The sequence below is a fragment of the Kogia breviceps genome, chromosome 18 (genome assembly GCF_026419965.1).
Source record: "Kogia breviceps isolate mKogBre1 chromosome 18, mKogBre1 haplotype 1, whole genome shotgun sequence".
Lineage (NCBI taxonomy): Eukaryota > Metazoa > Chordata > Mammalia > Artiodactyla > Physeteridae > Kogia > Kogia breviceps.
The window spans coordinates 44,174,923-44,279,069 of record NC_081327.1 but is presented as its reverse complement, the minus strand read 5'-3'; the positions used below and the strand labels follow the sequence as shown (position 1 = coordinate 44,279,069).

At 38.4% G+C, this 104,147-nt stretch overlaps 1 protein-coding gene and 1 non-coding gene across 4 annotated transcripts; both read right to left on the bottom strand.

Moving 5' to 3' along the window:
* Positions 1–1,848: 1,848 nt before the first annotated feature.
* Positions 1,849–81,010, bottom strand: AP1G1 (adaptor related protein complex 1 subunit gamma 1). Of its 3 annotated transcripts, XM_067020187.1 has the most exons (24): positions 80,613–80,691; positions 61,651–61,746; positions 52,532–52,735; positions 41,201–41,325; positions 35,255–35,396; positions 33,518–33,614; positions 32,268–32,344; positions 28,438–28,533; positions 27,895–27,975; positions 27,594–27,692; positions 24,063–24,118; positions 22,862–22,975; positions 20,136–20,276; positions 19,344–19,398; positions 14,260–14,382; positions 13,999–14,088; positions 13,257–13,384; positions 12,216–12,320; positions 11,375–11,516; positions 11,055–11,181; positions 7,239–7,346; positions 6,958–7,118; positions 4,017–4,115; positions 1,849–3,155 (listed from the first exon to the last, which is right to left on the bottom strand). In XM_067020187.1, exons 3-24 carry the CDS (start codon positions 52,730–52,732, stop codon positions 3,054–3,056), a joined length of 2,469 nt encoding a protein of 822 aa, XP_066876288.1. In that variant the 5' UTR covers positions 52,733–52,735; positions 61,651–61,746; positions 80,613–80,691; the 3' UTR covers positions 1,849–3,053. The 3 variants fall into 3 exon arrangements, with proteins under 3 accessions (XP_066876288.1, XP_058899912.1, XP_066876289.1); XM_059043929.2 differs by lacking the exon at positions 61,651–61,746 and having other exon boundaries at positions 80,613–81,010; XM_067020188.1 differs by lacking the exons at positions 61,651–61,746; positions 80,613–80,691 and adding an exon at positions 54,381–54,460.
* On the bottom strand, positions 22,505–22,590 carry LOC131745646 (small nucleolar RNA SNORD71). The gene has a single exon (XR_009332381.1). It is a non-coding gene; the product is annotated as a small nucleolar RNA SNORD71 (small nucleolar RNA).
* Positions 81,011–104,147: the final 23,137 nt, after the last annotated feature.

Genomic DNA, 104,147 nt, shown 5'->3' with positions numbered 1-104,147 from the left:
AACAAGGGGTACGAAGCACATCCTTAACCTAACAAGAGGGAAGAATCCCCTCCCAAATGTTACACTGAGGAATGTTTCTTTAAATTAGAGAGACCTTAAAATGAACAGATAATCACTATACAAAGCATGAAACATTCCAAGGCTGTCCAAATTACCCCGAGGTAACAGCACCGGAGCATAGTGGGAGAAGCTTCTCGGGTAGAGCACCCTTCCTACAGTTTTCTGAGATTACTTAGATGAATTCTCCTTTAGGATTACTGTGGGGGTGGGGAGGGAGTACAGAATAAAAACTACTCTGGAAGAGGGGAAAAAATGAGGTAAAAGTGCATGTGAAATTGTCCAAGTAAGTGTGTTTAGGCTCACTGCTTATCACCCTGGAGTTATGAAAACAGCCATGGAAATCACCCTTTCCTCACAATGGCTCTGAAGTTGTACATCTAAACAAATCTGCTCCCCCGTGAATGGTTATACTAGGGAAAAAATTACTGAAATGTGCAAGTATTCATAGAAATTAAGAGATTTCTCCTTTAGCAGCACGGCCAAATGAGAGGAGAACGAATTCTGATCCTAGAAACTAAGGCACGCTGAAGCTTTCAAAGATCCAATCGTTTGAAACAGTCTTCACAACCATCAGTATCCTAGGCAGTTAGTTACCTGGCCGCTAGTCCTTCAATACGATGCTCAGGTTCACTCTCTGGAATCATTTCATATTCTACACAGCACCCTTTATGTTAAGGCCATGATTTTTACTCTGTCTAGACAAAGCTATGGATGATTACATAACTCTACCTCAAAACTACATTCACCCAAGGAGACACTTTGCTCTGAGAGTAGACCCTTTCCAGCCCCATTAGCTAGCACTGTCTCATAGCCTGATCTTCAGCAGATTTCTGAGATTCAAATCAGTTCAACTAAAGAAACTTGAGCTGGTTAACTATAAACGTGAGAGAGAAAATAAAGCCTCAACCACAAGAGGAATGTTAGACAAATTCTATTCAAGAAATCCACCAATATTATGTTAATCCTATCACGTTTCACAGCATTAAGTATCCATCCAATGAAATCAGTCTGCAAAGAAACCTTTAAAGACTATTTTTCATCGCACAGGCAGAGCAGGGGTTTGAAACACACACTAGACCACTTACTTTACTGAAAACTACGCACAAGGTAATATCCTGTTCTTGACTCAGTCAACCATTTCCCCAGTAGAATAAGTTTTAGCAAATCTTGCTCTTAAATACTAAAATAAGACCAGAAAGTTCCCCCTTTGGAGCCTTTAGTTCAACTCCAGTTTGTCAAATGTTAGGAATAATCTAGCATCTGATACAGAGCTAGAATTGACAAGACACTGAAGATTTTAAGTAAAGGCTTGGTGAAATGGAGGGGGAAAAAATGGATATCTGTATCCAGTTTTAAGACCAAAGCCAAAGTGGTCCTTATACTGTACTCAATACAGTAATGATTGCAAATATTTTAAGAGCAAGGTGGGCCTGACTTTTCCTTTTCTTTAGTACATCAGACATGGCACCTGTGCACCTGAACGTACACAGTACATTCAACACGTGCCACAGGAGAGTCACCTTACCTCATGCCAGCAACTCAGTGTTAAGGTTTGATAACATGAGGGTCCTTTCTAAGAGCACTCGGCACTCTCACTAGTTTAAAAAGCTCCAGATCTCAAGTCTTTGATGCAGATACTCATAAGATTGGCCTCTCTTGAGAGACCAACTTCTCACACTCAGGAAAAGATATTCCTACCCTATGGTGTCCATAAGACTTCCTCTGACATAGGGGGCAAGGAAGCTACAAGGCTTCATTCCAACACCATAAAGTACGATATAGGAAAGATTTCTTTAACTGCGTGGTCTTTATTTCAGTGCCAGTGTTACAGATACAACACAAATGTTCCAGTTAGAAGAAGGAATTCAAACGGAATGCCAAGGTCCAAGCCAGGCTCAGGAAATAAAAAGGGAGATTTGGAGTAATGGAGAAGATGACTCCAATATGCTCTAGAGTGAATCAGATACTCACTCTTCCTATGGGCAAAGGTACTTTTGTTAAGGAGTCTGTACTTTAAAAGTGGCAAACTCCTCTTTCCACCCATTTACCATAGTTCAGGCAAGTTATGGGTTTAGGAGAAACTTTAAAATTTGTAGTGGGAATAGGGGCATTAATAACTATTAATATATCTTTTGTAAATCGTCCACTTTGCACTTTAAGGGGAATCAATTTTGAAAATCATGGACAGTACTCATGACTACAGCTAAAGAATGCAGAGAAAGGGGGGCTGGAAGAGCCTTTGAAGTTTCTATTACAAATAGAGCACCATATCCTTCATGCCAAATCTAAACAAAAGCTCTTTTTAACTGCATCTGTCCAGTGTTTACAAATAACCTTTCAAGGTCTGACCAGTTCTTGGTAACAAACATACATACATGTGTGTGTCTGTGTGTATACAGCAATGCACAGAAAAGGCTACCAGGAGCCTAATGCCTCTTTCAAACATTGGGGGAACCAGGAGAAAAAGGCAGGGCTCCCTCATGTCCACCGTTACATTTCCGTTCTCAATGCCAGATGTAAAAAGCGCCTGAAGATGGTAACCCAGCTAGTGAGGAGTAAATACCCCACCTCGCCCAGTCCACAGAGAAACACAGTAAAAAGAAGGGGCAACTCTTTGCTGCAGAGACAGAGTGAGTGTCTTCTTGCCATGAATTCCAGTCCTCTCCTCCAAGCCAGCTGCTTATTTCCTCAGGGGCTCAGGGAATGTTGATTCTGGCTGTAAATGTAGGAGGGGTGGAGAAGTGCAGAAAAAGGAGAGGAGGAGGAAGAGTGCAAAGTAGCCTCCAGAAGCAGCCAGCCTCAACAGTGGAGGAGAGGAGATTAGTCTTTAACAACGCTTCAAGGTCAGCAATAACTTTAGGAAAATCCTCCTCAACAGTTCTCTTCAGCTCCTCATGCCCATGGTACAGTTGGGGGGGACTTGCAGCGATCATAATCTCCTTCCCAGAGTTCCTTTGATTGAGTGGGATAAGAATGAGAATGGTGCTGGACCCTCATTGCCAGGACTGAGGGGGAAAGTTGTTCACCTCTGCTAGATCTTGCATTGCTGAGCCCTTGTGATTATATGTGAGCTTGATCCGCATTCGCAGCTGTTGCTGTGAGAAGAGAATAAAAAATTACACACTGAAATAAAATCCTTAGAATCTGTACAGTCTACAAATAGACTTTTAATCTTAGAAAACACATATTATTTTAAAGCAGAACTCTCTTAAAAATGAAACACAGGCAAAAAACAACAACAAAAACCACCTAGTACTCTAGCTATTAGCCAACATCATGCAGTCAAGTAGAGAAAATGCATCTCCAGAACTCACTGTTGGCTTCAATCCTAGAACCACATTAACAGGACAGAACCACTCAGGAGCATTTTCACAGTAACATTTGCTAAGTGCCTTTCTCAAAGATTCAACCCTTGTATCCAATTTTCTAGAAAAATGAGGTAAACGTACTCATCTTATGCTCTACATTCAGATATACTGGTTGCTTTGTCCCCCTCCCCATGCAAAAAACTAGACTTTTAAGCCTCTAAATAGAGAAATCTTTAAATGTGCATTTTAAGGATTTTTTTTTTGATGTGGACCATTTTAAAAGTCTTTATTGAATTTGTTATAATATTGCTTCTGTTTTACGTTTTGGTTTTTTGGCCACGAGGCATGTGGGATCTTAGCTCCCCGACCAGGAATCAAACCCACACCCTCTGCATTGGAAGGTGAAGTCTTAACCACTGGACCGTGGGGAAGTCCTCTAAGTGTGCATTTTAGTAAGATGCCACTAAACCATTTTGTATGTCTGGGCTTCACTTACTATCTACAAAAGAACAAGGAGGTTAGACCAGACATTTTTAAAGATTTCTTTTCTGCTGTGAGTCAGAAAAACCTTTGAGAAACAAAGCAAATTTTATTTCAGGGAACATGCTTACAGCCTGCTTAGATAATGTCTTCAAATGTGCTACTCACCTTCTGTGGGTTCAGAACTTTAATGACTTGTGTGATGGTCCCCGTATTAAATGCTGGGACGATGCTGCTGCTAGGAGACAGAAGCTGCAGCTGGAACGTCTGGGGGGAACAAAGGGCACTCTTCAGAAAAATACACTTAACACTGTGTCAGAGATGTCAACAAATACAGTCAGATATGCAGATGATGGTTCAATTACCAGATTTACCTACCACTAAATTCTATTTGTTTTTCAGATATCAGCAATTCACAGCATGTGGGCTATCATTTCATGGCATTTATCCAATGCCATTGTTTCTAGCAATGAGCTACTCCTTCCTTCCTGGTAGAAGGAACTTTAGCCTACCACTTTTCAAAAAGTAACCAATTCTTGTTCTGGCAACCTCATTTAATAATAACTGATCAACTATGTACGTAGAAAAACAAAACAAGGGCTTCCCTGGTGGCGCAGTGGTTGAGAGTCCGCCTGCCAATGCAGGGGACGCGGGTTCATGCCCCGGTCCGGGAGGATCCCACATGCCACGGAGTGGCTGGGCCCGTGAGCCATGGCCGCTGAGCCTGTGCGTCCGGAGCCTATGCTCCGCAACGGAAGAGGCCACAACAGTGAAAGGCCCGCGTACCGCAAACACAACAAAAAAACAACAGCAACAAAGAAAACGGGTGACTGTGGTTAAAAAAAACTAGAAAGAAATGAAAAGCTTTCTAGAAATAGTAAACCAGCACACTAGTCACCAACTACACGCCTTCAAACTTCTGTGTATTTGGACAGTTGGGATCAGAGACTTGAACCTTTGTTTTCTGAAGTCTACATAATCTGGAATGTGTCAAGGGTTTCTCCTACAGGACAGAGGTGAAGGAAAAGCTGAAAAAAGCCAGCTTGTTAATACGTATTTGGAAAACATCGGGATCTCTACATTGGGGACACAAAGCCCTAACAGAAAAATATTGTGCAGAACTAACCCATACAGCAAAAGACCTGGAAAAGCCAAACACCATAATTTATTGAGTGCTGGTGGATTTTGTTTGTTTGTTTACAGGGAAGAGAGATAAAAGTGCTATGAGCAAGATATGTAAGTCACAGTTAGCACAATGTAGTATGTATGTAGCTATTTTACAGACTAGGATTAAAAAAATTTTTCCTGAAAGTTTAGTCTCCTAAAATATTAGAGAGAGAGGAGAATGAGAGAGAGAAAGAGAAAGAAGAGAAGAGGGGGAGAGAGAAAGAAGGGGATAGAGCGAGAGAAAAGAGAGAAGGGCAAAGGGGAGAGAAAAAGAGGGAGGGAAGGAAGAAAGGAGGGAAGGAGGTTCGTGGGTCTAGGTCTTCTCTAAGGCCAAAAATTACAAGAGCAGAAATTTAATCTCAATGCACAGGTTTATTACTTTGGGACTTATTCATAAGTCTACTGTCAAGATAAATTATGTAAGCTAAAATATCATTCATTTATTTATATTTATTTCATTAAATGTTAGATGGCATCAATTGTAATTCACACCATTATTTTATATACCACTGAGAAAGAAAATAGGCTGCCAATGAAACTATGACAAGGGTATCAATTTTAAAATGTACCTCAATTTCAGAAATAACAAAAAGTAAAAATAGTATTAGTAGAATCTACGAAATACGTTTTGAAGTTCAAGATATGCATCATGATATGCAAATAGGCATTATATAGTTCAACACCAAGAAGAAGGCCATACTTTAAAGCAGAGACGGTATGTTGCTAGAACAGCAGCGTAAAATAATAAGTATAAAACTCTAAGTTGTAGCAGCTAACATTTACTGAACACCGAACATATGAAAAGTGCTTAAAACAGTACCTGGCACATAAAACTCATTTATTCCTCAAAGGAACCCTATGAAGTAGATATTATGATGACACACTCCCTTTACAAATGAAGAAAATGAGGCATAGAGATTAAGTAACCTGCTTAATGTCATACAACTAGTATTGAAACCACTAACTCTACTGCTTCTAAAACATCTACATTATTCTGACTCCTAAAAATCCAAGTAAAGAAGGTTGCAAAGTCAGCAGTAACCACAAGTAAAAGGTCTTCAATTTCCAAAACTGTGTTGTCTGAATGTCATACTTCACATGTCACTGAAAAGATCAGATTAGCCTAATCTATCCCAGGGGTTGGTAAAATATGGTCCATGGGCCAAGAATGAACTGACACCTCTTTCTGCAAGTGATTTATTGGAACAGAGCCACCACCTTTATATATCGCCCATGATAGTTTTGGCACTATGACAGCATATGGCCTAAAATACTTACTATCTCATCTTTTACAGAAAAATTTTGCCCACTCCTCATTCTACATTTTCCTTTTTCAAAACTTTCATTATTCAATGATGAACATGAACACTCCTTAAACTAAGATTTGGTATAAACAAAACTTCAATTTACAAAAACAAGCAGTCATTGCATCAATAGTAAACTAGATGTTAATGAAGGAGGAGTGTTTCTCTCACATGATCAAGAGGCAAAAACTTTTAATTCTGATCCAGTGACTAGAAGAGAATATCAAATACATGAAGTCTCTCATCTTGATTGAACTTTAATTCCACGTTACAACTTGTGTTTTTTTAGGTCTTTACCACTGTACTACTGAACCCCAACCTATCCTCAGTGGCCTGAGCATTAATGAATCACCTTGTAGAATTCTGCTCTGTCGCTATTAGGCTGCCCTTCCTTTATCCTACAATACTAACTGTAAAAATATTTTTGACTAAGCAGAAAGTATTCATTAAAAATGACATGCTTAGTTAAAAAAAAAAGACATACTTTAATGAACCATAATAGTTACATTACTGTTAGAGTTAAATCTGCAAATTTAGTTTAATGTCTGAACATTAAAATATATCCCTTACCAAATACATAAAAAATAATCAGCCAATTTTTAATTCAAGGAAAAAGGCCAAGAAGATAATTATAGTACCTTTGGTACTGCAGCCTGGAAAACAAAGTCCGTCATGTCCAGCTCTGTGCTGTTGGAGGCCTGTATCGTTATCACTGTGACACTGGGGTTGGTGTTTGACCGTTCAAAGGTGAATTCTATCTTCAAGCCGTTCTTACTGTATGCTGTGATGGAGGGGATGCCTGGGAAAGCACAGAGAGATCAGTCTAATTGTAGTCAGCCTAATGCTTGCAAAATTATTACTTCCTTTCTTCAACAACTACCTCTCATTGCTCTAATGATGATAACACCAGTGATCGTACCTGTAGCAATGTCATTGAAGAGAGGCTGTGATGAAAGCCCATCCAGCAAGAAGGGGGGCTGGGATATCTGTGGGACTGAGGCAGGGGCGGGAGCAGCAGCTGGAGCACCTAAATGAAACATCCCAAAGTTAGGTCAATCTTAGCCAGAATGACAAATCTCACCAAGAAAATATGGAAGAAAATTATCAGGATCTCAAATTAAGGGAAGGATGCCTTAAACAAGATGCAAAAATCATAAACCATAAAAATAACTAAAAATTCAAATACTTTAAAATGAATAACTTCTGTTCATTAAAAAATACCATAAAGAAATAGACCAGGGCTTCCCTGGTGGCGCAGTGGTTGAGAATCCGCCTGCCGATGCAGGGGTCACGGGTTCGTGCCCTGGTCCAGGAAGATCCCACATGCCGCGGAGCAACTAAGCCCGTGAGCCATGGCCGCTAGGCCTGTGCGTCCGGAGCCTGTGCTCCGCAACGGGAGAGGCCACAGCAGTGAGAGGCCCGCATACCACAAAAAAAAAAAAAAAAAAAAAAAAAAAAGAAATAGACCAAAGGCAGAAGAAAATGTATGCTACAAAATAACAAATGGATGAGTACCTAGAACTATAAATATCTTTTACAAATCAATAAGGAAAAAAGATAACCTAATTTAAAAGTGGTAAGAGAAATGAACAAGCATTTCACAAAAGAAGGAATGCTTTAATTCTTGCATATTTACACAGGGAGACATGTTACAAAAAGTGTGCACAGCAAGATAATTTCTAACAATGAAATTCTGGAAACAAAATGTCCATTATCAAAATAATGGGTAAGTAAATTGTGGTACACTGACAAAATAAAATACTATACATATACAGCAGTAAAAATGTGAATGCACTAGAAATGCACTTAACATGGATTATTCACAAATACAATGTTTAGCAAAAAAAGCAAGGTATAAAAGTACACATGCAGTTGGATACCAGTTCTAAAAAGGCAAAAAAGGGCAAAACAATACTACACACTGTATCATTCTAGAAATACACATGAATGGTAAACACCAAAGCTAACACTATTTTAGAATAGATAGTAGCTACCTCTGGGATCAAGAGGGAAGGAGATAAGGGGGCAGTACACAGGGAATGTCAACTCTCTTAGTAACATTTTATTTTACAAGCTAAGTAGATCAAGGCATTTATTAATTTTAACACACACACACACACACACACACACACACACACACACACACACACACACACACACCCTGGGAGAGTTGGTATGGAGTGGGGGAAAGAAATCATCAGATTATCATACTTATTTGATCCTGCCAAATAAGAACAAGTTAAGGAGGGCCAGGGATAGAACATGACCATGAACTGACAGAAACCAAGATTCTAAGAAGAGGCATAAGAAAATTCAGCAAAAGAAAGAGAATGCATTTTATGCTTAAATAGATTTCAAACTACTTATAAAATTAACTGAAATTGTACCATTTAAAAAATTCACAAAATGAAATAAGGCTGAATTAGCTTAAAAAAATAATACCCCAAAAAATCACATACTAAAAATTAGCAAGGAAGGTAGAAATACATATGGCTAAGCAAAGCACAAGGAGCTAAAACAAATAAACACCACAGGATGTGCAGTCAAGCAGATTACCAATGAACAACATAAACAAATATTCATATAGTTATCCTAGTTTTTATAAATCTAATCTAGTAATTTTCCCATAATTTCTACTTTCAAAACAATTTTAGAAACGTGTTCCCATGGAAAATCATAGGCTACCCAAGACACATAGGCAACATATGAGTCCCTAAGTCCCTCAAATTTTAGCTTTTTTTCTCCTGCAATGGTACAATAGGTAGTTTTGAGAAACAACAGAAACTCACTGCTCCAGTTCCTCTAAAAGCTCATACTAATTTTATTTCCTACTTTCTACTGATTTAAATTACTGTGCATTACGATATGACTGTAATGATGGCTTAAAGAATCTAGAACTCAAAATTTTTTTACCTAAAAATTAAAAAAATGGGAAAACGTGTTTAAACTCATTATGAATAAGGAAAGGAAAATCTAGACTTTTTAACATTTTATCATTTTACTTTTTCATTTAACACTAGAAAAACAAGAAAGTCAGAACAAAAACAAAACATTAAGTCCCCATGATAAATGAGTTAAAAGATACAAAAGGAATGTACGAAAAGGAAATTCATGTATAATGCACATATGGATAAATATAAAACATTCCCTTGATTGAAAAAATAAAAATTAACAAAATGATAGCATCAATCTTTCAACTGATAGGGCTTTTTAAAAAAGATTATAATATTTATGACTATACAGTGAAACTCATGGCCATATACATTGAGGAAACGATAAACAACATTTACCAAGTGCCTACTATGTGTCATGCATGTACCAAGTCACTATTCCTCACAATACCCTATGATGTTAAGTATTTATCCTTCTTACTTTAAACAGATTCAGACAGATTAAGCCTAACTTAACTTAGCCTAAGAATGTAAACCCAAAATAAATTTGGACAAATTTATGTAATAACGATATTTGTTGAGGCATCAGTTATGATAAGAAAAATCTGGAAACAAAATGCCCAATAGTAAGGAATTGAATAAATAATGGTTCAAATTTCTTAATGAAATATAAGACAACCATTTAAAATTATAATTGGCAAGATTATGTACTAACATGGAAATGCTATTATGTTAATAAATAAAGCATATCATCTATACACTACGGTTTGTTTGTTTGTTTTGGCCATGCTGCACAGCTTGCAGGATCCTAGTTCCCTGACCAGGGACTGAACCCAGGCCCTAAGCAGTGAAAGCGCATAGTCCTAACCACTGGACTGCCAGGGAATTCCCCGTACACTATGTTTTAAACATGGGATTGTTCTTGTTTTTCCATATATCTAGGATAGCTTTGGCATCTTAAGATTTGAAATTGACTATTTGTAAATGGCTCTAAGTACATGACAAGTAACATTTTTGAAATTTTGTTAAGACAAATATAAACCATAAGCTCTGGGAGGCTTCTATGTTAGGAAAAAAATCATTTAGCTTGTGATAGCCAGTCTAGATGAGCATTCAACATCTTTATCCTATGGCTGTTTTCTACGTAAGGTCATGTATGCTGTAACTCTCCACTGTACTTTTAAAGAAGTCACTTAAGATAGAAATTATACACTACAGTGATATTCTTGGACTCTTTTTTAAAAAAAATTATTTATTTAATTTATTTATTTTTGGTTGTGTTGGGTCTTCGTTGCTGCACATGGGCTTTCTCTAGTTGCGGTGAGTGGAGGCTACTCTTTGTTACAGTGCACAGGCTTCTCACTGCGGTGGCTTCTCTTGTTGTGGAGCATGGTCCCTAGGCATGCGGGCTTCAGTAGTTATAGCTCGCAGGCTCTAGAGCGCAGGCTCAGTAGTTGTGGCACACAGGCTTAGCTGCTCTGCAGCATGTGGGATCTTCTCGGATCTTAGAAACTAACCATGAGTAGAAAGAAACCTAGAAAAAGTAATGTATTTCTTGGGATGTATTTCTTTTCTAACCTGAGACAGTCCTTTCTATCTTAAAATGCTATGAGTAATTTATTCTCCAAAAAATTAAAAATTAGACTTTAAGGAATCCCTATTAATTATACCTAGAGTATTAATATCACAACATATCCCAGATGTTGTGAAGACTCTTGCTTTTCACTTAGCCTCTCCCATCTTCAACTGTTTCATGTGCTAGATAGAAAGGCTATGCTCAGTGTAGCTTTTCCCTAAGGCCCTTATCCCTAACCAAGCATGAAGTAACTCTAGTCTGGCCTCACCTGTAAGGTTGATGTCTCCCAGCAAATCAAGAAGTTCTCCACCAGCAGAAGCTGGTTTGCTTGTAGGTGCAGTTGGAATAACAGGTGTTATGTCATTTCCTCCCAATAAATCCAATAAATCATTGGCCTAAACAAGGAAATAAAATCTTATTCATTAGTCATTGCCTAATTTGTATCTGATACAAAGCCCTTTCATCACTTAAAAATAAGGAAGCGAACCATCAAATCAATCCAGGAACATTGAAGGGAATCAGCTAAGAGATAGGTTCTAAGGAAGTATAAGATCATGAGGATCCCCAGATAAGCAAGGGAAAAGCTACCTGGCTGGTGGGCTGTGGCCCAGAGGGTGGTGGCTTGGTCTCTAGAGGAGCTGGTTCTGTCTCTCCATTTGTCTGCACAATCTCAGTAGGGCCATTTGTGGTCACTTTTTCCATGACAGGCATTCTCTCAAGCAGGGCAGACCTGAAAGAATCTGAAGTGGTTAAATTCTAGGCAGTTAACTTAGCTTCCCTACCCAAAACAATCACTGTTAACTATATTGAAGCCAAACAGGTAGAGACATCTCCCCTCCCCACATCCCAACACAGACACTAAAACAGAAGCTGGATTACAAGAATACATGACCTAAATTCCTGGCTGGATTAAGGGCAGGCAAGAAACAATGAATGGACAAACCGTCCCTCTAAATCCTGAGAGACTGGGAATTCCCAGTGATAGAGAAATTGGAATGAAAGAAAGGCAAATAAGTAGGTATTAGCAGTTTCCAATCAAGAAGATACTGCATAACAGAAGAGGGTAAAAAGATACTGCATAACAGAAGACACTGCACACCAAAATGTTAATAGTAATGATATCTGAATGCGATTCTCTTGAGAAAAAAACAACTCCCACTTCTTCACCAAATAAAATGGAAAATGAAGCAAACTTTCTCTACCAAAAGAAAGGTGAGAAGGGGACTAAAGGAACATAGTTCACTTATTCCTTTAGAGGCTAGTCAGAATAGAAGATGAACAAAACACAAGGGGCCAAGCAGTTAGAACTTAACAGAGTTGTGAAGTCCGGCTAACAAAGCACGAGGGATGAATATCCTTTATGGGTTTATCATGACAATTTGTTTGAGATGCTAAGAGGCACATGCATCATTTACTTTCTTTTACTTACCTCATATGGTCATATTTCTTAAAAAGTGCATTATATTCTACTGCCCTCTGCTGGAGCTCCACATCAATGCTGCTTCCATAGATGGAAACCACTTTCTTAATTCGGCTTTGGGATAAAATGACAAACAAATTCAAACACCCAAAAGAAAGTTCATAAACAAGCAGAGAGAATAATGTTTGAAACAGAGGTTTCTGGTTAAAATTTTGAAATGCTCTTTTCTTAATGTACATAACTTTTCAAAAACAAAACACTTTTCCTTTATATATCTTGACATATAGCTCAAGACCATCATACTTATTACCATCATACTTATTCTAGTTGTAATGCTAGATTTTGTCTGTTAAATATCTCATACCCTAAAATTTGCTACACAAAAGTACCAATTATTAATTTGCTACAAAAGAATAAATGTATAATGTTCATTCTCTTCTTTAATAACTTTAAAATAAGCTTTTATCAACAAATGGGTCATGGCATCAGACTTCTTTCAACAAAAGGTCATTACCTGACACCAAATTCTTCTACTTCATAATTTAAATAGTAAAAAATACCATTCTTCACGAGGCTCAACATTAAAAATTAAAGCAGAAGGTCTAAGAGAACTAAGTTTAAATATGCTTGGCTGGGAGACTGATCCAAGAATTGACTCTTAGTCAAAATAGTTAAAAAAAAAAAAAAAAAGCAAAATTTTAAAGAGTTAAACACCAAAACCTTCACAATTTTCTTCCTATTCAGACATCTCAAAATATTATAATAAACCAGAACCCTTATATGGGAAAATAACCTCACTACTTTAAAAGAGAAAACAGGCATCAGAAACCTGATTTTAAAAACACTACTTTTTACCTCCAAAATAAGCAATGGTGGGATAGGGGGATGACAGGGAGCAAAGTATAGATAAAATAAGGATTAACCATGAAATGACTGTTATTGAGGAATAAAGGTATATGCAATTGATTTTACTATTCTACTTTTGCTTTTGCTTGAAGTTTTAAAAAATTATAAAACAACATGTTCACCCTACTTTCTCTACATACTCACTTTACAGTACAGGTGAATCGAGTAGAAAGCTTCATAATGGCAGTGAGGGCATAACCTCGTGTCACAGAGGTGGACATATTAGAGATTAGGACACTTTCTAAAATATCCAACACTTCATCCTCTGTTACCTGTGCAGAAAAAAAAAAAGACAATGTAAGATGAATTTTAACTGTAAATATCTACATCTGATATTAAGTCACAGGATGCCACCAGAAAGACAATCCTGCCATCATTACCAAAGCTTCTAACACAATCTGTGCTTTGCAAGGGTAACTGTACAACCTAACCCACCAACCAGAAGCATGTAGGAGGGAGGTAAAAAGGATGGAAAATACCCACTGGGGGCTGAGAGGCATTTTATGACTTTCAGAGGCAGAAAGAGAGGAAGAAAGGAAACAGATACATAGAGTTAAAGTGTTATTGCCACAACTTCTCTGAAATCCAGTCCTTTAATGAGCAAATGGAAACATGGATACAATCTCATTTCTTCTTATCAGCCAGAGAGTAAGAGAAACAATGTAAGTCAGTCTGATAGGATGGGGAGTAGGTCCTAAAGGCAGTTTTAATATCTCACAATGGCCCAGTAAGTTCCAACTCAAAAATCAGCAGGTTTTCCAATGTAATTCTGGAATTGCTTCTTTAAAAGGTTTTCAAGGAATCAATCTCAACTCATTAAACACTACTCTCTTAAAACCAAAAACATTGTTTTTCCCCCTCCTTAACCAAGAGTGACAAAAAGTACCTGAATAGGCTCTTCCTCTTCACATTGGCCAGACACAAGAAGATCTCCATATTCACCTATACACCAGGCAGCTACTTGCACCAAAGGTTGCTGTCAAAAGAAAGTCACCGTTTGTCAAAGATTTCAGTCCTTTAAAGGATTAATACAATTCACAGGTCATCTAACCATAAAGGTCAAAACTGAGGCACCTCTAGAGTGACAGTAGTAAGAGCATATCAGGAAAATAAAGGGCCATTTCCCCCCAAAAGTGAAAGTACTTACCTGAGAATAATCACCAAGAATTGCTTTGTACAAGCGCTGGACAGTATAGGCATGCATCTCCACGCTATTGGTTATTAACTGGATCAAGTTGGGAACCGCATCATCACGAACATAGCTTCCTGCCTAAAAGGAAATGCGGACAGTTACCCCTAGAAACACACAGTAATAATAAGAAGTGTTAGCTAGTACTGTTGCTGTTCAAAGGAGACTACTACAAAACACCCTCAAAGATAAAGTTGTTTCCAATTCTCATGTTCATAAGCAGTTCAAACTTTAAAGTCTTTTTTTTTTTTTACTGGAGTAGAGTTGATTTACAATGTTGTGTTACTTTCAGGTGTATGGCAAAGTGAATCAGTTATACATACACATATATCCACTCTTTTTTTATATTCTTTTCCCATACAGGCCATTTCAGAGTACTGAGTACAGTTCCCTATGCTCTACAGTAGGTTCTTATTAGTTACCTATTTTATACATAGTAGTGTGTATGTATCAATCCCAATCTCCCAATTTATCCCTCCCTCCTTAAAGTCTTATTTAAATGAATATTCTAAAGTTTTAAGATTTTATAAAAAATAAAAACTTCTCTTCGTCCAAAGTAAAAAAAAAAAAAAAAAAAGGTTTAAAATTTAAGAAAGGCCTTCTCTACTCAAAACAGGTAAGGTCTATGATTACAAAAATTTAAGAAATACATTCACTGGGAACTTAATTACAACAACCTCTCCCTTCCCACAACTCCCCAACACAGGTGTTAAAATCACATGAGCTAGCTATAGTAGTCACGCTACTCTGGGGGACGGAGAAAGGAGTGTACGTGAACAGTTCAAAAAGGCTTGTTAAATAAGATGAGACTGAAATAAATAGTAACTTTTAAAAAACCTGAGTTTAGGGGACTTCTTTGGTGGTCCAGTGATAAAGAATCCGCCTTCCAACACAGGGGACGTGGGTTCGATCCCTGGTCGGGGAACTAAGATCTCACATGCTGCAGGGCTTAGAACTAAGCCCATGTGCCTCCAACAAGACAGCCCACATGCTGCAAACTACAGAGCCCACACACTCTGGAGCCTGTGTGCCACAACTAGAGATAGAAAACCCGCATACCACAACTAGAGAGAAGGCCGTGCACCACAATGAAGAGCCCACACGTCGCAACGGAAGATCCCGAGTGCCACAAGGAAGATCCTGTGTGCCGCAACTAAGACTCGACGCAGCCAAATAAATAAATAAATAAGCAAACAAACAAACAAATAAAAAACCTGAGTTTATTCACACTCCTTTAAAAACTAGAGTTTAGGGCTTCCCTGGTGGCGCAGTGGTTGAGAGTCCACCTGCCGATGCAGGGGATACGGGTTCGTGCCCCGGTCCGGGAAGATCCCACATGCCGCGGAGCGGCTGGGCCCGTGAGCCATGGCCACTCAGCCTGCGCGTCCAGACCCTGTGCTCCGCAACGGGAGAGGCCACAACAGTGAGAGGCCCGCGTATCGCAAAAAAAACAACAAAAAACCCAACAATAAAAACTAGAGTTTATAAATATTACAGAACCAATAAGTAGTCCCAGTAATAGGAAATATTTTGTATTTAATTATCCACACTTAAAAAAAAAAAAAAAAAAAGAAAACCTTGATCTCTTTATTGTCCTCTTGACTAGTGGAATCTTGAGATTTACAACCACAAAAACAAAATACAGCTATTTAACCTACGAGGAAACTAAATTTTGGCCTTATCAGAGCATGATGATAACCAGGCTGCACAGGACATACAAATAGTGGAACCTGTGCCTAACATCAGCCCACCTTGGTCAATCTCCCATTACTGGACAGAAGAGTTGATCTGATTTACAAGACTGAGACCAGGCCTACCCATGTGTACTTTAGAGAGGAAAAAGACAAAGAAAAAATCCCAGGTGGCTGGGATACCCACTCCTGTTAAGAAACACAAAGACAGAGGGAGAAGTTGGGGAAATGGTCAAAAAGGAAAGGTGAGAAGCTAAAAAGCAGGTAATTAGTGCTGTGACTTAGATATTTACATTCTTCCCTAATAGGAAAAAGCAGAGTGTTTTGTTTTATTATTTTTTTATTTTTTAATTAAATTTATTTATTTATTTGTTATTTTTGGCCGCATTGGGTCTTCGTTGCTGCGCGCCGGCTTTCTCCAGTTGCAGTGAGTGGAGGCTACTCTTCATTATGGTGCGCGGGCTTCTCATTGTGGTGGCTTCTCTTGTTGCAGAGCACGGGCCCTAGGTGCGCGGACTTCAGTAGTTGTGGCTCGCGGGCTCTAGAGCGCAGGCTTAGTAGTTGTGGCGCACGGGCTTAGTTGCTCCATGGCATGTGGGATCTTCCTGGACCAGGGCTTGAACCCGTATCCCCCTGAATTGGCAGGCAGATTCTTAACCACTGCGCCACGAGGGAAGCACAAGCTGAGTGTTTTAAATAAGAGAAAGCATCAACATGATCTAAATGACACTTATAGACCACACCATTCAACAACTGCAGAATACACATTCTTCTCAAGCTCACACAGAACATTCATCAAGACAGATCACATTCGGAGCCATTAAAAATAAATTTAAAAGAACAGAGGGACTTCCCTGGTGGTCCAGTGGTAAAGAATCCGCCTTCCAACGCAGGGGACACGGGTTCAATCCCTAGTCGGGGAACTAAGATCCCACATGCTGCGTGGCAACTAAACCCACGTACCACACTACTGAGCCCGCACACCCCAACTAGAGAGCCTGAGTGCCACAAACTACAGAGCCCACACGCTCTGGAGCCCACGCGCCACAACTAGAGAGAGAAAAACCCAAACGTCACAACTAGAGAAAAGTCTCTGTGCCACAACTAGAGAGAAGCCCATGCTCTGCAACAAAGAGCCCCTGCGCCACAACAAAAAGATCCCGCGTGCCACAATGAAGACCCAACGCAGCCAAAGATAAAAATAAATAAATAAAATAAATATTTTAAAATAAATAAATAAAATAAAAGAATAGAAATCATGCAAAATTAAGCTAGAAATAAGTAATATAAAGATGGCTGAAAAGTCCTCAAATATTCGGAAATTAAATAACACACAGATCAAAGAAAACATCAGGAATAGAAAACTACAGACCAATATCTCTCATGAACACAGATGCAAATATCCTTAAAAAAATTAGAAAATCAAATACAACAATAATGCATTAAAAAAACTATATGTCACAACCATGTAGGATTTATTCCTGATATGGAAGGCTGATTCAAAATTGATCAAAATTCAATTAATGTAAGCCAACTATACTTCAATTAAATAATTTTTTAAAAAAATCAATTAACTTTAACCTAGCACATCAATAGGCTGAAGAAGAAAAATCATATGATCATAAAAAAGGAGAACATAAATTGATTGGAAAACCGAAAAGTTGGAGCAATTTTTTTAAGAAGGTTTCGATTTTGATAAACATTTTTCTTCAGGAGCTCTAATTTTCCCCTTCTTTTGAGCCTTATAAAAACCATCGTATCTTTTGTTAGAATATATTTCCCATTAAGTATACTGACTTTTAAACTTTTACAAAATTAATTCATTGTACGTAAACTATGTAATTGAAATTTTAAAAATTTCAATGGTATCATTCTCTCCTACAGATGTTTCATAATTTACTTAACCCATACCCATTTGGAGACTCCTAGTTGTTTCCAGCTTTCCCCTATTATAAATAAGATTAGGATGAACACTTCTGTATATACATTTTTGTACAGTGACCTTTTATTTTTCCAAGATAAAGTCCTAAAAACAGAATTAATAAAGTACTGCCTGTTCTCTATTTTCTAACTAGCACTAGGATTTAGATTAAAGAGTATGACAAGTGAAAAATGACACCTCACTTTTATTTACTATCTCTTTAAGAGTAAGGGTAGGGCTTCCCTGGTGGCGCAGTGGTTGAGAATCCGCCTGCCGATGCAGGGGACACGGGTTCGTGCCCCGGTCCGGGAAGATCCCACATGCCGCGGAACGGCTGGGCCCGTTAGCCATGGCCACTGAGCCTGTGCGTCCGGAGCCTGTGCGTCCGGAGCCTGTGCTCCGCAACAGGAGAGGCCACAACAGTGAGAGGCCAGCGTACCACCAAAAAAAAAAAAAAAAAAAGAGTAAGGGTATTTTTCAATGTTAACTAGCCATTTCTTCTTTTGTCAAATGTCTGTTCAAATGTCAGTTTTTCCATTAGTGTTTTACTTTTTCCTATTAATTGTAAAGTATTTATAGATTAAAAATATTAACACACTGTCATATGTTACAATTTTCCCCTAATTGTCATCTGCCTTTTAACTTTGTAGATTATTTTTTCCTTCTGCTATACAAGTTTTAAATTTTAATGTGGTCAACTTTGTCAATGTTTTTTACTTCTGGTGACATAATTAGACATAGATAGTTATGCCACTACATTTTCATTTTTACTCTTAAATCTCTAATCCCTGTCTATTAATTGAATGATCAACTGAGAAGCTCCAAAATTCTGGAAGACTACCAAAGAAAGGATATTCTATAAAACCATAATTTAAAATCCAGAATTTAGCCATTCAAAACTTTCCAATGATTTCCTATCATATTCAAAATAAAATCCTACCTCCTGTGAGGCCTTACAGAATCTAGCCCCTGCATCAATCTTACCATTCTCTGCCTCTCTCACTCTACTGGCTTCACTGGCCTTCTTGATGCTCTCCAGACAGGTCAAGCCTGTTTGCTACCCTAGGGCTTTGCAACACTTACTGTTCCCTCTGATTTGTACACTCTTCACCCAAATCTTTGCACAGCTCCTCATTTAACCAAGTTCTCTACTCAAATGTTACCTCCTCTGAGTGACCTGCCCTAATCTACCTAAGACACCTGGCCCACTGCCCCATATCCCATCCTCCTCTGCCATCAATATAGTCCTATATGCTACTTTAGTATTTTTCATAGCATTTTCCCCTGCCTGTCAAGAGTGTTACATATTTCCCCATGAATTTCCTATCTCCCCCACTAGAACAAAAGCTTCATGAGAACAAGGGCTTTGTCTGACTCATTAATCAACACATCCAGCCCTTAGTATATGTTGACTTAAGAACACTACTTACCGTTGTCAGAACGCGCATAATTGTGTCTATATGCCACCGTTTGGAAGGTGCATACCTGAGAAAATAATGGCACTAGGTGAAAACACTGGAACCTATAAACTAAGCTCTACTCAGTGACTTTCAAAAATCCTGTCCTACAGCATTTTTTAGGTTCACAGGTTAAGTGATTATATCTGGACCCATTTCACCTTCAAAACTAGCAGCAATTCCCATTTCAAAGGGTGATGAAATGGTACGTAGTCAAATTCAGATGTTCCACGTAATATGCAATAGGAGTTGCTGAGCTGAGAACTGGGGACTCTGTCTCCAGTTTTTCAGAAAATAAATCATAAAGTCAGGACAGGAGAGGATAGAGAAGAAAGAAGAAAAGGGACTCTTCCGAGACCCAGGCACACCAGGACTAGAAACTTGCTCCCTTAAATTCACAGTGAAAAGAGGAGAAACAACCATACTACCAAAATCTTGAGGTACTTCTTCCTAAAAGTTTTACACAGAACCACCATCCAGATGCTGTAACTTTTCTATTCTCTTCATCAAAAGGACATCATAGATGAGAGGTTAAAGAACAGATAAAAGAGGAGATTTTATAAAAGTGGGATTATTTTGGTCTTAGCATAATGCTTAACATTAGATACTGGCTAGAATGGCCTTCTCAAACTTAATTTCTAATAGGAAGCCTGAACTAAATGTTACATGTTTAAACATGTTCACAACATTTCCCCCATGTTTTAAAGATGCTTTCCAAAAAGTTCCAAGCATTTTTTACCAATGAATATAAAAATTATATCTTACTTTTCTGCAGCAAGGAAGATTCCAGATGCACAGTCTGCTTTAAATTCTGGCTCACATGAATCCAGAAAATAAAGCAATTCCTTCATCATGCCTCGAATATTATTCCCATTTACCAGGGCAAAACTCAATTCCATCGCACGCCTTGCAGGGGGGAGGGAAAAAAAGTTATGATATTTACAGTGGGAATGAAACAAAGAACCAGGTATGTTGTCTTTGAACACCAAGCACTAGTGGATGTACTGATGTCTTTGCATGATCTTATGATCCCAATCTTTGCACATGAGATAACAAAAGTTATCAAATTTATTCTGAACGTTCATCAACACTTTTCTTCAAAAATCCCCAAGAGATATACTACTAAAGACAAAAATGCAGTTTGAGTTCAGCAATCTATTCTATGAAGCTGAAATTTAGAATACTTAGAAGGCTCAAAAAGAGAGGCAAGGGCTTCCCTGGTGGCGCAGTGGTTGAGAGTCCGCCTGCCAACGCAGGGGACACGGGTTTGTGCACCGGTCTGGGAAGATCCCACATGCTACGGAGCGGCTAGGCCCGTGAGCCATGGCTGCTGAGCCTGCGCGTCCGGAGCCTGTGCTCCGCAAAGGGAGAGGCCACAACAGTGAGAGGACCGCGAACCGCAAAAAAAAAGAGAGGCAACAAAATTATTACCCAATGATAATACCTCTGCATTATTCATTAAAAACATGATATATAGTCACCATACTCTCCTTTTATTACATCCACTTTAGTCCAAAGATGATGTAACATAGTTTACATCAAAAGGTACACAGAAGAGTAGAATAAAAACAAACCTTGAGGGCTAAGTGAAATAAGTTAGAGAAAGACAAATATTGTACGGTATCACTCATATGTAGAAGCTAAAAAAAGCTGAATGCACAGAAACAGAGACTAGAATGGTGGTTACCAGGGTCTGAGGGGTGGGAAAAATGGGGAGATGTTGGTCAAAGAGCACAAACTTCCACCTATAAGATGAATAAGTTCTGGAGATTTAATGTATAGCAATGATGGCTATTGTTAATAACAATGTATTATATACTTGAAAGTTGCTAAGAGACTAGATCTTAAATATTCTCACCATGAAAAAGAAATGGTAAGTATGTGATAGGATGCAGGTGTTAACTAATGCTACGGTGATAATCATTTTGCAATAGATAAGTGTGACAAGTCAATGTGATGGACATCTTTAACTTACACAATTATATCTCAATAAAGCTGGGAAAAAAACTGAAAAAGAGAATAAGAGCCATGAAAAGGAAAAAAAGGGTATGTGCTATGAGAGCAAATAGGAGTTTCTAAAACCGCCTATCAAATTTGGCAATGAAGGCAAATATGGACATGTTTTACATATAAAAGTTATAAGGTTACTACAGGCATCTTTTCACATTTGGTCAATAATGTCAAACATGGCATATAATTAACTTTCAAAAATATCAATTTAATCATACTTTCATCTTAGTTAATCTACGAGCAACAAAAATTCAATCCTTACAGAAATGCAATAATAACTAATTCTTACACAGTGCTTAAGTACTTCACATATGTTAATCCAGTTAATCCTGCATATAACCTTCTGAAGTGGGTGCTCTTATATCCACATTTTGCACATGCGACAACTGAAGCACAGGAAGGCTAAGTAACTAGGCAAAGTTTATTAAGGGCAGAGGTAGGATTTGAAATGAGGCTTTCTGGCTCCAGAGTCTAAGCTCCTACTGTTATATAACCTGTCAAAGAGACCCAGGTTCTACTTTTGAAATGCAAAGCTCAGTCATGAGCTATAGAGAAACAACACAATAGAAGTCAGAAAGTCTGATTTCTATTCCCACGTCGGCCATGTCCAAGGGGTAAGGTTTGGAGTAAGTCATTTGATTCCTTTGGTACTGTATTTTAACCTGTTAATTGGGGATAGAAGTAATTGCCTAGTCTCTCTTACTGGCTTGCTCTGAGAACCAACTGAGAGGGTGCTTATAAATCCTTTGCAAAGCACTATGTAAATGTTGTTATTACTGGCTCTAGGTCTTATCTTTAGTTTGCCCAAGCACTTAGCACCTGTTCTTTGCAAATAAAAGGAACACAATTATCAATGAATGTTTGTCAGGTGAATAGTTTCAGAGATCATTTCAAATCTAATTTTTTCTGGTTTGAACAGTAAACCAAAAGTTCACTGAGGCCAACTATAACTAGGTTTTACAAACAACTACAGTTATTCTAAGAAGAGAACCAGTAGAATTACTACATCAAGGAAAAAATATACATGCCTTTTCAAAGTCCTATGTGCTGCCTAAAAGTCATTCCTAGATGCACTGTTCTAAGAAACACGGCCACCTCTAGTATCTTGAAGTACTGTGAGAAAACGTGTGCTGTCAGCAATTTGAGTTTCAGCATTGTGATAAAACACTCAGCCGATGGATCACTCCGTATTTTCATCCTCCAACACACAGAACACAGTACCTCTGTTGAGTAAACATATGCCCAGCTTATCTGTACCTGTTTTACTCATCAAAGAACCAAGGACAACTTCAGTGTGCACTTCAGTATTCCGTACTGGCCTCTTTCATTAATCTAAACTTCTCCTTGCCAATCCTTTCGAAAAAAGGATTTACTCTGTGAAAATAATGACTAAATACATAAATGTCAACATTCTCCCTCTCAAAACTATTACAAAGTTATCAGGTGATGGGTGGGGAGCAGAATTTTCAACAATCTGTTACCGTTTTATTGAGACATCCAAATCTTTTAGACAGTCCACAATGGTGCTTCTGTGCCTCTGTACTGCATTATGATCTGTCTGCACAGTCTTCAACAAAGATGTTAAAGCTACATATCTGGGTGACATAAAGTTGCAGAAGAACAGAATTAAAATGTAAAATTCAGGATAGTTCTCTGCTTACCGACAAAGAAGATGTCCAATGACTAAGGGAAAGCATACATTGTTAAATATTTAAAAGGCAAGACAGATTAGTGAGTAAAATGGAAACACAGTAAAGCCATAAAAAACACTATAATCTAAAGCTCAGATTTAGATTTGTATTCATAGTCTTGGATTTAGATTTGTATTCATGGTCAATTCCATTTAAACTTCTAAAAGTGACTGACTTGATTCTTCCAAACTCTTTGAAATAGTACAACAAAATAAGTATATAGTATGCCTTTTCAGACTCTCTGAGCCCCAAAACACAAGAGGAAATTATTTCAATTTTACCATTTATATTTCCTCTGCTTTTGTTTGATACCAGTACCAAAACTGCCCCTGCAAAAATGAGTTTATGATCCAAGTATTTAAAAATTCTTCTGGAAGGAGAAGATAATTCAGGGTACCATAATGATTATTTCCACATATTTTTCAATCGTAACATGACAAGAAAGAATAGAAGATAATACTGATAAATTCAGCTACTTTAAAAAAGTAGCTGGAGTTCACAAACATGTTCCAGGTTTGCAACTGAAATGTTATATTTTTCTTCTTAATTTAGAGCAGGGGTCAGCAAACTACAGCCTATCTGCAAAAACCCAGCCCTCTGCTGTCTGGTTTGGTAAATCAATTTTTACTGCAATACAGCCATGCTCATCATTTACACAGTCTATGGCTGCTTTCACACCAAGAGGCAGAGGTGAGTAGTTGCCAAATAGACCCTAAGGCCCATGGAGTCTAAAATACTGACCATCTATCTGGTCCCTTACAGAAAAAGTTTGCTGACTCCTAATGCTAAAGTATAAACAGGACTAAAAATTAACTCATGAGGCAAATACTCAAATTCTTATCAAAACAATGTTAAGACCAGACTAAAAATAAAAATCCTGAGTTGAAGTTCTAGATATGTCACTCAATACATGTGTGATCTTGAGCAAAGTCACTCTTGAATACACTGAGTTTATAATAGCCAGATACAAGACATTTTTCAGTTGACTTACCTAATATTCTTGTCGTTGTTCAGTAAGAAACGACCCAGGATATTTATGGCTAGGACCTATAGAGAAACAGCATAGCTTAAAAATTTAGGAAAATCAAATATCTATATTGTTTAAGGGTTACTTTCTGGCCTCTAATAGATGCAAACTATTTAAAGGTGGTAGTTTAGTTAGTACTTCTATAGATAGCTAGCCAAAAAAAAAAAAAAAAAAAAAGAATCTGAAGGCAAACTCCTAAAACCATATTTTACTTCTGCTGAAAGATTGTTTTAAAATTTTTGTATCGTTAGCAGAAAAATAATATTGTTACAGCCTCACTGGAGGGAAATCTGGCAGTAACTATAAATATTTAAAATGAGGAATTCCCTGGTGGTCCAGTGATTAGGACTCTGTGCTACCACCGCAGGGGGCATGGGTTTGATCTCCAGTTGGGGAACTAAGATCCCGCATGCCACATGGTGCGGCCAAATAAATAAATAAATAAATGCTACAAAATGAAAGTATATCCTCTGCTTCAACCATTTCACTTCTAGGAATTTAGCTGACAAATGTACTTGTACATATGCACAAAAATCTACTGCAACACTATCCATAATCACAAATGATAGGAGAGTCCATTAATAGCAAATATGCTACATGTATTATGGCACCTCCATACAACGGAATAGTATGTGACCATTAAAAAGAATAAATCCTGACACATGCTGCGAAATGGATGTACCTTGAAGACATTATACTAAGTGAAATAAGCCAGACACAAACACCCCATATTATATGATTCCATTTATGTGAAATGTCCTGAACAGGCAAATCCATAGACAGAAGGTAGAATGGTGGTTGCCAGGGGTTGGGGGCAGGGGATAAGGGAGAGTTATTGTTTAATAGGTTCATAGATTCAGTTTCGGAAGACCAAATAGTTCTGAAGAAAAATGGTTGTGTAGGTTGCAAAACAATGTGAATGTGCTTAATGCCACTGAACTACAGAGTTAGAAATGGTTAAAATGATAAATTTTATGTTATGAATATTCTACCACAACCTTTTTAAAAATGAGAATGGTCTCTATACATGAATATAAACTAGCTCCAACATGTTTTCACCTAATATGAAATGTGTAAGGTACAGAACAACCTAGATGACAAAAAGAACTATACACAAATACTGCAGTGTAGTTAGTAAATTTGTTTCTTACAAAGCTATGGGTTAGCAATTATTATACTAATAAATGGTTGAAAGAATGAATAAATTTTTGAGGGAGAGTTTTTCCTTACAGAAGAATTCCAATTATCTAATGAGGAAAAACTGATGGAAGTAGAAAGGTATCATTAGAACACCACCCTAATAACTGTTGCAGACAAGATCCTCTGATGGGTACTAAAATGGTGGGTAAAAGTCTGAGGAGAACAGAATATCTGCATAGTGTCAAAGTGTTTCCTCCAAAATATTATAATTACAAAGGGGAAAAAAAACAATTATACAGTGGAGAGACACAGCAGACACCACCTTAACCAAAATATCAAGGTTAACATCACCAGTAATGAGACAAACAGATAGCATGTACCTCCTGATATGAAGCTGAGAAGGGCACACCACTTCTGTGGTAGTCTTGCCAAAAAAGCATAACCTCGAACTAATTATAAGAATATATCGGGGTGGGGGGACCTCCCTGGTGGCAGAGTGGTTAGGAATCCGCCTGCCAATACAGGGGACATGTGTTCGAGCCTTGGTCCACAAAGATCCCACATGCCGCGGAGCAACTAAGCCCGTTTGCCACAACTACTGAGCCTGCGCTCTAGAGCCTGCAAGCCACAACTACTGAGCCCGTGTGCCACAACTACTGAAGCCCCATGCCTAGAGCCCGTGCTCCAAAAAAGAGAAGCCACTGCACACTGCAACAAAGAGTAGCCCCTGCTCACCGCAACTAGAGAAAGCCCGCATGCAACAACAAAGACCCAAAGCAGCCAAAAAATAAATTTAGGAAAAATTTTTTTAAAAAAAGAATATATCAGGAACTTCCCTAGTGGTGCAGTGGTTAGGACTCCGCGCTCCCAGTGCAGGGGGCCTGGGTTCAATCCCTGATCAGAGAACTAGATCCCACACGCATGCCACAACTAAGAGTTCTCATGCCACAACTAAGGAGCCCACATGCCACAACTAAGGCCTGGCACAACCAAATAAAGAAAGAAATATTTTTTTTTTAAAAAAAGAATATATCAGACAGAGCCAAATTGAGGGACATTCTACAAAGTAACTGATCAGTACTCTTCAAAAGTGTCAAAGTCACAAAAAATGAAGGAAAGACAAAGGAAATGTCACAGATTGGAGACTAAGGAGACATGACAATAAATGCAATGTGGGATCAAGGATTAGTCATCAGTAGAAAAACTGGTGAAATCTGAATAAAATCTGTAATATGGTTAATGGTACTGAACCTATATTAACTTCTTAGTTTTGATAATTATACTACAGTTATACAAGATGCTAATATTAGGGGAAGCTGAGCAAACGGTAATATTGGAACTCTGAATTATTTTTGCAACTTCTGTGTATGTCTAAAATTATTTTAAATAAAAAGTTTTTAAAAGTGGGGAAGATAAGAAATACACATGTACAGACACATTTAAATATGGATAAAATATCTCCCAAAAAAAGTACATTAGAAAATGGTGAGAGTAGCACTGACACATTTACACTACCAAATGTAAAACAGATAGCTAGTGGGAAGCAGCTGCATCAGCTTGGTGCTTTGTGACCACCCAGAGGGGTGGGGTAGGGAGGGTGGGAGGGAGACGCAAGACAGAGGGCATATATGTATACATCTAGCTGATTCACATTGTTAAACAGCAGAAACTAACACCATATTGTAAAGCAATTATACTCCAACAAAGATGTTAAAAAAAAAAAGAAAATGGTAACCATATTTCCCACTAGAAAAATTGAGAGTCTACACATAAAAGCTACAGACAGACATCTTCCTCCCTGCATACCTTTTGTACTATTTGAATTCTTTTACTTTGTGTTTATTTCTCAAATAAAAATAAATATTTAGAGAAATGAATTAACTGAAATATGATGTCTTATTTGAAGTGATTGAGCCCAACTCAAATCATGGCTCTAAAAAAAGCTCATTCAGAAATGCTTCCTTGGGACTTCCCTGGCGGTCCAGTGGTTAAGACTCCCCGCTTCCAATGCAGGGGACATGGGTTCGATCCCTGGTCGGGGAACTAAGATCCCATATGCCGCATGGTGTGGTCAAAAATGAAAAAAAAAAAAAAAAAAAAAAGAAAGAAAGAAATAAATTTTTCCTTCACTTAACATTATCTATGTATCTAACCATACCTAAGCTCTTCCAATTTCTATTATAATCAATATTAAGCCTTCAGTGGAGAAAATGATACTTCAGATACCAAAAAAAAGCACTATACATTCTGCATCATTCTTTACTAAAGTTAATTTCCAAATGGAATTCATTTCCAAAATGCAAGTCAATTATTTTAAATAAAATGTTTAGAGAAGAAAAGATTAAAAAGACTTACTCGCAGTCCACTCTCTGACTTAATATCCATGATAGTCAAAACCGTTTCATAAAGAATAGCATTTCCTACATTTTTACTAGTCTCTGTATTAGTGGCAACCTGAAAAGACACAGAGGGAGTTACAAAAGTGACAAAACAATGTTTTCAAAAAATATCCAGAGGTAACAGGAGACATTTTGTGACTGATTACAGCCACCAATGAGAAAACACAAATAAAAATTGCTCCATATAATCACAATCATTCTACTCCCTGCTTTACTAAAATGAGTGTTTACTTAAATGCAAGTTTTGGTCTACTCACCTGTGCTAATATATCATTCATAGCTTCACTTGAGTCATCATCATTTCGTCCTAAAATTCTTAATAACCGCAAAATTCGTACCTAATGTGCAAAATATGACAAATGTCAACAAATTCCACCTGGTACAAAGGAACTTCGCTTGATATGAAATTCAAATAACTTAAATGAAGTCGTAGATCCCAATAGAAATGGTAAAATTCAAACAGAAGAAATTTAAACACTATCTTTAGAGAAGTTATACATGGTTCTATGTCTTAATGAAGTTATTAGACAACCCACACTTTGACACTTCACAACCAAAGGATACCACCACCTGCAGAGCTGTATTATATTGGTAAATCAAGTTTCCATGTAGTATATGATTTGACTATTACAACTATAATTTTATCCTATTAACCTCATACAGAATTGTGTCACTATTCATTTGTTAATGTAATTAGTTTAACCAATTAACTACCAAATCTCTACCCAACACAAACATTAGAGGAAGGAAAAATCTATTCCAAAATATATCATTTATCCAAAACTTTCTTTCAACCTCACCTGCAAAAAGGGGTCACTGATCCCAGAAACATCATGTTCTGGTGAATATCCGGACATGATGAGGTTCTTTAGAATACGAACTAACTGGGGCACAAGCTGCGGGGAAGAGAGATACATCAAAAAACAGTGAACATCAAAGAATTTCTCATGAATAGGAAGGTAATTTGACTTAGAAAAAGGATGCAAGGGTCTGAGTCCAAGCAAATTCTACTGATACAATATACTAGTATACTGTTGATGTTTGATAAATATAACTTAGGAGTATTTTGACCAAGAACTCAAGAAGGAATATCTGAATTAAAAACAAACCAGATATTTTTACTCCAGAGTTATACATGCAAAGGTACTATAAATAACAGTAGGTTGGAAAGCCTCTGAGAACCAAGTAAAACAGGTACCTATGGGGCATATTGCATTTCTGCTTCTATAGGACTTGACACACCTAGGTTGCACAAATATATTCAGTTTTTAATACATTCAACACGTGGATATAAAATGTTATCACACCCAAAATACTGGTGATTTTATTAAAATTATAGTCTTAAAACAAACTATCTCAAATAGAGAAAAAAATTCTCTCCTCTTAATATTTGGCTAGTTATATCCCTTTCTAACAAACAACAGGGAATACAAAAGCCTCCAACATTGACTAAGTGGAAAAGACACATGAAAAATTGTATCCTTCACTTTAGGAAGACAGCAAGGCCATGAACGATGTCCTTTTCCTATTCTTAACTCATACGACACAAATTTAGGTAAAATTTAATTTCAGCACCTAATTATACATTTGTTGCCTGTCTTATCTCACTAATGAAACTATACATTCCTTATGGTCAGAATGCCCTTCTTCTTTTTACTCTGTCCATTAGACTGACTCACAGAACATAATAGAGGCAATTTTACTGCCAAGCTGAACTTAAAAATGCTTTAAATATTATCATTCCTTTCAAACTCTGTTGATCAATCATTTAAGGTTAAAACCCTATTCCAAAATGTTTGCCACAATAAGAACATTTCCAGTCTCTAACTACAAACTCAATTTAGCTATATAAACAACTCTAATCACCTAACATTAAGAAGTGTCCAAAGCAAAATGAATCACTTCTCTTTGGGAGGCAGTCAAAAGAGCCCCAACTTTGCTGCAACTCAATTATTTTTTTCTCATCGTATTTGGATTCCTCCCTACTCTCCAATTCTAAAAGGGGATCAAGACTGAAACAAAAGCCAAGCTCTGCCCAATGTACACACTCAAAACATTTACAACACTAAGTCTACTGCTAAATACAAGACAACATAATCTGTGGGAATTTAAATAAGTTTGGCCCTAACACTTCAATTAAGCACTTCATAAGTCACCTAAACAAAAATCTAATTTGGACAACTCCAAGATTAATTAAATTAAAATCTAAGCTATAATGACCTGTAAATTCTAAACAGAATCCTCATTAAATCTGTCAACTGTGGACAGATTCATATCAGAGGTCAGAATAATATAACTTTATAAACTGCTTTAAAATGTAATAAAACCAGGATCATCTAGTTACCAAGCTCTGCACAAAAAGTGCTCGCCTTGCATACTTCCCAATGGTCTCCTTTTTTGTACTACCCATATCCTCAATTACTTTTTTTTTTTTTTTTTTTTTTTTTGTGGTACGCGGGCCTCTCACTGTTGTGGCCTCTCCCATTGTGGAGCACAGGCTCCGGACGCGCAGGCTCAGTGTCCATGGCTCACGGGCCCAGCCGCTCCGCGGCATGTGGGATCTCCCCGGACTGGGGCACGAACCCGTGTCCCCTGCATCGGCAGGCGGACTCTCAACCACTGCGCCACCAGGGAAGTCCCCAGAAACCAGATTTTAAAAAGTAATTGAGGGGCTTCCCTGGTGGTCCAGTGGTAAGGAATCTGCCTTCTAATGCAGGGGACACAGGTTCGATTCCTGGTCGGGGAACTAAGATCCTTCATGCCACAGGGCAACTAAGCCTGCGCCACAACTACTGAGCTCACGTGCCTCAATGAGAGAGCCCTCATGCCACAAACTACAGAGCCCATGCAGCCTGGAGCCTGCGTGCCACAAGCAGAGAGAGAAAACCCCGCACACCACAACTAGAGAGAAGCCCATGCACCGCAACGAAGAGACAGTGCACCGCAAAGAAAGATCCCGCATGCCGCAACTAAGACCTGACGCAGCCAAAATAATTAATTAATTAATTAATTTTTAAAAAACCTGGTTTCTGTCTCAGAGAAGTCCTTTTTCCTTCAGCTACTAAACTCACACCACATAAGAGCACCCCGGGACAAAAAGCACAAATGTCTAAGTGTTCAGCATACAAATTCCTGGAACCCAGCTTTACTTTTCAGACAAAAATGCAAGTTACTAAAACTGATGACAAGACAAACAAAATAAAATGACAAAGGGAAAGGCTGCAGCCATGAAAATCAGTTGATGCCCACCCACTCAATCTCAAAAAACTTTTAATATTCCAAAACTTCAAGGCAAGATTGAGGGCAAGTAAGGGGGAAATTAAAGCTCTAAGTCTGAACTGAAAGTTCAGAAGTACGTACGGAGCTTTTTAAAGTATGAGGTTACCCACACGGCTCTAAAATATCTGCTTCAAGAAGCAGTGTTTGGCGTCAAGGATCCAAACTGATCTGGAACTGCCAGCACCAATGGGAAACTGCTCAAAGTTTCTCAAGTGAAGACAAAGGAAAGGCAGAGAAGGAGGCTTACAAATCAGGAAAGGCTGCAACTGAAATCCAAGGCTGACTTTGGAGTCAGGAGTTTAAGTTACAAGACAAAACCTGGACTGGGAAGTTAGCCAAAAATACTACGACAAATAACATAGTATTAAGCACAGCTTCAGCATCAGTATATTTTTAAAAGCCACATTTGTGGATGGATACACAAAAGCCACTAAGGACCTAATGCCAGCATGCACCATCTAAAAGAGGGTTAATTCTTACCTTTTCATTCTAACATACAGCAGGATTCCAAACAGACAACAGGAACAAAACATACAAAGCAAGCATTAGGGACAGATACAGGCAGGCCTCATACTATTTTATAATAATTTAATCAATACATGAACATCTAAGGGGGCAAAAAAGCCCCCCAAAAAAGAGCTGCTATTAGAGCTTCATTAGATCTAAAGTTCAAAGAGTAAGCCCAATTTATGGAGTGATCAGCACCCTATAAAAGGAACTGAATGCATGTAATTACCCAAAGAACAGTCTTTCTCTGAGTCCTCCTGACTAGTGCCTTCTAAACGTAAGTGGAGAAAAAAATTTCCACTTCAGAATGCTCTAAGAAAGGGAGGGAGGGACTTAAGAAAGCTAGAGACTTCCATCACTGGAGTCACCACAGCGTAAAAATAGTGGGGGACACTATGTTAGATAAAAGTAATGTCAAATTTCAGTTTGCAGTTTTCACCTTAAAAAAAAAAATTACTTGCCTTAAACTACACACACACACACACACACACACACACACACACACACACACACACACACACACATATCTCCTGTGTGTAATGTGACCTCAGGTTACATTTCCTAACTTCAATGTGAAAACAGCAGATAAAAGCACATGAGAGACTGGTGTGTCTGCCAACAATGAGAGAAGACGTCTATCATGAAAGGGAAAACACTGCACTATTGCCAGTTCTTATATGCCTAAGTCTGGCTTCCAGCCCTACCACACAGCAGGGCTGTTTAAGTCCTTTATTCAGCTCCACAGCTTTCTTTCAAAAGAAAATTCATAGGTGAGAAAATCATGTACTTTTCAGGAAAACCATTTTCAATCAAGAAAGGCTTAGATATACCAAACGGCACCTACCTTTCTGAAATGTGCAAGCATGTCTGGGCTTCGCTCACACATTTCTGTGAGGAGGACTACAGAAGTGTGAAGGACACCTGAAAGAAAAGAACCAATGAAAACTAAAAATGAGGCTCTATTATTCAACTTCATAGTACAGGGCTTTGAGTTCTGAAGGTCAATTCCAAAAGGAGAGCTGCTATTTTTGTTTTTTAATCTCTCAAAGAATCTAAGCATTGAGGTGAATACAAAGAAGGTATTAATAGATACCTGCTGATTTAATACTGGTGATGTCAATCAAAACAGAATATTCTAAAGTTATATGACCAAAATAATTGCTAAAAAATGAGAACCAATACACATGTCTCTACATTTGAGAATAGCCATAAAGACATGCTCCTAGTCAATATAAACTGGACATCACCTGCTCCAGACTTAATAAGCTCTTACCTGAGTTTTGATATTTCAAGAAGAAAAATCTTACAAAGATTTTAAATTTCCAGATAAAATATATGAAAAACCCAAGGTAGTTGTGAATGAAAAAGTAAATTTGCTTGGTCAAGAGTGAGTGAAAAGAATCACACACCATACTTTTCACTAAATAATAAATAAGTACCCTAAACATTCATTTGTTCAACAAGTATATTTTGAGTCTTCTAGGCACAGGACTGCATTAATCAAATTAAATACACGTTACCATTTTTTCTCTTAGCATTTAGGACACAAGAATTTTCTTCACTCAGAACTTGTTTCACTGACTTCAAAATAAGAATAAAATGCTCGGTAAAGAACTGCCACATTTCATTTAATTTCTCTCAAGCTTTATAAAAATATATCTGGGTACCCATTACAAATTCCTGTTACAAGTAACCTAAAAGTAGTTTCACAAATCTTACACTACTACGGCAAAGCAATAAAGAAATAACTTTTTCTTCTATTATAAAATAGCCAGGAATTCAAAGCGTTTTACACATGAAAATCAAGGCTAGGATCATTTGTAATTACACTATTACTTAATATAGTATTTTTAATATAGTAAAAGAGGCCCAGAAATGAAAAACAAGCTTACTATAAAGGAATCAATCTCTAATTACAAAAACTAGGATATGGGAGTAGAAGAGAGATTCAACCCATTAGCCCTTCCTGGAAAAGTGTCCAAGCACAGTAGAAAGGTGAGTCCACTGCATGAGAGAGAAGGCCAACACTGCCTGAAGCCTGTTCTCTTCCCCCTTCTCCCTCAGTACTTCAAGAGTGCATCTAAATCATATTACCATGGTTCTTTTCATTCAATAAATTTTTTGTTGCTGGTAAGAACATCTCCATAAGTTCAGGAACCTTCCTGATGACATGAACAGCACAAAGTGCTGCCTATAAAAAACATAAAAAGGACAAAAGAAGATTTATTTTAATTAAGTCAGGACAACCAATCTTATAAACAACAAAACCTTATCAACTAGTTCACCTACATGAAAAAAGAAAGGAGTTAGGTATCAGATTTATTATTTATTATTATCAGACTTACTAGTTATTAACTGGTTAGGGCTTTCCAACTTATACTTAATGCATTAACGAGAACTTCTAACTCACCTGTCTCTTTGGTCATATATTACCAAATAAGTGGACAAAAGCTTTCTCGACTAGACGATGGTTAACACAAACTTATCAAACATGCTAAACATAATTTATGTGGAGTTTTGCAAAGTAAAAAATAAAGACTTGCATCTGTGATAATCATTCTTCTGAGTAAAAAGACCAAAAGGTTTTATAAAAACATTATGCAATTGAAAGATATATATACTGCAGATGCTTTAAATCTGCTGCTGCTTTTAATAATACCTATACTTTCCCCAATTCGCTCTCTACTGAAATCAGAAAATCATTTGAAAGTTACTTAGGATCTTAGTTAAACACCTCTCAGTTAGCTAGTCTCTACTGAAGAAACTTGTTCACAGGAAAGAAAGACATTCAAAGACTGATTTTGGTTAAACACCCCCACCCTAGGCAAAAGGAACCATAACTACTATTTGTTGGAATTGAATAACATAAAAGTTCAGATACATTAACAAGAAAAGATTTCAGCTAATTCTTCCCATGCTACAGTTGGGGGAAACAATTTTTTTCCCTAATCTGTAGGAACTATTTTATTTAATAATTATTAATCTTTATTAATATTTAATTAATCTTTCTGAACAAAAGCAGCCCACACACTTTTTAAGAGAAAAGACTGGCTTTGGTCTATAGCCATCATTAACAGTGCATGATCCTGGAAAACAGCTTGGCCCTTTCAACAGCTTTGTCTCACACCATTAATATAGAGGCACAATAAACGCCAACCAGATGATATTATGTGACTCACTTCTAAAGTCCTAAATTTTACCCTCTGTTTATGAAGGTTTTAGGAGTCAAGCACAATAAAATAACAACAAAATGTTTATATCAACAAATAAAAGCAAATAAGTGAATAAGATCACTGTCTTCCATTACTATTCCATTTAGATATATCAATTTTAGGAAGTATGTTCTAAATCATTCCCTAATAATTATCTAGGTCCCAATGGAACTGCATTTCCAAGATTCAAAGGCCCTAATACAAAGACATGGGCACAAAAATAAATTTGTAAAGATCTGTTCATTATCACTTTGTTTAATACTGTTTAGAATCAGGTAATTTAGGAAGTAATTAGGTATGCCATCTAGGGTCCAATAACATTTGCTTGTTTATAAATCATTTCCTTGAAAAAATGACAAATTAAGAAAATTAAAGTGTTCACAATCACTTATTAATTGGAGAGTTAAATAGCAATTAAAAAATCACCTCCGAAATTAGTATAAAAAAAGATTTTGATTTATAAACAACTGATTCATATATAATCATTTAAAATACATTTACTGCACAGGGAAAGATAAGTCATATTATCATCTGAGCTTTCAAAAATGAATAATCTGCCTTCTCATCTCCATAATACTCCCTAAACCAAACGCAGACATTCGGTTTCATGGAAAGTTACCTTTTTTCTTAAGTAAGAGTTGGAGGTTTTCAGGAGTTTCTCTACCTCTCCTGCAAGATCTCTGCACATCTCTGAGGAGCCCATGCAGCCGAGGGTACAAAGTGCTAGCCCCTGTACATACTGCGTGCTATGATTAAGATCACTGCAAAAGAAAGAAGGTGGCAGAAATGAACATGCCCTGCCTGATGCTCCCCATGAAGAAGCTTCACAATCTAACGAGGTAGCTCTGAACGATTCATGATTTCTCTAATATGTAAAATATTTATTAGGATTATTTTTGCAAAAAGTGTTTATTCTAACTTTATTACAAATTACAACACAGCAAACTGACAGTCTGTTCTACATACTTGCAACCCAATGTTTCCAAATACCAAAGCAACATAAACTGGACAACATGCTATCTGTTGGATGTTAAAAGACAACTCTCTTTAGGAAACTCAGCAAACCACTGAAAGTAAAAACTAGCAATGACAGAATATGAAGCACAACTGTATATATAAAAGATTTTAATATGCTCTATTACTAACTACAAAAAAAGTAATACAGTAACCAAAACCTTAAAAAAAAATCAGAAAACAATCTCTACTGCTAGAGCATTTAAGATGACTTAAACATCACAACAGAAACACTCTATACTATATACTCTATACTTAAACACTCTATACTCTAAATACTATACCATAAGGTCTTTGATCTTATGATATACTATTAACCTTGATGTTACATTAATTTTTACACTTTTATTTGTTCAAAAGAAGAAAAAGATAGCTAATTCATCATAAACTAACCTAGATGTTTACAGTGAGGCTCAGTATCTAGTGATACAGATACAAAAAATTCTATTTCTAACAGGCATTGATTACTGTACAAAATTATTTCTAAACCAGCCTGAAGTATACTTTCAGAAAAGCTGAAATATTAAAAGCTTGAACCAGTAAACTCATTTATATATTATAACCAACTCTTACCATTCAGAAGCTGAATTATTATGTTGAGTTATGCTACTTCCACCAGCTTTAAGAGCATTTTAAAATCGTTTAGCTCAGTGGTTCTCAAACTGTGATTAAAGAATCTCTGGAAGTCCCCAAAACTGTTTCAGGGGGTCCATGAAATACAAACTATTTCCACAATACTAACTCATTATTTGTCAGCTTTATTGACACCCGCACTGATAGTGCAAAGGCAATGGTGGGAAAAACTATGGCACGTTAGCACAAATCAGGGCAGAGGCACCAAACTATAACAGTAGTCACTGCATACACTGCCACACACTTAGAGTGAAAGAAGGGAGGGAGGGAGGGAGTTTCACTTAATACTGCCCATGACAAAGCAGTAAAAATGATTAGTTTTATTATACATTGACTTTTTTTTTTTTTTTTTTTTTTTTTAGCCACGCTGCACAGCTTGCAGGATCTCAGCTCCCTGATCAGGGACTGAACCCGGGCCACTGCAGTGAAAGCCCAGAATCCTAACTACTAGGCCACCAGGGAACTCCCATAGACCTTGACTCTTGAGTGCACATTTTTTAACATTCTGCGTGACAAAATGGAAAGTATGCATAAAGTACTTCTGATGCATACTGGAGTAAAGTGGCAATCTCAGAGAAAAGCACTTGTGTATTTGTTTCATTGGCAAGCTAAACTACAAACCAGCTACTTTTAAAATGAACATCATTCTTATTTGAAAAATAACTGACAACTATAATTATTAAGATGTGATTATTTGCCAAACATTTTCTGGAAGAAGAGCCAAGTAAGCTTATCACTTCAAGAGCAATAAGTGACAATATTTGTTGCCAATGATAAAATCTAAGCTTTGAAGTGAAAATTAGAATTTTGGAATATTTGTATTGCCACCATGAACCTGACAGTCTATCAATACTTTAAAACTCAGTGAACCAATTTTCTCCAATTGCCTTAAGCATGATGTTTAAAAAGCATGCAAGGGCTTCCCTGGTGGTGCAGTGGTTGAGAGTCCGCCTGCTGATGCAGGGGACATGGGTTCGTGCCCTGGTCCGGGAAGATCCCACATGCCGCGGAGCAACTAAGCCCGTGAGCCATGGCCGCTAGGCCTGCGCGTCCGGAGCCTGTGCTCTGCAACGGGAGAGGCCCGCATACCGCAAAAAAAAAAAAAAAAAAAAAAGCATGCAAGAGTAAAAGATTCATTCAAAGTGTAAGACAGACCAATAGGTTTTAATACAACGAAGAACCAAACTTCACTGATATGGTTTCAGACTCCACATTGTAATTAACCCTAAAGAAACTACCACTTGTGGAGTTTTGATATACTATCATAGAACATTATCCATAGTTATCTGAAAGGTTATTAAAGTCCTCTTTCTTTTTAAAACTACATTATCTGTGAAAGGCTAGATCTTCATATACTTAATCAAAACATAACGTAAGAAACTGAATGCAGAAGCAAATATGAGCATCTAGCTTCTAGTTTTCATTAGGTTAGATATTAAAGAGATTTACAAAATTGTAAAATAATGCCATTCTTCTCACTGAAATTGTTCTTGTTCTGGAAAATAATTTTTCATAAAAAAATTTATTTCTGTTAACATTGTAATGGGTTCATTATTGGTCATTTTATTTTTTTTATTTATTTATTTTGGTAATTTTAAATGAACTAAATGGTTTTAGGCTTCCCTGAAGAACAAAGAAAGGAAAGGAAACAGAAGGTAAAGTGTCAATCAGTCAGGTTTGCTACTGTCTACCAATTTGAATATTTAAGATAAAAATTACTGATAAAATAAAGTTTAACTTAACTATGGCTTTAACATTTAGTGTCATAGTTCCCAAGAGTATTTAGTTGACTCTTCAATCATTTTTCAATGATTAAGAATATTTGCATAATGCAAGCTCTTAAAGTATTATATTTAATTTTTAAAGATTTAATTCCAAGATCATTAATGTCAGAGTTTTTCTAGGCCAATGAATAATGAGGTAAACATTCATAATTAAACAGAAAAACTGTTGGTATGTATGATACCCCAAAATCAAAATGCAAAAAACCCTCACAAATAAAAAAGCCCATTCATTAACAGATTAAAAAAACACACAGGGGACTTTCCTGTGGTCCAGTGATAAAGAATCCGCCTTCCAATGCAGGGGACGCGGGTTCAATCCCTGGTTGGGGGACTAAGATCCCACATGCCGCAGGGCAACTAAGCCCATGCACCACAACTACTGAGCTCGTGTGCCTCAATGAGAGAGCCCACGTGCCACAAACTACACAGCCCAGGCACCCTGGAGCCCATGCGCCACAACTAGAGAGAGAAAGAGAGAGAAAACCCATAGGCCACAACTAGAGAAGACCACACGCCACAACAAAGATCCCACACCACAATGAAAGATCCCACATGCCTCAACAAAGACCCCACATGCGAAGACCCCACGTGCTGCAACTGAGACCCAACGCAGCCAAAAATAAAGAAAATAAATTTTTAAAAAAACCCTGAATTATCCAAAGTCCTTTAACTGAGCTTAAACTGAAGTGACAGATCAATTCCCAACTATTATTAGCTCTCTCCTAAATTCACTTGGGGCTTAGCTGGGTCTCATGAAAATTAAACACAAAGATTCCTTCTTTGCCTGTATGCCTATTCTTCAATTTTTATCAAGCTACAAACCTATACTTGAGTTTGGTATTAAGTCTCTAATATGAACTTGCTGCTAGGCAGAACTGCCAAATTATCAGCATATGATTGAAAGCTTGAATAATAAGGGCACAGAGCATGCAAGAACAAAAATTAAAGAAACTTTCAGAGGCCTGTCCAGAATAAATGTGTGAAGTCACATTAAACATCTAAAATGTAACCTCCATGACACCAAGGATTTCTGTCCATTTTTTTCATTCTCCATCCCCAAAGCTCATAACACCTCCTGGCATACAACAGGTATACAATAAATATTTGTTGAATAAATGAATCAACTTAGTATTTTCATTATTAATATTTATTTCAAGACCAAAAAAAACAAGATTCTCCCAAATTAAGTCACAGAGTCAATGTATTTACATGACACACTCTATATTTACAAGCAATCATAATTATCATTTTGAAATTTTTTATTATCCATTGAGAAATTTTAAATTATAATTTTTACCACAGCAAAATATATGAGTTCAGTGTCTTCAAATTCATCACCTATATCCCCGATTCTACTTTCTGTCAAATACACAAATACTATAAATGAAAAAGAAATCTAAAAAAGGAGATTAAACCAATAGACAAACCAAAACCAAATCAAAACAAACCAAAAAGTACCTTTAATCAATATGGCTATCAGAACTTCCATAACTTTCTTTTTTTTCTCTTAAATTTATTTATTCAATTTATTTATTTTTGGCTGCGTTGGGTCTTTTTTTGCTGCACGTGGGCTTTTTCTCTAGTTGCGGTGAGCAGGGCCTACTCTTCGTTATGGTGTGTGGGCTTCTCATTGCGGTGGCTTCTTTAGTTGCAGACCACGGGCTCTAGCCACGAGGGCTTCAGTAGCTGTGGTTTGCGTGCTCTAGAGCGCAAGCTTAGTAGTTGTGGTGCACGGGCTTAGTTGCTCCGCAGCATGTGGGATCTTCCTGGACCAGGGCTCGAACCCATGTCCCATGCACTGGCAGGTGGACTCTTAACCACTGCGCCACCAGGGAAACCCTGACACTTCCATTACTTTCTAACAGAAATTTATTATAAGAGAGATACTGAGGGGGCTTCCCTGGTGGCACAGTCATTGGGAATCCACCTGCCAGTGCAGGGGACATGGGTTTGAGCCCTGGTCAGGGAAGATCCCACATGCCGCAGAGCAACTAAGCCCATGCGCCATAACTACTGAGACTGCACTCTAGAGCCCTCAAGCCACAACTACTGAGCCCGCATGCCTAGAGTCTGTGCTCCACAACAAGAGAAGCCACCACAATGAGAAGCCCGCGCACTGCAACAAAGAGTAGCCCCCACTCGCTGCAACTAGAGAAAGCCCACGCGCAGCAACGAAGACCCAACACAGCCAAAAATAAATCAATTCTTTTAAAAAAAAGAGAGAGATACTGAGAACTGTTAATTCCCTACTCCTGGTTCCTCTAATTTCTCCAGAATGGCAAGCATTAACTTTGTAAGTTAAACACATAACTGGACTAGTAAATCAGTAAAGGACCCATTAGAGAAAAAAGGACTTATACACAAAAATTCACAGGGCTAAATATAATTCCCAGCAACTGAAATCTGGGATTAGACTGCTGACAAGCAAGACCTCTCTTTTTACCTTTAAATGGTATTTATTAAGAATATACACTGGTAATTATTTAATAAACACAATGTTTCATTATTCATGGTATTCAAAAAAATATATAAGAAAGCTCAGATTTACCAATGCTCTTTCTATTCTATGAAAGTCCAAATGCTTATTCATGGCTAAATAGTTGCTATGACTCAAGATGGACAGCAATACCTTCATTTAGTTAAATTATCCCCTACAGAAGTTTGTTTTAATTTATGTATTTATTTTTATTTTTGGCTGTGTCGGGTCTTCGTTTCTGTGCGAGGGCTTTCTCTAGTTGTGGCAAGCGGGGGCCACTCTTCATCGCAGTGCGCAGGCCTCTCACTATCGCAGCCTCTCTTGTTGCGGAGCTCAGGCTCCAGACGCACAGGCTCAGTAGTTGTGGCTCACGGGCCTAGTTGCTCTGCAGCGTGTGGGATCCTCCCAGACCAGGGCTCAAACCCGTGTCCCCTGCATTACCAGGCAGACTCTCAACCACTGAGCCACCAGGGAAGCCTCCTACAGAGGATTTAATCCTTTGCTTAGCCTCTTTACATATAAGCTATAGAACCAAAAGCAGCTCAAATACATTCTAGACAGTAAATATAAAATCAGTAAATAGAAGCTTTTGATGTCTTATTATAAAAAAGACCTAAAAGTACAAAGTAGTTTTTGGAAGAAAGAAATTAAGACTTACTTCTTGATACAGTTGGTCATGAGAAGATGGACATCTTGTCTTTCATCTAACAGCAGCATTGCCCCTAGATAGCCAATGCGTTTGTCTGTGAATTTCTGAGAGGCAATAAGCTTGAGGCATTCCAACTACAAATAAAAAATAAATAAATAAATAATTTTTTAAAAGAAAGAAAGAAAAAAGGAAAAGAAAAAAATTAAGAAATTGCTACCATAATCAGGAAAGCAATGTTTTTAACCCAGAGTCAATGGTTAACTAAAGTACATAGGTATAACCTGTATCATCAAAACACCTAAATAAAAGGCAAAGGTTTAAGATCGTTCAATATCTTGATAATAATAATCAAGTTCTGGAATAGATCATCTTGTCAAGGTCCTATGGTATTTGCCATCCAAATAATCTGTGAAGTTTACCTTAGATCTACATATTCATACAAACTACTAAAGTGTTGTCATAAAGTTTTAATAAACCTAATTCTTAATTCCCAGGTTATATTAAGTGAGCACCAAGCTCATGTGTGTATTTAATATCTGGTTCCTATTTTGAATATCAAAAACTCAGTAACTGGAAACATACCAAAGTGCCAAACAGTGTCCTAAACACCAGGAATGTACAACTGAAGAAGAGATAGACAATAACTAACTTTAACATAATGTGGAAAGTGCTACATTTAGGGCTCGAACCAAGTACTATGGAGAGGTGAGGTTTTAGGAATCAAATACAGAAGTAAACAAATACACACAAGCCAGAGGAAAACCCAGTAATGGAATTAACCTAAAATGTTTTATATGATTTCTTCTTTACATAATTCTTCTTTACACAATCCTCAGAGCTTAAGAATCCGTGTAGTTATTTACAATAGCCAACGCATGGAAACAAGCCAAGTGCCCATCAACAGATGATTGGTTTAAGATGTGGTGTGTGTGTATGTGTATAAAAATATATATGTGTATATATATATATATATATATATAATGGAATATTAGTCATAAAAAAGAATGAAATAGTACCATTTGCAGCAACATGGATGGACCTAGAGATTATCATATTAAGTGAAGTAAGTTAGAGAAAGACGAACTTTATATGATATCACTTATATATGGAATCTAAAAAATAATACAAATGAATCTATTTACAAAACAGAAACAGACTCCGGAAATAGAAAACTTATGGTTACCAAAGGGGAAAGAGAGAGGGAGAGGGATAAACTGGAGTAATTAACAGATACAAACTACTATACATAAAATAGATAAAGAACAAGGATTTACTGTATAGCACAGGAAACTATATTCAGTATCTTGTAATAACTTATAATGGAAAATAATCTGAAAAAAAAAATATAAAACTCAATCACTTTGCTATACACCTGAAACAGACAATATTGTAAATCAACAATACTTCAATTTAAAAGTCCTTGTATTTAAACAGTTTGTCTCTCTAATTAGCCTTTCTTTTTTTAAGATTTTATTTTTTTTTTTAATTTTTTTAACATCTTTATTGGAGTACTTAGCCTTTCTTGAACATCACAGTCGCTCTGATATACTTTATCATTCCATCTTGGATAACAAGGAAGAGGCCAAACATTCCCTCTCGGGCAGTGGTTTACAAAGGATATACACAAGTTAGACTCTTCAAGAGGGGTTTTTCAAACTATGCTCCCATTTAGAATCACTGCATTCCAAGGAAAGGGGCTCAGATGCAGACTGGTGTAGACAGGAATGTAAGATCACATGAGACTACTTCCCATATGAATCTGCCTGTAAGTATGAAAGTCAAACTGAGAAACGTAAAAGAGTTTACAAATAAACCTGTTTCGAGCTATTTAAAAACTGCTCTCTCAATGTACCTACAATAAAAACACCTAAAGGTTGTGGGATGACTACACCATCATGAGCAAGTCAAAGAAGCCTCAAAGGGAGAATAATGAGGATCCCAAGGAAAACTGAAATGCCTCTGAGATCAACAAAGATTATCTAACAACCCTTCCCTTCTGTCTCCACATTCAATTTAAATTTCAAACACAACTTCTGAAATAGAAGATGTTTACAGTCATTCTTACAATGTCAGCAGAAAAATTACTGCTGAGGTGAATGTGAAAATAACAAGTTTAAATATTAGAAAAATCTTTCTCTTTTTCAAACTGAAGGTTTTTAAATCTTCCCATTTAATCATTCTATAAATAAATATTTTAGCAGTAAAAGAAAATGTTCTAAGAATCAGGTATCACTGAAATGTTTATCATCCTTACTGAATCATGCTTCAGGCAAACAGTAAGCATTACACAAACTATCCAAATTTTTTTTCTTAAGGTGAACTAATGAGAAGGACACTCAGGCATTAATATTACTTCATATTTTTAAAGGCCAAGTTTTAAGATAGTCACACCAAAAGTCATTGATGACTGGTGAGTACAATTTGTTGCTTTTTGTGACAGCTGTTAAAACTTACCTAATAACTAAATAGCGAAAAGAAAAACTAAAATTAAAGGGACAAATACTAAATTAATTCTTTTTTAATATTTCCTGTTGGTACAGTGATTTTGCTCTAAGAATGAGCTGCTGTTTTTTTTTGAAGGTGACAAATTTGAGGGGAAAATACAAGATTATATACTGGAAATGGCCTCTGAAATACATACTCCAGTGAAGGATTAACTCTGACCACACTTCACACTTACAGTGGCCAGCAAATAAGAGCTCAGACTGTACCACGTGTCATCATTAAAAGTGTTATCAAGGTTTTCAAATGTTGAAAAAGAAAATGATTGGAGGGGAATACAATGGGATGTGGGTAAATGTGAGGAGAGGGCATCCACTTTTGAGCAGCAATCACTAAAACCACAACTCAACACTTACATGAGTTATAGAACAGAAAAAAAATAGTTAACTAATTAAATGTATCCACCCCTTAGGCAACAACCTCAACTTCCATCTGGTACTACTGCTCCTCACTTAAAGCTACTTGAAACTGCCACCGGAAACACTGCTAACCCACAAATCTGGCTTTAAATCCACCATAAACAGTCCACCACCAAGGTAACAGAAAACTTTTGCTTTTACCCCAAACTCTGTGAGCAAAAGTCAAAAGACAAATGACAAACTTGGAAAAAATATTTGCAACTCATTTCACAGACACGAAATCCTATACAACAGGATTCTACAAACTTATTTTTAAAAAGACCAACAACGAATATAAAAAGTCAAAGAATCTGAACAGACGGTTCAAACTAAGAAATAATTCAAACATACAAAATGAAGTTCAATCTCCTCATAAAACAAATGCAAACCCATCTAGGAAAATTTACTAAAAAATCATTGACCTGTACACCTGAAAAGGGTGTGTTATATGATATGCAAAATATGATTCAATTATGTTATTAAAAAAGAAAAAGAAATGCAAATCAAAACCATATTGAGATACTACTTTTTAATCTATTATATTAGCAAAGCTAAAAAACTGTCACAACAGTGCAAGGACATTAGTAATGGCAGTATAAACTGGCAAAGGATGTAGTAAGAAAGATTTGGTCTATCTAAATTACAAACACACATACCCTTTGACTCAACAAATCCACTTTTAGGAACTTACAATGCATTTATATTCACACATGAGCAAAATAATGGATATTATTCCATTGTAGTGTTACTTTAAACAGTAAGATTGGAAATAAATGTCCATTAATAAGACATCAGTTAAATAAATTGATTCACACATATAACAGAATACTATGCTGTATTTACTACCATGAGCTGTCAATAAAGTGGGAAAAAAATAAGTACAAGGAAGCTCTTTATATAGTGGTACGGGTTAATCTTCAAGACAGATTAATAAGTGGACAGTGCATACAGTATATTACAATATATTTTTGGAAGAGGCAAAAATATATATGTCCATTGCCTGGAGATGTATAAAATGCTTCTGGAAGTATAGTCAAGAAATGAATACCACAAGTTGCCTATAAGGAGGGAAACTAAGTGATTGGAAGAGGGTAGAAAGCAGAGTTTTCATCGTATATCCTTTTGTATCCTTTAAATTTTGCATCGATGAACTGTCATTATTTATTTCAAAGATAAATAATATTGGGCTGGGAGAGAAAAAACTGCAGGATAAAGAGAACTTACATCTAACTTGTAGTTAGAAAAGTTAATACAATAATATTATAATTAAAAAGGAAAAAAACAACTGAAATCATTTGTTCCCCCTCCAAAGTTAAACAACATATATTTCAAAAAATAGCAAAAAAGCATTTGTGCTTTGGAATCATTTCATGAAAAAGCCTTTGAAAAATTTAAGAAAATCATATGAAAATATAACTCAGTAAATGGAAACAATCAACCTTTTAAAGATAACTTAAATTCATAATAAGCAATTACTGTGCTATTCTATCACACCTGTGATGCCGTAGGAACGTGTAAAGAAGTATGCTCCCTTCTTATCTCTATTCCCCACAAGGGCTGTGCTCTTTTCTGCTGACAGTTATTTTGTATTCTTCACCTACTATCAATTTCTTCCTTAACAATGCTCCTAATATACTGATGCTTGCTTATCCACAGCAACCTTCTCCCTCTCCCCCCACGTACATCCCGAAGTGTTGACTGTGATAACTCTTTGCTACTCACTGATTTTTTAATATTTATTTTCCAAGTGTTTTGAGACACTGTGGTTTTCCTTTAATTTAGAAAGCTCCTGCTGTGTCCAGACCAATGTGCTAGTCATTCTCACTGATACACAGTTAGAAGGACACATAAAAGAAAACCTGCATTTGAATATTTATCATAAAATATGATAGATATATACCGTGACAGTCATGCACAAACTACTGTGAAAACAAAGTAGGAAAGCCACCCAATTCAGGTTAGAAACTAAGAAAACATCTGAGAAAGGTTTCTCTTTACATAACACTCAGTGGAACAGAAAGAAACCAGTTAGGAGCTTTGCCTCTCTTATCCTGGTTCTAGCTAAGAGACCTAAGTGAATTATTTCAACAATCTGGGCCTAGTTTCCTTATCACTAAGGTAACTGAGCCACATCATGGAAGACAGCGCCCTAACAGTTGTCCTACACTCCATGTCTTCCAAGGCAAATAGTCCCTAATTCTCTCCAGCTGATCCTTGAATTTTTCTCAGAATATTTTCTCAGCAGAAGCATTCTAGAGAGCCATGAGCAACAAGCCTTAAGGGACTGAAGTTACCAGCCTCCTTTAGAACAAACACAGTGCCTTAAAAATCAGTAATCAAAATCACCTGGGAGGGTTCTAAGATTTTTATATATATATACAGGTCACCTCCAGGATATTCTGATGGAGTAGATTTGAGAGAAAGCCTAACAACTTAATTTTTACATACTTTTCCTAGATGACTCAATGCTCCAATTGTCCTTGCATTTCAAAGCAATTTTTAAAAGGAGAACTTTACCAAGTTTTTGGCCTTGTTACATCTTTCTGAAGCAAGTACAAATATTGTCTTTTATCAGCATTTAATCTGGTTGCCCTTTAGAAAAAGCTGCACTCGTTTTGTTAGCTTTTAGAACAATTTCCCAAAAGGTCAAATGCACATATACATTTGCTTTTAATTTAACACTGAGCTTTATGATGTGAACAATCATCTTGATGAAAAGATGCAATTAAAATATTGTAAACATTAACGGATCTGCAACTGATTGGTTAGGTCTTAGTTACTTGTATTTCATTTTAATACTCAGAAATAACTTTCTAGTTTATACACACACACACACACACACACACACACACACACTTACTTTTGAAGAAAAGATTATAACTGCTTTATCACTATGTAGCTTGGCAACATAAAATCTATATGGACCAGAGCCTGTTTTTGCATTCTTCTGGCATTAACATTCCCATTGTATCTCATTTTTTTTTTCTCTTGAGAAAATTTATTATGAAATATTTTACTCAAAAACTTGACCCACCAACGAGCTTTATCAAATCTTAACATTTTACCCTATTTATTTTAATAAATTTAATATTACAAATTCAACTGAATCCCTCTGGATATTCTGCCTCAATCTGTTCCCTCTCTCTATCCCAGGCGTAACCAAAACTCAAAACTGCTGTTGATCATTGTCATGTCATATGTCCTTAGCTAGACATGTAGACAATTGTTTTCGAATGTTTTAAACTTTACACAAAGTATCATATTGTATTCCTGCTCTTTTCACTCAACATCTTTTGAGCATTACTCATATCCAGACAAGAAGCTCCAATTCAGTCATATTCATTGCTATAGAGTATCTCATGTATGAATATACTACAACTTACCTATTCTTTTTTTAATATAAGTTTATTTATTCTATTTATTTAATTTTTGGCTGTGTTGGGTCTTCGTTGCTGCACACAGGCTTTCTCTAGTTGTGGCGAGCAGGGGCTACTCTTCGTTGCAGTGCACATACTTCTCACTGCCGTGGCTTCTCTTGTTGCGGAGCACAGACTCTAGGCACGTGGGCTTCAGTAGTTGTGCCTCACGGGCTCTAGAGCGCAGGCTCAGTAGTTATGGCACACAGGCTTAGCTGCTCCGTGGCATGTGGTATCTTCCCGGAGCAGGGCTCAAACCCATGTCCCCTGCATTGGCAGGCAGATTCTTAACCACTGTGCCACGAGGGAAGCCCAACTTACCTATTCTTTTTGTGGAGATACAGATTGTCCCCTATGCTTTCCTAACAGAAACGAAACTACAATGAACACTTATAAAACGTCTCTTTTTAAACAGACAAGGAGGCTTGATCAGATTCAGGTTTATCAGTTTTTCTTTTGTTTTGATTTAGCAAATATAATTCACAGGTGGTGGTATGAACTTTCATCAGGAGGCATATAATTATTTCTGGTGGTTGTCTCTCCTGTGACATTAGTAGCACCGATGATCATCAGGGGTTGCAAAATGGTAATATCCTAATTCTTCCATTCCTTCTTCATTAGCTGGATTATTCCCCTAAGGAGCAATTTCTCTATATATACCATTGGATCACCAATAGTTCCTTCAGAAGGAACTTAGCAATAATTCCTTTACAAGGAACTACTGGTAAGGAAAGGCAGGATAAATGTTTGTTTCTTTCCTTTTATTTATCAGTTTTCAAAATAATGAGTCAGTTCCCTAGTATCCTCCAAAGATGACCAATGAAGTTTTCAAAACACTTTTTAATTATTATGAACTCATTGATATAAACTTACTTGGTATGTTTCAACTACAATTATTACTTTTATTAAAAGCTCAAACTTTCTCATTTTGAGGCATGACAGCCTCCTCTTGTGGCTACCATATCCTTTAAAAATGACCTCTGTAGTTTTTCTTGATTTCTGGTACAGTACAACAGTCCAAGTTTATTTTGTACATTTCCTGCCCCGGATTTGGGATCAGCCATCTTTCTAATGGGCCTGACCCTTTTAGAATAAAAGGGTATTTGGAGACCACAATCTGAGCGTAAGTGTGCTCAAGGCAAGGATGCCTACTATCACCTCTTCTTTTCAATACTGTTCTACATGTACAGTATAGTAAGGAAATAAAATGTTTAAGGATGGAAAAGGAAGGGAACTGCCATCATTTGCAGACAGTATTGTTGACCATATGGAAACAACAAGAGTCCACAGGGACTCTTAGAACTAAGTAATGTTGTTAGGCAGATAAATAGACAAAAATCAATTATATTTCTATATACCTACAACATAATTATTAAAAAATTTAAAGAATGCTATTTACAACAGGAACAAGAGCTCCAAGGAACCTAGCAACAAGTTTCACCAAAGATGTGTAAGACCTTATGGAGAATACTGTAAAACTTTAGAGAACCTAAGGAAGTGAAATGCTATACTATACTATATTGATGGAGAGGAAAGACTATTGCAGACAGGTAATTGGGTACAGCAGGCCAGGATGGAACTGCGGAGAAACAGAACGCATGCCCAGCCTGGAGAAGGTCCCCAGCCTACTACTACCATGTGAAAATGTGGATCCAGTGTTGCCAAATCCTCTGACTTTCTCAGAGAAACTAGAAATCCAGATTTCCATGAGAAGTTCTTTGATTTTTACACGTAGGCAGCAAACTCAAAACAATTTTAAGTACTGTGCAGGACAAACAAAATACATCTGTGAAGAATTTGGGTCCTGAGCCACCATTTTCTACTCCTGTAATCTACCCACTTCTTCAGATATTCAGCTTTATTTCTGGGTTGTGTTTAAGCCAGACACGTGAAAGGTTACACACCCTACAGGAAATCTATCATTGCTTTTGTTGTAAAAATGCTGAGGATATTGTCTCTTACATTACTAGAAGAGCCCTAAATAAAAGACCCACAAAAGAACATCCCTTTCAGAATTCAGTGCTTTTCCTAAATTTTCTTTGCTGTCCCTTAGGAAATGGTAAAATTGGTAATGTCTGACAGTTTTTTAAGAACAAAACATAAATGTTTAACATTTATTAATTTAATTAACCTTTAGAATAACCCTATAAAGTAGTATTACGAATATCCCCATTTTACATATGAGGAAACAGGAAAGGTTAATAAGGTTCTTGCTCAAAACCAGACAGCAAAGTAACAAAGCCAATTCACATTGAGGCAGTCTGGTTCCCGCAGCTGTGCTCTTAAATTCTAGTAATAACAACCACATAACTGAATCTTTTTTTTCTTGCCTGAGCTGCCTCCCCAACAGCAACTACACAGGCCTTGTGTTCTGAATTCTTCCTTCTCCTAACTCTTACCTTCTACTACTCTTTTTCCCTTTTAAATAGATGCTGGTAACATATGCCATCTCAAATCCTTTTTACTGCAAGGCAGGGCTAAAATAATTAATTAACTTAATGCAAAAAGCTATTTATAGATTTAAACTAAACACAAAGAATGAATAGGTTTTAGAGTTATACAAGTTTGAGTCACTTAAGTCACTTAAACTCTAAATTTCAGTTTCCTCATCTGTACTATGAGGATACTACCTACCTCATGGGTTTTACTGTAAAATTTAAATAAGACTTTTAAAATATGGTTACTAGAAATTTTTAAATTATACATCTGGCTCATTTATTTAATTTCTGTTGTACAGTATCATGTTAGATACTGCAGTAAAAAAGAAAAAGAAACAGGTGAAATTAGCTTTAATAATATATTTTATTCAGCCCAATATATCTAAAATATCATTTCAAAATATAATCAGCATATAAATTATTAGTTAGCTATTTTACATCTTTCTTTTGTACTAAGGCTTCTAAACACAGTATGTATTTTACACTTACAGCACATCTTAATTTGTACACTACATATCCATCAGAAATATGTGAACTGTATTTAGATTTCATAAAACTTACAAATGATAAAGTAGATTCACATACCCAAGTTTTAAAACATATTTAAAAGTCTTCCAATAACTGAATCAAGTACCCACCCAAAATTTATTTTCCTTTAATATTCACCTCAGTTGAACTAGCCACATTTCCAAAGACCAGTGGCTACACAGCTAGTGGCTATCATAATGAACAGTGCACATCTAACAAATAAAATGCAATTAAAGGCTGACTGTTTTTACACATAATTAAATGAAAATGACACTGTGATTCATACATGCAGGAGAGAGAATCTCGATAGGAACCTTTTTATGGGTACATTATAAAGGCAATTCCAATGGGTAGGGTACCAAATCACTGATATGGATAGGGCCGTGACTTATTCAAACAGAGGGAATGTTTGAATTCCCTTATTCCCTTATTCAAACAGAATGAGGGCCTTAAAATTATGATTCCTATTCCCACTCAGAAAAATCTTTATTTTTTTGTATCAAAATTTTAGTACTTTGAGTATGAACACTCTCCACCTAAGACTTAAATGTTTTATCTAATTAAGTTCCAAAACACCAAGACAGACCTGAAAAGCAGTTTTATTTAAACATGTTATAAAAATAAATCTTAGAGATATATATAGAGAAAACTCCTTTACAAAATGAAATATCACCAAAGTATATCCTATGATTTTAAATTCAAGCATTTGTCTTTAAAGTACACCCTTTGGAGTATATAAATCTACTGTTTCCATGATGTTAACAGTAGTACTCTCTGAGTGGAAGGATTAGGAGTCTTCCCTTCACTTGACTAACTTAATGAGTCTACTTAAAATCAACCAAAAAGAATATATGAACATCTATTTGCTTTATACTAATTACGTCACATACTACATGGATAACCACACCTAGATCCACTTCTGATATAGTAAAAGCATACGACGTTTATTTATAGAAGACAGCTGTTGTTTTTGACTGCCTAGTATCTGGTCCTTTCCTCTGATATTAACACCTCAATTTTCCTTTGGGGAATTAATGCTCTCCCACTCTCAAACATGTATTTCTAGAGAGGCTGATCTCATTTCCTGCCCCAAAATGAGCATAAAAGAAACCCAAGTCAGCCTGGTAAGATTCAATCCCATTACTTTTTTGTTTTAACCTAAGGGTGAGGGAATCTCCTTCCACTGAAGTTAATGAGCTGAACAGAAGATAAACTGATGACCATCTTTCCTGATAAATATATCAAAACATTAACAATATTATCTTTGAATAATGCAAATATGGGTAGTATTTTTTTCTACTTGTACTTAAAACTGCACATTGTTTCTTTTAATTTTGCAGTCTTTTCCATAAAAAACTACTTAGCATGTAATTAAATTCTTAAGTGAAATAAAATTTAATAGCATTCTTAAGAATTAAAAAACAACCCACTATACCCTTCTCTGTGACTCAATCTCCCTTACCACATACAAACGTGGGAAGAAGAAAGCACTTATCACCAAGAATATCATGCCAGGACTGGCTGTATGTGTTTTTATGTGGGAGCAAATCAAGAGGGAGACCTGCACAGTGGTATAGCTATCAAGGAATGATGTAATTAGGACAAAATCCTTAAATGCTATTACATGGAAACCACCTAATTTCTTTTACTTAAAAACATCTGTCAGGAGTGCTCCTCATAATATCACTGCACTGAGGAAATAACTGAGAAAACATTTAGCAAACTTTTCTTAAATGTATACTCATTATAGTCCACGCCCTCTGACAGAACAATCACAACCTACTGGTTAATCCCAGTCAATCTTTAAACTCACTGCCACCATCAAAACATACCCTAATCCACATAATGAGAGATTTCCAAAGGAAAGGAATTGATGGCAATATCATGCCTTCCCAGATCTGCAGCTCTCTCTCTCAATTCTACCCTCAGTCCACAATAATCAGACTACAAGGACATCAAAAATAGCTTGTCCTCCCCAACAGGAAAGACTGACAATCCCTGACCTATTGACATTAAAATAAGAGTACCCTTGCTAGATGTGGTCTCAGCCCAGCCTACCTGTCCAAAGTGAGCAGGGTAGCCCAGCATGTGCATATATAGTAATTTTGCCACATTCCGACACCGGTATGTATTGTCTTCTTCTCTAAAAGATGACCGAATTGCAGCACATTCTTTCTGGATCATTTCTCGTTCTTCGGCTTGGGTTCGAGCTGTCCGGATGGTCCGGATCAGCTCCCGCAATCTGATGGGGGCTGGCATCCTCTGGATATGGGAAGACATTAAATAAAGACGTTCACATTTTTTACTACCAAAACCATTCACACAACTTCCCACACATATTTCTGATTTTTAAGAATTTAAGACTTGCTGAGTCCAGTAATACAAAGTTCCAGCAAAGCTATTACATACAAACCCCTCAATTCATTAAACCTCTGGAAAGAACACAAATAAAAATGTTAAGTATTAACTAAAGCAAAATAAGACATAAAATACACCAATGATGTAAAGCCTATCACTAATATCAAAATATCTTAGGAACTAACTCAACCCAAATCTTTAGGCAATCCTTAAATTAAGGAAAGGCCTATGCCTAACCTTTAAGAAGACAGATATTTTCTGCCCAACTGTTGTTAAACTCAACAAAGCTCAACAAAGTATCAGATAAATACTGAATATGATCATAATCAAAGCTCAATTCAACAAAATGAAAGATTAGGAGAAAAGACCAAATATCAGATTTAAAAACACCTTTTCAAGAAGCATAATCATCTCAGTATCCTAGGTACTCTTTGAAAATGTGATGAGGAAAAAAATAATAAACTGAACTCAGCATACAAAACTGTCAACTGAAGAAAACGCACAACCTAAGAGCTGAGAACTATGTTTTATTCAGGGCATTACTGATGCCCAGGATACAGCATCTCAGATAGCTCTTCCAAAGCAGTAAGGCAGGAGCCAGGATATATAGGAGGTTTTGCTGTGGAAAAAAAACATGTAGCTGAACATCAAAAGATGACTGCTAATCACAAAAATAGATGTCTCAAGGTAATGATTTTAGTGCTTTTCTACATATGGGAAGATGCAAGAGTCTGGGCTGACTGAAATCATTCCTTTGATATGCATCTTAACTACTAGGGCCCATATCCTGTTTTTCTCCATCCAGAATTCCCCTCAAGGTGCACCACGGGGGACAGCTGCAGTGGCTTATGGCTTCACAGCTACAACATCCTTTGCTTACTGAAATGGCAGGTGACAATTTTTTGTCCAGAAGACTACTGGTGTCATATTCTCATGAATATTTTTAAAAGTAAAAATAATAATAATAACAGAGGACCTATAATAGACAAAACAATTACAAAAAAAAAAAACCCACAGGTGGAGAATTTGCACTACCTAATTTCAAGAAATACTACAAAACTACAGTAATCTGAACACTGTGGAACTTAATTTAAGGACAGGCAGAGAATAATGGAGCAAAACGGAAAGTTTAGGAATAGACCTACACAAATATGTTCAACTGATTTTCAACAAAGGGGCCAAGGTTATTCAATAGGAGGAAGGATAGTCTTTCAACAAATGGTGCTGGCACAACTGGATATCTACAGGAGAAGAAAAAAATTAACCCTGGACCCTAACCTTACACAATATACAAAAATTAATTCAAAATGGGACACAGAAGGAAATCTTTGGAAATGTGAGTTAAGCAATCATTTCATACACAAGCAAAAAATACAAAAGAAAAAATTAATAAATCAGATTTTATAAAAATTTTAAACTTTTACCCTTCAAAAGATGTCATTATAAAAATAAGGCAAGCCACAGAAAGAGAAATAATACAATTCCTATCCTACAAAGGACTTGTATTTAGAATATATAGTTCTACAACTCAAAAGTAAAACAATCTTACTTAAAAATGGGGAAAAAGAGCTGGGAGTCTGCGTGGCAGAACCCAGGGCATGCAGATCCAAAAGGACCAGGTTCAGGTTCTTCTCCACAACCATGGTGGCTTCCGTGACGTCTGGGTTTTACCCCACTCATCTTTGGAACAGCTTCTGCACATCCTGGAAGAGGGCACAGCCTCTGAGCTGGTTTGGCATCTTCAACAGATGCTCAGTGCCCTTGTGCTTCTCCTCTGCCAACTCGAGGAAGAAGTGGCCAGGCCCTCCAAAGCCACATCATCACAGCTGAAACAGACGCCCAGGGAGAGGTCACAGAATTTTCCCCCGAGAAAGGTGCCCTCCCTGCACCAGGAAGAGTATAACGTTCTTATCACCAGAGATTGGGAGATGTGCAAATGGACCTGTACAAAAAAACCTACTGGGGCTTCCCTGGTGGCGCAGTGGTTGAGACTCTGCCTGCTGATGCAGGGGACACCGGTTCACGCCCCGGTCCGGGAGGATCCCACATGCCGCGGAGCAACTGGGCCCGTGAGCCACAATTACTGAGCCTGCGCATCCGGAGCCTGTGCTCCGCAAAAAGAGAGGCCGGCGACAGTGAGAGGCCCGCGCACCGCGATGAAGAGTGGCCCCCGCTCGCCTCAACTAGAGAAAGCCCTCGCACAGAAACGAAGACCCAACACAGCCAAAATAAATTAATTAATTAATAAACTCCTAAAAAAAAATGGGGAAAAGATTTGAATAGACACTTCTCAAAAGAAGGTATATGAATGGCTGTAAGCACATGAAAAGATGCTAACGTCATCAGTCAGCAGGGAAATGCAAATTAAAACTATAAAGAGATATCACTCCACACCATTAGAAAGGCTAAAATTGTAGGCAAAAATATAGAACAAATGAACTTTCACAGACTGCTCATGGGAATGTAAAATGGATCAAATACTTTGGAAAACAGTTTGGCAACTTCATATAAAGTTAAATATACACTTGGCATATGATTCAGCAAATCCACTCCGTATTTATCCAAGAGAAATGAAAATATATATTCTCACCAAGACATGTACACAAATGTTCAAAGAAGCTTCATTTACAATTGCCAAAAGCTGGAAACAACCCAAATGTCCATAAACAGATGAATCATAATCAGTATACCCCTATAAAAGAATACTTCTCAGAATAAAACAGAACCAATACACAACATACAAGAGTCTCAAAAACATTCTGCTGAGCAAAAGAAACAAGAACAAGAGAGTGCATATTGTATGATTTCACTTATATGAAACTCTAAGAAAGACAAGTCTCATCTACAGTGATGGCAAATAGATCAATGATTACCTGAGAGGATAAAGATAGGGACTGGACTGGGATGCAAGGAAACCTTCTGGGGTGATAGAAATGGATATCTGCACTTCTTGAAATTCACCAAACTGTATACTTAAAACAGTTGCATTTTATTTTATACATATTATACCTCAAAGTTAAGAAAAATGATAGAATTAGATAACCATTACAATCGCCTTCAGTACATATTAGCTGTGGAATCCTAAACCAATGATTTTCAATGTTGTTCTAATCTAATATACCAGGAGGATGTCCCACTCCAATCAGTTCACTATGGTATCAATCCTTAAGGTAGGGACAGTACATTAGGAATTTAGAAAAGTTCCCTAGGTATTGATATGCTCTGGTATATTGGCCCTCTTAAGATTATGTGTCCTAAACTATGCAAAACTACCTGTAAAAGGCTGTTTTGTTACTTTTTTTTAAATATAAATTTATTTTATTTATTTTTGGCTGTGTTGGGTCTTTGTTGCTGTGTGCGGGCTTTCTCTAGTTGGGGTGAGCAGAGGCCACTCTTCGTTGCGGTGTGCGGGCTTCTCATTGCGGTGGCTTTTCTTGTTGCAGAGCATGGGCTCTAGACACGTGGCCTACAGTAGTTGTGGCTCGCACACTCTGGAGTGCAGAGCTCAGTAGTTGTGGCACACGGGCTTAGTTGCTCCGTGGTATGTGGGATCTTCCCGGACCAGGGCTCGAACCCGTGTCCCTTACACTGGCAGGCAGATTCTTAACCACTGCACCACCAGGGAAGCCTCTGTTTTGTTACTTTTTAACAGAATTATTCAAGGGTCTAACGTTTGTAGTTTACAAAGCACTTTTACATTTATTATCTTCATCATCTCATTTGTCCCTTTTTGTCCCAGAAAATCATTATCCCCACTTTGCCTTTGAGGAAACTTGGTCTTAGAGCAACTATTCAACTTGCTTAAGGTCACAAAGGCAGTAGCTGACAGAGCTAGCACCTGAACCTGGTATTAAAACTCCAAGAGTTCTTCCCAATACTTCAAAAATAAACATTATATTGGACTTCCCCAGTAGTCCAGTGGTTAAGACTCCACACTTCCAATGCAGGGGGATATAAGATCCCACGTACCGTGCGGTGCAGCCAAAAAAAAATTTTTTTTAAATAAATAAACATTATATATACATGAAATTACATGACTGCTAAGATTTGTTTTAAAATACTCCCAGGGGAGGAACTTCCCTGGTGGTCCAGTGGTTAAGAATCCGCCTTCCAATGCAGGGGACATGCATTCAATCCTGGTCGGGGAACTAAGTCCGTGTGCCACAACTAGAGAGAAGCCCGCACGCAAAGAAAGATCCCGCATGCCGCGATGAAGATCCCGAGTGCCGCAACTAAGACTCAATGCAGCAATAAATAAATAAATAAATATTTTTTAAAAAAACAGAAATACTCCCGGGGGAAAAAAGATTGAGGAAGGAAAATAGGAGAGAAAAATATGCAACAAAATGGGCAAAATATTGATCACTGATGAAGGTATATGATAAATACATGATGGTACATTATATTATTCTCTATTTTCATGTGTATTAGAAGTTGTTCATAACCAAAAGCTTTTTAAAAGTCAAAAAGCCTCGACAAACAAGGCATTTCAATCCTTAAAATTTTCCATAAATAATAAAAAATATTAATAGAGATCTAAATAAAGAATTACTTTTCACAATAACCATAAATACCACGGACTTCAGGATAAAACAAAATTTAAGGGTAAGCAAAACCAACATACTCTATATTCTTTCAACATAGTGAAATATAAGTAAGAAAAGCATAAAGCTACTACAGCTCTCAGAGATCAAGAACTAAATATAAAATCCGTTTTTGACTGTCTAAAGCCCAGTCACTGTACTTTCTTTCCTTTTTTTTTTTTTGTTTTTTTATCTTTTGGCCATTCTGTGCAGATGTGGGAGTTTATTCCCTGACCAGGGATCGAACCCATGCCCCCTGCACTGGAAGCACGTAGTTTTAACCACTGGACTGACAGGGAAGTCCCTGTACTTTCAAAGAGAATATTATGTATTATCAACTCTAACTTGGTGTGTGGGGAACAAGAGAAATCTAAAAATCAATCAAGATCAATGGTAATACTCTGCTAAGAAATACTCTAGGAAGACCTCAATGATTCTACAGAACAAACAAAGACTATCAGAAAAAGCCTAAATCTAGTCCCAAAATGTGTAGTCCAATGGGAAAAAAATCACAAAAGTTTAAGCCAGCTCAGAGAAAAACAAGTTACCTGGAGCAATTTCTCAGCTATCAGCCTCAGAATCACAGAAATATAGTTTATTCCACTAGCTTTTTTTTTTTTTTTTTTTTTGGCCGCACCATGCGGCATGTGGTATCTTAGTTCCCCGGCCAGGGATCAAACCTGCGGGCCTTGCACTGGAAGCACAGAACCTTAATCACTGGACCACCAGGGAAGTCTCAAAGCCACTACCTTTTTATGGAAGAAACTGAGTATGCAGGATGTTAACTACCTCGTACAAGGTCAAAGAATTAGTTGCTAGCCCGACTCATGTCTCATGATCCCCCCATTCAGCACTCTTCCTCTAATAACCAGGCTGCCTCTAGTTTACAGAAAAGCAGTAATTTTTTTTTCCCTTGGACTATGACAACTTACTACTACTTGACTTCTTTATATATCACAGGAAAATATTCTAATAGGTGTCAACTTAAAAAATGCACAGAGAAAAAAAAAAAAAATGCACAGAGGGCTTCCTTGGTGGTGCAGTGGTTGAGAGTCCATCTGCCGATGCAGGGGACGCAGGTTCGTGCCCCGGTCCGGGAGGATCCCACGTGCCGCGGAGCGGCTGAGCCCATGAGCCATGGCCGCTGAGCCTGCGTGTCCGCAGCCTGTGCTCCGCAACGGGAGAGGTCACAACAGTGAGAGGCCCGTGTACCGAAAAAAATGCACATAGAAGTTGAGAATTATGTTTTATTCGGGGCATTACTGGAGACTATAGCCAGGGACAGAGCCTCTCAGACAGCTCTGAGGGACTGCTCCAAAGAGGTAATGGAGAAGCCAGGACACATATGAGTTTTTGTGGGAAACAAAACAAAAAGAAACATGTAGTCAAACATCAAAAGATGTTAATCACAAAAGACACACATCTTAAGTTAATGATTTTAGTGCTTTTCTATGTATGGGAAAATGCAAGAGTCTAGGTTTACTGAAATCATTCCTTTGATATGCATCTTAACTACTGAGGGCCGGTATCCTGCTTTTCTCCATCCTGAATTCCCTTCTGGGTGCACCAGTGGGGGGCTGCAGGGGCAGCAGTGGCTGATGGCTTGATGGTAGGCAACACTCTTTGTTTACTGAAATGGCAGGCAACATTTTTTTTTTTTGTCCACATAGGCATGAATGAAAAACAGAAGTTTATTTACATAGTACAGAATTTAGTATATTTCAGAATATATTCTAAGATCAAAACTAAACAAAAAGTTCTGGTTCCAGTGAAGACGGGTATAAACAACACTCCATGGAGACTCCTGCCTCTCTCTCCTCTGAATGCAACTAAAATCCTCGACAAAATGCATGCCACAGCTACCTGAGGACTCTGAAAAATAAATGACAGCAAGCAGACTGGAGAAAGAGAGCAGAATTCGAAGTTCCCTCAAACTGGCAAGAAGCTATCATTTTCCTCCAGTATTGCCCAGCCTGTACCCAAGGGCAGCCCAAAACCCAGAAGTGCTCACTGGGTACAGAGAAGGAACTCTAAGAAAAACTCTTTCTGGTCCAAGGAGAAGGGAAAGAAAGATAAAGGACAATGGAGGAAAAGGCTCAATTTTGTTTAGTTTTGTCCTTCGCTCCACCCGTGCCCCTAGGCAATACTGCAACGGTGCTGGCTGTGGCAGAAAAGCAATGGCAGTAACAGCCAGGCAGGCACCTAGAAACGCGGAAAGGGAGACTCTTCTCTTCTGACCAGAGGATCTGTGATCCTAAGAGCATAGCGTAAATCACTCCCTATCCTCCCAATGCTCGATAAAGGGTGAATTCGCCAAGAAAATACAACAATCCTAATTGCAAACGTATTCGACAGTAGTGCTAAAACATATATGAGGCAAAAATTGACGGACATGAAAGGAAAAATAAACCACCACTCAATTACAGTTAGAGACTTCAACATGTATCAGCAAAGGTGCAAAAGACGTGAACGCCATTGTCAACTAACTGGATCTAACAAATATCTATAGAACACCCCAACCAACAACAGAATATACATTCTTCTCAATTACAGAACATTCACCAAGACAGACCATGTTTTGGGCCATTAAAAAATAAAAATGTCCAGCGGTTAAGAGTCGGTGCTTTCACTGCCGTGGCCGGGGTTCAATCCCTAGTTGTGGAACTGAGATTCTGCAAGCCATGCAGCCAAAAAAAAAAAAAGTTAATAAATTTAAACGAATGGAAATTATACAAAATATGGTCTCTGACCATAAGGGAATTAAACTAGAAATCAGTAAAAGAAAGCTAACTGTGAAACTCTCTGTGTACTTGGAAATTAAACAATACATTCCGAAATAATCCATGGGTAAAAGAGGAAATATCAAGGGAAATTCGTAAATACAGTGAACAAAAACATAAACACACATCAAAATCTGAGTTATACACTAAAGCAGTGCTTAGTGGGAAACATACGGCATTAAATGCTTGTATAAGAACAGAAGAAACATGTCAATAATCTGACAATCTAAGGTTCTACTTTAAGAAACTAGAGGGAATTCCCTGGCAGTCCAGTGGTTAGGACTCCAAGCTTTCACTGCTGAGGGTACGGGTTCAATCCGGGTCATTCGTGGTCAACCCTGGTTGGGGAACTAAGATACTGTGAGCTGTGTGGCGCAGCAAAAAAAAAAAAAAAAAAAAAAAAAAAAAAAAAAAAAAACTAGAAAAATAGCAAAATAAACCCAAAAGAACTAGAAAAACAACAATAATTTTTTTAAAAAACACAAATCAATTAAATTAAAAACAAAAAATATATCAAGTCAATGAAACCAAAACCTGGTTCTTTGAAAAGACCAATAAAATTGATGAACCTCTGGCCAGACGATATAAGAGAAACAATACAAATTACCAGTTATTAGGAATGAAAGAGGGGATAGCACCACAAACATTAAAAGGATAATTAGGGGGGGCTTCCCTGGTGGCGCAGTGGTTGAGAATCCGCCTGCCGATGCAGGAGATACGGGTTCGTGCCCTGGTCCGGGAAGATCCCACATGCCGTGGAGCAACTAAGCCCGTGAGCCATGGCCGCTAGGCCTGCGCGTCCGGAGCCTTTGCTCCAAAACGGGAAAGGCCACAACAGTGAGAAGCCCGCATACCGCAAAAAAAAAAAAAAAAAAAAAAAAGGATAATTAGGTAATAGTATGAACAACTCAATGCACATCACACCTGGACATCCATATGCCAAAAAAAAAATGAACCTTGACCTAAATTTCACACCTATTAACTCAAAATGGATCATAGATCTAAATGTAAAACATAGAACTATAAAACTTTTCGAAGAAAATATAGGCGAAAACCTTCATGACCTGGGGTTAGGCAGAATTCTTAGACATTATACCAAAGGCACAACCCATAAAAGAAAAAAATGATAAAACTGTACTTTTTTTTCATAAAAAGTACAAACTTTTGTGCTATGAGAAACACTACTAAGAAAATGAAAAGACAAGTTACAGAGACTGGGATATTTGCAAATCACATATCAACAAAGGGCATGTATGTATTCAGAACATATAAAGAACTCTTAAAAACACAACAGTTAAAACAAACCAAACCAATTTTTTAAAACAGGCAAAAGATTAAAATGGATACTTTACCAAAAAGGTATAAGGATAATAAATAAGCATATTTAAAAGATGCTCAACTACATTAGGCATTAGAGAAATACAAATTAAAACCACAGTAAGATACTTCTACACACCTATTAGAATGGCTAAAACACCAAGTGCTGGGGAGGATGCAGAGCAAATGGAACTCTCATACACCGCTGGGGGGGATGCAAAATGGTACTGCGAATCTGGAAAACAGTTTGACAGTTTCTTATGAACTTAAAACATACGCTTACCATATGACCCAGCAATCCCACAACTTGGAATTTATCATAGAAAAATGAAAACTTTTGTTCACACAAAAACATATACATGAATGTTTATAGCAGCTCTGTTCATAACTGTCAAAAACTGGAAATAAAAGGCAGTAAATCCATAAAAATGGAACACTATGTAGCAATTTAAAAGGGAACAAACGATTGCTACATGGCATTACACAGCTCTAAGGTATTATGCCTAATGAAAGAAAACTGTCTTAGAAAAGGTTACATATTGAATGATTCCATTTCTATGGAATTCTCAAGAAGACAAAACTATAATGATGGAGAACAGATCAATGGTTGCCAGAGGTTAAGGTTGGGGAGACTAAAAAGGGACAGCCTGTGGAAGTTTTTCTGAGATGACAGAACTGTATGCTAATTCTGGTGGTTATTACATAAATCTATACATGTGTTGAAGTTCACAGGACTGTACACTCCAAAAAAGGTCGATTTTGCTATATGTTAACTTAAAAATTAGAGTTTTTAAAAAGTAAACAAAAAAGCCTTCAATTAAACAATTTAGACCTAGTTGACCAGGTACAGTAATATACACTTGGGATATTAAGTAGGCTAGTGAGAAAGTTACTCATTGTTCCAACCTGCTTTAAGACACATTTAACCACTAGTAAAACAAAACTGTTCAGCTTATAAAAGATAATAGCAAACCCTTACTTAAGGGATGGCTGAAGGCAGGTCTCACCTGAAAGATGAAGTCATGTTCTTTGCCAGTAAAGTAGGGATGGGTGACAGGGAACTAAAAGGGGCTCTACTGAGCTAACCCCCATGAAGGTGTCAAGCTGTCTAGAAAGGAGTTCCTGAGTGGCATGTTGAAACGTAGTGCTTTCCAAACACAGCCAGGTCAGAAAAGATGCCTGTTAGGCTATATCCCTTTTGGACTTCTAAACAGGTGAACTGAGACTAAAAGAGAGGATAATGCTTTAATTACGTGGAGAGGGACAATGACAAATCTTGGAGAACTTGTATTTCTCTTTATTTCTACCTTAGGGCTTCCCCGTTGGCGCAGTAGTTAAGAATCCGCCTGCCAATTCAGAGTACACGGGGTTCGAGCCCTGGTTCGGGAAGATCCCACACGCTGCGGAGCAACTAAGCCCGTACGCCACAACTACTGAGCCTGTGCTCTAGAGCTCGCGAGCCACAACTACTGAGCCCACATGCCACAACTACTGAAGCCTGCACGCCTAGAGCCCATGCTCCACAACAAGAGAAGCCATCATAATGAGAAGCCCGCACACCACAACTAAGAGGAGCTCCCACTCCCCGCAACTAGAGAAAGCCCGCGTGCAGCAACAAAGACACAACAGAGCCAAAAATAAATAAACAAAATTATATTTCTACCTTAGATATGTAAGGAAATCTATTCTAAGATTCCAGCCATTTCAAATCCTGCAAAAGAGAAAATCAAAAAGCTTGCGTCTGGGCTTCCCTGGTGGCACAGTGGTTGAGAGTCTGCTTGCCAATGCAGGGAACACAGGTTCGAGCCCTGGTCTGGGAAGATCCCAAATGCCGCGGAGCAACTAGGCCCGTGAGCCACAACTACCAAGCCTACGCGTCTGGAGCTTGTGCTCCACAAAAGAGGCCGTGACAGTGAGAGGTCCGCGCACCGCGATGAAGAGTGGTCCCCTCCCGCCGCAACTAGAGAAAGCCCACGGACAGAAACGAAGATCCAACATAGCCAAAATTAAATAAATAAAAAAATAAAATTAAAAAAAAAAAAAAAAAGCTTGCGTCTATGTTTTGGCCAAAGCACTGAAAGGAGGGAGGCACACCACAGGAACTACACATTGGAAGTAGTAGCAACTGAAGTCAAAGAATTACAAATGGAAGGAAAAATCACTGGGCTACAGAATTGGGCCTAGTAAGCTAGCCTCTCCTCTGGCCTCCCCAAGTCTTCTTCATTAATAAACCTTAGAGATTATAGTTTTACATTCTGAATGAAGATTTTGAATGACAAAGTTCTTAAATCTTTCAAATACATACTCTTAACATGTTAAATATCTCTCACAGTTTCTACAAAGAACATATTTAAAAGAAATGTTAGCACCAAAACAATAAAAGAAAGATCCTAATAATCAACCACCATTGTTGGCCAAGCTACCTAGGGCAAAGCCGCCTGACTTCTCCAAGCCTCTGTTCCATCAACTAAAAAATAAGGGTATCGAATCAGCTTTAAAAATCTGTGAGGGGGCTTCCCTGACGGCGCAGTGGTTGAGAGTCCGCCCGCCGATGCAGGGGACACGGGTTTGTGCCCCAGTCCGGGAGGATCCCACATGCCGCAGAGCGGCTGGGCCCATGGGACATGACCACTGAGCCTGCGCATCCGGAGCCTGTGCTCCGCAACGGTATAGGCCACAACAGTGAGAGGCCCACGTACTGCAAAAATAATAATAATAATATAAATAAATAAATAAATAAAAATCTGTGAGGGACGACTTCCCTGGTGGCGCAGTGGTTAAGAATCTGCCTGCCGACGCAGGGGACATGGGTCAGAGCCCTGGTCCGGGAAGATCCCACATGCTGCAGAGCAACTAAGCCCGTGTGCCACAACTACTGAGCCTGTGCTCTGGAGCCCAGAAGCCACAGCTATTGAGCCCACATGCTGCAACTACTGAAGCTGCCTAGAGCCCGTGCTCCGCAACAAGAGAAGCCACCACAATGAGAAGCCCGCACACCGCAAAGAACAGTAGCCTCATTCGTCACAACTAGAGAAAGCATGCATGCAGCAATGAAGACCCAATGCAGCCAAAAATAAATTTTTTTAAAAAAGAGCTGTTGGAGAAAATTCACAACTCTTTCAAAAAAAAAAAATCTATGAGAACAAATATTTGATGATCACATTACATATCATCCTATTCCAGTCTGTCAATTTTTAAAGTATCATTATTTATAAATCAAAGGTACTTCCTTCATTTGACTGCTTGTACAGTCAAAGCATCTGTACAAGCATCTCTGTAGAAGAAAAAAATAAACTAAACCAAACTTCAATAAGGAGCAAAATATCATATACTATACTTAACTGAAATACAGCCATTAAGTTTGAGAATCTTTAATTCAGCAAGCAGCAGGATCAAGGTCTTTAATCAGAAAATGAAAATTTTTAAAAAAAGTTTAACAGTTCAGGGCCCATTAGACTACAGTTATAAAACAGAGAATATAACATCATAAATGACATCAATATTAGCATCATTTAAATCCATTTCAAAATGGAAAGGGAGAATGTAAAAACTTTGGAATCAGAAGTTAGCTTCATGCACCTCTTCTTTTTCCTCCTTGTTCAATCCAATGAGTCACACTACCCCAGAGATGACCTAAGTAACACGTAAGGGAAACACGTTATACCAGTAAGTGCCAATCACTCATTCAACAAATATTTGCTGAGCATTTTCTATGCCAGGCATTGCAATAGGTGCTGGGGACTGGCAAGGACACAGTCTCTGTCCTTAAGATCTCAGTCTACTGAGGAAAACAGATTTTTAAATTCCAGCCATACAATAAAAAGAAAAATTGCTAATCAATGACAGAACAGAAAATTGTATTTATGATAAGCCAAATTTTGTCATGGCCAAACTAACTCAACATAATTAGAAATTTTTTCTTTTGTGAAATTTAGTGATTTCTGGATCAGCCGAACAAATCCAAAATCGCATACAGAAAGATATTTGTAGCACAGTACCAGTACACAATTACTCATCCAAAACCTTTACAGGAGAACTGAGAATTTCCTTAATTTTAGAAAGGTAATACAGTACCTACACTGTATGTCATAATTTGCCCACTATGTCTGGAGCAGCAGTTCCATTATCAAACAATATTTCTGCAGTAACACGTAAGAATATTCACACCAAATGAGAGAAATAAATATTACAAACAGCCTCATATCTGGTCAGATCAGACTTTATTACCAAAAGAGTTATGAAGAACATCTGGTTTTCAGTATTTTGGGAATTTCAGAACTGATAAGAGATCGTGCACCCTTATCCTTATCCAATGACCCTATCATTGTTTAAAATGATGACCCTGGAGTAAAATTACCTGGGTTTGATTCCCAGCTCCACCACTTATTAGCTGTGTGTCCTTGTGTAAGTGGCTTAACCTCTCAGAGTTGTGTCCTCATCTGCAAAATGGGGTGGTGGGGTGATGTGAAGTACCTACCTCAATAGATTGTTACAAGAATTAAATTAGAATACATGTAAAATTCTTAGCAAAGTGCCTGGCACCCAGTAATCACTAAACAAATGTTGGCTATATGAACAAATTATTCTTGCACAAAATAATTTTGAGCAAAAACAAGTTGAAGAAAGATACACAGTAACAATACTTATAAAGGTTTAAAACACATGAAAGCACCTATTCTTTAGAGATACTACAAAAATGCAGTAAGAGTATATGTATAACTGAATCACCTTGCTGTATACCTGAAACACTGTAAATCAACTATACTTCAATTTTTAAAATGCAGTAAGAGAACAAGAAAGAACATGAATGTAAAAGATAACGGTCAAATCCAACACACTGGCACATCTGGGAGGGAGGGGAATATGATTGGGGCAGTGACACACAGGAAACTTCAGCTATACTAGTGATGTTTTATTTCTTAGACTAGGTAGTAGGTAAGTGAAGGTTTATGATTATTTTCCATATGTTTTATATCTGAAACAATTGTAAAAATTAGATTCAAATACATCTAATCTATCTAATGAATGTTGTAGACTATGTAACATACTTTTATTACGATGTTGAGGATTTCCTTATTTTTTGAAAGTTTTTACTTGCTTTTCAAAATACTCAAAAACCACGAGATTCCTTAAAATACAACAGCTTAAACACCTATCATAAAAAACAATAAACTCTATGCTTTTTAAAAAAATTTGGTAAGAATATAATGTATAATGACTCAGCTATATGGAACATAGCTGAGAATCCAAAACACATTTTCATAATCTCATGCAGCCAATAGAGAGCATCACATCAACACACAGCTACACAGAATATCTACTTCACTCTATTTGCAGGTTCTTATTCAGCCTTTTCCAGAATAGAACAAATTAGAAAACTAGAGAAACTGAAGAGGGTGGGGGCCAGGAGAAAGAAGCTGTTTTGGGAAAGGACACTGATGGTAGTTTAAGTGTCACCTAACAGCAAGGGAAAAAACAAAAACGGTAGCAAAACAAACAAATAAAACTTACATATAACAGAAAAAAGCATTCAAAAGCACAGTAGCAAGACTAATAAATTCTAGAGATCTGCTATAACAACACTGTGCCTATACAATATTATATTGTGCAACTGAAAATTTGTCAAGAGGATAGCTCTTATTGTATTCTTATCACAATTAAAAAAATAAAGTTTGTGCCCTTACTTGATTGACTTCTATACTATTAAAAAAAGTTAAATTACTCAAAAAGGAAAAGATCAAATCACTGGTAAATCTCTGCCTTTGACTTCCACAATAATTACCTTAATTTACAGCTTTTTAAAAAATATCCACAATTAAAGCATTTATCTCACACACACACAGCATAGTAGTCTGATGATACTTAAGTGTGCTTGCAAAAAGTCTTCAAGTCTCCCTACAGTCCTAAGGGCATTAACAAATTACAAACAGTACCATAATCCATTTTTATAAGACCCTGGTTCATCAAGGAATGGTTCAAAAAGATCAACATTTAACATTTAAAGCAGAAGGTAGAAAAAACTGAATATAAAACTATATCCTAACTCATCAAATTATACATTAAATATGTGCAATTTTGTCTATTACACCTCAATAAAGCTGTTTAAAAAATAAAGGTAACAATTGCATGAAAATAGAGTATCAATTGAATTCTAAAAATTATATAGTTCAGATACTGTCTGCTCTTAATTAATTTAACTACCTGACGCATCAAAGGCTGAGAAAGATATATTTAAGTCTATTACCATGGCTGTGTGTCTGTCAACTTCTCCTTTTACATCTAACCACCTACATTTAGTATTTCAATGGTTTCAGCCAATGATTAAATGTCTATATATTTTATATGTACATGCTTGTACACTTTTTCAAAATAAAATGTCCCTCTTTGTCATCTTTTATAAAACTAATAATAAAAAGTAAAACACTAGGACAAGGATAGAAAGGAAACACAGAAAAATTAAAAGTCTGACTTGTTAAGGTGCAAGGACTGTGGTTGAATATATTCTATTTAATTAATGGTTATTTGATAAATAATGATGAAAAATACAGAGAAAACAGGAAGTGTGAAATTCATTTTGGAAAAATTTCTATCCAAAATGGTTAAACAAAATTAGGTTTTGAAGCTTAAACTAAATTAGATTACTTTACATACCCAAAGTAATCAAAATTATAAATGCTTCATACAGGACAGAAAAATTTTAAGCAGTAGAAGAGACCAGAAAAAAAAAATGACTGCATATATTCCAATTCTCTTTAATTTTATCCCACAAATGGAGAAAATGGTTATTTTCCAAAATCTCCGCAAATCCCTTTGTGGGATAAAGATTTTCCTCATACATCAATACAACCTCCAAGCCATAACCTCCTCTTTTTTTCCTTTGAAATACCTATTTTTCCCATTTATTCATCCTTGTATTCCTCTTGCCTAAAAGAGTAGGAACTCACTAAATACTGTATTTATTGAATTCTAAAGGCTAGAAGTCTTATCTAAAGAAAATATACTTGTCCTTTCCAAAGCATACAAAATAAAGTGCACTGGCTGCTAACAGCTATGGGAAAGGACGCAACCCAGTCCTCTATTCTACACTGCTCAGTTAACTTTCTTCCTACTTCTGACCTCACTCCCCGGCTGTGAGCCCTGAGCTGACAGCCAACAGTCAAAAACATATAACCAGGACTTCCCTGGTAGCACAGTGGTTAAGAATCCGCCTGCCAATGCAGGGGACATGGGTTCAAGCCCTGGTCCGGGAAGATCTCACATGCAGCAGAGCAACTAGCCCATGTGCCACAACTACTGAGCCTGCGCCTAGAGCTCCTGAGCCACAACTACTGAGCCCGCATACCACAACTACTCAAGCCTGGGCCCCTAGAGCCTGTCTTCCACAATAAGAGAGCCCCGGCAATGAGAACCCCACACACTGCAATGAAGAGTAGCCCCTACTCACCACAACTAGAGAAAGCCTGCGGGCAGCAACTAAGACCCAATGCAGCCATAAAAAAATAAGTGTACTTGTTTATTTATTTATTTAATTTATTTATTTTTAAAAAAACACATATAATCAAGAGGCTGGGGCTCCTACTTGCTATTTGGTCCTTCTTCCTCTAAACTTAAAGCTTAGATTTGAGCTCTAAATCTAAAAAGAAATCCTAAATTAAAAGCAATTTTCAATATTAAAATTATTTATTCTATCCACTCACTATACTTGAAGTCTTTCTTGCTAAACAATAAGAAATTAGATCTCAGTTAACTTTACCACTCATTACTGTGCAACAACCCAGTCACAGATTTGTCAGTATGGCTGAAAATACTCAAGGGACCTAAGTTAACACTGGGCAAAACCCTCCAAAAGAAGTTACTGTGCTTTCTCTCTCATACTCTCCATATGGCCTATAATTTCAAATTTTGCTCCCCAAAGAACCTCTATTTCAGATTTTTATCTTGTATGTATATTTGAATTGTTTTAGTGCATTTAAAACATGCAAAATACTATGACCAAAATAGTAAGAATGCTTAATAGTAAGAAACTTAAACCAAATTGATCAACAGTATTATGCTTCAATCAGACTTTTACTTTCCAATACATCTTATAGACACCACCTGTCATTAATATGACTTAGCTGAGTTTTCTCACTGTGTTTTTATGGTTTTCTTTCTTTGGGGGAAAGTGGGCGGGGAGGGGGAGGCAGTGCACATCTATTTCTCCTTTATGAAGAATGTGTTCATAGAAGGGAAAAGGAGAGACCAGTGTTAGTACATCATTGTTTGAATAAAAGAGATTAAATCTGGGGATAAGTATTTTGGTCTCTGGAGAGGCAAACACCACTGTGGGACAGGGATAGTTCTTTCATCAAGTTTCACAGTGGCCTAGAATGATGAAACCCTCAAGACCAGCCAACTTTATATGCTCTGGTTTCAGGCTCACAATGCAGCTTTCTGATTATTAATCACCTTCTTAAGTACCTTGCCTCCCAAACACCTCCATACAAGGAACAGAATGCCCTGGAAAGCAGACACAGGTAATTCAGTAGAAAAGCATAACCCCTTATGAATTACAACACTGTTATTTTAACTTACACATCAGTGAGTTCGATCAAGATGAGTCATTCCTAGGTGAAATACTGAAATGGAATTTCTGGATCTTCAAGGCTAAGCCTGTGAAACGAGTGACCACATTAAGATACCACCACACCCTGTCTAGGCAGCCAGCTGGCATCCCTCTGAGAGATCTTAAGCTCAATTCTCCCTAAAATGCTACAGTGTTACAGGAATCTTCTTTTATGCTTAATTATCCATAACCAAAACTGAGATTTTAAAAATGGATGTATGTAAATGCAAATGTCTATTGAATGATTCAATCACACTAATTCATATGAAAAGCAATAAAGGCCGCATAGGGCTTCCCTGGTGGCGCAGTGGTTAAGAATCCACCTGCCAACGCAGGAAACACAGGTTCGAACCCTGGTCTGGGAAGATCCCACATGCCGTGGATCAACTAAGCCCATGTGCCACGACTACTGAGCCTGAGCTGTAGAACCCGTGAGCCACAACTCCTGAAGCCCGTGCGCCTAGAGCCCATGGTCTGCAACAAGAAGCCACCGCAATGAGAAGCCCGGGCACTACAAAGAGTAGCCCCCACTCACCGCAACTAGAGGAAAGCCCACGTGCAGCAACAAAGACCCAATGCAGCCAAAAATAAATAAATAAATAAATAAATAAATAAATTCATTTTTTAAAAAGGCCCAATAAACAATGATAGATGAACATGATCAACATCAAATTTCACACAAATAAAATAAAAAGCAATTTTTCACTCTCCTAATCCTGGTTTTAGCAAAGATATCCTAGAGTCCTCAATTATCAAAAACTATCACAAAATACTCCAAATAAAATCTTAATTTTCTTAAAGATACGCTCCAAAGGATAAGATAAATTTTAAAGGAAATATCTGTGCCTAGTGTGAATATAGATGCATTTTTAACTTCTGTATATTTTGCTATTTTTCATATAATGAACATGCATAATTCGAGAATTCTTTCTTTGAAGATTCAAACAAATTAACAAAAACTACAAGAATGGATAAATAAAGCAAAACTGCAAACTTTCAAAATAATAAGATGGTATTCACCCTAAAAGGACAGAGTCACAGTTATCTATGGGCATTTTTCTACAGGGTGACATTAGAAAGTTATGAGAAAATGATTTAATACTAAGATAAGAAAATTTCCCTAGCATATTCTTCATGAATCCAAGTTCTGTTAATTTGGGACAGCAAGAAGGGGGTGGGGATGAGGGGCTCTGGTCTATAAGAAATGAAGGATTCATTTTTAACCTATATTTGACATTAGTTAGAAATAGAGGAGGGAAAAGTCCCACTGACAACAGTGCTGAAAACTATAAAATATCTAGGAATAAATTTAGCAAGAAAGGTACATGAACTAGATGAAGACAGGTATTAAATCTATGAAACCTTTACTGAAGAACCTAAAACTAAAAACAGACCTCAATGAATGGAAACATCATAATAAGGAAAAGTTATCCTCATTAAAAAATGTCAGTCCTCCCAAAATTAATATATGAATACAGTGCAATTCCAAACACTGGGCTTGGGCTTCCCTGGTGGCGTAGTGGTTAGGAATCTATCTGCCAATGCAGAGGACGCGGGTTCCAGCCCTGGTCCGGAAAGATCCCACATGCTGGGGAGCAATTAAGCCCGTCTGCCACAACTACTGGGCCTGTGCTCTAAAGCCTGCATGCCACAACTACTGAGCCCACGTGCCACAACTACTGAAGCCCACGCACCTAAAGCCCATGCCTCTCAACAAGAGAAGCCGAGAAGCCCACACACTGCAGAGTAGCCCCCACTCGCTGCAACTAAAGAAAGCCGGCGCACAGCAATGCAGACCTAACACAGCCAAAAATAAAATAAATTTTTAAAAATTAATTAAAAATAAGAAAACACTGGGCTTTTCTGAGGTTTTCTGAACTCAACAGAATTATTTTCAACCCATACAGATATAAGAATAAATGTTTAAGAACAGTCAAGAAAATGGAAAAGTACAGTGACTGGAGCTATTCTTTTTGTTTGTTTGTTTTTTGCGGTACGCGGGCCTCTCACTGTTGTGGCTTCTCCCGTTGCGGGGCACAGGCTCCGGACACGGAGGCTCAGCAGCCACGGCTCACGGGCCCAGCCGCTCCGCGGTATGTGGGATCTTCCCAGACCGGGGCACGAACCTGTATCCCCTGCATCGGCAGGCGGACTCTCAACCACTGTGCCACCAGGGAAGCCCAGGAGCTATTCTTAACAGAGTGCAAGTTTCTATAAAGTTATGATATTCAAAACAGTAAAATAATGGTACAGGAAGAGTAAAACAGAACATCCAGAAATAGAGCAAACATATATGGGAACTTAACCTAAGATAAGGTGGCATTTAATTCATTGAGAAAAGGATGGTTTAGCCTAGACACAGTTGGCTCTTTATATAAAGGAAAACCATAAGACCCCTTCACACTATATAAAAATTAACTCCAGATTAATAAACGCATGTGTTATACAACAAATTAATGTACCATAACATGTTCCTACAAGATAAGGAGAAAAACAACTTGAAAGAAAAATGAACCAAAGACATAGACAATTCTCAGTAAAAGAAATCCAAAAGGCCAAAAATCATATCAAAAGAGGCTAGCTCCAGCAATAGTCAAGGAAATTAAAATTAAGACGAAACTGAGAAACCATTTACCAACTAGCAGAGCAGCAAAAATTAAATTAAGTAATTATGTCTAATTATGTGATGTTATGGAGAACCCACTGCTAGTGGAGATGGAAATTATGACAACCTATTTAGAGAGTAATCTGGCAATAATAACATTAAAAATATAATTCCTTTAACTCAGAAATCCCACCTTGGAGATTCTAGCCTGTAGAAATAATAGCATCAGCAAATAAGGCGACATGTACAAGGATGTTTACTGTAGCGCTGTTTGTAGTGGCAAAATCTAGAAACAGCCCAAATGTCCACAAGAAAATAACTGAATAAATTATGTAGAGTACATCCATACTATGAGACATAATAGGGATATTTAAAAGAACAAGACAGAATTATATTTACTGACTATGATGTGTTAAGAAAACCTTGTTAGAGTAACATAAAAAGTATGATCACGGGCTTCCCTGGTGGCGCAGTGGTTGAGAATCCGCCTGCCGATGCAGGAGACACGGGTTCGTGCCCTGGTCCGGGAAGATCCCACATGCCGCGGAGCAACTAAGCCCGTGAGCCATGGCCGCTAGGCCTGCGCGTCCGGAGCCTGTGCTCCGCAACGGGAGAGGCCACAACAGTGAGAGGCCGGCATACCGCAAAAAAAAAAAAAAAAGAAAAGTATGATCAAAAAAAAAAAAAAGGTATGCTCTACCTTTTGTAAAAACAAAGAATCCCTATATATGCACATTTATGTTGTATATATAGAACTTGACACAGCATGGAGAGAAATGTTGAAGTATACCCATAACCTGGTAAAATGGCTGGAGAGTAATAACAAAGGGATTAGGGAAACAAACAGCTTTTTTAGAAGTATGTCTTTAGATTTTTTTCATTTATTACAATGGACCTCTATGATGTTGTAAATTAAATAGATTAAAGACTTTAAAAAAATCCTCAGCACTATTAAATAGATTATTCAAACACAAGGGGAGAGGGACTTCCCTGGTGGCACAGTGGTTAAGACTCCTTGCTCCCAATGCAGGGAGCCTGGGTTCAAGCCCTGATCAGGAAACTAGATCCCACGTGCATGCCGCAACTAAGAGTTCACATGCCACAACTAAGGAGCCCACATGCCACAACTAAGACCCAGTGCAACCGAATAAATATTTTTTAAAAATTCACTTTGTCATACACCAGAAACTAACACAACACTGTAAAGCAATTACACTCCAATAAAGATGTTAAAAAACAAAATAAAACACAAAGGGAGAGTCAGTAACAAATCACTGAACTATCAACATTTCCATTTTGGGGGAAAAGACTGAAGTTCTCAACTTACTATTAGTTTCTTCAGCATAATGAATTACATAATAGGTATTCAAAAGAAAGAAAAAAGATGGCAGGAAGAGTACATTTCTTTGCTGTCACTTGAAGCTTTTACATAAGAGTCTGAGCAAATTGCAAAGAGAAAAGGATAATATCAATTTTAGAATTAAACATCTAAATAATATTTTCAAAGACACGGCGATAAGGTTTTGTATATGTTCTAAACCTGAAAATAAACTTCACTGACGTCAACTCTATCGGTCACAAGTAAATGACCTGTAGAAAACTTCCATAGCTCACTCAGGACCCTGACTGCTTTTGGCTTGACCAATTACCATATATCTGAGGACCTTAACATGTTTCCATATTATTTTCATTCACATCATCTATTCTGCAGAGTAGCTACTAAGTGCCAGGCACCGTGCTATGTACTAGGGATGCCATCAATTAGATAGTTCTTGTCCTCTGAAGCTCAGGAAAAGTAAACAATTCAACAAATACTAAAAAAAAAAAAAAAAAAAAAAGTACTATACTCCTTTGCCTGGTGTAGAGAGGAAGGAAGAATAGGTTCACCAGATGGAAGGGAGAAAGAAAAGCATTCCAGGTATAAGCAGAACAGGTACAATGAATGAAAGAACATGGAGTATTCAAGGAACAGCAAAAAGTTCAGTGTGTGTAAATAGAATAATACAACCAAGTGCTAGTAAAGTCAAATTCTAAGCAACTTCCTCATTCTACTTTCTTAAATAATCAACACCATCTATTAAGCTTTCATCATGTAACGTTTCTAAAGAAAATACAGAGGTCATGTCTTCACTGACAGAGAGAAATACACATTTAAAAAAATCAAATATATTTACTGAGTACTATCAGAAAAAGAGGCTCAGGAACTTCCCTGGTGGTCCAGTGGCTGGGACTCCATGCTCCCAATGCAAGGGGCCAGGATTCGACCCCCGGTCAGGGAGATGGATCCCACGTGCTGCAATAGAGAGCCTCATGCCGCAACTAAGACCCGACACAGCCAAATAAATAAATAAGTAAATATTTTTGAAAAAGAAAAAGAGACTCTTTTTTGTTTGGTTGACTTTTTTAAATTTTGGGCCACAGAGAGCGGCATGCAGGATCTTAGTTCCCTGACCAGGGATCGAACCCAAGCCCCCTGCAATGGAAGCACACAGTCTTAATCACTGGACCACCAGGGAAAGCCCAAGACTGCTTCTTCTTACGACAGTTTTCCTTCAGTAATCATACCCAAAAAACCCTAATATCTACAAAGATTCAATTAACTCTACACAGTGTACCTATTTTTTCAGTTAGTTTCCCCATTCATTTCAAACCAGTATTTTCACCATATTTTAAAAGTACCATGTTATGAAAAATTTCAAAAAGTGGAAAGGGAATCTTTCATGCAGACTTTGAAAAGGAATTTTAAAAATTAACTTCCCTTCCTTTTCTTCAGCTTGAAACTGAACAATTTCCCAACAGTGAGGTTTAGTAAATAGCTACTAAACTGAGCTGCAAAAACACTGATGGAACTTCTTTTGAGTTGTTCAACTGTGTGATCATTTACAAAAGTTACATCTTATAATCAAGCAGTGTACATCATCTATATACACTGACAGTCTTAATTTTAACCCAAAGGCTTATAAGGAGGGGAGTGCAAATATTTTACAGTTCCAAAGATCTAAGTTCATGTCTTTCTCATATTTGCTCTTCCCTAGAATCCATAACATTAACCTCAAAGCCAGATAAGCTGCAAAGCCTAGGATGCTCAGCCCAACACGATCAGCTACAACATGCAAACTGGAGTGAGCAAAGCAACTGCATATTAGGTTACACTGTGACTGCTGCACTGTAACAACAGAGAAAGGAGGGTAAAAACTACTTGCCTTTAAGATGTCTTTAATTATTAATAAAGTACAAAGGTCACATATGTTTTCTCCATCTTTAAAAAAAGAAAAAACAATTTTTTTTCCTTCTAAGACTGTTTTTCACTGGTAATATTTATAACTCATTAATTTTCTCTCTCCAATGGTCTGAGTAGGGCAAAACAAGCGTCCCCCCCACCCCGCCAAAAAAGGTAAAATTTCCAAGTACCTAGTGAAAAAAGCATTTCTTGTTTTAATCATATTATCCTAACCCTTGCCCTTTTTTGTACAAAAGTGTCAGTTAATACTGACTCAACAAGTTTGGCAAGTGTAGGTTTTTTTTTTCTTCCACTTTTGGACTCTTCAAACTTTGACAAGAGATTGTTCCAGTAAGCAGAACTCATGGCAAATTAAGCATTTTACATTACTCCTTCAGTGAAGAAAAACCTTACATGTACTTTGAAGGTAGAAATGACGCCTTTACTGATACAAAATTTTCTATACAAAAAGCAAATGGAGGGCATCCCTGGTGGCGCAGTGGTTAAGGATGGGCCTGCCAATGTAGGGAACACGGGTTTGAGCCCTGGTCCGGGAAGATCCCACATGCCACGGAGCAACTAAGCCTGTGCGCCACAACTACTAAGCCTGCACTCTAGAGCCCGCGAGCCACAACTACTGAGCCCACGTGCCACGACTACTGAAGCCCACGCACCTAGAGCCCATGCTCCACAACAAGAGAAGCCACCGCAATGAAAAGCACACGCACTGCAACAAAGAGTAGCCCCCACTCGATGCAACTAAAGAAAGCCCACATGCAGCAATGAAAACCTAATGCAGCCAAAAATAAATTAATTTTTTAAAAAAGCAGGGCTTCCCTGGTGGCGCAGTGGTTGAGAGTCCGCCTGCCAATGCAGGGGACACGGGCTCGTGCCCCGGTCTGGGAAGATCCCACATGCCGCGGAGCGGCTGGGCCCATGAGCCATGGCCGCTGAGCATGCGCATCCGGAGCCTGTGCTCTGCAACGGGAGAAGCCACAACAGTGACAGGCCCGCATACCACAAAAAAAAAAAGCAAATGGAAAAATCCTAATACTTTTTAACAAAGATGATTTTCAAAACCTATAAGCCAAGAAACATAAGAACTTAGATAAATCTATATGTTCCCTTAATTTGAAAACTGCTTGCTACTTTAATACCATCCTGCATGAAAAAAAACTGAATATAAGTAACAAAGGGATGAAAGAACGCCAAAATCAACTGAGAACGATTCATAAAGGAAGACTGAATGACAAGCACCTAAAACAGATAAACAAGTTGCTGCAGTTTGAAGAAAGGTAATAGTTTTGGATTTTCTGAAGCTAAATCTAAATAAGAGTTTTAAAGTTCTGATATCAAATCCTGCTGTATCCACAAAATTTTTAAATCCTCAGCAAATGCAAATAAGGGGATTAAGCATTTTGAAAATCTGTTTTGGTATGTATTTTCCCAATTCAATTTTTTTAATTAAAAAATAATCTTTTGAAAAATACTCATTCAACTTTTGCAATTTGCATAGAGTTGTTACAAATCACATAAAAACTTGAGTTTTTGTTTTTGTACATGACTGATTTCAAGACTACTTTAAAAACGATGAGATGAAATATCACCAAGGCATTGCTGACAATTTTTGTACTTTATACTTTCACTCTAAAATTCATCGTCAAGTCTAGAACTGCTGTCAGTGAAACAGATCAAAGAACAAGCAACTGCTCCAAAAGAAAATAAACTGAGGTTTCCTAAACAATGTTTATTTCAAGTATAATCCCAACAACCCCTTAGACAAAGTAGACATTCAAGTATGTGCTGATCAATCAAAGGTGCACTAAAATAGGGGCTTCCTTAATGGCGCAGTGGTTAAGAATCCGCCGGCCAATGAGGGTACACGGGTTCGAGCCCTGGCCTGGGAAGATCCCATATGCCGCAGAGCAACTAAGCCTGCACTAAGCAGCTAAGCACCTAAGCCTGCACTCAAGAGCCCGCGGGCCACAATTCCTGAAGCCCAGGCGCCTGAAGCCCATGCTCTGCAACAAGAGAAGCCACCACAATGAGAAGCCACCACAATGAGAAGCCCGCGCACCGCAACGAAGAGTAGCCCCTGCTCACCACAACTAGCGAAAGCCCGCACACAGCAACAAGAACCCAAAGCAGCCAAGAATAAATAAATAATAATAATTTTTTTAATGTGCACTAAAATAAACACTTTACTTATGATTTGCAAGGCAAAGGATGCTTTCTCCAATTGAATGCAAACTACCTAAGAATGAATGACATTTAAATACCAGTACATAATACCAGGAAATGAACTGAGTAAATAACACCTATCTGACAGCTCTTCCAATACCTTGTTTTAAAAGTGTATCTCATTCACCCTCCAATGCAAGGGACTTGAGTTTGATCTCTGGTCAGGGAACTAGATCCTGCATGCTGCAACTAAGGAGTACACATGCTGCAACTAAGACCTGGTGCAACAAGGATAAATTAAATAAATAAAAATTTTTAAATAAATGTTTTTTTTAAAAAAGTGTATCTCAGAGACTTCCCTGGTGGCACAGTGGTTAAGAATCCGCCTGCCAACGCAGGGGACACAGTTCGAGCCCTGGTCTGGGAAAACCCCACATGCCGTGGAGCAACTAAGCCCATGTGTCACAACTACTGAGCCTGCCCTCTAGAGCCCACGAGCCACAACTACTGGGCCCGTGTGCACAACTACTGAAGCCCACACACCTAGAGCCACCCCAATGAGAAGCCCGCACACCACAACCAAGAGTAGCCCCTGCTCACTGCAACTAGAGAAAGCCCGTGCACAGCAACGAAGACTCAATGCAGCCAAAGATAAATAAATAAATGTATTTATTTATTTTAAAAATAAATAAAATAAAAAATATATATAAAAGTGTATCTCAGAAATGGACCATTTCAGTAACAACTACAAGGGGATACTCAGTAAATGAGTGAGGATTCCATATATGCTCTGTTTGACAGTTCTTTAAACCAAAAGAGAAAACTCCATAGCTTCAGAGTAAATACACAAATAGTAAATATATTTTTGAAAAGTCTCCTTAAAACAAATAACAAGAACACTATGTACAATGAAAACATTCACTCTTCTACTAAGACATCATAGGACTAGTACAGGAATTTATCTACCTGATAAGAACAACGCACTTATACATGGATTAGAAGTATTAAAAGATTTGATCCAGTTCAAGTTATAAATTTAAGTTTCAGCAGTCACTAGGCTACAATCTCAAATAAGTTATTTCTCTTTTGCAGATGTTAAAACGCAGGCTGAGGTGAAATAGAGGACTCAATCACACCTAACTTGAAATGTAAGAAATAATCAGTGAATTGCCGTGAAATGCTTTTTATTCAAGCATGCTATACTGCAAAACATACGTTCAGAGTAGAATAAAAGTGGTGAAATTATGGGTACCTGGCGAGTCTATATTTTTAAAACAAAAGTTAAGGGGTATACAGTCTGCAAGCACTATGGAGAACAGTAAAAGTGAATATTTAAAATCCAACTATCCCCGGAAAAATCCGATACTCGAAGTCAATCCAAGTATCATTTTAGAGTTAGTCAACGAAGAACACTACTGTACAAACCACTTGAAAGTTAAAATCACTAAGAAATTTTCATTCACTCCTCTCTTCTGTTAACTAATCCCTACAGTAGCCAAAAAAGTTACTTTCCTTTCTACCAATGTCAGATTAAGATTCTTTTTCAAAAAAAAAAAAAAATTCTGTTTCACAGGCAGATTTCCATGGGCAGGGATATACATCAAGAAAAATACTAAGTGTCAAAAAGTACCCAAAAGCTAAGTGTTCAGCATAGGAAGGGAATCCACAAATGAGAAAACATTTGACAGCCTCTCCCTACCACCTTCCCCCCAAAAGCCCTTTAATGAGCTTTATAAACATTTATTGTTGAAGTACACTCTGAGCGAGCGGTTCGACGAATCTCCTACACCTACCAAGGAAACACAAACCAACGTCCCAACTCTGTCAAGCGGTCAAGAAGATCGGGAGAATTATTAGTTATCGACGCCTGCAGGATCAGGAGTTTGAGAGAAGAGTAAGCAGTGTATTCGCAAGTGAGTTTAAGAAAATAGAGGAGGAAAAAAAAAACCCCAAAAGTTGGGAAAGAAGTTGGTCGGAAGGCTAGAGAGAAGCGAGGTCAATGTCCAGTTTGAAGAGAACGGCAATGCAGGTGCAGACGACGTTTAACTAAGCATTTGGAAGTGCTGAAGAGAGTTCCACGAAAGACCTGACCCAGGTACAAGATACAAGAACGCTGATACGTGGCATAGAGAAGACATGCGGGGGTGAGACCCGCCCCGCAAACCCCAGGCTCTCTGAATAAGCCCCCCAAAGAGGAGCGCAGTCTGAGAAAATCAATGGGTCCAAGGAGGCCCGCATCGGCCGGGCAACGCCACAGCAAGGAACGCAGCCGCGCGCGGACCCTCCCGGTCCGACGCCTGGGGGTCGGCGCTCAAGAAGTCGTAACAACCCCTGAGCTCCGGGCCCCCCGTCCCAGCTTCTGTCCTCTCTTCACCCCCCACGGTCTGGGACCGGACACCTGGGATTGACAGGAAGCTTCTGGCCGAGCGCTCCCGGCAGGCGCGGGGTAAAAAAAGGCAATATGTTCTTAGCGCCGCGAGTGACACTCACCGGCCCGAAACCTCGAACGAAACCTACAGCTCCGGGGGCGGCGGCAGCAGTGGCAGCAGGGGCAGCAGGAACCGAACATCCAAAATGGCGGCTCCCTCGGCCTCACCACCGCGACTGCAGGCGGAGGGATCCTTAGGTCGGAAGGAGTTTTTAACTAACTTTGCACACTATCACAGAAACTTCGGTCCCTATCCCCCTCTGCTTGTCGATCCTGCGTCCCCTGATCGCAACTTCTGAAGACTCCCCTCTCCTATTATCCAAGAACTCGGACCCCGCCGAGGACTATTTGCCAAGGAGGATGTGACTGCTCCTGGCAGAGCGACGCAAAGCGTAGCAAAGATCGGGGCTGTCACTGATGACGCGAGACGCTGCTGCCGAGTCACCGCTGCGAAGAGTCTGAGCGAGAAAGATCCGGTCGACCCCAGAGCCCACGGACATTGGTTCCGCTTTGGGGGGGCTACCAGGAAGTGGCGGGGCCACCTGAAGAGGGTGGGGTAGCAAGGTAGCGAAGGAATTGAGGAGGCGAGGCAGGTGGGGGCGGAGAACAATGAACCAGGCTGTGCCGGTCCTAATCCACCAGAACCCCAAATTCTCACCTATCACGTTTGAGACCTTAGCTTTCTCTTTAGGTTAACTTCAGGAACATGCTCCAAGTGGTCTTGGATTCTGAGGTTTTTATGGCATCTTTGCAATGTATTTTATAAAAGTGAAAAGAGAGGATGACACAGAAGAATAGATTCCAAGCCCAGTATCACCTTTCAACCTGTGCATTGAAAAAGATAATTAAACTCTCTGGGCTTCAATTTCCTCAAATGTAAAAAGAGAGGATTGTGACTAGTGATAGCTAAAACGACTCCAGAATGGGCTTTCTGACTGTGATTCCATGCACTAATGACCTGAGCCCAAAACAGTCCAACCATACAGGTCCTGGCTTGATAAATAATCACTAACACCTGACACGAATATTTTCCATGTTTATGTAAAGAGAGCCAAGATATCTTGGCCCGTTTAAAGGAAAGGTGACCTAACATTCCTTCAGATGAAATGGCAATAAAGTATCCCTGAAAGTGAATAAAGCAGAGCACCTAGTAGATGACAAAGAGAACTGAACTAACCACAAATCTTGAGTTTAGGACCTGTCATCGGCAGGAGGTTGTACTTTTTTACATTGCCGGTTTCATGCAGAGGATTTCAAAACAGTTTACAAAAATTGAATTGAGTAGGCCCGCCTGTACAATTTCGATCTTGAACTACTGGGGCATGCCAAGTGGCCGTAAAGAAAGGAAGCCAAGGGCGTAATAATAGTAATTATCATTTTTCATTATTAAATATTGATATCACATTGTTTATAAAAGCATCTTCGTATATGTAATCTAATTTGACCCTCGCGACAACCTCCTGAGTCAGACTAGACAAGCATAAGTAACTTAGTTTTACAAATAAGGAGACTGAGGCTCAGAGAAGCTGTAACTTGCTAAATGACCCTCCCTCTCCCCTCCCCCACTGGGGTTCGTCTATGTGGTACCACCTTAGGAGTTAGAAAATTGTAGGTACCCATTCACCCTCCCCCACCCTCAGAGTGGTATCAACTGAGAGCAAATGATTTGGGGAGCAGAATGCTTATGGAATTCAGTCACCTCATATCCCCTCCATGCGCTACTGTATAGTGCAGCTCTTGATCACAGGGTAAGTAAAGTGTAAAACCAGAACACCATAATAATGCCATAATGCAGATTTCACTGAGGTATAGCTATACATGCTGAAGTACAGTATGGGGCTGCCGTAAAAGTAAGGAGTTTGCAGGTTCCAAAGCAGTTACCTACAGCATTCTGTTTGTAAATCACAAAATTTGCCTAGAAGTCGAATTTAAGTGTTTACCATTGCAAACCACAAAAGAAAAGTTAAACTATCTTCTTAAGAAACAGGAAGGAGCTTGGATTCTACCATGCCAAGTGGCAGAACATTAAAGAGAAAATGACAGACATTATAAAATGTAAACCCTCTTTATGTATTTTTTTACTTATATTTATCTTTATAATTACCAAGCTCCTCTTGTAATGCAACTGAAAATTAAAAGCAATTGACCCAATATATAGCATAATCATCATTATCCTGGGATCTTTGGTTTCTGTGGCTGGTTATTAAAGTTTGGGAAAACTTGCTGCCCATCTACTCAAACATAACCTCAAATTTCAGATAAATAAATTACAGCACATCAATAAAGTAGAATACTATGCTGCCAATAAAAATGAAGCTATACCTCTATCTTTATCAGCAGGGTATGGCAGGTTTTTTAAAACATGTTACAAAATAGTATCATAGGGCTTCCCTGGTGGCACAGTGGTTAAGAATTCGCTGGCCAATGCAGCGGACACGGGTTCAAGCCCTGGTCCAGGAAGATCCCACGTGCTGCTGAGCAACTAAGCCCATGCGCCACAACTACTGAGCCTGCGTTCTAGAGCCTGGAAGCCACAACTACTGAAGCCCATATGCCTAAAGCTCATGCTCCACAACAAGAGAAGCCACCGCAATGAGAAGGCTGCGCACCACAATGAGGAGTCGCTCCCGCTCGCCACAACTAGAGAAAGCACATGCGCAACAACAAAGACCCAATGCAGCAATAAGTAAATAAAATAATTTTTTAAAAAAATAGTATTATAAAATGAGCCTGTAAAAAGTGTATATATATATACACAGAAAAAAATGTTGAAGGATAAAACTAAAATGTAAAAATGATTATCTTTGGATTGTGGGATTATAGAGGACTTTTATTTTCTTTATTACGTTTTGTTTTTTGCAATAAGTATACTGTATTTTTATTTGGAAAAAAAGACTTTCACATTTTGGGGGGGGGGAAGGTCCTTATAAGATAATGTAGCTTTATGGATCCAAGGAGATTTTTGTTTTTATTTCTTTTAATTTATTTTACTTTATTTATTTTTGGCTGTGTTGCGTCTTGTTGCTGCATGTGGGCTTTCCCTAGTTGCAGCGAGTGGGGGCCACTCCTTGTTGCGATTCACGGGCCTCTCATTGTGGTGGCTTCTCCTGTTGTGGAGCACGGGCTCCAGGCGCACGGGCCCAGTAGTTGTGGCACACAGGCTCAGTAGTTGTGGCTCGTGGGCTCTAGAGCACAGGCTCAGTAGTTGTGGTGTATGGGCTTAGTTGCTCCGCAGCATGTGGGATCTTCCCAGACCAGGGCTTGAACCCGCGTCCCCTGCATTGGCAGGCGATTCTTAACCACTGCATCACCAGGGAAGTCCCAGATTTTTGTTTTGAAAACAGCAACAGCCAGAAAGGATTCGACAAACTTCTAGCAATAGATAGTGGCTGGGGAAAAAAGATCATTGTTTTTATGGTTTTGTTTATTATTGATAACTAGTATGCTTCAATTTAACAAATAATAACAACAAAAACCAAAAACAAAACTGAAGAGGCATCTCTAGGAGTCAGACCACTCAGATGTCAGTCCTGGTTGGGTTTAACTGACTTTGTGCCCTGAGCAAAGTGTTTAATATCTCTAAACCTGTTTCCTCAGCTGTCCAATATTTATTTATGACTTGCTTTATTCCAAAATGGATTCTAAGTGGCTTATTATCCAGAGGGATCAAATGTGTGAAAGCACTTTGAAAAGTATCAGGCATCATGAGAATATAAATATAAACACTTTTTGTGCCACCTCACAGTTCAACCAAAGCATTTACTGATTGCCTACTACTGGTGCAGTAGTGTGTTCTGTCTTACAATTTACAAAAATATTTTCATATATATTGATTCATTTGCTCCTCACCCACCAGGAGCTTGTAAACCATGCAGGCACTATAGCATAGTAGTTAAACGTGTTGTTTTCTGGTGCTAGACTGCCTGGATTTAAACTTGCTCTTCCTGTCTTCATTGTGTGGCCTTCAGCAAGTTCCTTAACATCTCTGAGCATTTCTGAACCTCAGTGTACCTGTCTGTAAAATGGAGTTAATAGTAGCACCAGCATCTTGGGACTTCCCTGACGGTCCAGTGGTTACAACTCCACATTTCCACTGCAGAGGGCATGGGGGTGATCCCTGGTTGGGGAACTAAGGTCCCACATGCCACGTGGCATGGCCAGAAAAAAAAGTAGCATCAGCATATTAAGGCTGACATGATCATTAAATGAGTTGATACATTTAAAGTATTTAGAAACAGCAGGTGGCACTAAGGGCTCAATAGGTATTAGCTCTCTTTAGGATAAAGATTATCATCCCTATTTTAGATACAAGGAAACAGAAGCTCAGGGAAATTAAATGATTTGTCACAGCCTCAAACAGCAGAGATCAGATTCAAATCCAGATCGTCCAACTTTGGATGTATCTTTTAGTCCATACGGTAATCATTCAGTGAATGTGCTGCCTGAGTCTTTCCACTACACCACACTGCCCTGGGTGCACAGAATATGTAATAGACAATGCAAAAGAGACAGTCCCTACCCTGCAGATTATTATAATCTCATTGAGGAAAACTAGATATTTTTAATCCAGAAAAATATCAGTGATATTATTACCCAGCAGATAAGTCCTAGTTCCCCAAAATCAGAAATATGAGAGGTCACTGGGCGCCAGAGCAGTGAAAGATGGTTTTTGGAAGACATGGCATGTCAGTTGGAATCTGTGGTACTAGAAGGGGACCTGTTCTCTTGGGCCTAGATGCAGCAGGATTCTTAAGTGACTCGGTATCAACAGCTGAAGCCATATGACCCTTGCAGAGCATGGGGAAAGCTCTCACTACACAGACGTGGTCAGCGTCTTTCACAAGGAACTCTTCCTGCTTCTCCACGTGCCAGAGCCCTCAGCCTAGAAAGGAAAGGAAAGAGGGGATGCAACCCTGGAGGAAATACACTGACGTGAGTCAAATAAGCAGTTCCACTGGCCTGTTTTGCTATCCTTTGAGTCACCTGAATCTATAAATAAGCCTGAGAGACAAAGTAAAATTAGTCCCTCTGTTGTCTATGTAATGTTTTCACAAAAAGCATTTTTACAATTCTTTTAAGGGTAGCCCCTAAGCACAATTTATCCTGGCCTGAGAAAAGGTTTTAGGAATCAATCCTACAGTTATAACAAAACCCAGAAATGATGTAAAAATTAATATTCCAACAGCTAACTCCATACACTCTTTGACCTCCTACCAAGAGCATTAGAAATCTGCTATATGCTCCTTCAAAGTAAAGACCAAAGCCCAGAGGATACGAGTCTCTGACAAGCTTCCTCTTAGCTTTTTAAAGACTTTTTAAAAAGAGGAAACCCGGGCTTCCCTGGTGGCGCAGTGGTTGAGAATCCGCCTGCCGATGCAGGGGTCACGGGTTCGTGCCCTGGTCCGGGAAGATCCCACATGCCGCGGAGCACCTAAGCCCGTGAGCCATGGCCGCTGGGCCTGCGCGTCCGGAGCCTGTGCTCCGCAACGGGAGAGGCCACAGCAGTGAGAGGCCCGCATACAGCAAAAGGAAACCCATAACTAATAAGAACATGCTGTATTAAAAAAAAAAAAGGCAACCCAAAGTGCCACCTGAGATGTTTTATGTCACAATATTTTTTAAATTAATTAATTAGATTTTTGGCTGCGTTGGGTCTTCATTGTTGCACACGGGCTTTCTCTAGTTGTGGTGAGCAGGGGGTACTCTATTGCGGTGGCTTCTCTTGTTGCGGAGCATGGACTCTAGGCGCGTGGGCTTCAGTAGTTTTGGCACACCGGCTCAGTAGTTGTGGCTCATGGGCTTAGTTGCTCCACGGCATGTGCGATCTTCCTGGACCAGGGCTCGAACCCGTGTCCCCTGTATTGGCAGGCGGATTCTTAACCACTGCGCCACCAGGGAATTCCCTATGTCACAATATTTTGTTTTTTCTAGAGTAGATGTACTTCGTGTGTAAATGAGTCTATACTATGCTGGCACCTTTGGAGTGAAAAATCTTACCAGATATGAGACTGCAACCATCTCAAATCCCAACTTGAGGAAATGGTGCCAGTTTCCCGTTTAGAAAGACACAACTGAGGAGGGGGACTTAGGGGAGGGGGGAATGAAGGCAGTCAAAAGGTACAAACTTCCAGTTATAAGATAAATAAGTACTAGGGATGTGATGTACATACAACATGATAATGAAAGTTATTAAGAGAATAAATCCTAAGAGTTCTCATCACAAGAAAAAAAATTAATTTTGTACCTATTTGAGATGATGGGTGTTCACTAAACTTGTGATAATCACTTCATGGTGTATGTAAGTCAACTCATTATGCCGTATACCTTATTCTTATACAGTGCTGTGTGTCAATTATATCTCAATAAACTGGAAGGAAAAAAAACAACTGAGGCCACCAGAGAAGAATGCACCACCCAGAAACAGAGCAGGGCTTCTGACTCATTGTTTCCTACACAAGTTATTTTACTTCCTTAGTATTGGCACCGTCATTTCCCTGGAAGGATTCACGGTAAAATGGTTTACTTTTCCTTTAAGTGTATAGCCCCATCCTTGTTCTTTTAAAATCAGTCAGTCCTACAAGTTGCTTTAAAATTAGCCTGAGAAGTCCAAGAAGTGTTGGGACATCCACAGTAACTGGAGCAGCCAGTTCCTGGTACCCAGTTCAGGGAACACCAAACTCCTCCGCCAAGCTATTCACATATGCCAGAGGATGATCTAGGACTTGACCAGGTGCCAGGGTGAGGTGCCTTATCCCAAGGAGAGGCAGACAGAGAACCATAAAGTTTAAGAGATGGAAGAGATCGTAAATGACAAAACTACAGACCCACACACAGGTGGCCATATTAAAATTTGTGCCCAGGAGCCCTGATTCCCAAACAAATAGTCAATCCAGGACTAAGGAATTAGGTGGTTTCATCAGCATTTCCAGTCTTGGTTAAGAGCTTCAAAATCGACTTCCTCAGAACCATAATGACATTGTTTTATATTATGAAAGTAAAGGGTATGTGTTACACATATATACTGAAGTATTTACAGATGAAATTATAGGCATAATGTTTGAGATTTACTTTAAATTCCTTCTCTCTCTCTCAAAAAAAGAGGAAGAGATAGGGAGATGAAATAAAAGCAGCACAATATTGATAACTATTGAAACTGAGGGATGGGTACATGAAAGTTCATTATATTATTCGCTCTAATTTTGTATATGTTTAAATTTTTCATAATAAGGTTTTCTTTGTTTTATTTTTAAGCAGAGGACTTGAAGCTGACCAATATACAAGGTGGTTCAGACAAAAATTTCAGCAAGGACAATCAGAGTCAAATTATGTCTGAGGGCTTCCCTGGTGGCATAGTGGTTAAGAATCCTCCTGCCAATGCAGGGGACATGGGGTGGAGCCCTGGTCCGGGAAGATCCCACATGCTGCGGAGCAACTAAGCCCGTGCGCCACAACTACTGAGGCTGCGCTCTAGAGCCCGCGAACCACAACTACTGACCCCACGTGCCACAACTACTGAACCCCCCGTGCCTAGAGCCCACGCTCCGCAACAAGAGAAGCCACCGCAATGAGAAGCCCGCGCACCGCAACGAAGAGTAGCCCCTGCTCGCTGGAACTAGAGAAAGCCCGAGCACAGCAACGAAGACCCAACGCCGCCAAAAATAAATTTTTAAAAGAATTATGTCTAAAATATAAAGTCTTTTAAAAAAGAGCTTCACGAGGTCAGAAATGCTTAGCAAGGCGAAAACAATAAAATAATTTCTCTTTACTTCATACTGAAGGAACAGAGTAAAAATAATTAATGCATATGGTTCTTTAGGGTTTTTTTTGACTTCTCCAGAATTATGTACACAAAGTTATGAGATTTTTATACTATTTTCAACATAAGAGAAAATTGTTTTCACTACATAGTAATTAAATATATGTACTCTAAATCAATACACATTAAAGATTTTCAAAAGTGACCAGCTCTTAAAAATGTTCTTTGCAGTCTATACTGTGGTATTGTCAAGAAGTAGATATGAGACTATAGCCCTATTTTCTTTTTTTTTCTTTTTTTTAAACATCTTTATTGGAGTATAATTGCTTTACAATGGTGTGCTAGTTTCTGATTTACAATAAAGTGAATCAGTTATACATATACATATGTTCCCATATCTCTTCCCTCTTGCATCTCCCTCCCTCCCACCCTCCCTACCCCACCCCTCTAGGTGGTCACAAACCATCCAGCTGATCTCCCTGTGCCATGCGGCTGCTTCCCACTAGCTATCCACCCTACGTTTGGTAGTGTATATATGTCCATGCCACTCTCTCACTTCGTCACAGCTTACTCTTCCCCCTCCCCATATCCTTAAGGCCATGCTCTGTAGGTCAGTGTTTTATTCCCATCCTAACCCTAGTCTCTTCATGACATTTTTTTTCTTAGATTCCATATATATATGTAGCATACGGTATTTGTTTTTCTCCTTCTGACTTACTTCACTCTGTATGACAGACTCCAGGTCCATCCACCTCACTACAAATAACTCAGTTTCGTTTCTTTTTATAGCTGAGTAATATTCCATTGTATACATGTGCCACATCTTCTTTATCCATTCATCTGTTGATGGACACTTAGGCTGCTTCCATGTCCTGGCTATTGTAAATAGAGCTGCAATGAACATTTTGGTACATGACTCTTTTAGAATTATGGTTTTCTCAGGGTATATACCCAGTAGTGGGATTACTGGGTCGTACGGTAGCTCTATTTGTAGTTTTTTAAGGAACCTCCATACTGTTCTCCATAGTGGCTGTATCAATTTACATTCCCACCAAAAATGCAAGAGTGTTCCCTTTTCTCCACACCCTCTCCAGCATTTATTGTTTCTAGATTTTTTGATGATGGCCATTCCGTTCAGTGTGAGATGATATCTCATTGTAGTTTTGATTTGCATTTCTCTAATGATTAGTGATATTGAGCATCCTCTCATGTGTTTGCTGGCAATCTGTATATCTTCTTTGGAGAAATGTCTATTTAGGTCTTCTGCCCATTTTTGGATTGGGTTGTTTGTTTTTTGATATTGAGCTGCATGAGCTGCTTGTATATTTTGGAGATTAATCCTTTGTCAGTTGCTTCATTTTCAAATATTTTCTCCCATTCTGAGGGTTGTCTTTTTGTCGTTTTTATGGTTTCCTTTGCTGTGCAAAAGCTTTTACGTTTCATTAGGTCCCATTTGTTTATTTTTGTTTTTATTTCCATTTCTCTAGGAGGTGGGTCAAAAAGGATCTTGCTGTGATTTATGTCATAGAGTGTTCTGCCTATGTTTTCCTCTAAGAGTTTGATAGTGTCTGGCCTTACATTTAGGTCTTTAATCCATTTTGAGTTTATTTTTGTGTATGGTGTTAGGGAATGTTCTAATTTCATACTTTTACATGTACCTGTCCAGTTTTCCCAACACCACTTATTGAAGAGGCTGTCTTTTCTCCACTGTATATTCTTCCCTCCTTTATCAAAGATAAGGTGGCCATATGTGCGTGGGTTTATCTCTGGGCTTTCTATCCTGTTCCATTGATCTATATTTCTGTTTTTGTGCCAGTACCATACTGTCTTGATCACTGTAGCTTTGTAGTATAGTCTGAAGTCAGGGAGCCTGATTCCTCCAGCTCCATTTTTCGTTCTCAAGATTGCTTTGGCTATTCGGGGTCTTTTGTGTTTCCATACAAATTGTGAAATTTTTTGTTCTAGTTCTGTAAAAAATGCCAGTGGTAGTTTCATAGGGATTGCTTTGAAACTGTAGATTGCTTTGGGTAGTAGAGTCATTTTCACAATGTTGATTCTTCTAATCCAAGAACATGGTATATCTCTCCATCTATTTGTATCATCTTTAATTTCTTTCATCAGTGTCTTATAATTTTCTGCATACAAGTCTTTTGTCTCCTTAGGTAGGTTTATTCCTAGATATTTTATTCTTTTTGTTGCAGTGGTAAATGGGAGTGTTTTCTTAATTTCACTCAGATTTTTCATCATTAGTGTATAAGAATGCCAGAGATTTCTGTGCATTAATTTTGTATCCTGCAACTTTACCAAATTCATTGATTAGTTCTAGTAGTTTTCTGGTAGCATCCTTAGTATTCTCTATGTATAGTATCATGTCATCTGCAAACAGTGACATCTTTACTTCTTCTTTTCTGATTTGGATTCCTTTATTTCTTTTTCTTCTCTGATTGCTGTGGCTAGAACTTCCAAAACTATGTTGAATAAGAGTGGTGAGAGTAGGCAACCTTGTCTTGTTCCTGATCTTCGTGGAAATGGTTTCAGTTTTTCACCATTGAGAATGATGTTGGCTGTGGGTTTGTCATATATGGCCTTTATTATGTTGAGGAAAGTTCCCTCTATGCCTACTTTCTGCAGGGTTTTTATCATAAATGGGTGTTGAATTTTGTCCAAAGCTTTCTCTGCATCTATTGAGATGATCATATGGTTTTTCTCCTTCAGTTTGTTGATATGGTGTATCATGTTGATGGATTTGCATATATTGAAGAATCCTTGCATTCCTGGAATAAACACCACTTGATCATGGTGTATGATCCTTTTAATGTGCTGTTGGATTCTGTTTGCTAGTATTTTGTTGAGGATTTTTCATCTATGTTCATCAGTGATATTGGTCTGTACTTCTCTTTCTTTGCGATGTCTTTGTCTGGTTTTGGTATCAGGGTGATGGTGGCCTTATAGAATGAGTTTGGGAGTGTTCCTCCCTCTTATAGCCCTATTTTCTCATGAATTCATCATAAAAACACATCAAATATTAGCTAAATGATTGCAAATATGCTCCCTGGCCTTAAAAAAAAACTTCACAAAGATCATTTTACTATTCAAAAGCCCATTTAGAAATATGTTCTAGCATTGCTTGGAGTCCCATTCCAGATTCAGTTTCTCTAACCATACTGACCTGTCTTTCAGGAGAAAGGGATGAGAAATAAGGGGCTGGAGATGACACAGGTGAGGGCCCTGCTGCTAATACTGGCGATGCCCCAAATGGATCACCCATTCCTGCTACAGTTCCACCTCCTCTGCGAAGAGCACTTTCTTGACATCCTTGGTGAATTCAATATTAACCAAGCCTGCTGGGGCTTCAGCCTGAGGCAAGAATCACATTGGCTTCTCAATTTACTACACATTGTTCGCTACATACCTACTACACTCCAAGCACTCTTGGAAATCCGGAGGAAGAAACAGCGAGCAAGGACACATGGTTTCTGCCCTCATGAAGTTTAGAGTCCAGGGTAAGTCAATGACAGTTACAGCAAACTTCAGGCTTTCTGGTCCACATACTTCTTCTTTCTCTCTGTTTCAATGGCTGTGTTTTGAGTGCTTATGAGGTCAGACACTGTGGTACACCAGTGATGAAGAGCGAGATGTCAAAAAAAAGAGCTAGATGTCAACATGCCTAGATATGTCTACAAGAAGGTTTATCATACTTTAAGCAGTGGTAAACTCTGGATGTATCCGTTCATTTGACAAAATCTATTGAACTTGTAATATAAACCAGGCATAGTGCTGGGAATGCCACAGTGAACAAAACAGACAAAAGTCCCTGTCCTGGTGGATCTGATATTGCAGAGGGAGAGACAGATAAGAAACAAGATCACTAAGTGAACGATTAACAGTGTGTTAGATAGAGATAAGATTGATAGAGAAAAAATATAAAACAGTGAAGAGGGAAGAGAAGGTAGCTGGGAAGGGCTTTGCAGAGAAGAGAACATTCAAATACAGACCTAAGAAAGTGAGGGAGGGACCAGGCGGAGAACTAGAGAACACAGAGGCCCAAAGTACAAAGGTCCTGAGGAGGGAGCAGGTATGTGTGTTTTTTTTTTTTTTTTTTTTTGCGGTATGCGGGCCTCTCACTGCTGTGGCCTCTCCCGTTGCAGAGCACAGGCTCCGGACGCGCAGGCCCAGCGGCCATGGCTCACGGGCTTAGTCGCTCCGCGGCATGTGGGATCTTCCCGGACCAGGGCACGAACCCGTGTCCCCTGCATCGGCAGGCGGACTCCCAACCACTGCGCCACCAGGGAAGCCCAGGTATGTGTTTGAAGAAGCACGAGGAGGCCAGTGTGGCTGAGGCAGAATAAACAAGCGGAGAGTAGAGGGAATGAGGCGAGAGAGAAGAGGTGAGAGTAGGTGTGGGTGACCTCCTCAGTCATAGGAAAGCCGTTGCCTATTATCCTAAGTGAAATAAAAAGCCATTGGAGGGTTTTAAAAGCAGAGGAGTTACATGATCTGACCTAGGTACTAACCAGATCTCTGACTGCTGCATTGAACATCAGTTAATGGGGAAAAGGGGTAGAAACAGAAAAACCAGTTAAGAGGGTACTGCAATCATTCAGACCAGAGACTATTGCAGGTTAGATCGTGGTACTGTCAGTGGAGATGGTGAGAAGTGACAGAATTCTGGAAGGTAGAGTAACCAGGATTTGTTGAAGATTGGTTGGGCTAGGGGTTGAGAGAAAGGGAAGATATCAAGATTTTCCCCTAGCATAGAATTACCACTAACTATAGAATGAGTACGTTCTTGGAAAGAGTGAGAGCACTTTTGGACATGGTAAGTTTGAGGTGCATCTGAAACATCCTAGTGAAGATATCAAGAAGGCAGGCGAGGGACTTCCTTGGCGGTCCAGTGGTTAAGTCTCCCACACTTCCAGTGCAGGGGGCGCGGGTTCCAGCCCTGGTCGGGGAACTAAGATCCCGCAGGCCGTGCTGCATGGCCAAAAAGAAGAAGAAAAAAAAGGCAGGTGAATGCATCAGCCTAGAGTTCATATCAGCCTAGAGGCCTTAGCTAGTGATAAACATGTGGAAGTCCTCACCACAAAGATGCGATTAAAAACTACAATGTTGGATGAAATCACCTAGAGAATAGGGAAGAAGAAGTGGCCCAGAGACTGAGCTCTTAGGCACAACTCTGGCAGCATTTCATGTGGCTTTTACTTCTTAGTCCCCTTCTGTATTGTGTAAATTTTTTTTTACAACATGTCATTTTTCAACAAACCACATAGTCTTTGAAAAAGAAAAAGAGTCCCTTTCAGGAAACCATCAAGAGCAAAGCATCAGAAAAGACAAGTGTGCCCTTTAATCACAATCCAACATGGTACATGCTGCCAATTTGAGGGCATTAGGGAGAAATTTCTCTTGCTCTAAAACAATTCATGACCACTTTTGGAAGCTTCATCCATCCTCTGTGATAATGATGAGGATGAAAAGCAAAACTTGATTATGTTTGCTATGTGCCAGGTACCGCATATAAATTCCTTATCTATATTAGCTCATTTAATCATCTCAACAAATTTATGAGATTTTTAAATAACTCTTAACTGTTATTATCCCCCTTCTTACAGTCCAGAGAACTGAGTCTTTGAGAGGGTAAGTCACTTGCCTGAAGTCTCACAGTTAATAAATGGTGGAGCTAGGATCTGAATATGGGTTGTTTCACTACTGAACTCAAACTGTGAAACAAGGCTAAATGATGGTGCCTTGTGCCTTTGGATCTTGTAGCCTTTATTCCAAGAGCTCTTTATTAAAATGCAAAATAACCCTCAGATAAAGCTGAGATCTTAAGAACTAAAAACATTTTATACGCTTCTAGGTATAACACTAGGTAACTTCATCTTTGTTTTCCACTCTATTGCTAACAACTTAAAAAGGTCATCTGACCACAGAAGTCCAGCTCTGCTAGAAAAAGTATGTGGGTGGAGAAAAGGTGCAGATGTCACCTGTTTACAACCCTGCCAGAGCTACTCTGGAAGCCACATACCTAAGTTAAAAAAAATCTTCTGGTGCACAGTAAGAATCTCTGCTTTAAGTCAATTCTCTCTTCTTAAAAGTACTGACCATAAAGGTTGCTTTGGATTTATATGGGCCATTATAGTTCTTAGCCATTTCTATTAGGTATTGTTCCACTGGAACCTGGGGTAGAGTGTTCACATTCAATTTACACATTAGCTGCAAAATAAAGAGCATAAGAAACAAAAAGAGTTTAAGTGGTCTTTCACTTTTGAATCATAGTACTTCATTTTTCTAGTCTCTGTTATGTAAGATGTATAATTTTTGTTTTTATTTTTTGAATTTTTAATTTATTATTTATTTGGTTGTGTCGGGTCTTAGTTGTGGCATGCGGGGTCTTTTGTTGTGGCACCCGGGCTTCTCTCTAGTTGGGCGCAGGCTCCAGAGCACACGGGCTCAGTAGTTGTGGTGCACGGGCTTAGTTGCCCCATGGCATGTGGGATCTTAGTTCCCTGACCAGGGATCAAACCTGCGTCCCCTACATTGGAAGGCGGATTCTTAACCACCAGGGAAGCCCAAGATGTATAATTTTTTAAAGATGTATAATTTAGCAACAACAAGGAGGGGCCCTGCTTGTGTCATAAGATAGCTTTATCCTAGGGCAAAGGAACAAAGTAGAATAAGAGGAAGAATATAAACAAAGAAAAAATATTTTGAGGTAAGAATTCTGATTTCGTGATAAACATTTTGAATTATGTCAGAGGTAATAGTCAACATATTCAACAAGGTAGTATCCAATCAGAATGGACACCCTGAATGACGAGAGTGTCCACCAGCCTGAAACAACTACTGTGGCCACATCCCCGTGTCCCAGCTGAATGTCTGTCTGAATTATGTATGTGGTCATGATTGAGATGTTTAAAAGTTGAAATTTCTAAGTTGGATTAACTTCCTTCATATTACTAGGCCAGTTACATTTAGGAAAATGTATGCTTTCTTAATAAAGAAATCAGCTCAGGGCTTCCCTGGTGGCGCAGTGGTTGAGAGTCCGCCTGCCGATGCAGGGGATATGGGTTCGTGCCCCTGTCCGGGAAGATCCCACATGCCGTGGAGCGGCTGGGCCCTTAAGCCATGGCCGCTGAGCCTGCGCGTCCGGAGCCTGTGCTCTGCAACGGGAGAGGCCACAGCAGTGAGAGGCCCGCGTACCGCAAAAAAAAAAAAAAAAAAAAAAGAAATCAGCTCAGTTTTCTTGACTCTAGCTTTTTGATAAAGGTCTGAGTTTTCTAGTCCAAAAGCTTTATTCAAAGTTGTGCTGCCTCTAATGCAAAACTTATTTCTAAACATCTTTCAGTCTGCACAAAATTATATGTTCTGAGTTTGCTCATATTTGCTTTTCCCATACTTCTTGGTTTAAAAAATAATGTGTGTCTCTGGAAATGGTACTACCCAAGAGCTGACAGTTCCAATCTCATTGCTTTGACATAGCTGACCATAATTCTCAGCTGTACTTTTTACACAGCCGATTAAATACCTGCAGAAAATCATCACCAAGAAAGAAATAAAGGCAAAATTCATCAAGTCATGGCAAATTTGCTTTAGATGAAGAACCACCAAAATAGCAAAACCAATTTCATGTTACCTCATTGGAATTATGTTCTTTTAGCTTCAAAACAACAATAACAATAAAACAAGTGCTTTGCTTTTAAGTATCTGATAAATGTGAAACTTAAAACCTCTATTTCTAAACCCTGATAAATTATAACACCCCAACCCTCACAAAAGAAACCCAGTTTCAAGTTTTTTGTTTTTTTATAAATTTATTTATTTACCTATTTTTGGCTGCGTTGGGTCTTCGTTGCTGGGCGCGGTCTTCCTCTAGTTGTGGCGAGCGGGGGCTGCTCTTCGCTGCGGCGCACGGGCTTCTTATTGCAGTGGCTTCTCTTGTTGTGGAGCACAAGCTCTAGGCGCATGGGCTTCAGTAGTTGTGGCTCGCAGGCTCTAGAGCGCAGGCTCAGTAGTTGTGGCACGCGGGCTCAATAGTTGTGGTGCATGAGCTTAGTTGCTCTACGCATGTGGGATCTTTCCAGACCAGGGCTTGAACTTGTGTCCCCTGCATTGGCAGGCGGATTCTTAACCACTGCACCACCAGGGAAGCCCCCTCCAGTTTTAACTTGTGTTTTACTTTGTTTTATTTGTTGCCATTGCCATTTTTTTAAAAAAAGTATTTTTCACTCAAAGACCAACAGAAGAAAATACTTCTTAGGTTAACCATTAGGGAAAAAAGGATCCTCCAATTAATCCTAAAACACCAACCAAGTAACACTAGTGATACCTTCACCTACGTCGTGACACAGGCAGTTAAAAACAGTCTAACAACTATTTTCAACTCAGGCACCTCTGACTGGAGGTGAGAAGCTACCCAGATTAGTGTAGATACAGATTCAGACAGACCAGAATCCAGTTCCCTAAAGGAAACATAAAAATCTCAGGGCTTTATGTTTCCCTCTTTCCCCACGGACAATACTCAAAATATAATGTTAAATTAAAAAATTTTTTAAACTTAAATTAGAATACAAACCTATATGTATATATCTGTATAAATACACACACATAGATACAGATATATAGACTGAAAGGAATATATTAAAATTCTTATCTCCAGATTTAGCGATCATGGACTCTTTTTTGTATTTCCCAACTTTTCTACACATTTATACTATGTCTTTACAGCTCAGGGGGGAAAATACAACTATTTGGTTTTAAAAATGGCTCTGTGGACTGACATATTCTTGTCAAGCAGGACTAGTTCTCCATTAAGTAGAGACGGTGCTCTTTGACACAGTCCCGACAAGTTAGAGCCCACCCCCTCCCTCACTAGGTGGCGGGGATGCCTTGTCATTCCTTTGAGCCTGCCCATGATGCAAGTGCAACAGGTCTCACTTTGTGGCCGGGATCAAGCTAAACCGAGCCAGCAGCAGGTCACAGTACAGCTCCAGGATCTCCACGGCCTCCACGAGGTAGTCTTCTCCGATAACGTGTTCCACTCGGATCCCAGCTCATTTATCTTTCACAGCAGCCAGGTGGTCAGCCACTTCCTGCCTTGTTTTCTGGGCCTGCTCAGCCGCAGCACAAAGCATGCCTATAGAAAAATGAATGGGCAAAGAGGAGTTTGTTGAATAAATTGGGCAGGTTACACGATAGTGTGAAATAATGTTTTTATTTTTAAAAGACACGGAATTCCCTGGTGGCCTGGTGGTTAGGATTCTGGGCTTTCACTGCCGTGGCCCAGGCTGAATCCCTGGTCGGGGAACTGAGATCCCAAAAGTCGCACAGCGCAGCCAAACAAAAAAATTTTTTTAAATAAATAAATCATTTTTAAAAATATACAAGATATACCATATGTGCATAAAGTTATCAGTGTTTTGAACTAGGTTTGTCATTATCTTTTTTCTTTGGCATGCAGTATCTTCTGCAACCAGGGATCAAACCTGTGCCCCCTGTGCTGGGAGCGCAGAGTCTTAACCACTGGACTGCCAGGGAAGTCCTAGATGGGTTTTTGTCAAAGCGTCAGCCCTAGATCAGCAACATCAGCATCACCTGGGAACTTGTTAGAAATGAAGAGTCTTGGGCCCACCCCAGAAATAAATACTAAATCAGAAACTTTAAGTGGAGCCCAGTGATCTATGTTTGAAGAAGCCCTCCAGATTCTGACACCTGTTACAGGTTGTGAACCACTGCTCAAGCGGGGAGTGGGGTGGGGGGATGGTCCTTCAACAGGTGATCTTTATTTTATCCTTTCAGGTTACTTTTATGTTCTAAATTGTTCCATACTGAACATTTATTATTTTTGTAATAAAAAGAGTAGTTATTTTCAAAATGAGAGTGCATGTCATGGTTTGCGTTTTAAAAAATGTTTTCTTATATATAGTTCCATTTGATCTGAGTAACACCTGTGTGAGGTTTGCATGTTATCTGCATTTTACAGCTGAGAAAAATTGGGATTCTGAGAGATTAAGTGGCTTGCCCATGTTCACATGACTAGGAGTAACTGGTCAAATTGGAACTCAAAACTAAATCTTCAGGCTGCAAATTCCTATGCTTTTCCACCACATTATGCCATAGAATGAACAAGTTGAGTCATGTTGGAGATGTAACAAATGTAACCTGTCCCAGATTAATCCACTGTGATAAGGGAAGTCTTACTGCCTTGAGCTATCAACTGATGACTGAGCCTGGGGAAATAGGCTTTTCATGAGTCGGAGAAACCTGAGCCTGCAAATCATACACTCTGCCTGTCTGCCATACCCTAAAAGTGATGTTCACCTTCTAATCATGAATAGAAAGAGTTACTCTGTCATTGCAAAAAATCTTGACGTGAGACTGTATTTGAATCTGAAATAAATGCAAAGCTCAGTACTTGGAAGGTTGCTTAGCTAAGTTCAAAGTATGAAAATGGCCTTTGCCCTGGACATCACAGAGAACAGAAATCACAGTAAAACTGGACTGTTTCAGATAAATGCTGAACTGTTGTTACACAAGTGCTAATATTGGCAAACATTTATTGGGTGCCCAGGTTATAGTCTGTATTACAGATAGAACCCTGGAGTGACAGAAGGTCAAGATTATTATCTCTCTTTAAAAAAGAATATATTTTGGTAAGAGAGCACTTATTAGCTTTATTTATCTCAAATCACTCAGGCATTCCATGTTTAAATTTCTCTATTTGTAAGAAGATGATAAAATGTATCTGAATAATAATATGTATCACTGATGTCAAAATCGAATAAAAGAACACATGGGCATGCAGTTTAAAATTCACAAGTTCTATGTACACCATCAATGTCATCCTCTTTGTTCATGGTAACCATAATGGGTACCACTGGTTTTCCCTAAATTTCATTTGCTTTGTGTACTTTCCTTAGGCTCCTGTTATCTAAGTAATGCACAAACACTCTCTGCAAGATTTGGCTAAAGAATGCCCAAAAATCAGTTTGGAAGTTTGGGTAACATCTGCCTCTCTACTACTATAATCTAATAGGCTATAGTAATTCAATAATAAATAGTGCTATTTACAGAGCACTAGGAAAACTGTGTTTAAATGCAATACTTATTTCACCTGAACCCTCCTCATAATCAGAGATCATGTTTCTCAGTTTATTGAGGGGTCCATCGCACATGTGATGCATTGGAATAAGGAAAGAGAAAAAGGCAACCTAAAATAAGTTGGACTTACAGAAAGAAGACAACAGTTATCAGCTACTACTCCTGCTCATGGGTATAACACTACTTGAGCTGTCATGTGATAGAAGAAATAGCAGTTTGTGTGTGTGTTTGAAAAAAGCTAAGGAAGCTCTTTCAGAAAAATTTGCCCGGGAGCTCAAACTTAATAGCTACTGCACATCTAAAAAGGCTTGGCTAGATAAAGTTCTATGCTTTGGTGGAGAGAAGTCCAGTAATTTGGACATAATGCTACATTTTAAACCTTTGAAAACTTTTTCTTTCTTTCTTTTTTTTTTTTTTTTTTGTCCACACCAGGCAGCACTCGGGATCTTAGTTCCCTGAGCAGGGATAGAACCCGTGCCCCCTGCAATGGAAGCACAGAGTCCTAACCATTGGACCGCCAGGGAATTCCCTAGAAACCTCTTTTTAAATTAAACATTTTATTTTGAGATAATTGTAGATTCACATGCAGTTTGTAAGAAGTAATACAGAACAACCCAGGGTACCCTTTACCCAGTTTTCCCTGGTAGTAATTAATATCTTGCAAAACCAAGATATTGGTATTGACACAGAACTGTCGAGATACAGAATGTCAAGATACAGCACTGTGTTTGGAAACTTTTAAATGATTTGATCATTATAATAATCATTCCCACAATTCAGAAACACTCCTTTAAATTCCAGAGTTGCTAAGTAAGGTCTTAGGAGCTATGTCATGGGGCTGGGAGGTGGTGGCACAGAGGACTGCACAGGAATCTGAGAGGCAGCTTGCTATGCTGCCTGGAGAATTTACTCATTTATCTTTTTTTTCCAGGAATTTTAAGCGACTGACAACCCATTGCAGGTTGACGCAAAGGGGATCAGCTTTGAAGGAAGAGCTGAAATGATTTCACCACAAGGCACAGCAGCTCGCAAATCACCTTGCTGAGTTCCCCAGCCAAAGAGAGAGTTATCGGAGGCTCTAATTTTTCCACATCCACGTTATTTATTCAACAAATCCCGTGTAAGGAATTCCTGGCTGCTTAGTCCTGGCCTTAATGCACTTGTTTCTCTGTGGACCAGTTCCCCAGATACAACTCTTGTGATTCAAATAAGGGTTAGATCTCCTTCAGCTTATTCCAATTGTCAGTGTTTTTACTGCAACTTTTGAGAGTTCTGCAGGAAGTTTCTGACAAAAATGAAAGTCTTTGGCAAGTGTCTGAGGAAGTAGACAACAGAGGGAGATTCCCCTCCCCAACGAACTTAATAGTCACTTACGGAGAAATTATAAAACTTCCTTCTAAATAAAATATATATGAATTTGAAAGGGAAATCCCCATTGGAATCTGGAGAGGTTGCATAACGTTAAAAGCATATGCAAATGAAAACACAGAGAAGTAGGTAAAACAGAAGCTTGAAAATTGCACATTCTTACATTTGGCCAGCTAGAAAACTTCTGAAAAATAGTTTAATACCAGGAACTAACACGTTTCTAGGGAAAGCTAAATCTGCTAAGGATTTCTATAAGTTCAGTGTATGCTTGAGATTAGTTGTTGTTTCTGCCATTGGATCTAAAGATAAAAGTTCCAGGGGCTTCCCTGGTGGCGCAGTGGTTAAGAATCCGCCTGCCAGTGCAGGGGACACAGGTTCGAGGCCTGGTCCAGGAAGATCACACATGCCGCGGAGCAGATAAGCCTGTGCGCCACAACTCCTGAAGCCCTGGTGCCTAGAGCCCGTGAGCCACAAGTACTGAAGCCTGTGCACCTAGAGCCTGTGCTCTGCAACAAGAGGAGCCACCACAATGAGAAGCCCACGCACCACAACAAAGAGTAGCCCCTGCTCACTGCAACTAGAGAAAGCCCATGCACAGCAGCAAAGACCCAACGCAGCCAAAAATAAATAAATAAATAATAATAAAATTAAAAAAATAATAATATAAAGATAAAAGTTCCTTTCCTAAAATGACACCTTGGCATGCTAAAGCATACAAGCAGGAAGACATGACAGTATGAAAAAAGCCACCTACTCCTCTTATGACACACATGGTTTCCCAAGTTAACAGCACTTCTCTCTGGTTTGATCCCTTAATGTCAAAAAAAGTTGGGATAGTTGTCTGAGCTTACCCTGCCTGTACTACATGTCTAGAAAAATCACCAACTAGGAACTAAGCAAACATAGAGCTGGTTTGAAACTCCTGCTTGCTTTTGGCAGAGTAACTAGCATGGCAGGGTTTTGTCCTTGTTATTTTCTGTCCAGCAGAGTAGCTCAAGCTCTCTCATCATACATATTCAACCTACACACATCAAAGAAATTTAATAGGAATCCAGGGAAAAGGAAGAGGTGTACAAAGCAGACTAAAGTTTAATTTTTCAGTCCCCAAATGTCCCAAATACCTTTAAAAAAATCTCTTTTCACTTCATCAGTTCTTAAAATTCTGTGGAAATTTAAGAAAAAAAAGTTGTGAAAGAAAATGAAGGATTTTCAGATGAGACTGAAAACAGCCAATAGGCAAAATAGATGAGAATAGAAATGAGGAAATGAGAGTAAAAGAATTAGCAAGGGAAGTCTCCCATTTGGGGATATCTTTGTGATTCATTCAACGACTATTTATTGAGCCAGTTACAGTTTTTAAAACCCTAGGTTGACTTAATATAAAAAACTTTAATAGGGAATTGTCCAGATTCCAGAGAATAATACAGATTTTTAGAGAAGTGAGGTAACTTTTGGTTATTTAAGTATCTTAAATTTAAAACTGTATTAGTTTACTTATCACTAACATTCCTGTCAAATTGTCACTATGGGGCTTCCTACCATCAATATGTACAACTGAAGAAATGCGGATTGCTTGGAGTAAAGAGTTCTAGAAGAGGATACAGAAGATATGACCCACGCTTTTGGGACTGCAGCACCAAACCAGGTAATCACCAGTGCTTCACCAATCAGAATATCCTTTTTTAAAAAAAAATTAGACACACCTATGCACCAAGTCATTCTGTTAATGTCTGGTAACCAAAAAACTTTTTGTTTGCATCTACCAGTGTCTGCTCTTTCAACTTTGCCTGAAAACCAGCTCTCTGAGGGCATATCTTGATCTGGGAGAAATTGGTTATCCTTGATAACCAATGTGCTCTGCACATGGGTGCAGATTGGTGCACATTGGATGGTCTCTATCTTGGCAGTTTTAATGCCGGTTTAGTGAGCTAAGCAATGAACTAGAAACCATTCTGCCAGTTAGTACTAAAATGGGGCCACTGAGTGACCACAGGACTTCCTTCTTGGCCAAACTGAGAAGACAACTGTTATGAATAATATTAATATTCACAAAGCAAAGTTCTCTTTTGATTTAGATGGCTACAAATCAGTAGTGTCACTATATTTTACCCACTGGTGCAAGGTGTGTGTGTCTGTGTGTGTGGTGTTCAATAATTTTGATAATTCTCTATTCCCAACCAAGTGAGAAAATATCAAAGTTGAGGTCTAAGGGTTCTCTAGAAAGAATCTTAGAGATCATATACTGTATTTGTATTTTAACTTACTCATTTTAGTATTTCTAAGGTAATATTCTCATTAAAAAAATCCAAACAGTAACATAAGTCCCTTTTGTTCCTCTTGGCCACCACCCAATTCCACTTTCCTCTCCCAAGATAACAAATGTTAGCTAGTTGTTACATATCCTTCCACTCCTTTTCCGTACAAATACATAAATATATGCAACTGTAACATTACATGTCTTTTAACAACAAATACGTGATCTCACACTGTATATATCTGCTTATTTTTTCACTTAAAATGTTTTGAGAGCTCTCCTATCTACATTTCACCCCCACCCCTTCATTCAGTTCAAGTTCCTCATTTCACAGAAGTGGAAACCCAAGTATAAAGTAGTAAAACGATTTTCCAAAGGCTGGATAGCTAGAGCCCAGCCAGTAGTACTTTCAAAATCAAACAAAAACCAATGATTATTTATTGAACAAAGTTTGCAGAAACTGAAAAGGGCAAAATCTGCTCAGAATCCAATCTCTCCAATAGTTAAAGTTACTTTTTTCTCAGTTCAGTTTTTGTCTGTATGCAGAACTACTTTTTTACATAGTTGTAATCAAAGCATAAATTCAATTGGTGTTCATTTTTTTTCCACTTAGTTTTTTTTTTTTCTTCTATTTTGGCTGAGCTGTGGGACTTGCAAGGATGTGGAATTTTAGTTCCCTAGGGGATCAGGGATTGAACCTGGCACCAGCAATGAAAGCGCCGGGTCCTAACCACTGGATCACCAGGGAATTCCCTTTTTTCATTTAAGTTAATCAGATGTTCATATTACTATAAAGTCAACTAGTTTATTGGCAATGAATGGTGACCTCATAGTTCATCAAGTAGTCAAGCCCTCTTCCCTCTAAATTAAGCTGCTTCCCACTGTACTAACCCCCATTCTCTCATTCCTCACAGACTTTCAAGACACTAGCTTCACTTTCCCCTAGATCCTGGTTCCGGCCCATTCTCATCCCCCTCAGAGCAATTTCTCAACTCTTAACGAGCTCCATCTCCATCCTGGGTCTCTAGGGGGATCTCATTACCCTCCTGGGCCGGGGTCGCCTCGGAGCTCTCCGAGGTTCCCAAAGAAGTCTTCACAAAGTCAGGTCCCGAAGTCCAGGAA

Excerpts from the sequence above, each read along its gene's own strand:
- AP1G1 (XM_059043929.2), bottom strand. The coding sequence starts at position 52,732 with ATGCCAGCCCCCATCAGATTGCGGGAGCTGATCCGGACCATCCGGACA. Across the intron at positions 28,534-32,267 it reads TGCTTGCACATTTCAGAAAG|CTTGTGCCCCAGTTAGTTCG; the intron begins GTAGGTGCCGTT and ends TCTTCCCCGCAG. Across the intron at positions 14,089-14,259 it reads TTCTTGGTGATTATTCTCAG|CAACCTTTGGTGCAAGTAGC; the intron begins GTAAGTACTTTC and ends TTCTTTTGACAG.